The sequence below is a fragment of the Chlorocebus sabaeus genome, chromosome 10 (assembly GCF_047675955.1).
Source record: "Chlorocebus sabaeus isolate Y175 chromosome 10, mChlSab1.0.hap1, whole genome shotgun sequence".
Taxonomy (NCBI): domain Eukaryota; kingdom Metazoa; phylum Chordata; class Mammalia; order Primates; family Cercopithecidae; genus Chlorocebus; species Chlorocebus sabaeus.
The window spans coordinates 12,563,662-12,707,840 of record NC_132913.1 but is presented as its reverse complement, the minus strand read 5'-3'; the positions used below and the strand labels follow the sequence as shown (position 1 = coordinate 12,707,840).

At 43.7% G+C, this 144,179-nt stretch overlaps 1 protein-coding gene across 1 annotated transcript; it reads left to right on the top strand.

Moving 5' to 3' along the window:
- The first annotated feature begins 77,060 nt into the window (after nucleotides 1-77,060).
- Nucleotides 77,061-138,107, top strand: MARCO (macrophage receptor with collagenous structure). The gene is made up of 17 exons (XM_007964737.3): nucleotides 77,061-77,298; nucleotides 111,124-111,225; nucleotides 112,074-112,298; nucleotides 113,451-113,486; nucleotides 117,483-117,590; nucleotides 117,671-117,715; nucleotides 120,605-120,649; nucleotides 120,954-121,061; nucleotides 124,585-124,683; nucleotides 124,795-124,830; nucleotides 125,324-125,422; nucleotides 125,516-125,578; nucleotides 133,752-133,796; nucleotides 134,920-135,018; nucleotides 135,571-135,615; nucleotides 136,264-136,440; nucleotides 137,536-138,107. The coding sequence occupies exons 1-17, from the start codon at nucleotides 77,202-77,204 to the stop codon at nucleotides 137,667-137,669; spliced, it is 1,563 nt and encodes a 520-aa protein (XP_007962928.3). The 5' UTR covers nucleotides 77,061-77,201; the 3' UTR covers nucleotides 137,670-138,107.
- The last annotated feature ends 6,072 nt before the right edge of the window (nucleotides 138,108-144,179 follow it).

Sequence of the window (144,179 nt, the reverse complement as noted above, 5' to 3'; positions counted from 1 at the left end):
TGAAACTGACATTGAATCTGAGCGGTGTCTGAAGACACCTGTGCCTTGTCTTCTATTTCTAGCCTTGAATAAATCCTGGACTTTTATGTGCCGTGTATATCCTAATCTCTTATATGTATTTAATGTATAATTGCTGCAATTATTGTTTTCTCAATTGTCTAGGATTTCATTTGGATGTGATTAGGATGGTCCGAATTATCCTGATAAGTGCCCATTAACTTAAATCTTTTTAAAAAATCAAACTAGCAAAACTTCATTCACTTTGTAGTGTGGACACTGCTGGAGAGCACCCATGTCATGGGACCAATGAGGACACAAGGGGAGGCTTAGAGGCATGTGGGAGGCTTAGATGAGAAGACAGGACCCGGGCAGCGGTCAGTGTTAGAGAGAGAACCCATAAGAAGGGCCGAGGCTAGAGGGAGGGAGAAGACTGGGCCAACGACGCACCTGAGCCCTGGGGTAGGAGTGGGGACTTGGCTCCTAACCCAAATCTCCCCGCCAGGCAGTGTCCGACAAGCATCGACGGCAGGCATCGAGACCAGTGCAGGGTGGTTCAGACCTCAAGCCACCCTTGACCTTTCCATGAAATGAATAAAACTCGGGAGCCGGTGAAAGGGGACACTATTTTGATCCGGAGATCGCTTATAACCTCTGCTTGGAGTTCCGAGTTTGCGCGGTTCAGGGGAGGCTACAGTCCAACAAGGTCTGGGCCCCAAGCGTGGGGCGGCAGGACGCAAGCTGGGCGCGCCCTTCGGGGAGCCCCGGAACGGTCCGCGCCAGACATAGCCAACTGTCCTGGTCCTCAGCTTCAGGTTGGCGGCGCAAGGCCAGAGCGGCTACCTCCTAGGCACCTGGGTGGAGGTCTCACATAGCATTCCCTGAGAAGCAAAACTGCCCTTGGGGCCTGCAGCGGGCCTGTCACATCGAACCGGAGACCCTCTGCTTTCGGGATAGATGAGAAGTTTCCGCTCTGTCCTTCTTGGAGTCCCGGAGTCGTTCTGGGGCCGCGTGCTGCCTGGAGGAGGTGAATTTCAGGGTCTTGAGAAGCCGCGCACACACTGAATTCTGGGCGGGGGTGTCGTTCCTGTTAAGAGACGGGAAAATCGAGGGACTAGAGGTCCGGTTATTGTCGCATGATCTGCCTCCTGAACGCCAAGCGAGACCTGAGCGTTCCGCTGGGGCCTCACCCTGACACCCAGGTCCTCCGTGTGGTCGGGAGTTTGCGCCCGCTCCCGCTAGGGCAGCGAGGTCCCACTTGCGGCCGGCTGGGGTTTGGTAGCACCGGTTGTCTACGCCCCACTGGTGACACCGACACCTCCCAACTCCTCAGACCCACCCTGTGGAATTCTGGACTTTGTGAGGGCCACCGAGGTCCTGGTCCTGGGGTCAGCTGCCATCTGACTAAGCCAGGATGGCGGAGCTCCAGGCCTTGCTCTAGCACTGCGGGTGTGTCGGGGCCAGCGGAGAGCCCAGGGCGGGAGCTGTGAGATGAGCCTGGTGGCCGCGTGGTCACAGATGCCCGGCAGGACTGAGCGGCAGCCGAGACTCTCCGTCCATCCAGCCGCTGGATTCGACTCTCCCAGACCCGCCACGGAACCCAAATTTGAGCAAGCCAGATAAAGACGCCAGAGGCGAGTGCGCGGCAGAGAACTGGCCGCGACGCCGGAAGCTTCTGGGACGCAGAACGCTGGCTCCGACTCGCGCGGCGCAGACCGGCTTCCATGGTTGGACTCAATTGAACAACGGGCGGATTTATGTTAAATGTTGTTTTCACCCTTCACGCAGATGTTTCTGGTTTGCCGAGGGGGATAGAATGAGAGACAGAGATGAAAGAGATACAGAGAGAGAGATAGAGAGTGCGGGGTCGGGGGAGGAGGAAGAGAGGGCGGAAGCATTTCTGTTTAGGGGTCTCCACCTTCAAAAGACGATGGAACAATGGTAGCCAGCTCAGGATCTATCAGGTGCTAGCTCTGGGCTGCCTGGCTCTGAAGGCTTCACCTGGTGGGCTGGCTTAGGTATTCCTAATGGGCATGCCGGAAGCCTGTTAAGGATAAACCAGCATGCTGTCCCTTTTACAAAGGAGGAAACTGAGGTCGGAGAGGCTTAACCCGCCCCAAGTGCATGCCCATAACAAGCGCGAAACGAAGCACCGAATATTTCCCCAGCTCATAGGGAGCCAGATGGGGACCACCAGTTCTCTCAGGGGACACCCCATGTCGCCCTGCGGGCTCCAAGTGGGGACGGGAGTTATAACCTTCCCTGCCTTTTCCCCTGCAACACACGCGAGGTCTCAGCGCTCCCAGGCAGTCCAGTGGGGCCTCGTTCCCCGCCGGGGTGGATCAGGGGAATCCTCTGCCTGCGCCCTCTCCGAGGGTCCGCACAGAGCGAGTGCCTCATTAGGTGAGGTCTCTGGCTCCGACCGCCACTCCCGACAGGGCTCTTCCGTTTGCATCACCCAGTGGAGCTGGTCAGAGAGCCGCGCCGGAGGCCGCATCTCCCCTTGTTGATATTGTTGTCGGCTTGCTTTCTTCTGGCTTCCAAGCTCAGTGACCCCGGAAGCGGCCGAGCATCCGACTTCGGCATGGTGGTTGGCTGCCCCTGGAGGCAGGGGTAGGGGGCCAGAAATGCTGGCCTAGGTAGTCCCCCAGCCCCGAGCTCCTGGGGTGGACATCTCAGGGTCCCTGGCCTCTAAGCTTATGGCTGGTCTCCGCGGCGGCGGGGGTGACCCACCAAGGGCAAGAATTTTTCAGACTTGCTTCTGGTCATCAGGCAATGACTCCGACTGAGAGGTGAGGCAGCTTGGGTCCCACCGTGAGGGCAAGGCCCAGCCTTCACCAGAGCCGCGCCTCAACTGTCAGGGTGCAAGTGGCGTGATCCGGGAGCAGTCGAGGCCGGTGACAAAACCAGGATGACCCAGCGTTTTCTAACCGCGCTGAGGCAATCACCTCTCCCGGTCGCTCCACTCCCGGACTCCGGCAGCCTGTTGGACTCCGGCAGCCTATTGGCCTTCCTGTCACCACCTCGAATGGAGTTCCCTGCCCTATGCCCTGGAATTGGGCCCCTGGCTCGCAGGGAAGAGGGTGGGGATGGGGTAGGGAGGAAAGGCCAGGAAGCCTGCTGGAGAGACGGAGGTGACTGAGGGCCAGCATCGCCAGGAGGCATAGTTCCACCAGTCCCCAGTCCCATGGTTCCACCTTGACCCCAGTTCACCTGCAGGGCGGCAGGAGCTCCTCTGATTCCCGAACCTGTAGCTGGTGCTGCACTGGAGGGGTTTCCGTTGGTCCAGCGCACCCCGGTGAGGGGAATTCCCTGGAAGAGAGAGAGGAGGTGCCAGACTGGCTGTAAGGGAGTGTTGGTGTGCAGAGAGAAGCGGGGCGTCCCGGCCTGGTGGGTCCTGCAGCGAAGCACCTGAGATTTCAGTCTCCTTCCTTTTCCTTACTCCCGTAGTTTTCTGGGACCCTAGCTGCCTCGCATCCCCTCCCCTTCTTCTTCCCTGCGGTTTCTCCTTTAACCTAAAGAGCAGAATAACTAGGCCTTGCAGCGAGAACATCTTAGGTAGGACTGGCAGCTTCTCATGCTCTGCCAGGGCTCTCAGGATATGGAGTAAACCACCCCTTCACAGCCCCTGCTGCCAACAAGGGGCAGTGCCTGCTGACCTGCCCCTCTCCTCCATTTTATTGTATTTTGTTTCCCTTCTCTACTCTGAAGGGATACTCCTTTATTTTAACAGACCCAATTAGGATTTGCCAAATGCTAGATAAAACCTTCCTATCAGAAAATGCCTTAGGTTTGGGAATTACAGTCCTGAGATTTTATAGGTAGCTTTAATGGAAAAGTTTGGAAAGAGACTGAGGGTGCCCTTTGTTCTAAATACGTGTGAACTGGAACATGATATTTGTTGCTGTTGTTGCTGCTGTTGTTTTTTGCAGGGGAGGAAGGTGTTTGGATCTTGAGCCGAAATACATCAAAGAAGAGATCCCTGCACCTCAACTCCTAGAAGTCACAGTCACCTTGATGGTGGAGAACTGGGAATTGGAGGTGCAGGATTTGCAGGAGTAGAGGAGATAATTAATATTAGCTGGGTCACCAGAAAGAATGGAAGCTAAGAGATTGTGCTGCCATGCCCTCTTCCACATCAACCTTTAGCATTTATCTCTTCCCCCCTCAGTCTGCCCAGCTATCAAGTGTGGACTCGACAGGAATGTTGCAAGGAAAAACTAATTAAATGGTGGTACAATGCTTTGAAAATATTAAGTGTCATGTAAATGCCTAATGCTAATAATAATCTTGATGGTGGTAATTATGTCCCAGGAAGCACATTCCAAGACAGCCCAGCACTGAGTCCATATGAGCTGCCTGTCTAGGAGGAGCCCGGAAACACCCGCCCGTTGTGCCGCTGAGCCCCGGCTATGCCTGGCCATGTGGAAGGTGGGAGCTGGGTCGTGTCCCCATCACCCAGCAGGCAGAGCAGGTTTAATCCTGGCTGGAAGTCCTTAAGCAAGTTACTGCAGCCCTTCACCTATAAAGTGGGAGTCATAATACCTGCAGCATAGGATGGTGGTGAGAATTAAATGACATCATGTGTGTAAAGCACTGAGGGAAAGTGGCAAATAGCTAAGTAGAAAGATTTGGGTAGGTGGTAGCAGCTCCTCCAGTTAAGTTTACCTAGCCCTAGCTGCATGACCAAGACAAGGGTTTCAAAGCCCATCCCACTCTCACGTTGTTCAGCTCTGATCTGTCATGTGGAATCCCAGACCCCTTTCTTATGCACACTTGGCTGGGGTCAGGGTGGAGATACTTCCAATCCATTATTATCTGCACTCTCAGAAGGTCACTGTCACGTTGCTGGTCAGCCAAAGGACTGAAGACCCAGTGCCACTGAGTTCAGGATTTGTTTAGGCCCTGAGCCTGTGACCCACCCAGGGTTTCTGCCCCTTCTCCCCTACTGCTTACCCACTCCATTGAGAGGCAGTGTTAGATTGGGGAACCCAAAAGAGGCTTGGGGACTCTTTTGTCACCCTGACTGTGAACTATCTGGAGCATCCGTCCTCAGTGCAGTGAAGAAAGACTGTAAAGAGTAAGCTCCCTGTCACCAGAGGCTGGAGGGGGAGCGGAGAGGATTGATGGCAAAGCGGGCAGTCAAGCTCTGGAAGAAGGCTTGGACCGGTTTGTCTGTGCCTCCCTGCCCCCGGGGCTTCCAGGGTGTGGTTGCTCCTCACATTGGGTCCAGCTGCCTCAGAGGCTCTGGCAGGCTCTGTGGTGTGTCCAGTGGCTTCAGCCGTGTACCTTCATTGTCTGGCCTCTGTGAGTTCAGTGTCTTCTATGCTCTGTAGCTTGGCTAGGAAATTGCTATGTTGCCCTTAAGTGGGTTACCCCTTCACATTTAAACAGAGGGATATAGTACAAGTCTGTGTTGGGGAATAACATATCCCTCACTCTCCTCTTTCTCTGAATTCTTGATGGGAGGAGTAAGGGGTTCAAGGATCTTCCCTTAACAATTTTTCAGTTTGGTGAAAACCAGGCCTTCCCCAGGACTTAAGAGTTTCCTTATAAGGCAATTTCTCCCCACCACCCATCCCTTCCCACCATCCTCTCCCCATAAAAAGTTTGCCTACTGTTGCTGGACTCCAGATTTGGGGCCCTGAGTTCTGCCAAAACTAGTGGAGGCTCTGAGGGCAACAAATTGCAGTGACTCATGATTGAGGCTTTTGGGAATTTCCACCCCAGAAACCTCTGGGTCTTTTAGGGGTTTTAAAGAATCACCTAGATATTTTAATGACTCTCCTTATCCTTGAACGTGTCCTAATTTTGTGTTTTAATGACTTAGAGAATAATGACAAACTCGAGCTCCTTCAGCCACCTTTTATTGTCTTTCCCAATTTGGTTCAAAGTTCAGCTTTTCCTTCTACTTGATGACATAGCCCTCCTCATTTGAGAAGAGCACAGCTTTAGAAAAACAAAAAAAAACTTTAAAAACAAAATACTTTGTTTTGTTTGTCTTAGGCAACAATAACTCAAATACACCTTAACTTTGAAAGTAAAATATTTTTAATATTGTACAGAAACAGGTGGTTTCCCAGGTAATTCTTTTTTAAAAAGGCACTCAAATAAGAATGCTATCAACAGTGGCAGTGTTGGGTTTTTGGGTTTAGGCCACGTGAGACTTCATGGTTGCACTCTGATCAGAGGTTTGTAGGGTCAGACACTGACAATTCACCCACCTCCCCGCCACACACACACATACAAAATAGGCAGGCACAGTTGAAAGGAATTTTGGAGTTTGCCATTTCACTCTCTCCTGTCCAAATATAGGCTTTGCTTTTCCTTTCTTCTTTACAGTGAGATGCCTGATTGTCACCGTGCCCAGCCTCTCATCTGCTTTCTGGTTGGGAAAGTCCTAGCACAGGGAGATAGGTGGCATATGCAAGCTCACAGTGTCAGTCAGTGGCAGGCAGGGACTGGCTTCTGGGTCAGTGGCCTTTCTGCCTGGTCCTCTGCCTGCTGCTTCTTTGGATAAAAAGGAAAATCTACATGCAAATCCTGCAATTCAAAAATATGGTTCTTTTCCCTCGGAAACCTCCTCAATTTCACAGGCAACCTTGCCAGTGTGCGGGCAGTTTCCATGCCAGATTATACAGTTACACATCCAGGACAATGGGCCAGTCAACAACCATGTCCCCTCCACACACATGAATAGGAGCTGAGGTCTGAGAACTTTTAGGAAAAAGTGGGGAATTCATATGCACACATCACTTTGGTAACTTTCTAACAAGTTTGTTTTGCTGTTGTTGTTGCTTTAGTCAGCTCCAGCCAAGATTCTTGCTTCATCATGAAAGATTTGCTTCCAAATTGGATAAGCCACCCAGTGAGACACACTTGATAGTGAAGATAAGATTTTAGCAACAGCTGCTGACTCAGCCTTTTCGCTTTCATGAAGATGTGTTTCACTAGAAAGCATTTCCTTTCCTAGGAATTTTATAAATAATTGAAAATTTTTAAAAAAACATTTTGGTCCCATTGGTTGGTGGGAAGGAGAGTGCAGCTGGGGACATGGAGAGGGACCAGGCAGAGAAGCAAGGAGAGGCTGGAGCAGGATGAGAGGAGCCTTCTTCTTCTTCTTCCTCTTCTTCTTCTTCTTCTTTTTGAGACGGAGTCTCTCTCTGTCAGCCAGGCTGGAGTGCAGTGGTGCAATCCCAGCTCACGGCAACTTGCCTCCACCTTCCGGGTTCAAGCGATTCTCCTGCCTCTGCCTCCAGAGTAGCTGGGATTACAGGCAGGCACCAACATGCCCAGCTGATTTTTGTATTTTTAGTAGAGACAGGGTTTCACCATGTTGGTTGGGCTGGTCTTGAACTCCTGACCTCAGGTGATCCGCCCACCTCGGCCTCCCAAAGTGTTGGCATTACAAGCGTGAGCCACTGTGCTCATCTGAGAGGAGCCTTCTAATGGGGAGAATGGGCAGGTTCAAGCTGCCCTGCGCAGCCCTGAACTGCATCAAATAAATCCGTTTTATTTGACGATTTTCAACATCGGGGACTCAGATGACTCCCAATCCTTATTAGATATCTGTAGTTTCACACTGGCTGCTGTGTTTGCCATGGACTGTGGGAACCCAAGAATTTGTGTAATAATTTTGGTTAGTTTTCTTAAGAACACACTCTTACTTCCACAGGATGTTTAGGAAGAGAAGCTTCTATTCTGATGTAGAGAGCCTTTCTCTCCCTCCAAGGGCTGCCAAAATTACCCCCTCAATGGGCTGCCAAACTCTCTCTCCCCCTACATTCAGCCTCTTCCACACTGCAGGCTCTTTGGCACAGGTGTGGGATCTGGGAGCTGAAATGTTCATCATTTCCCCCAGATATTCGCATGTCATCAGGTCCCACAATAGCACAAGGGGCCGAGTTTATCTCAGAAGTCCATAGAGTAAAATGGGTCCAAGGCCTGTAGAAATCACCAAACTGAAATCCTTCCTAAGCCTGCAGGGGCAAAGTGGAGACAATCCCAATTTCTGTACAGCAGAAACCCCTCAAGCTTGTGTAGATGAGAGGCACCCTCCCAGTGTGGGCAGGCTAAACTGGGTCCAGAGTGGTGGAAGGAATCAGAGCTCCAGGGCTCCGAGAGTCAAACAGCTTTTCCCAAGAAGGACAGACCTCACAGCCCACATCCTTCCATAAATTCAGATCTGGGTCTCTACCCCGTGAGTGAAAAAGAGAGAGAAGGGTATGTCCCATTTAGAGTTTAAAGGATATGGGACCTAAAAGAAGCAGATCGTGGAATTTCAGGCATTATCTAGCAGGTGGCACAGAATTTGGGCGACTCCAGGCTGTGTCAGTGCTGCCTGACAAATCATCCTTCCACTCAGAATAGATACTCCTGGACCCTCATATCCTTGTACTATATGGAGACTGCTTCTCAGACCTGACTCCATGTGATGTGACTTTGTGTCTGCTCCCCCGAGGATGGTGGCTTCTCACTCCCTGGGGCTGTGGAGTACTTGAGATGTGGCTGGTCTGCATTGAGGTGTGTTGTCAGCATAAAATGCACACCAGATTTCAAAGGCTTAACAAGAAGAAAAAAATATTACAAAGTACCTCATTCGCTTTTGGAAAGGAGCCCTTTGATCTAGAGAGGTCCTGTAGCCTTCCTTCATTTCTGGGAAGGAAAATTTTGCGGTGAGTGTCCTCTGAGCAGGTTGCCTGAAACTACTTTGAGAACTTGATCATTACTTTCCTTCTCTTGTTAGTCACATGCTCGGAAGCACCTCAGAATTTCAGTAAAATTTCATTTCTGCTGGACAGGAGCCAAAAGGCTGAGTGTAGGCTGGGCAAGTAAGCCTGGAGGGCCTGCTAATTTCTAAATACTGGCTTCTGGTGACATCGTGTGGCCACTTCTTGGTACTACACAGGTCACAGGCTGTGTGCCGGTCCTGAGTTCCCCATTTCTGATGTCACCCACCTCTTGCTGAGTGGGCCAGTATGTCAGAAATCCTAAACTTGTAGAAGGCTGTGTTTCCAACCTCTATTTCTCCTCTCACTCCTGTCCACCTCATTTCAGTTCTTCCACATCTATAATATTGGGCCTGTCACACTAAAAACGGGAAATGGCTGTGGACTCAGGGTTGGAAGAACTCTGAGTAGAATAGAGTAGTTTTAGGAAAACCATTCAACATCTCTGGGCTCCTCCTCTTCAAGATTATAGCGGATGACCTCTAAAGTCACTTCTGGCTCCCCAAGTTCATAAATCTAACAGTAGAATTTGAGACACTAATGAAGAAGACTCAAATACTGCCTCATTGGTAGTGACTACAAGAAATGCCCAGTCTCGAGTCTAACTCACAGTTCAGGAGGTGATCCAAACATGGAGCTGAAGTGGCCAAATGTGATTTCCTTCCTTTAAAAAAAATATTGGATCTCTGTCTCTGGAGACCAACCATGATTTCTTAGGAGATGATAATTCTCATAAATGCAATTGTTGTCAATTGTTGCCTATATTATGTCATTTAATTCTCGCAAAAATCCCATAAATTAGGCATTATCACAATGAAAAATACCTAATATATTTAACACATACAAGAGATATCCATGTATGTGGATGTATATGCATACCTACAAATGAATGTGTTTAAAATCATATCATAAATACTCAGGAACTAATTTCAAGAACTAGAACAACAGTGATTCTATGTTTATGAAACTCCAATACAAGTAAAACTAAACGACATGTAATAAAGGCAGTTTTTAAAGGCAATGAAGGCCAGGTATGGTGATTCACACCTGTAATCCAAGCACTTTGGGAGGCCAAGCTGGGTAAATCATCTATGTATACGTGTCTTCCCTGTCCCATTCCCTTGCCTCTGCCCAAATTAATCACTATCCTAAATTTTATATATTTGCCTGTTTTTTTCAGACAGGGTCTCACTGTCACTCAGGCTGGAGTGTAGTGGCAAGATCATGGCCCACCACAACCTTGACCTCCTGGGCTCAGGCGATCCTCCTGCCTCAGTCTCTGGATTAGCTGGGACTACAGCCACACACCAACGTGTCCAGTTAATTTTTGATTTTTTTGTAGAGATGGGGTTTCACCATGTTGCCCAGGCTGGTCTTGAACTCCTGGGTTCAAGCGATCTACTCACCTTGGCCTCCAAAAGTGCTGAGATTACAGGTGTGAGTCACCATGCCTGGCCTTCTTTGCCTTTTAAAAACTGGTTTTATTACGTTTTGTTTAGTTTTACTTGTATCTGAGTTTCATAAAAAAATGATATTCTATGGTCTATGGGACTAGATTTTTCACTAAGAATTACTTTTCTCAGATTCATCACTGTTGCATGCATGTAATGGGGCTTGAGTCAGGTTCCCAGCTATATAAGAGTTCATTGTTGGAAAAAAATCTCATTTTATTTATCTATCCCCTTGTCAGTGGACATTTGGGTTGTTCCTAGCTCTTTGCTTCTGTGAACATTCTTGTTTTTGTCTCTTGGTATACATGCACAAAAATGTCTCTAGAAGACAGTAAAAAGATTGGTGGTTGCCAGGGGCTTGGAGAGTGGTGGTGAATAGGTGAAGCCCGGGGAATTTTTAGGGCAGTAAACCTATTCTGATATATATGTATATTTCAGCCTCAAGGAAGAGCATACATCCCTACCTGCTAAGTGTGGGCTGGGCTGTGCATAATGTGTTCATTTCCTCCAAGGAGTATAGGGGAAAGAGTCACTTTACAGTGTCACAGTCTGACACATACTACCTCAGCCGGCTGACCAAGGTCAGTAGCAACAGTGATAAATCATGTTAGTACATATCCTTCATACAATGATAAAAATGGCACTTTACCTCAGTGATCTTCCTCCCCAAAGCCCATAACCCCAGTCTAATCATGAGAAATACATCAAATAAATTCCATAGAGAGACATTCTACAAAATACCTGAACAGTACTCCTCAGAACTGTCAGGGTCATCAGAAACAAGGAAAGTTTGAGAAACTCTCACAGGCAAGAGAAGCCTAAGGAAATATGTCAAGTAAATGGGTGGGATCTTGGAGCAGAAGACATTAGATAAAAAGCTAAGAAAACGTGAATGAACTATGGACTTTAGTTAATCATGTAGCAGTATGCAACAAGGGTACCATGCTAAGGTCAATGACAGAGAAAACTGGGTGAGGGAGTTTATGGGAATTCTCTACTGTCTTCTCAATTTCCCTATGAGTTTAAAACCGTTCTAAAAATAAAGTCTGTTAAAATGGTATGGGTTCTAGAAAGTTATAGGCAAAAAGAAAACGATACCTTAAAACTGTCTCTAGATCAGGGTTGCAAACTTTGTCTGCAAAATATCAGCTAGTAAATATTGTAGGCTTTGGGGCCTTAAGGTCTCTGTTGCGACTACTCAGCTCTGCTGTTGTGTGTTACAAGAGCAGCTATCAGCAATATATTAACAAGTAAGTGTGGCTGACTTCCAATAAAACTTTATTTACCAAAAACAAAGTCCACTGGCCTCAGTTTGCAAACCCCTGCTCTCATGTATATAAGTGACGTCAAAGTGCTAGGTCACACATTTCCGTCACGTTGTGGTGGAAAACATCAAGTTGTACTGCATCAAAAACACATTCATCAGAAATAGCAGAAATGGATTAACATTGAAGTCCATGTCTTGCCCAGAACTTAGCATTTTTACTACAACCGTATTTTACTGGGTTATTTTTTTACTTCCCTCTTCTGATAAATGCCTATTTGCCGCTTTTGCTCATTTTCTGCTGGGCTGTCCTTTTTTCTAATGCGTGGGCAGGAGTTCTTTATATATTCTGGATACTAATCTACCAGCTACAGATGTTGCATATATTTTCTCCTGGTTTATGGCCTGCCGTTTCACTGTTCTTTTGGTGTCTTTTGACGAACAGAGTTAATTTTAATGTATTCCGGTTTATTAATTTTTCCTTATTGCAGTTAGTGCTTTTTCTCTCTTGTGTTTAAGAAATCATCTTGAACTGAAAGTCAGAAAGATACTCTTCCATACTTTCTTTGAAAAGTTTTGAAGTCTTACCTTTCACCTGTCAGTCCTCCGTGTACCTGGGATTTACTGCAAAGTACAGAGTACGTGGAGGAGGAAAGGATTCGATGCTATGTTTTTCTACTTGGATGCCCAGTAGTCCCATCCCTATTGCCTCCTCCCATGTTGGTCTGGAGTGCCATCTGCCATGTCACCAAGAGGAGAACATTAGATAATGCAGGAAATATGCTTGGCCTAACCCCCAGCATCAATTTACTGAGACTGTGACTCTGAATCCCCCTTCCTTTCCAGGCTCTAGGGGAGCTGGAGCTCACAATCTTCTGCTTTCAGTAACACTTTTCCTAAACATAAAGACCATAATGTAATGAAGGCTTCTGGCTACAGCGAGCTTGCACATCCACCAGTGAACCCAGGGTAACAGGACAGCAGCAGAAGGGGCCCTCACCCTCTAAGCACTGCAAAATGGACAGCTCAGCACTCCTCCTGCAGCTCAAGCATTTGCTAAAGCACTTTTAAACAGGTCTTCAGTCAAGGACACTGGGAGATGGCAATTAAGTCTTCTCAAGACTCCAGGGACCCTGGTGGCAGTGGCTGGGAAATCTGATCTGGTGAATAGATAAGAAATGGTTATAATTAGCACATTCAATGTGAAATACACATGATTGCACAGATCGTAATTTTCCAAACTGTCAAGACAATTCTCAAACAACTTTTCACTCATAAGGAGACTCAGCATGGCCATTGTATATGCTACTAATTTCCTTGTTTTCACAGAGAGCAGATAAAAGCCCCAACTCATCTTGTCTATATGTCTGCCAAATCTAAATTCAAGGAATTGAAATGAATAGGAACTTAATCTTACAGATATGTCTTAGATTATTTTCTTATTGAGGTATAACTTCCATTCAATAAAATTTTACAGATCTGAAGTGTCCAGCTTATGAAACTTTTCCATATATGTACACCTGTATTATTGCCACCTAAACCTGCATATTTAACATTTCCAGGCCCCAGAAGGCTCTCTCATGCCCTTCCTGGTCATGTCTCCCTGCAGAGGTAGCCATTAGTCTGATTTCAATCATGTAGATTAGTTTTGCTTGTTTCTGAAGTTCCCATAAATGGAATGCTTTATCACGTGTACTCTTTTGCATGTGGCTTCTTTAGCTCAACATTCTGCCTGTGATTCATCTGGGATCTTGTATTTAGCCAGAGTTTGTTTTTTCAATAGTAAAACGATGAATGTGTGATGACACATCGTATGATCCGCCACATTCATCATTTTACTATTGATGGACATTTTGATTGTTTCCAGGTTGGGGCTATTACAAATAAGGCTGCTACGAACTTCAGTGAATATGTGTTTTGGTGCACTTGTGTGCACCTGTATGTTGGGTATAAACCTAGGAGTTGTATCTCTGGATTATGATAGGCATTGGATTTTCTTTCTTCTTTGTTTTGAAAAAAAAAAAAAAAAGCAGCTTAATTAAGGTATAATTTATGCACAAAAAATCAACCAATTTTAACTTTATAATTTTTGACAAATGTATTCAGTGTCTAAGCATGATGATTATCAAGATAGAGAACTGTGCCATCCCATCCCAATATTCCTTTGTGCTTCTTTGTAATCACTTTCCCCTACCCTCAGCCCCTCACAACTTCTGATTTTATTTCTTTCAGTCCAGTTTTGCCTTTTCTTGTGCCCAGTTGATGATGAGTCACTCTTGAATCTCTACTTCCAGTTTTGATCTCTCTCCTGAGTTACAAACTTTCATCTCCACCTGCCTGCTAAGTGTCCCCAATGGAGAACTCTAAATGAACGAACCCTAGTGGAACCCAACACCTCTTCCTCCTCCTCCAACAAAGTTTCCCTCCCTGTGTTCTCTGTCACCTGAGAGAATCACTCTTAATCCAGGTGACTAAACCAGAAAGCTGGTTAGCACTTAATATCGACCTCCTTCCTCCCCTACCACCCATATCCAATCAATGAGCCCTAGTCAACATTCTCTAAATATCTCCTGGATCAACCTACTTATTTCCAGCTCCTCTGCATTAGTCCACCATCATCTCTGAATTTCCTCTATGTGTCAGACTTTTTGCTTTTTAGCATGAACCCCCACAGTCCATTCTCCACCCTAGAGAGGAGCCCTTCTAAAGTGTGAACCTGACCAGGTCACTCTTTAGCATCAAACTTTTCAAGAGCCCCCTGGGACTTGTGGTCACACAGCTGCCTTCACCTGAGGCCTCTTCCCTCCCTTCATCCCAGTCCCACACCTACCTCTGCTGAGCTCCTGAACGTCCTCATGTCCCAGTTAAGAAGTCACTGCTGTGCAAGCTCTGACTCAACCTGAATAGCAAGTGCAGGTCAAATGTGACCTGGGCCCCCCCTTTCATTTTTCCCCTAGCACTTCCTTCTTCACCTCTTCCAGCACCGAATGCAATCACTCTGTCTGTAATTCCATTTATTTTCTGTGTCCTCTTCAACTGAAAGCCATGTGAAGACAGAGTCCATGCCTGTCTAGTTCACTGTCATACCTGGAAACAAATATTTGCTGAAAAATAAAGAATACTGGTACATAATGTCTTCTATTCATTCAGTATATCTATCATGAAATATTTTTCTAGTACATAATCTTAAGGGAAATCTATTAGATTACTGCATAAATGTACATCATTTAAGTAACTGTCAGGCATTAAGATAGCTATTTTTTTCTGATTATATCTGTTATTATAGTGGGTATCTTCGCACACAGTTCTCAATACACAATCATTATTTAGGGGACTAAAATTTCTAAAAATGAAAATGGTAGGTCAAAATGTATGCATATACATTGGGAACTCCTAGGCCAGTATTTTTCAAACAGATCTTAATTCATTGGTAGGTTATAAAATGCACCCTGTCCCTAGCTGAGGCTTGCCTCCATTTGGCGAGTAAGAACATGCACAGAAGCTATTCCTTTCCGTGTATTTAAGTCAATACGTGTGCCCCTTAATAGTTTGCAGTAGGGAGGTTCAATTGAAGTGGAAAAGCTAATAAATAAGTCTGTAAATGAATCCGTCAACTGGTAAACAGATATAAACATATGGGAAAGCGCCTGAATTCTGGACTTCACATGAGCTATTTTTTTCCCCCATTAAGATTAAAAAAAAAAAAAAAAAAAGATTGGAATTGAAGTTTGTTTGATGAAGGCACAATCACCCAGTGGGTGTTTCCTTGTCCCTTGGAGTCAGGAAATATCACTCATCTCAGGTGGGTCCTTTGATGTCAATTTCCTGAAATTAATTCTCAGAGCTATTTATGACAATATAAACCAACTATGGCAATATAAATCTTTAGGTTCCTGGAACCCAAAAGGGTAAACCTTCCCTGCATTGGATAGAGGCAGACCATGTCAGAAAACCTTGGAAGAAAGTTTGAAGTAGAATGGGGGGACTGTTGGAGCACCACACATATCATAAAGGAATCTGGCACTGGGTCCTTGCTGTCTGCCTGCTAGCTGTGGGAGGCGTGTTTCTCAGTGAGCCTCTGTTCCAAAATTCATAAAATAGAGCTATAAAGGCCTCCTTACAGATCTTGCCTTTTCATTCAGAGTATCAAAATGAGGCACAGTATGGAGAAGGGCTTTGTAAACCATGAAGTTATGTACAAAGGCTTGGTGATGTTACTTGGATTAACCAGACCTTGGGTCGACTTTTCAAAACAGGAGGGAAGGCTAAGGGAGGATCAGGTTCCTAGATGTTTTTGGTTGTATCCTAAAATCCCTTGTTCTCTTGGATACAGTAAAAGCACTGTTAACGTTGCTCCTGTGGTTACTATGTTACAAACAGCAACAGGAGGTAGCAAGTCCAGCAGCCAAGTCCTCCAGCACAGAGAGAGAGTATGAACTTCAGACTCAGCAGACCCAGGTTTGAATCTCAGCTTCATCACCGGTTAACTGCTCTCTGAGTGCATCTATGAAATGGGGATAATGACACCTTATCGGGAGGGCCACATGAATGATACAATGCAATAGTTGTGTGAACATAGTGTCTGCTCATGAAGTCATAATCCTTGCTAAGGCAGTGCTGATCTTCCAAGGTTGGCGATGCCCGAGAAAATCCGTGCAGAGCTGCGGAGGCTGAGCCTGCCATTTTCCACTCCCTGTATCTCTGAGATGCTCTTCTCTTTGATCGCATGTTCCTGGACTTTAGTGTGCAAATGCGCTTTGGTCACTCAGTTAAAAAGTCAGTCCCTGGACTGCATCCCCAGTGATTGAAATGCACCTGTGACACCGACTGTCTCCCCCTGACCTATGGTCAGTATTGATGCCTCCAGGACACTGGCTGTCCTTTGAGGTTCTGGCCACAGCGTGAACTCTGCCTTCCCCTCGTAGTTCCCATATCCATGGCTCAAGGATAAAGGAAAGGACTTACGTACAGGAATGTGGAGTTTACCCATCCAGCCAGAGGCAAGAGGCCCCCTTCAGGCCCCTTCCACCTAACTCTGTGTCTGTGTAGCCCATCCCCCACACCCCAAGCTGAAAGCCAGGAAGGAGCAACCCTCAGCCATGCAGGAAGAAGGGAGAGCGCCTTCTTTCCCAGTCTCAGATCCCGGCTTTTCGCTCCAGAAGGGCTGCACCAAGGCTGCAGATCGCCCTTGCCTGCCTCGGGGGCAGCTTCTCTGAGAAGCAGGACTCTGGACTCTGACATCCTTCCAGGCATCTCCTCACTCAGGCCTTCCGTGGGCGACCATTTCCGCAGGGACGGCTCCAGAATTCTCACACTGGGGAAACTGGGGTGGCGATAGGGGCTGAGGTCTAACAAAATGCTGTTTTTTACTTAAACTGCATGTTATGTGTAGATATCTAAAAATGCAGTTTCCTAGAGGTCTTTTATTCCCATTTGAATAAGATTGAGAAAATATTGTAGAGCTGAAACAGTATTATTAGTGCTATAACTGTTTACTGGACTTCTTTCCTATAATCCCTTATTTGTGATCATGGATGCAAAAGGTTCAGAAAATCATGTTTTTGCACAACCTGTTTGGTGGCAAAACCCTTCCTAAGTGGATATGAAACCATTTGTCATCTTTATCTCTCTGGCTTGGTTTGAACACTCATCCATCCTGTGTGCTTGGTTACGGGGGTGCTGCTCCAGACCCCTTGGGGATGTCAGGAACCATTCAGTTTTTATACTGTCTTACTTTCTTTAAAACCCTAACATTCTGAATTTTCAAATGCTTCTGGCTCGCAGAGTTTTGGCTACGGGGTAATGCGCTTTATTATGTTAACGCTGACTGTTGTTGCTGCTGTTTAAGAGTGGCAAGGGTGAGCTGGGACTAAAGGCTCCCCCAGACCCCCCCACCCCAGCCCTCAAACTGCTCCTCTGGGAACTGCTTCTCCTCAGGCATCACTGCTGTCCACTTCTGGTTGGACTTCATCAGCTCCATCTCAGGCCGGATCATCGCCATGGCTCAAAGCTGTGACCAGGAAAAATTCCCCACACAGAAGCCCCTAAAACTATGCTTGCTTTCCTGGCCCAAAGGCAGGTGGTGGCTTTTCCCATTGGGCTTCAGGGTGTACTGTGGCTCTGAGCCCCAGGCAGGACCAAGGAGGATGCCAAGGTAGCTGTCAACGCCAGCAGTAATGAATCACTGGGAATCAGATAACAAGGCTCTTACCTCTGGCACCTTCATCAAAGGCACTCTCAGCCAGGACTCATGAACCTGCCATGCTTGTCAGCCCTCCCCACACCCCAGCCCTGTCCCACCCCTTCCCGGTCCCCAAATGTCAATCAATCTGAAAAGGGAAGGGGAGGGCCAGAGTCTCTGCCTGAGGAGTCCTTGGCACAGAAGCAGGGGCTGCTGTTACCCAGCAGACACCAGTGGCTCAGAGAAGGCTGGACCCCAGAAGGACGTGACTGTGTATCCACCTTATTCTCTGCTGTGGCCCAGGGCCCTAGCACAGCACTAGCGCTTAATAGCAGCTCAAAGATTATTTGCTGAATGAATTCATAAACCCAAGTAACATTCACTTAACTGGCCAGACAACAGTAGGTAAAATGATCAGAATCACCAGTGGGTCCATAGTAGCTGTGGGAGATTTACTGTAGTGCCCACTGTATGCAGAGCCCTACTAAGTGCTATGCGCCAACCCCCATATAGTTTAGACCTTAACACACTATGTGAAGGTGGGATTTTTACCCTCATTTCATAGGCAACAAGTTGAGGCACACTGAAGGAAAAACCCTTTCTCGAGGTCCCCTGGACCACCCACACAGTGGAGCCAGACTTTAAATCTGACTTCCATCCTGCTCTGCTGCCCATGAACAATCCATTTGTCAACTTTACCCACCACGGGGCTAGGCCAGGCTCCACCATCATTCTTCATGTTCTGAGTAGAAACAACTGCTAGGGCCTCAAAAAGAGACACCAAGAACTTTCTCCTGGTGCAAGAAGCCAAGAAGTGAGGACGGAGGAGATGATAGAGAAGGGGAAATGGTGGTGGGGGGGTGGGGTGGGGAGCTCCCACTCCATAGTTTGTCCTGCTTCCCAAGTCCCTTTCCTCCCTCCCCAAACATCTGAAGCACAGCTTGTCTGCAAGCTCAGGGATTTCTCTTACCTCCATCTCCCCTGACCCAGCCCTGCCACCTGCCCGCTATGTCTGTGGTCCAGTAGTCCACAGAGATGGGCATCGTTCCCTTACAAAGCTATGAAAGCTCAATCCTCACCCTTGTTTTTTGTTAAATCACAAGAAACCCACGTTTGTGACTTACTCATCCCCTCCTGTGAGAGCAGTCCCTGAGGTGGCTCCTGGGATTCCCACCTCCTGGGACCCATGCACTGTGTAATTCCCTCCCCTGTGGGTGAGCTGGTGTTAGGAACTCACTTATAGGGAAAAGAAAAACAGGACCCTTGGGGTTTAACTTTGATGTTAATTTGTATTAATCATCTCATTCTGGAGTCCTAGAGCTATCATCTTAGAGTCTGATTGAAAGCTATACACCATCTCCCAACACGAACATACATTATGCACTTTGAATTTTCAACTACTTTCAAGAGGTTTATGAGCCCTTTCCTAAAGCCCCATCTTGGAGACCCTCAATTTATGATCTCCAAGTAAAGGCCCCATTTCCTGAATGGTTAATAATTCCTTTTAAACAGAATTTGCCATCCACTAGGTGTGACTATGGGCACTGGTAAGAGCTGGTAAGAGCTGTAACGGGGTAAGAGCTGGAATGGGGTTTGTAAACCATGAAGTTATCTCCAAAGACTTGGTAATGTTACTTGGATTAACCAGCCCTTGGATCAACTTTTTGGTCGACCTGTAAGAGCTGGAATGGGGTTCGAATCCAGCCCATCTGGCTCTAGACTGCCTCCCTGTTTTATAAGAAAATCACAGAGGTTTTTGCTGTTGTTTCTACTTGTTCCGCTTTGCTTTATGTATATTCTCCAGAGACTGAAATGCACAGATTTTAAGTGCACATTTTGATGAGTTTTGACAAATGCATACTTCTGTGTGATTCCCACCCAAATCAAGATATTGAACATCTCCATCTTCCCAGAAAGTCCCACAGCCTCCTCTCACTCACTCCCTTCTTGCTCCCCATCATGCCAAGGTGGCTACCATTTTAAATGCTGTTTCCATCTATTCCTTTTGCTGCTTCTTGAGCATCATGTAAGTGGACTCATAAATACAATCGACCCTCCCTGTCCATGGGTTCCACATCCATGGATTCAACCAACCATGCGTCAAAAATATTTGAAAAAGAAAACAATAAAAAATAACAGTACAACAATAAAAACTATAGAAATAAAAAATACAGAATAATAATAATTTGCATAGCCTTTATATTGTTTTAGGTATTATACCTAATCTAGAGATGATTTAAAGCACACGGTAGGATGTGCGTAGGTTATGTGCAAATGCTGCGCCATTTTATATAAGGGACTTGAGCATTTATGGAGTTTGGTGTCCTCTGGGATCCTGGAACAAATTCCTCCAGGATGCCAAGGGATGACTCAACGTACACGTTTGCATCTGGTTTCTTTCACTCAGTATAATTTCTGCAAGATTCATCCATGTTGTACATATTTGGAAATTTGTCCCGTTTAATTACTGAATAGCAAGTTATCGTATGAATGTACTATGGTCTGTGTATTCGTTCTCCTTTGATTGACACAAGTATATCTCTAATTTGGGGGTATGATGAATAAAGCTGCTACAAATTTTCTGAAGTCTTCTGTGGGAACATATAGATTCATTTCTCTTGGGTAAAGACCTAGGAATGTAATTGCTCAGAAAACCTCTGAGCCAAAGGGTAGGTGTGTGTTTACATTTGTTACAAACTTTCGGACAGTTTTCTAAAGTGGTTGCATTATGTTATCTTTCATTTAACCTTCAATATTAGATGTATTTTAAGCTACCGTAAATATCTTTTGGAAATAGGTGAGTTTTAAGTGAAGGAATGAATGAATGATGGATGGATGACCCAACAATTCAGCTATCCCGTAACCCAGCATGTGAGCCACCCCTCATGCTCCACCCCTCCCTGATAGCTCAGCTGCACCCGAAGCTTTCTGAAATGTCAGACCATGGTTCTCTATATTGGAGGAAGCAATGATCTCAACAACAAACTCTTCCTGTCCTCATTCTGGGACCTTGATTCCTTGAGAGTTTCTTATTACACAATCTGTTCGTCTGTAGAGAAGTGGCATCCAGAAGGTGGTAGGGGAGAAATAAATGAAGTAATGGAACAGAGCAGATATAGGTAAAAAGGGTCTTAGGTCCTCAGGAAAAGGGAAAGGGAGGGATATGGCCCTTCCCTCCAGGTCCTCATATTTATTGCCCCTTCTTCTGGAACCAACTCAGAGGCTTGCCTTCAGAGGGTTCTAATTTACTCTGTATTCTGTGTGGTAAGAGCAAGAGACAGTATGTCCAGTGGACTGTGAGCCTGAGCATTCTAAAGACAGTAGGGTCAAGTCACTGGTAGCCCACTGGAACCTTTGAAAAGTAGAAGAGGGGCCAGGCACGGTGGCTCATGCCTTTAATCCCAGCACTTTGGGAGGCCAAGGTAGGTGGATCACCTGAGGTCAGGAGGTTGAGACCAGCCTGGCCAACATGGTGAAATGCTGTCTCTACTAAAAATACAAAAATTAACTGGGCGCGGTGGTGGGTCCCTGTAATCCCAGCTATTTGGGAGGATGAGGCAGGAGAATCGCTTGAGCCTGGGAGGTGGAGGTTGCAGTGAGTCAAGATAACACTATGGCACTCCAGCCTGGGCAACAAGAGTGAGACTCCGTCTCAAGGAAAAAAAGAAAGAAAAGAGGAGTAGAAGAGTTGCCATTTATTTGTCTGGGGTGCAGTGCAAACTGACACTCAGGTACACTCACCCCTTGGTAGGTGCCCCTGAGAAGGATACAACTTGCCAACTGCACGTGATGGCCCCAGGTAAGATGCCTCACTCATTGGCAGGCACTCTTGGTGGATCTCCTGAGAAGGAGCCATGCGGATTGTCTGCTGGTGTGGGTGATCTGTGCAGGCAGCCCCACTAAAGTTGTGGACTGGGCCTGGAATGTGTTTCTCTGGCAGTGGTGCATTGACTGGAGCCACGCAAAGCCTTCTAGCTCATCAGCCTTCTTGCCAACACAAAGTGTGCAAGAAGAATTCAGGATCCCCTGTATTTGATATGTGTGTGTTGGGTTTACAGCCAAAACCAGACAGAAGAAGTCTCTCTCTGATGTCAAATATCAGATCTTTGGAAAACTTTTTCAAAACACCAATATAACACAATGTGTAAGAGTGCAGACTCTAGTAGCAGACTTGTCCATTTAAATCCTGGCACCACCACTTTCCACTGGTGCCAATGGAAGATTCTTTAACTTCTTTAAGACTTTATTCCTTTATCTTTACATAAGAATGATGCCTACTTCCTATGGTTAATGTAAAGATCAAATAAGACACTGTGTGTGAAGCACCCATCCCATCATAAGTACCTGGTGAACTATGATTAGACAAGATATCTGAATGGTTGTTTCGTCTTTTGACCTGGAAGCTTGACTAGAACAGTTTTAAACAGTTAAAAATGAAGAGAAATCAATTAAACAAATGGTGCTTTTAGAAGATGCTGAAAGACAGAGGATGATCCGGATGACCCCTTTACTCACAAAGGCTTCAGGATGATGTCTGCATGAGCAGCACTGAGCTGTTTGTCTCTTCAATAGGGTGACACTCGAATAATGATGCTGGCCAGTGCTGCCCCTAATTGAGTTTTAATTACAGTACTTCCAGGAAGAATGAAGTGAAACCTCTGTTCTCCTTGCATAATTAAATTTAGGTTAGCATATCTGGAGAATTCGTAGCCCACACATGCACCACTTCTCCTTGTCTGAAGAGGGATTTCAAAATTGGACATTGTTGTTTAATGGATAGAGTTAAAGAATGACACATGGGCTTTGCTCCTCTTTAATTACGAATAGTTAATTGTAGAAAGAACCTAATTAGATTGCCCACCAGCGGGAGATGTAGGTGGAGATGAGATGGATCTCTTCATTAGCTATGGTTCCACGGAAAAGAGGCCAAGGAGGTTTCCAGACAGGGCAGTCATAAGTCATAATTTTGAGAGACACTGCTCTCCGTGGAAGGGGACTGACTTTGTGAACCTGCAGGCGCTTTGGAGCACCTGTGTGTTGAGCACCTACGTTCCAAGCACCATACTTGTCTCTGAAAGCAGCCTAAGGAAAGCAAAAGACATGGTCCCTTTCCTTGAGATGCCATTAGCTTGTTCAAAAAAATAAAAAAAAAATAGCATGCTGGAAGCAGAGAAAAAGGAGACCTTCCTCAAAGCCTAAACCATGAGCTACTGATGACAGGTTCTAAATGACATCCAAGAAAGCAGCTCACTGGAAACTGCAATGGCTTGCAGAAGGCTGTGTGGAATCCAAGTCCAAAATTAGTCTCTATCATTATAAGCACTGAAGCCTTGGGTAAGTTAATAAATCTTGAGTCCAATTTTCTCATTTGTAAAAGGGCACCACCTCTCAGAGTTGTAGTGAGGACTGAAGTTGGAGAAGCACTGAACACAGGACTGGACATGTATTTTAGGCTGAAAACAATAATAGCTGTTCTTATGATTACTCAAGGGATCTTCCGAGTCTGAGATGGAGACCACATGCACTTACCTGAACCTCATGTGAATGGGTTTTGCTTTCCAGAGGTCAGTTCCTGGGCTAAGACCTACAAGAGGTCAGCCTCAAAATATGTGTGCCTGTGCTTGTGCATAGGGGATGGGGGAGCTTGTGGCCAAAACTTTATCAGGGATGGTTCTAGAGGACTGAGACTAGGGACTGATTCATCACTGCTTCCTAGAACCTTGCACATTGTGGGTGCCCAGGGACTGCTGTTGGTCTGACTTAGACAGAGTCACCACTGCTCGCCTTGCCATTTTGCTAAGAACTGAGATGTTTGTTAAATGAACAGCTGACTGGTTAAGTAGCCTAGTTATTCTCAACTGGGGGTGATTTGGTGTCTTATCTCTCCTGCATAGGACTTTGGCAACATCTGGAGACATTTTCGGTTGTCCTAACTGAGCAGGTTGCTAGTGGCACCTCGTAAGTAGAGGCCAGGGATGCTGCTAAGCTTCATGCAATGCACAGAATGGCCTCACCCCCACCCCCAACAAAGAAATATCCAGCCCCAAATGTTCAGAGTACTGAGGCTGAGAAACCCTGGAGTAACCTGTTCTGGATCCAGGTCAGCAAGTGTGCAGAGAAGTCTCTCATGCCATGTCAAAGTGTGGCCTGAGAAAGACACATGCTTCCAATCAGCCTCCAGGAGCAGCCACCATCAGGTCACCTGTAGAGAAGGTCCCAGCCTGGGTTTCTTTTGTAAATGGCCACAGGGTAGATGCTCAACAGGTTGATCAACAGTTGGCCAGGGAGTGTGTTCTATAGCTTGACCACCAGGTGGAGATCGTGGGATGCTCTTTCCCATGGAATAGGCGCACCTGAGCTGGACCTGCCAACCCAGAGAGTGGCGTTTGCTTCTGGTTGCTTGCTTAAGCCTCTGGTAGCCACCAGGAAGAGGGACTTTAAGGAGAGAGAGGCATGAACTGGAGAGAGTGCTCAATATCCTCTTCTTGCCTAGTAATCCCTGGGCGTTTACAGCCCTGATCCTCCTTTCCAAACAAATTGAGATTTGCACCCTGGAACCTTTCTGTTAGCAGTGTCTATTCTGAAGGGGTGTAGTGCTCCACTGTTATAAATGTGCCCTGTTGTTTCTGTCTGAAAGACAGACTGGAGAATGTGAGACAGGGACTGGGGAGGTGGGCAGATGGAAGAGGTACATGGCAGAGGTTGGCGCATCCCATCCCTCAGGTCACAATGTATGCCTGATGCTCTGGACACATGACATCATTTTACCTCTTGGTGGACCATTTTAGATAGAGGCTTAGCAACAAGCCAACGTTGCACAGTAAAGCCAAGTCCAGTCCTCCCCCACTTCCCCACAGAGCCACTTCTTCGACATCAGCGTAGGAGGTTCCTTATCTGTAAAGTCAGGTGACTGGACTCGATGCTGGTTGCCTTTAGGGAACCATGTAATTTATCACCTGAGCAGGACACTTAGAGGAATGAGAGGGAGCACTAACAGGACAGTGGCTGGGATAGCAGGTGCAAACCTGGACATGAGGTCAGCCTGGCTAAGTGACCCTTCCTGTCTAATACCCTAAGCTTCTGAGACTCAAGCGGGACTGTTTTCAGCTTCCATGGCATTCATGAACATCATCCAGTGTAGCCATAAGGGAAGACCTGGGGGAAGAAAGAGAGTGAGAAAACTTGAAAGACTGATTCCTTGGGGGCAATGCCTAGGACCAAAGGGGCACACTACCTCAATAATTATGTTTCAGGGTATGACTGTGTCACTTATCACTTTATTGCCTCACTTCTCCCAACCCATCCTTCATTGCACTGCTTGTGATACTGGGGCTGAATCTTGCAAACATCTCTTTTGCAACTGGCACGATGCTGAGCTTTGCCAGTAGAGGGTGCTAGAAGCCACTGCAGGGGGAAGTGCTTCTCGGCTGGTTTCCCTGTGCTCTGCTTCCTTCTTTCTCCCACGGGGTTCCAGACACTCAGTTGCAGCCTTCCTCAAGGATTTTCAGTGGCACCCCCGTGTGCAGCTTTCTAGTGAGTTCTGCTGGCACCTCGCCCAGCTTCCAGTGAGTTCAAAAGCACCCCTTGAGGGCTTCCCAGTCCTACCAGTCCCCCAGCCGGTTTTTCAGAAAGTTCAGCAGCTTTTCCCAGAAAGGGTTGCTGTCACCCCAGGGGGTAGTTTCCTGTTGAACAGTCTCCACCTGTCACGTGGGCAAACTTCATCCTCCAGTGGGGACAGCCCCATACTCTCCTACAAAGTCTGATTCTCATCCTTGGTAGTGATGCGGGGAGCGGGTGGAGTGTCCCAGATTTGTTTTCTCCTGGGGCACTTCGCTTAGCCTTAAGTTAGTGCTTGCCCTGCATATCTGCTACTTCTGTAAAGTGCTCCCTTTACCATCAGTAGCCAATACCCTGATATTACACTCCCCTGTTACTAGTTAATAATTCTTAACTTTCCCACTTAAAATCCTGTGTGGTTTTGGTCTCTTGTCTGTCTGATAAAGTTTTCTTTCATCTTTCAACATCTATCTACTTTTGACTTTCTTTTTGTATTTGTCCTGCTTTTCGAGGGCCTTGTTTGTGGAAATGCATCAAGAAATAAATTCTTTCATTCCACCAAATTCAGGAGACATGAGTGAGTATGCCAAGTGGTTTCAGATAGCTGACCCTGAAAGTGTGCAGAACTGAGCAATGTGTATGGTTCCCCCAAAGCAATTGTCCCTGTGTCTTCAAGTTCCCAGGGTTTAAAACACCATGTTGATTATGCCACTGGGCAGCAAGAAGTGGGCAAGTCACCTCCCTGCTCTAGGCCTCAGGATCTTATTTTGTGTCCGGAGTTGGTTCCTTCCGGTGGGTTCTTGGTCTCGCTGACTTCAAGAATGAAGCTGTGGGACTTGGTAGCGAGTATTATAGCTCTTAAAGATGGTGCAGACCCAAAGAGGGAGCAGCAGCAAGATTTATTGTGAAGAGCGAAACCACAAAGCTTCCACAGCATGGAAGGGGACCCAAGGGGATTGCTGTTGCTGGCTGGGGTGGCCAGCTTTTATTCCCTTATTTGTCCTTGCCCAAGTTCTGCTGAGTGGTCCATTTTACAGAGTGCTGATTGGTCCATTTTACAATCCTTTAGATAGATGCAGAGCGCTGATTGGTGCATTTTTACAGAGTGCTGATTGGTGCATTTACAATCCTTTAGCTAGACACAAAAGTTCTCCAAGTCCCCACTTGATCCAGGAAGTCCAGCTGGCTTCACCTGTCAATCCCCCCTCTAAACAGGACACCCCAACTGCTGTTGGGAATTCTGAGATGACCTCTCCAGCTACTTCCTGCTGGATAGGGGTCAAGAAGGGGCCCTGCAGTTGTAGTGTTCTCCAGAGGGGGACTCTTTAGGCCAGTGAAAGGGCCAGCAGGTCGGTCCAGAGGTCCTCGATAGAAGTTATTTGTTGAGCTCATTTGGAGCTCCTTTTGTAAGATCATTTGTAGCCTGATGGCCTTGATCCTAGAGGCAACAAATTTGACAAGGAGGTTAAAAATACAGGGCCCAAAAGTGAGTAATAGTAAGATGGCTGTCATGGGATGTAAAAAGGAGAAAAGCCATATCACTCTACTCCATAAGAGTTTGAAAGACGTTGTCTGATTTCAGAAGCCTTTTCCTGTAAATGCTGGCTGGCATCTCTTACTATCCCTGACTGGTTAGGGTAAAAACAACACTCTTCCCCTAAGAAGGTGCAGAATCTTCCCTTCTCAGCAGTGAGGAGGTCTAGGCCTCGGCAGTTTTGGAGAGCCACTGCTGCCAAAGAGTCTGTTTGGGATTGTAGAGTAAGGATACATTTTGTTATTTATTGCAAACTGTCTGAGAGGCAGATAGAGGCTGAAGTTCCACATAAGAAGAATATCCCTTGGCTGGGTAAACAGAAATTTACCCTGGCTTTTAAAGGAATAGGGTACACTGTTTTTTTCTTTACTACTTCTATTTCTCTCTTTCTCTGTCTTTGACTCCTTCTTTGTCTATCTCTCTTTTGTAAAATGAGAGGGTAGGACAAGGTCATCACTAACATACCGTCCAGCTGTAAGAGTCCGAAATTCTATAGCTGGATGTATGTTCCAGAAATATCTGTACTTTCTAATTATCCATACATGTATAATCATCAGTCTGGCATTCAAGCTGAGTTGTTTCTTAGCCTAGTGAAAGCATCATTTCCAATAAATATGCAACCACCTCTTGGAAGGCCAACACAGCTTACCATGTTAGTCATTTACCCTTTAGTGAGAATGAGTGCAGAAAGATCACCTGATCCAATATCCCACCTTTGTAGGGGAGAAAATGGAGGCCCAGAATGATTAGCCAAATTTCCCAAGGCTGTAAAGTTGATTATGACAAAAGCAGGACTAGAACCCAGGATGCTTGGGTCCCCGTTCAGTTTCTCACACCATATTGCTTTTGCACCAGTGTTTAAGTTCTCTGTCAGTTCTTTTCTTTATATTATATTTGAATGGCAGTAGGAAGAGAAGCTACTGTACTCCTTGGATGGGATGGGGGTATGTTCATTGTTCATACAAGAAAAATACAAGGAGATTTTGAAGGAAGGACTAGGGATTCTGAAGACAAGTTATTCTTCTGGCTGATGGTGAATGCAGATTAACTCCATGCATTTCCTTAAACCAAAGCACTTTAAGGAGATTTCTGTTAAGGCCAAATTTCTCACACGTCTGGTAAGGTAAGCAAGCTCTTTACTTGTCTTTTGTTTGATCTAATCCAACGGCTCTCAACTAGGGCCAACTTGGTCCCTCAAAGGACATTTGACAATGTCTGAAGCATTTTTGATTGGGAGGGAACCTGTTGGCATTTAGTAAGTAGATGCCAAAGACGCTGCTAAACATCCTAAAATGCACAGGACATCGCCCTACCACAAAGAGTTATGTGATCCAAAATGTCCATAGTGCCAAAGTTGAGAAACCATGATTTTTCTGAAACCACAATCTGTTTTTTATTTGACATTTTATCATAAGCAGTTTTAAGGTTGTAACAACTGCTCATTATTGATGGCTATCAAAATGAGAAATGACCCTTGGTGTAATGATGCCTTCCCCAATTGTTTGACACTTAGGTTGTTGGTTTCTCTGTTGTTTAGGGAATACCACTCCAACAATCAGCATGCGTCAGACTTGTCCCATGTTTCCAATGCTTTTTTTTTTTTTTTTCCTCCCTCAGTATTAGCCTCCCAAGTAGGGTTATCAATTCAAAGGATAACTTTCCTCTCTTGTCAGAAGAGGCCATTGCAAAAACCTCTGTGGCTGAAGCAGGTAGACACCATTGCACCATTGGAGTCAGTCCCTTAAGCATTCTAGGTACCACTAGGAAGTTGGCAGACGGTTTTCTGGTAAAATCTCTGAAGCATTTCTGGTGCCTTTACTTCTGAAACCAGCACCTTCACTAACATCCATAAAGTGTGTCTTTCATATTTATGACCAATTGAAGACAAGAATGTTATCATTTCATCAAAGGGCACTCTGGCCTTGCACTAGGCCCATGGGTGCACCTCACCTCTCAAGCAACTGTCTCAGCAGCCGACCCTGGAGATAGAAAGATGCAGTCTCCTTCATCAGTGATGCACAGAACTTCATGAACATCTGGCTCACCTGGGAGGCTTTTTAAAAACACAGTTGCCCAGGTCCAACCCAGACCTACTGAGTCCGCATCTCTAGGACTGGGACACAGGCACCAATATTTTTTTAGCAAGCTGACTTCAATCCATGGTCCTGAGACCCACCAAGTGTTGAGAACCACTGTTCTAAATAATCCCTGTTCAGTGAGGAATATCTGGAATACCCCTCACTTAGAATTTCTGTTTCCTTTGGGGTTTCAGAAGCAAGTCCCTTAGTCTAGACATCTGAGTTAAGTGGCAGGGCACAGATTGGCTGCAGAGTTAGATGTCACTCTCTGTCTTTACCATGAGGAGATCAAAGTACCTCCCCAAAAGAATAATAAGTTGATACTTACGATGTCATGTCATACTGGGGATTCAGGGCAACAAAGCAAACTGGGGACTTAGTGAAGCTTGGGGGGTAGCCAGGGGCTTCTGACAGCTGACAAGGCTCTGTCTCTTGACTTGGGTGTTGGTTAATGGGTGTTTATGCTATAGTAATTTCTTAAGTTGCAGATTTATATTGGATGCTTTTCTGCACATGTGTTATATTTCACAGTAAAAAAAAGTTTTAAAACTTTGACTTGCTATTTTCAAATCATGGATATAAAGATTGTCAATAGATCAGCAGCCTGAGTATAGTTAACCTTAATCGATCATACATCTCAAAAGAGCTAGAACAATTTGAATATTCTAGCATAATAATAAATATTTAAGGCGATAGATATCCCAGTTACCCTAATTTGAATATATGAATGTACCAAATTATCACATGTATCGCCAAAGTATGTACATCTAATAGGTATTAATAAAAATTTTCCTTTATTAAAGAAGTTTGTAAAGAATCATAGCTACACATATATGTGCTAGAATTATAATTAATTACTAAGAAATGTCAGCCATACCAAACAATACATATATGTTATATATACACATCTGTGTATGTGTATATGCATGTGAGTGTAGAATGTGTGTATAGTTTGTTATCCATCACTGTACTTGCATCACTTGCAGACCCTACAAATCCTTAGGGATCCTTGTTCCCCATCATGTAGCACTGCCTCCTCTGAGTAATAACTGTTTGAAAAAAGATGAGCCTCTGGATGCTATGATGAGGTAAGGTGGGACAATCAGATGCCCTATCTGGGGAATCTGGACTAAGAAATGTCCAGAAAACGAGTTCATGACTAGTAGGAGCTAAGCCTGGAAGACTATAGTGTAGAGAGAGGCCAAGATGCACCACAGAATTATTATGAAATTATAATGGAATAGACATAAGAGAAATAGAGAAGCTAGAGAGAAGAGTACGTGACCCAGGAGAGAAACCGTGGGAATCTCTGGTCCCTAAAGCAGCCACTGTTGCTGGTAACATTCTATTAAATTTCTTTACAATAATCTCCTTTTCCCCAGAGTAAACTGAGTGAGTCTCTGGTTGTTGCACTATGACCTCAATTAAATATATATATACACACACACACACGTATATATGTATATATATGTATATGTATGTACACACACACATCTCTCTATATACACATGTATGCATATATATAAAAACATATATTTTTAAAATTTCTTTGGGTAAAAGACTTGAAGGGAAAACACCAGACTGTTAGCAGGGGTTATCACTATTTCAGGTAGTAGTATACTCGGTGATGTTAATTTTCTTCCTATACGCTATTCTGTATTTTCTAAATTAGGAGGAATAATAATGTATTACTTTTATGATCGGTTAACAAAATTTTAAACCTATCCTTATATAGTGCTCCTGGACACAGAAGATCAGTCTCCCTGTCTTCAAGGAGTTTAGAATTGGAACCAGCAGCCTAGCCATGTTCACATGCCTTGGGAGGGATTCTGGGAAGACAGCTGTAGCAGCAGGGTTTGAAAACTTTTCTAAGCCTCCCATATGAAAGCACATATGACAATCAGGATAGCAAAATTAAAAACTTATGGACTCTAACAACAACAAAACTGAGTGAAAAGATATGTTCACAAGCTCCAAAATATAAATAGGTAAGGACAAACCACTGTCAGCTACAAGCCCTGCTTGCTGTGAGCATTTGTGCAGAAAGAAGACAAGGGGCGCCTCTGATGGCCCTGGCAACAGGAGAACTCCAAAGTCCCCACAGGTACTCACTAAATGCACAGCTCGCCCATCTGACCACAGTGGTTGAAACTAGAAGTGGGGATCTGCAGAATCCAATTAATGGGTGAGTACCCAAGGCCCTCGGTACGGTTTAAGAGCATTGGTATAGAGTGAGTCCTGGGAACTCATAAAAACCAAATGAAATATGCCCCAAGAAGAAGCTGCTGTGGGTAGAATTCAAATTAAGCAAGACAAGGACAACAGAGGCAAAGGAAGGAAAATATCCAAGGAAAATAATTAGAGGAGGCAGGTACTACAAAGTAGAAGACTATGTTTTTTATTTCTTCACAAAGACAACAGAACAAGGAGACCAGAGCGGTAAAAAGCTGGCCCATGCACCCTCCTAAAAAGTACAAGGAGAGGCGTTTCCCTTAAAACTGAGCAACAGAAAAGGATTGCCAAAGAATACAATCAAAGTCATTATAAGAAAACACACACCAGGAACAGAATCATGTCCCTACACAAATGATGAAGGCAGACTAAAAAGATAGGCCCACAAACCATGTGAAACGACACCCTAATATTCCAAATGTGCTAAAAATATTTTAAAGGATAGAGAAGACCACATTAAAATAAATTAGAAAGGCTTGGAAATGAGGTCATTGGAGAAAAGGAAGATTTGAAAAGTGGGGGAGTTAGCATTCAGAAAATAATTAGAAGTAAAAGAAAAAACAGGAAATAAAAACTAAACTAGAATGAACACAAGGCTGACAAATGACAGTGGATAATGCCTTAAGATAAACAGAAGGTGAAAAATAGAACATTTTAAATATCAAGAAGAAACAGAAAGAAGTTTTTAGAGTGTTCAAGAAAATGTAACAGATATAGAAAATACGAAAATAATGATCCAACCTACATATAAGAGGAGTTCATAAAGAAGACAGCCAAAGCAATGGAACAGAGCTAATGCCAAAATCCATAAATAAATAAATAAATAATCATAAAATTAAAAAACAGAAGACTTGAAGCACATATTGAAAGAACATACCTAGAAAAATTGACCCAAAATGGCAACACTGAGACAGGGTATGATAAAACTATTGAACTTTAAAAGAAAAATAAAATACATTCAGTGGGAATTCAGACAAAAAGATAATCTCATCTCTAAGAGAAGGAAAATCAGATTGTCTTCAGAGTTCAACAGCAGCACTCTATGGACTTCTATATTCAGCAAACTAACTTTTAAGTATAAGAAATACCACAACAATTATTATTATGAAGGAAGAACAGAGGAAATTTTGTTCTTATGGTTCTTTTCTCAGGAATTTGTCATCAAACAATTTCAAACAACCAAACGGGTTGGTTGACTAAACAGTCATCAAAGTGAGGACTGGTAGTAAATATTAAATATATGTTTACGGGATAAACATATATCCCGTAAACATATATCCCGTATATATATTTTAGATCCTGTGGATCTAAAATAATGCTTTTAAGGGAGACAGTATTGTATGTAATGGCTATGTACCCTGCCAATGTAGATACAATACAATCATTAAAAGGGGGCAATAGGTGAAAAATAAAATAAATGTGCTAATTTTCTTGGAGTTATTAACTGAAAGGAGAAGGATATTACTTCAGATCAATGCTGAAGTATAGACAAAAAGAAGAGATAAAAAACGTAACTAGCTAGTTTCAATATTGTTTATAAAAGGGAACCAATAGATAAGAAGAGATCTCAAAGGGGGGCAGCTAATATAAAGTATGATATGAGGATGTTAGTCATAGTAACCTTCAGAACAAAAATGCTAACTTTCCTAAAAAAAAAAAAAAAAAAAAAAATTAACAAAAGAGAGCAAACAAAATAGACCACGTAGTGAAAGACACTTAAAACACACAAACATGCATGCAGTGGGACAGAGTTGACACATGGCTCATGAGATTTCAGACTGGCTAATAAAGCAAAACCCAATGCAGTGAAATCATAAGAGAGATTCACTTAAAAGAAAGAGATTCAGAAAAGTTCAAATGAAAGGTTAGACAAAGACATAACAGGCAACTACAAATAAAAAAATTAAGAATTGTACTTTTAATACCTAACAAAGTAGAATTCACATCAAAAAGCATTAAAAGAAACATAGATGAACACTTTATTTTGCTGAAGTCTACAATGCTGGTGAGGTTCTTAACCTCCACACACCGAAACAGCAGGTTTGTTTGTTTGTTTGTTTTACAAAGAAGAAGTTATCAGAGATGAAAGAAGTAAACAAACACACCATACTAGGAGAATTTTCATATAACACTCTCAGTATAAGAAAATCAAATGGTTTTTAAAAATTGGTGATGATATAGAAGACCTATACAGCAGAATCAATAAGATAAATCTAAAGATCTGTATCAAATTCTGAATCCTGATAACAGGGAATGTACATGTAACTTTCACAGTAATTGACCATGTTTCAGGACTCAAAAAGAAACCTCAATTTATTCTAAGAAACTGAACTTATATAAAAACAACATTCTTTGGTCACAATGCAATAAAACTAGAAATATATAACAAAGCAAAGGCTCTTATACTCAGAAATTTAGAAGGAAAAAATCTTACTGTTAAATAATTTTTGAATCAAAGGAGAAATATAAAATGAAATTACAGAATTTCTTAAAAATAATAATGAAAATGTATTGGATGCTATAGAATCAGAAAGAAATTGAGCGCATTACATGTCTCTATCAATGAAAATAAAAACACATAAATAAATGAATTAAACACCAACTCAAAAATCTAGAAAAAGGAAAAAAGGTAAACCAAAAAAAAAACAGGAGAAAGGATTCTCATATTTATCTTTTAAAAAGCAAATTAATATTAGAAAACAAGACAATACTAACAACAGTAGCATTTTTTTTTTTTTTTTTTCAGAGTCTCACTCTGTCACCCAGGCTGGAGTGTAGTGGCATGATCTGGGCTCACTGCAAGCTCCACCTCCCAGGTTCAAGCGATTCTCATGCCCCAGTCTCCCAAGTAACTGGGATTTCAGGCATGCTCCAGCACACCTGCCTAATTTTTATATTTTTAGAAGAGACGGGGTTTTGCCATGTTGGCCAGGCTGGTCTCAAACTCCTGACCTCAAGGGATTGCCTGCGTTGGCCTCCCAAAGTGCTGGGATAATAGGCATGAGCCACAATATCCAGCCAACAGTAGCATTATTTATTTATTTATTTATTTATTTAGAGACAGAGTTTTGCTCTGTCACCCAGGCTAGGGTACAGTGGCACAATTTCAGCCCACTGCAACCTCCACCTCCCAAGTTCAAGTGATTCTCATGCCTCAGCCTCCCAAGTAGCTGAGACTACAGGTGTACACGACCACACTCAGCTAATTTTTATATTTTTAGTAGAAACCGGGTTTCACCATGTTGGCCAGGCTGGTCTCGAACTCCTGACCCCAGGTGATCCACCTGCCTCGGCCTCCCAAAGTGCTGGGATTACGAGCGTGAGCCACCATGCCTGGCCAATGGTAGCATTTTAGAGATGCATACTGAAACATTTGAAACAGTTTTAGATGAAGTGACACAATCTCTGGGCTGGGCTGGGAAGCAGGTGGGGAGACAAAAGAGAGGATTGGCTATGAGTGGGTGATTCCTGAACCTGGACAAAGGCACTTGAAGGTTCATTACCCCATTCTTTCATGTTTGCATACGCTTAAAAATATGTCTTTGAAAAGCTAAAAAAATTTAAAAATGAACTTGAATGAAAGGACTATGTGAATAATAAATACATAAAACATTGGTGAATAATCATAAGAGTGAGTGTGTGGAGGGGACCTGGGGATGAGGAAATGTATTTAGACAAGAGAACGAGGAAGAATGTCATTATCTTCCAGTAAGAGTGATCATCTGGTTAAGGTCATATGGTGCTGTCTCTTTTCTCCCTCCCCAGGTGATGATCCACTTCCTTGTGGCTGCAGAGAACCGGATGGGTATTGAGACTGTGCCTGGTGGAAGCTACCTGTGTGGTGAGCCACCTGCTCCAGACCAGGAAAAGCACAGGCTCTGGATCAGGGCTGGCTCCATGCCCACCTCTGCCACAACTCCATTGTGATCTTGACCAAACACCTCCTTGTCTTTCTAGTCTGTGAAATTATGGCACTGGACTTGATGACGGTTGAGGTTCTCTCACATTCTACAGCAGGGTGAAGAGTGAATGCAGTGACCCACTCTCTTCCCACTCCTCCAGACTTTTCTGGAAGTCCAATTTGAGGCACCTGAACTTTCCAGAGCAGGACTGTAACCCAGCAAATCCCTCTACCAAACCTCAGCTGCTCATTCATCATGAAGCTGGGTCCAAAGCACCAAGAGAGTATTGACCTAGGCTTCAGACCCTCTGTTTAAGAAGAGAATGCATTTTAGGAAACTGTCATTTTGAACTGGTTCAAACAAAAGAAGTCTTGTGTCGAGAAGGAGAGCTCTCAGTCATCTGAAAAGATCCCCAGTATGCCTCCCCACTCCCCAGGCCCCCATCTCTGATGGTGCTGGATAAATAGCTAATCCTTTCTCAGGATCAGGTAGGTTCCGCTCATGTACTTTTTGCTTGTTTCATTTTGATATCTTCAATGCCATTGCCCTTATACCTTTGCAAAATGTGAGAAAGGGGTAATTTCATATCTGAATATCAACTAACAGCAAAAAGGCTCAGAACAAGGGTGTCTGTATTCAAAAAATAATACTGTGCTAATGAACAACACCACAGAGAGTGCAGCAGCTCTGATTTCTAATGGAATTTGGAAGAGGGCCTCATTAGAGATTCAAGGCTTGTGACTCAATTTAATTAAAATTTGAGCTGGTAGAGCTTGGAGGAACCAGCCCAACGAATGAGATTTAAAAGAGAGGAAGGGGAGAAAAAGGCAGGATATTGACACGAAGAAAGGAGACCTTAATTAAAGGATTAATGATGACAATAACAATAAAAATCGTTTCATCCTCACTTTCTGTCTGCAGTTGGACAAAGTCCTTTGTGAGGCAGCATCAGGCTGAGGCTGGATTTTGTGACCAAAAGGCAGGGAAATACCGGGACTGTACAGGAATTACCTCTACATCCATCATCTAGATGTTCTACATATTCAATGTTTGGGGCCTCATTTAACAGAATCATCTCCTCCAAGTCTCTACTTCATGGGACAGGTACAGACTCACCTGCCTCATTTAAGAGCAGATTCTTCTAAAGTCCTGAATGATGATTTAGATGTCCCTGGCCCAACAGTAATTTGTAAAATAACAGCAAGAAGGTCCAATAAAATTCTCTTTTCTCCCTGCTGGTTACTTGAATGACATTTGGGGGAAAGATTAAAAAGTCAAATATTTTTAAAATTGCTTTTTTCTTCTCTCTGTTTTTCCCCAAGCTCGTGCTGCTTCTGCACAGTGGGTCACCCAGCTCTGCATGGGGGGAGCTCAGATAATGGACACAACCACTGCATCATTCTGAATTTATTTCTTTGGCTGTGCACCATCCTCTCTTTTAGGTCTTGGAATCTCAGGGACCGTATTAGTCTGCTCACATTGCCATAACAAACTACCATGGCCTGGGTGGCTTAACCAACAGAAATCTATGTTCTTACAGTTCTGGAGGCTAGAAGTCTGAGAACACATTGTCAACAGGATTGTTTCTCCTGATGCCTTTCTCCTTAGCTTGCAGCCAGCCCTCTTCACCATGCGGTCGTCCCTCTGTGTTTGTCTGTGTCCTTATCTCTTCTTACGGGGACCCCAGTTATATTGAATTAGAGAGTACCCTAATCACCTTGTGTGAACTTAATTTCCTCTTTAAATACCTTATCTCCAAATACACCAAATACAGTCATGTTCTGAGGTAGTGGGGGTTAGGATTTCAAAATATAAATTTTGAGAGGTCACCATTGAGCCCATAACAGGGTCTAAAAAGCCAATGTGCCAATGTTAGCACCACATTCACTCTTCACCTGGAACAAATCATCATCACAATGTTTATATATATATAAATATATATATATATATATATATATATATTTGTTGTTGTTTTGTTGTTGTTGTTGTTGTTTTTGAGATGGAGTCTCACTCTGTCGCCAGGCTGGAGTGCAGTGGCGCGATCTCGGCTCACTGCAACCTCTGCCTCCCAGGTTCAAGGAATTCTCCTGCCTCAGCCTCCTGAGTAGCTGGGACTACAGGTGCCCACCACCACACCCAGCTAATTTTTGTATTTTTAGTAGAGATGGAGTTTCACTGTGTTGGCCAGGATGGTCTTGATCTCTTGATCTTGTGATCTGCCCACCTTGGGTAGAGGCTGTAAGAGCCCAGAGGAAAAGCAGAGCTCACCCAGACTGAAACAGACCAGCTGATGCATATCTTCCTGAGTTCCCAAATTAGGATTCTGTTTAAGATAAACTTAATGCAGGGACTACAGTTAAGATTATAAATAAACTTTCACAAGCACTTAAACCTACACAATTAATTATGAATATCTTCTACAACTATAGCTGTAAGTAAACTTCTCGGCACTGGCTTTCATTACCACCAATCCCTCTGCACACAGCAAGCTGGCACCATCCCCTGGCCTGAAGTGGCTTCAGTGAACTCTTTGCTTCTGTGTCTGTCGTTGTCTGCAGATTTAGCCCTGATGTCTGGGTGGGTGGACCCTCAAAGCTGAGTGATGCCCACACCCACTGAAGCCCTCTTCAGACAGCTGAGTGCCTCATCCCTGCCCCTCCCAGGGCTCTTTCCTCTTTCCTTCTTCTCTTCCTTCCCTTCTCCCTGATCGGCTCCTTCTCTCTCACTTACAGTGGAAGTTAGCATGTGTTTTCCTGCGGACATCTCACTGAGAGGAAAAGAACAGCCTGTGTTACGGGATGAGTTGTGTCTCCCAACCCCAAATCTCAGATGTCGGAGTCCTAACCCCAAGACCTCAGAATGGAACTGTATTTGGAGAGAGGGTCTTTAAAGGGGTGATTAAGTTAAATGAGAAAGTTAAGGTCGCCCCTAGTGCAGTCTAACTGGTGTCCTCATAAGAAAAGGAAATTGGGACACAAAAAGAGACCCTACCATGTGAGTGCACAGAAGGCTGGCTCAGTGAGGGCAGTCAGAAGGCAGCCGCTTGCAAGCCAAGGAGAGAGGCCTCAGAAGAAAGCCACCTGCCAACACTTTCATTTTGGAACTTCCAGCCTCTAGAACTGAGAAGAAGTGAATTCTTGATGTCTCAGCCAACTCATCTGTGGTCTTTTGTTATGGCAGCCTGAGCTGACTGTTTCAGCCTCTCAGAAGTGCCATAGGGAAAATAATTCCTACCCCATTTCCTTTCTCCCACCATCTCTCACCTCTACCTCCACCTCCAGAATAAACATCTTTCTCTGTTTTATCCTGGAAATAGAACACATCCAGTGTCTCCAAAGTGGCCTGGCTGGACGTGTGGCAGAGACTGAGAAAGTTGCATATCTGATCGAAGCATTGATGGAGATATCCGGTGATCTGTGCTGAGATGGCACAAACACCCCCTCAGCCACCCGCTCCCATAAGCTTTATTCTGTTTTTAAAAACACGTTCATATGTATTACTCATTGTAACCTCACCACAGTGGAAAAACAGGAAGCATTCAAAGAAATTAAATTTTATAGATGAGGAAACCAAAGCTCAAGGAAGTTAAATTGTTGGTCTGGCACCATATGACTTGCTGTTATTACAGTTTATGTCAGTTACTGTGGTAGAATTAGTATCTTCCCCCACATCATTCCAGCTTTCACTCTCTGGGCAGATGGCACACTTCTGAAATACAGCAATCTGTTTGACTTGCTTTAACCAGTGAAATGTGGGGAGTGACACATGTCACTCAGGGAGAAAGCTTCTAGGGCCAGTGTGCCATTCCTAAGACTCTCTTCCTAGCCTCCCATAACCAGATCCCCAAGCAGCTGAGATGGGCAGAGCTCCCCTGCCAACCCCCAAGGGGCATGGCACCTGAGTGAGAAATTAACTTGTATAAAACTCCTGGGGTGCAAGCATGGTTGTTGTCATCATGCATAACCTAACTTAACCTAACTGATACAGTTGAGATGCTTTTGGCTGTGGGGAAAAGAAAATCCATCAGAAAGTGGCTCAACAATAAGGACATGCATTATCTCCTGTAGAAAAAAGTCTGAAAACAGAGTAACTGCAAGTTTGGACAATTCTGAAGCTCAGTGATGTCCTTGAGGACTCAGATGTTTTTCCACCTACCAGGGTTAGCACATTTCCTCCACTCGGAGGTGCAAAATAGCGTCAGCAGCTCCAGCCATCATATCCTCACACAGAGATATCCAAGGGTCAGAGAGAGAGAGAGAGAGAGAGAGAGAGCACTTCCCTTTCACATGTCCCGTGCTCATTCTTAGTCTCCTTCCCCCAGTGGAGTTTCCTTCAAGCCTTCTTGACCAGATCTGTGTTACACGCCCACTCAAGTATCCAAGGGAACAAAATCAACATTGATTTGCAGGACGGATTGAGCTCCTTTCCCTGGGGCAGATGAGGGACCCATCCTCCCTGAAGCACAAGGTCACCTAATTCTGTTGGCAAGAAAGGGGAGGGGCACAGTTGTGAAGTCCCTAGTAGTGTTTGCTGTAAGTTTGATACAAGAACCTGAGTCCCTTACACCAAAAACTCCCCTCAAGAGTTAGAAGAGGATGGTCCATGCTCACCCCTGACACTTTATGAATAAGCACAGAAAGATTCAGAGCTTCAAGGGGAGGAGCTGAGACTCACGAGTTCCTCAGCACTGAACACAATGCTAGGTAGATGGTTCAGCCTCAGGGACAACCTTCAAGCCCATCTTCAGGCAGGGAGGTATTAATATTTTTCACATGTGCAGATGCGGACACCGAGACCTCCAGAGGTCGTGACTCCTGGGTTCTCAGCCAGTTAGTGGTGCAAGAGACCCGGGAACCAGGACTGCTGCTTCCCAGTACAATATCTATTCCTTACCCAGCACCTGTTTGCACAACAGCACTTGCTGATTGATTCATTAAAGTCCTGTTTGCTACTCTCACTTTGGGAAATAAACTGACAGCTGAAATTATAACTAGATTTAAGACAAGGATGACAGACCCAGATTGGAACGCGTTAAGGGAAACTTAATACATTCACATCGGGAACACTCAGAATTTGATATCAGGAAAAACATCCCCATCTTTCCACTAAACATTTCTCTGGGACCTTCAGCAGAGAGAGAAATTTGGCCTGGGTAAAGTCAAGAAGCTGACCCAGTGTGGCAATTCTGTCCCCCTTAATGGTGAGGATACAGGCCAGGGAATTTCTGATTTCAGAATAACTTTCCCCAAAACATTAAATTGTTTTGAAGGAAGGGAGATGTGCCTTTTTTGTGGGAGTAACTGTGTGATTGTACGTGTGTATATTGTGTATATGTGAGTTTATATGCATGCATTTGTGAGTACATGCATGGGGTATATGCATGCATGTGTATGTTTGTCTGTATATTTGTGTGTGTGTGTGTGCTTGTGCTTCCATTCTCTTGAGTAAGGAGGAGTGGTACATGTGACCTTTCTGGTTATCTTTCTAATACTGCAAACTCCACCTTTATATAAGGTGAAGGTTTCCATTTCCCTTGTCATCAGAAATCCCCAAGCACACTTGATTTGTGGGACACTTTTCTGCCTAAGTTTCCATGAATCAGACCAGCGCAGGAAAGACCAAGGTGGCTCCTGGGAGGACAGTTGCTCAGTGCTGCCCAACATCCCATTGGCTCCGCCTCAGTTACTGCTCGACTGCCCAGGTTAGGCATGACTTCCCCCCAAATAGTGGTGAACAAACCTCGGGAGACAGAACTCCTTTGTGGTCATAAGGTTCAGGACTGCCCAGGGCAGGACCTGGGGTTTTGGCTTGATGTGGCTCCACACCCTGGAGGGCAGACTGGTTTGTTGGGTTGGATCTGTTTTGGTCCAACTGAAACTTTCTGCTTTCTCCCTGGGTGACATGTGTTACTCCCCCTACATTTCATTGGTTAAAGCAACATACAAACTTTGTCTGTTGGACCCATTTTCTTTTGGGGTGAGCTGAAGCATTGCTATATTGTGGTGGCTGTAGCATATCTGGTTTGTCCAGGGCCATCACAGGGTCTTTAGGCCAGTGTTGTGCTGGGGCCTGGCCACCTGGCACTGTGGCTGAGGTGAACACAAGCATCCATTCCTTCTTCCATTTATTCACCCCACACAATTATTGAGTACCTATCACCTGCTGGGTGTTGAGTGAGGCACTATAGATGTAGCTAGGAGCAGAGGACCGTCCCTGCCCTCCCAGACAGTCTAATTGGAGAGACAGTCAATAAATAAGTAAACAGGTAACTGAGATCATTACAGACTGTGATAAGTGCTGTGAGTAAAATAAACAGGGTATGATATTGAGGAACTGGGACACTGCCACTTTGAGTAGGGAGATTGGAGACCATTTCTCCAAAGAGAAAGATACATGAGTGGAGACGTCAAGACTGAGAATCAGTCAGTCATGCAAAGGGCTGGGGAGAGCACCCCAGGGAGAGAGAAAAATGGTTATAAAGGTTCAGGGAGGAGGTTTGTGCCTGGAGTTGGTGAGATGAAGAAGGGGGGATGGTGTGAGTCTGAGAGAAAGCAGGGCCAGACCAGTGAGGATTTGGAGGTCTTGTGAAGGAGTTTGGGTTTTATTTTTAGAGCAATTAAAATCAATGGAAGATTCTCGAGCCAGGGATCCATGGTTAGCTCGTAAAAGGACCCTCTGGTTACTGTGTGGCAACCAGATTGAGTCCCGTCTTCTCAGCCTTGTTCGTACTGGGCACGAGTCTCAGTCAGTGACTTGCTTTACTCGTCTAGGCAGATTGAGATGACCGGGTGATTGTCAACTCCTCACTTCCCCTGTGTGAGACGGGGGTGCTCTGAGAACCCCCAGCCCTCCCAGGAATGACTGCAGCTTCAGGAGCTAGTGGGAGAAAGAAGACTAATGTAGAAGGCACGAGTCCTGGGCATGTGTCCTAGTCTTGATACCAGGCTGTGTAGCTAAAGGGGACTCACTGCAATGCCACTTAGCCTCTGCCACTTCCTTTACAAAACGGACATGCTGGCAGGCAGGTCACTCCTTCAGCACCAAGGCGATTTCTACTGAAAGTATTATAATGTCCATTGTATTGATGGAAACACCGAGACCCTGAGTACACCAAGGAGTAGTTTGGGGCCAGACTGCCCACCTCCTCGGCTGATGACATTCCAGACATGCCAGACTCTGGGCTCCCTGTCTCTCTCTTGGAGCCCTCGGCCTAAGTCCTCCTGGGATAGAATGACAAAGGCTCCTTTGGCCGTTAGCCCAACAACTTTGAAAGGCGTATCATTTATGATAATTTCAACCAAAAGTAAAACATTACCCAACTAACAGTGGCTTAAACTATTAGGACATTATTTCTTCAATAAGAGTAACTCAGCAAACAGGGTTGTTAATACAGCAGCTCAGTGACAGCTGTGGGTCTGTTTCTCTGTGATTCTCTTCAATTCCTCCTCATGGTCACAAAATGGCTGCTGAAGCTCCAACCATAGCAAACTTTCATTAATTCATTCAACGAATATTTAATAAGTGCTACTGTGTGTCAAACACTTTTCTAGGTCCTGGGGACACGTTTGTGAATAAAACTGACAAAAATCCCTGCCCTCAGGAGTTTCTATTCTGGAGATGGGGTGAGACAATGAACAAAATAAATACGAAAACTGCATAGTATGTGATATAGTTTGAATATTTGTCTCCACCCAAATCTCATGTTGAATTGTAATCTCCAGTATGCGAGGTGGGGTTTGGCGGGAGGTGTTTAGATCGTGGAAGCAGATCCCTCATGAATGGCTTGGGCCACCCCCTTGGTGATGAATGAGCTCTCACTCTGAGTTTACACAAGAGCTGGTTGTTGAAAAGTGTGTGGCACCTCCCTGCTCTCTGTCTTGCTCCCACTCCAGTCATGGGATACGCCTGCTCCCCATTTGCCTTCCGCCATGATTGGAAGTCTTCTGAGGCCACTATACTTCCTGTACAGCCTGCAGAACCATTAGCCAATTAAGCCTCTTCTCCTATGAACTACCTAGCCTCAGGTATTTCTTGATAGCAGTGCCAGAAGGACCTAACACAGTACACTAGTGGTGTATGCTATGAAGAGTAATAAAAAAGGGAAAAGGAGGAGAAGAAGGGTAAGGATGTATTTTAATTTGGCAAGGAAAGGTCTCACTGCAAAGCTGATGTCTGGGCAAAGACCTGGAATATGTGGAAGAGGAGCCAGTGAAGACCTGGAGGGAAAGCCTAGGAGACAGCAAGTGCAAAGGCCCTGAGGCAAGAGTGTTTGGCGTGTTCTAGAAAAGCAAAGGGGCCAGGGCGGCTGGGGGGTGTGATGGAGGAGGAATGTTGTAGAAAGTGGAACGAAGGGGGCCACAGGTCCTTGAAAGGAATGACAGCTTGCCAAAGCACCAGGGGAAGGAAGGCCTCTCCTAAAGCCACCCTTTTGTTTAACAGAAAGGATTTCCCAGCAGTCTCGCCCACCCCAAAGCTTTTCCTTGCATTTCACTGGGTCACATGGCCACCCCTAACCATTCACTGACATGATGCATTTCCAGGGTCTGGGCGCACCTCCCCCAAGCACGTGCTCAACTCAGCGGTGCTCTCTCAGCAAGAACAAAGGCAGAGTGACTGCAGGATACATGCGCAAGAGTGTCAGCCACTCAGAAAGTTCTCTTTCAAGCCGTTTACCCCTTGACATCAGTGGCAGAGCTTGGCTTCAGACCCCTGGCTCTTCTGACAGGTTATTAATCACAATCAGGGCATGGGGAAGAAGTAGGGTCTGCCTGGGCCATGGGGGCTTCTCTGAAGCTGCTTCGATCTCAGGTCTCTGGTACATAAAAAGGTGTTTCCGATTAAAGAAAGAAGGTTTCTCCAATCAAGAAAGAAAAAACTACACAACTTTTGACAATGGAAATGTTCACTCATATTCAAAGTGGGGAGAATGGTGCGATAACCCTTATGTATCTGTCTCCCACAATATCTTCAACCTTATCAATACATGGACCCAAATAGGCCAATCCTGTTTCATCTATACCACCATCCACTCCCCCACCGAGGGTCCATTTTGTTGAAAAGCGCTAATAGAGACCCCAATTCCTTTTAAGGCCTCCGTGTTCTGAAGACCCAGGTGGGGAAAGGGGCATGGAGAGTTGCAAAAGTCACCGAGCCCTGCCCAAAGCCATTCTAAGCCCGGAGCAGCCGTGCTTCAGCGGTGTCACTAGCCCACAGCCGGCTGAAGGACACCAAAGCTTCTCCTGAATCATCCTTGCGTCAGCTCAGAAGCTACGGATGTTCGCAAAATCATCTATAATTGGGGCACTTGGCCCATTAGGAATTTGGATGGACCAGAGCATAAGTCCTCAGCACTGCTCAGAAAAAGTAAACACAAGCAATGCGAGATTTGACTTCTGTGCAGTTAATTTAAACTCCACTCTGAATATAAATCAGCTACTTTAGTTCCAATCCACTCAGTCCCATCCCAAGCCCCGCGCTGAATGATAAACACTGGCTGCTGCTGGAAAGGGAGAAATCATGAAAGGCAGAATGAACTGTTTCCTTCAGCCCAGGTGAAGTTCCTGGACAAGCGAAGGACACTGCTCCTTTTGAAGAAAGCCTACTCAGTGACATTTGTAAGACCCTCCTCTGGATGGAAGGGTCTGCTTATTGGAGATGGAAAGCTAGCTTGCCTTAAGGTTTTGAGGACCTGGTGGAAGGGAAAACCGACCAAGGAGTCCCCATAAAAGTGTCTGGGGAATGACGCCATTATAAGCCTTGTCTTAAAGGACTGAGATCTTTGGGTTTAAAGGCTATAATTAGAACAAGTAGGAGGGTGCAGAGTAAGCTATTATGGCTTCGGGCTCCCTGATGGGGCTCCCCTGAATATCAGAGGTGGTGGCTTAGCTGATGGAGCACAGGGGGAAGGGAGGAGTGAATGGAATGCAGCTCCTCCTCCCTCGTAACTGCTAAAGGAATGTAGAAGTTGCAGTTGGGTCTGTCCAAAAGGGACCGTAGAGGAATACACCCATCCCAACTTCTCCCACTGAGCAAAAGCTGTCTCCAAGGCCATCAGGACAGAAGTGCCACGTTCCTGAGTGAAGATGGAGTTAATGCCTATGAGGAAGATCAGACATGGCTGGTGAGAGCCCAAACCTTTCCCCCAACAGACTCTCCTGGTCCCCAAGACTCCCACATCAGAGCTTCACTTCTGAGTCCAGACTTTAAAGATGCAGATATGCAGATCTATAACCTAGATGAATAGGCCCAGGTTCTGTCGTTCATTCAGTAAATATTATGACCTCCAGTTCTAGGTCACACACTATGCTAGGTGCTGGTGGTACAAAGCTGAAAAACCATGGACGCTTCTCTCAAGTGTCAACATATAATTTTCAAAAAGTTAGAAATCTCAATTTTCTTACCAATATAGGGTGAATGTGGGCCAAAGATTTTACTCAACTTATGAATTAAATAATGAGAGACCAGTAATATGGTAAAATTGGTTCCAAGAGCACTTGATGACTTAGAATGATATAGTCCATCAGGAGAAAGTATGAAAGAGAGAGAGAGGAGGGAGGGAGGGAGAGAGGGAATAAGGAAGGAAGGAAGGAAGGAAGGAAGGAAGGAAGGAAGGAAGGAAGGAAGGAAGGAAGGAAGGAAGGAAGGCAGGCAGATTGATTGTTTAGGCTAGATCAAAACTGGTTAATGTCCTACAGGGCAATAACAGCATGATATTTGAGGTTATCTTTTTTTTTTTTCTGCCAGACAGAAATCTGCAGCTAAACATGTCATTTCCCAGTGTCTAGGCTCTAATCAAATAGTATATAGCATAGCCAAGCACAAGTACATTCTCCCTGAGAATTAAAAATGGTTTGTTAAACAATGCCCTGGTAAAACATTGAAGGACATACCGTACTTCCTCTCTAGTTACAAGATTTCAATACTTTTTTCTTGACACAAGAAATGTAGAATAACATGACAATCAACCCTCCAGATGAGACTAGGATTCAGGTCAATGGATAGAGACAGAGGAGAAAGTTTGGGCCTCAGAGCCAGGAAACCTGGGTATGAGTCCTGTCACCCAGGTGTTGTGTGGCTTTGGGCAACACAAATTACCTCCTAAGCCATAGATTCTTTCTCTACTCATTGAGAATGTTGAACTGGGTAGGCTCTGCACCTCTCCCACCTTTGGCCCTAATATTTTTCTGAATTACAATGGATTATGAAGCAAGGCCATCAGACAAGTCCTTCTGTCTGTAGTGGCAGAGCAGAGGAAAAGTGCCAGTTAGGTCTTTGGATAACTGAAGAAGAGAGGGAATGGGAGGAAGAGGGTGAACAAGAGCATCAAATGAAAAGACAGAGTATTAAAGACAGACAAAAGACTTCCATCCAAGCTCTCCCCTTCTCCCAGCCTCTTCTCCCAGTCAGTACTCTGGGATGTTGCAAAGAGTCAGGACAGGCTATGTCATGCTGCAGTAACAAATTGATACTGAAATCTCAACTGCCTAACACAACCAAAGTTTATGTCTTGCTTGTGGAATTCTAGTGGGCAGCTGTCCTATGTGATGACTAAGAAATTCGTACTTTTTCTATCCTATATTTCTACTGTCTTTACGTGTGACTTCCTGAGTCACTGTGGCAGAGCAACAGAGAGCATGGAGCACCTGCACCTGCTTTTAACTACATGTAACTTGTACTCTTGGGGCATTGGCTAAAACTAGTCACATGGTTCCAACTAAATAAAAGTGACTGAGAAGTAAATCTTCCATGGATCTAGGAAGAAGAGAAGAACAAGATATTTGAGCGCTGGTCTGGAAAGGATCTAGCTCCTGTAAAGGCTGAGGATCTTTTGAGAACTCCAAGACACCTTCATCCAGTCTCTGACTCTGAAACATCTGCTGGAATAAGGAAAAGTTCAGCCAGACACCTGGATACTCTGTGCAGCCAGTTTGCAACCAGAGGCCTCCAAGCCTGGAGCCATGTCTACACAGTTCATGGAGAGGAAGCCTGGTTCATCTGAGTTATTACACCATGTGGACAGCCAGTTTGAGTCCTCAGGAAGCCAAAGAAGGGCTCTTAATTTCCCAGTAATCTGTGGCCTGAGGTTTCTGAATAGATCATTGTCAAAGTCCACTTCCTTGTGTTATAGAAGAAAGAATGTTCTTCTCAAAAGGAAAATGGTTTTTATTTGCTCCTGTGTATCATCCTCTGATTGTCCCTTGTTTATAACTTTGATTGTTTCAGAATCTAGATTCTCGTCTCTCTAGCAAGATTACAAGTTCCTTGAGTAGGTACAATGTTGTTAGTTGTTCTGACAACAGCAAATGCTGAGGATGGTGCTGTTCATTGACTCATGCATGTATGACCAGAGCACCACAGAGCTGATGTCTGGATATGCATTAGTGACCAGGATGATTATGTATCATGGGTGCTAGTCAAGGATGCTGGTCAGAGATGTAAAGAGGGGGCTTTCATAAACAGGCTAGACCCATGAGAGTCTCTGACCCTTCCCTAACCACCAGCCTTCACCATTAACTATTTCTCCTTCTGTCTCTTTCTCTTTCAACTTGTTCCACATAATATTTGAGGTGTCATAAGATATATAAGAAAATTGAACATTAAAAAAATTGACAAAATGAGAATATCCAATTAGTCTAAAAGGAACTCCTGGTCAGCATCACAAAACTTATTAACATTGCACTTGTGGCAGAGCATCTAGGACTGTCCCCAGTTCCTGGTGCCTCTGGTGGCCTAGCTTTGCTCAGGGCACCAGACAGAACATGTGGGAGGTGGAACCCAGTGGAAGTGGCACAGGATGCCCATGTGTACAGGGCACATGATGAAGGTGCCACTACAATGTTCCTGGGCATGGAAACTAAAGCCACTTTCAGGGAATAGAAGAATATGTGCCCTTCTGAATGGAAGTAGATTTAAAAGCCACCGTCCTTCTTCTAAGCTCTGCCACCATATTCCGTGGTGCATCACATCATAGTGGGATTTGTAGCTTGAAGCCAGCGATGCCACCAAATTGCTGTGTGACCTTAAGAAGTTATATCACCTTGCTGAATTCCAGCTTTTTCATCTGTAAAATGGGCATGAGACCAGTTGTCTTGCAGGGTTTTGTGAAGAATTCCTGTCACTCTCTGAGTGACATTCCTGATTTTCCTCCTTAGTCTGGGAACTGCAAAGTGTTACTGAACTGAACCTGGGTCTGCTCACCCAACACAGCAAAGCCAAACATTGACACTGAGATTTGCAGGGAGAGAAAGAAAGCATTTATTGCAGGACATCAAGCAAGGGAAATCAGCAGCTAATGCTTAAGACCTGAGCTTCTCGATGGCTTACAAAAAAGGGCTTTCAAGGGCAGAGATACATTTCAGAAAGCAGAAGTTACAGGCAAAATCATAAATCAATACATGGAAGTTATTGGTTAGGCCCAAAATGGTGGGATATCTTTCTTTTTTTCTTTCTTTCTTTTCTGAGACAGAGTCTCTCTCTGTCACCCAGGTTTGAGAGCAGTGGCGCGATCTTGGCTCACAGCAACCTCTGCCTCCAGGTTCCAGTGGTTCTCCCACCTCAGCCTCCTGAGTAGCTGGGACTACAGGCCCTTGCCACCATGCCTTTTGTATTTTTAATAGAGATGGAGTTTCACCCTATTGGCCAGGCTGGTCTCGAACTCCTGACCTCAGGTGATCCGCCCACCTTGGCCTCCCAAAGTGCTGGGATTACAGGCATAAGCCAGCACACCTGGCCCGGAATATCTTCAAGTAGGGCTTATGAGTCACAGGTAAATTCAGAGATTCACTGAACTGCAGTTGGTTAAGTGAGCAACACTATCTAAAAGCTTGGGGTCAGTAGAAAGGAATGTTAAGGGTTGGCCTTAACATAGGTTACTTAGGATAAAGAAACCCATAAACTATCATGTGCTATGCCAGAGTCAGGTCATGCAAGCAAGCTGCGATACACTGGGCCAGAGTGACCAGCTTAGCAAGACTGATGGCCTGTAGGCTTGACTCTCTCTGTGACTCTCAGGAAGAAATTTAGAACAAAAAACAGTGGTCAGAGTTCAGTCCTCAGCTCCCCCTTATCTGATATCTGCAAGACAGCAGTTGGCAATTTTCATCTAGTAGGAGTTGTGTTTTCTGAAAGAAAACTCAAGAACATATGCTAAGGTGTTGTCTTTTAGTTTCTACGGGGAAGTAAACATCTCATGACTCTGGCTTACTTGGGTGGCTGTCGTTTAAGCTATTTCTACTCTCTTCTTGCTTACTGGGCTATTCATTTACTTCTCAAGGCTAGCTAGATGCCTGGAATTCCCTCGAAGGGACTCAAAATGTTTTCTTTATTTCCATGCATGAGGGGTGGGGTGGGGAACATGGTAGGCCCCTAAGAGGGGTCCCTGTTTCCTCTTAAAAGGATTGTAGCTATGCGTTGCCCACAGGACTGGGCTGTCCCATGAGCAGAGTCAAACTCATTTCCCCATACTGGTCAGGGAGCTTTCTAAAGGAAGCACTGACATTTTGAGAGTTCCAAACAATAAGTAGCTACTGTTATTTTTATCATTGTTGCAATCATCTTGTTTCCATCTGAGGGAAAAGCCAGGAGGAAGCTGAATAGGGGAAGTTCTGGGGCTCTTGGAACATTTGTTGTGCATGCAACAATTCCCAACTGGTGGTGTTTGTCCCTGCCTCCCTAAGTCCCAGGACATGTCTGATGCATTCCCATGAGACTCACAGGAGATGATGAATCCATGATTGCTGATGGAGAGCTGAGGAATTTGGGTCTTGACTCTCCCTTCTGGGAGCTGAGGGAAACACTGTTTTCAGGGATCTAGAAATAGTCACCACATGATTTATCATCAAAACAGGGTCACTCTTAAGAGTAAAAGAGGACACTACTAATAATCACACGGGAATAACAGGCACAATGACAGGCATAAACTGGGACTGTCCTTTCTACAAAGCATGTGAAGTCTACTTGGGGGCCACCTCTTCAGTCATCTGTCAGCTCCCATTCAGCTCATCTCCCGTTTTCTTCAACACAAGTTTGCTGAAGTCTGGGGAGGAGCAGAGCAGTGGTCGGAGGGGCAGGACTCAATAAGGCCATTCCTAAGGCCCTTATGGGCATAATCAGGAAGCCCTCAGATCCTGCACCTGCTGAGGAAAGCATATTCCCAGCCTTTGCAGAACCCCTAGTCTGATAGGGGAGTCACTGGCCTTAACCTTGGTGAGTGCCTAGTCTGACGGGGACAATGTGGACCATTCTCTTGGGGAGCTCACAGAGTACTCTGAGTGTGCCTGGACATTCTCACATCTTCTATTCCTTAAGCCTTTTCTCTGGGGAACAACCACTGCCATCAGTTTCCTGTGTCTCTTGTGTGAGCAGGTAATGCAAATTAGACACTTTTTTTTTTTTGGTATCGTCTGCTGCAGTGTGATAAGCTGCTGGTCCCGGGCACCTGCACTGGTATCCACTGAGATGTGACTGGTCTCATAAAGTGCTGGCACTCCCTGTTGTTGACCTCAGAGATTGCAAAGGCTCTCAGCATCAAGATTTTGCCTTCGGTGGCCTTTTATTCTAAGTCCAAGCCTCTCCTAGTGCCTGGGTCTAGTCCTCTGGTGCATTTACAGCTCCTTGGTGCCCCAGAAGCCCAAGTGCCTTCACCACATCATGTCGAGATCTGCCCTCAGGTCAACCTGCCTCTCCCATGTGGTTCCCTTTCGCTGCTTAACCAGGTGAGCCATGACATTAAGCTGAAGGCTTATCTCTCTCTAGGTGTTTCCTGGAAAAGTACCACAAGAGCCCCTGGCTGGTCCGATTTCCCACATTCCTGTCTTGGTGCACTGCAAGGGGAGTGCACCTCTAAACACTCACTCTGCTCAAACACTCCCTCCTTCCAGCACCTCCTGGCTGGCTGCTCCTTTAGCACTAGGAAGGGCCACCCCTTAGTTGATCACTTCAATCATTTTATTGTCAATAACTCTGAGGCCTGCTCTCCAAACTTTGGTTCTTGAAATATGAAAATCCAGCTTTGGGAGTTGTGAGATGCACGCCTTTTCTATTTCTGGAAGTGTTGGACTTTCAAGAGTTTGTGCTCATTCTGAACCTTATAAGGTCCAGAAATCAAAACTGAAAAAGACTTCCCTGTTTTAAGCTGATTCAACTGTCCCCCACCCTGATGGGACAGCAAGCACTCCGCACAAGCCCCGGGTTTCCAGACTAGACTTGATGGCCCAGGGTCAGGGAAAGAAAATGGAAAAAAAAAAAAAAAAAAAAGAGAGAGAGAGAATTAGAAAGATGGAAATTACATGGGGTGATACTTCAGAAACATTACTGGATTATAATAAGGCTCCGTTGTATGAATGGATTATAATTTATTTAACTGGCTTCCTATTAAGAAACATTCAAGGTTTTTCTAGTCTTTTCCTTACAGACTCTGCCTCCATGAACATCTTTCACCACATATATAAGAATACCTGTAAAATAAATGTTTAGAAGAGGAATCACTGAACCAAAAGACAGCTATATTCACAGATATGACCAAATTGTTCTTCAAAGGAGGAGGCGATTTACATTCCCATCAATTTTGCGTAAGAATGCTTATTCTCCTGATACTTTTGCCAGTAATGTTTTGTCATGCTTTTAAAATTCTTTCCAATTTCACAGATTTAAAAAAAGAAACTCTAACTTGCATTATCATTTGTTTATAACCCACTTCCCATGCTTTAAACTCCCTGTTTATGTGCTTTGTCCACTCTCCTAGTAGTATTTTCATTTGTTTGTGAACTCTTAACATATTAAGAACATCAGCCCTTTGCGAAATGTGTTTTAACCATTTTTTGTCTTACCCTCTTTTTTTTTTTTTTTTTTTTTTTGAGACGGAGTCTTGCTCTGTCACCCAGACTGGAGTGCAGTGGTGTGATCTCGGCTCACTGCAACCTCCACCTCCTGGGCTCAAGCAATTCACTGTCTCAGCCTCCCGAGTAGCTAGGATGACAGGCGCCTGCCACCACACCTGGCTAATCTTTGTATTTGTTTTTTTTTTTTTTTTTTTTTTTTGAGACGGAGTCTCGCTCTGTCGCCCAGGCTGGAGTGCAGTGGCCGGATCTCAGCTCACTGCAAGCTCCACCTCCCGGGTTCACGCCATTCTCCTGCCTCAGCCTCCCAAGTAGCTTGTGTTTTTAGTAGAGACGGGATTTCACCATCTTGGCCAGGCTGGTCTTGAACTACTGACCTCATGATCCACCTGCTTCAGCCTCCCAAAGTGCTGGGATTACAGGTGTGAGCCACCACACCTGGTGTCTTATCCTCTTAAAGTAAAACTTTTTTTACAGGATGTTTTTCCCATACAGCTATCTCTTATGTAGTCAAACTGATAGCTTCTATGTTTTGGTGTTGCTTGGAAAATTCTTCCCCACTCCAGAATGCAAAAAAATAAACTAAAACAGACCACCTTTCCTTCCGTTATTTCCCACTTTTTATTTTAATGCTATATAGCTGATTCACCAGCATTTAATTTTTGGTAAGGAGTTCCTAACCATTTGTCCCAACATAATTTATTAAATAATCTATCTTTTCTGGTATAAAGCCTACCTTATTCCACACCTTGAATTTTAATGTTTATTTTCGTATTTGTGGACTCTTTCTTCTCTTCCATTGTTGTTACTTAGTCATAGGCAGATAAGAGAAAACTCAGTTGCAGTACCTTTATAGTACTTTATAATATCTGGTAAGATAGTTCCCCCTCCATAACTCTTCATTTTCATTTTTTTCATTCTTACCTTTTTTTGTGTGTGCATAAGTTTTAGAAAAAAGTTGTATCTAATTTTCTCCTCTCAAAAAAATTCTGTTAGTGTTTTTATTGAACTTGCATTCAATTTATAGATTCATTTAGGGACAATCGGTGTTGTTATAACATTGAATATCATTATCGAAGACATTTATTCATGTCTCTTGAAAATATACTTCAGTAGAATTTACAAGTTTTTTTTTCACATGGAGTCTTAAGATTTTGTTCGTTTGTTTTTAGAGACAGGGTCTCACTCTGTCACCTAGGCTGGAGGGCAGTGGTGCAATCACAGCTCACTGTAGACTCAAACTCCTAGACTCAAGCGATGACCCTACCTCAGTCTCCAAAGTAGCTGGGATTACTGGGGCAAGCCATCATGCCCAGCTAATTTTAAAAAATTATTTGGTAGAAATAGGATCTCACTATGTTGCTCAAGCTGGCCTTAAGCTACTGACCTCAAACGATCCTCCCACCTTGGCTGCCCAAAGTACTGAGATTACAGGTATGCACCACCATGTTGGGCTGAGTCTTAACATTTTTTGGTTACATTTATTTCCAGGTATTTCATCTCTTTGTAGTCTTAATGAGATATTTTCTTATGTTTATTATATATTCTAATTGATAGTTGTTTCTATAAAGAAAGCTACAGTTGTATATTAATTTTGCTACCAGCCACCTTATGGGATTTTCTTTATGTTTTTGTTATTACTTCAGTTGATTCTTTTGAGCTTCCAGGTAAGTAATCACAAATCTGCAAATAATGGTAATTTCTATAAAATAGTTAATTATTTTACATATATCACTAAACTCATCCCCTTCTCTGCCCTTAAATCCACCTGTAATAGCCACTGAGATGGCTTCCTCAACATCCCTTCACTCTTCCTACAATTGACCCTTCAGCGTACCCACCTTGCCTGCATTGTCCGTGTGCTTTGGGAAAAGCTGCTTTCCCTTGCTTCTGGCAGTGAGGCATGTGGCTCACACCTACAGTAACCATGACAATCCCTCTACCACCCCTGGCCACAGATAAACACTCAGAGTGGGACACGTGGTCCAAGTTGGAGTATGATGGGGCCTTCTGGGTATGAGTCCATCACTTTTTCTAGGCAGTGAGGAAGCTTTAGCAACCTTCAACCCCCAAAAGAACCTAAATCAGGATACAGCTGGCAGCAGAAAGACTGCACATTGGTGGCATCATTGAGCCACTGAACTAAACCAACCCCACAGGCCACCCTCACTTTGAACTTGCAATTGATGCACCAATGGCTCCCCTATTGTGTAAGCCAATTTAAGATGGGTGTTCTGATACTTGCAACTGAACACACTGTGGTCTACACACCACTATCAAAAGTTAGTCAAGCTCAGTGACCCTAAAGATTGCCTGGGTCTTAGGTCAGAATCCCTAGAAAGGGCCCCAGACTTCTCAATTTCTCCAAATGGATCATAGACCTTAATTGGAAATCTAAAGCTATAAAACTTCTAGAAGAAACCATAGGAGAAAATCTTTGTGACCTTGGGTTAGTCAAATAATTTAAAAATAGAACACCAAAAGCATGACACGTTAAAGAAAAATAAATAAGTAAAATTGAATTTCAAAATTAAGAACATGTGTTCATCAAAAGCCACTCTTAAGAGAGTGAAAATACACATCATAAACTGAAGGAAAATATTTGGACATCACATAGCTGATAAAGGACTTCTGTCTATGGTATGTAAACAACTCTCAAAACTAAATAATAAAAAAGTAAAAACTCAATGTAGAATGAGGAAAACGTGAACACTTTGCCAAATTGCAAATACTGCAATGTTTTAATTAGCTTGATTAGCTTTAAAATCAGTCTTAAAGTCAGTAAGTGTAAGTCCTCCAACTTGATTCTTCATTTCAAGTTCATTTTGGCTACTCTAGGCCCTTGACTTTTCCGTATAAATTTAAAAATTTGCTTATCAATTTTGTTTGAGATTGCAATGAATCTACAAATCAGTTTGAGAAGAAATAACAACTATGTTGAGTTTTTGTGATCCTTGATGATGGTATACCTTTCTGCTTACCTAGGTCTTATTTTATTTCTTTCAAAAATATTTTATTAATTTTTGTCTATAGGCTTTATACATCTCTTCTCAGACTTATCCCTAAGTATTTCATACTTTTGGTACTGCTGTGCATTGTATAATTTTAAACAATTTTAGTGATTGCTTATTACTAGCATATAGAAAATTGAGTTTTCTGTATTCTCTTGTATTCTGTGCCCTTGCTAAACTTACTCTTTAGTTCTAGAAGCATTTGTGTAGATTCCACAGAACTTTCTATGTAGATGATTATGTTGCTTGTGAATAAAGACAGAATTAGTTTTTTCTTTCCAACTGAGATTATTTTATTTATTTATTTATTTTGCCTTAGGAGGAAATCTTTCAGTCTTTCATCATTAAATATAATATTTAATTTAAGGACTTTTATAATACCTTTTATCAGGTTAAAAAATTCCTTTCTGTTACAGGTTTGTTGAGAGCCTTTATCAGTAATTGATGTTGGATTATGTTGCATGTTTTTTGTGAGACAACCACATAGTTTTTTCTTTAAACTTTTTTCTCTTTTAACAATCTCGAGAGAATGAAAAAACAAATCAAGGGCCGGACATGGTGGTGCATGGCTGTAATACCAGTACTTTGGGATGCTAAGGCTGATGGATTACTTGAGACCAAGAGTTCAAGACCAGCCTGGGCAACATGGTAAAACCCCATCTCTACTAAAAATTAGCTGGATGTGGTGATGTGCCTCTATAATGCCATCTACTCAGGAGGCTGATGTGGGAGAATCACAAGACTCCATCTCACAAAAAACAAAGAAACAAACAAAAGCAAGCCAAGTTTGAGAGAAAAGTCTTTGCAAACTGTATACCTGATAAGGGACTTGTGGTAATAAAATATAAGTAACTATACATAAATAAATAAATAAATAAATACTATTAGTCATTAAGAAAATGCTAACTAAAACTATAAAGAAATACCATTGTAGACCTAACAGAATGGCTCAGATTTTTAAAAGTCACCATAAGACATGTGTTGGCAAAAATGTGTAGGAACTGGAACTTTCATATGCTGCCAATTGGAATGTAAAATGGTACAATTATTTGGAAAAACAGTTTGGCAATTTTTTGAAAAGCTGAGCGTAAACCTACCATATGATACAGCCATTTCACTCCTAGGTATTTACCCAAGAGAAAAGCAAATAAATGTTCATACGAAGGCTTGTATATATGTTTTTTCAAAACAGCTTTATTTGTAATAGCCAAAAACTGAAAACAACACAAATTCCATTAACAGGTGAACAGATAAACAAATTGTGGTATATCCATTCAATGAAATACTCTAAGTAATAAAAAGAATGGACTATTAATACAAACGACGAGATGGATATGTCTCAACATAATTATGCTGAGTGAAAGAAGCCTGACAAACTGACTACATACGTATAATTACATTTATAGAAACCCTAGAAAATACCAACTAATCTGCAATAATAATAGAAAGCAGATGAGTGGTTACTTGTGGATGGGGTCAGGATGGAGACATTACAAAGGCGCCTAAGGAAACATTTTGGAGTAATGGATATCTTGATTGTGGTGATTGTATCACAGGGGTATACATATGTCAAAACATCTCAAATTGCACACTTTAAATATGTGCAGTCTATTGCATATCAATCATATCTCAATGAAGTTGCTTTAAACCTTTATTTAGTATTTTTAAGGCAATATAAGCACATGATACAAAACTTCAAGCAGTATAGAAAATTATTTGATTGAAAACTTCAGGAGGGAGTTCTCTAAGAAAAATGGAATTATGAGAGTACCGAGTATGTCTGATTATTTGAAAATGAATATTTGTTAATTAAACATTTTATGGGACATTTGGAAAAACTTAAGGATGAATTCATAGAAAATGAAAACAATGTGGAAAAAAGCCAAGTATTAATTTAAAAAAAAATCATACCAGAAAGGGAAGACAATTATGGTAGATGACTGGGCTCAGCTGTGTGTATGTGTGTGTGTGTGTGTGTGTGTGTGTGTGTATATATAGTCATGAAGATTTAAGCACTACCTATAAATTTACAAATCATTCACTAAGTGTTGGGAGAGCAGGAGTGGGAGAAATAAGAGGTGGCAGTAGAAGAGAGCTATGCCTCATCTTCCATAACAAGAAGTCATGCTTGTAATGGAAGATTCTGCTCTAAAATAGGTAAATCAAAAATAGCAGCATAAACCTACATAAGAGAAAGAGGTAATGAACCAAAATAAACAGGAGAGTTTGGAAATGATTGCCTCTGGGGAGGGAGAGTAAGGCAGCACACTCCTCCTTTTTAGATATCAGTATCTTATCAATTTTTCTGTTGTAATCTACATGCATGTACAGGCTAAAAATCCCTAATCCCCAAACTCCAAATCCAAAATGCTCCAAAATCCAAAACTTTTGAGCACTGACATAACACAAGTGGAAAATTCCATACCTGACCTCGTGTGTCAGGTCACAGTGAAAATCCAGGCACACAACACACAGTTTAAGTGGCATTCCCAAGGGAAGAAAGACCTTTCAGCCCCCTTCAGTTGCGATGTATCTTTTCCATGCTTGCCTAAATTCCCTGACAGAAGGACATCCACAAAGGAAAATAAAATGGCACTGGAGGCTGGACACAGCAACAGCAGGTTCCCATAAATCCCCATGCGGGGCCAAGACCTATGTGCATTGCTCTGTTTTTTTCATTCATCTCTGCTCTGTGGTGTAAAGATAATTGCAGTATTGAAAACCACACAGATACCCCTATGGGTAACCCAGTGATAAGAATAAGAGGAAGCATTTATATTTATCTATAACACAGAAAATCAAGCTGTTGGAGAACCTGGACAGCAGTGTAAGTGTGAAACGTCTTACAAAAGAGTATGGTGTTGGAATGACCACCATATATGACCCGAAGACACAGAAGGATAAACTGTTGAAGCTCTATGGTGATCAACAGAAGTTAATGAAACATTGAAAAACACTGCATAAAGCTAAAAATGAAGATCTTGATCATGTATTGAAAGATTGGATTCATCAGCATCACAGTGAACACGTGCCTCTAAAAGGTATGCTGATCATAAACAGCAAAGATCTATCACAATGAACTGCAAATTGAAGGGAACTGTGAATATTCAACAGGCTGGTTTCAGAAATCTATGAAAAGACATGGCATTAATTTTTAAACTTTGTGGTGACAAAGCATCTGCTGATCACAAAGCAGGAGAGAAATTCATTGATGAGTTTGCTAAGGTCAAGGTCACGCCTGATGAAACTCTGATGTCAGAACATATCTACTATATAATGCTGATAAAACATCAATGTGTTGGCATTACTGCCCCAGAAAGACTGACTACAGCTGATGAGACAATTCTTGCAGGAATTAAGGATGCCAAGGGCAGAACCGTGCTGGAATGTGTAAATGCAGCAGGGTTGCGTAAGTGTAAAGTTGCTGTGATAGAAAAATCCTGTGTACTCACTGTTTTCAAGGGGTGAATTTCTTACCACTTCATTACTATGTTAACAAAAAGGCATGGATCACTAGGGACATCTTTTCCAATTGTTTTCACAACATTTTGTACCAGTGGCTTGTGTTCACTGCAGGAAAACTGGATTGGATGATGACTGCAAGATTTTGTTGTATCTTGACAACTGTTCTGCTTGTCCACTAGTTGAAATTCTCATCTAAAATAATGTTCATGTAAAATACTTTCCCCCAAAGGTGACCTCATTAATTCAGCTATGTGACCAGGATATTCTTGGGAAAATAAAGAGTAAATATAAAAACACGTTCTTGAATAGCATCCTAGCAGCAGCGAACAGAAGTGTGGGTGTGGACGGTTTTCAAAAGAAGTTTAGCATGAAAGACACCATATATGCTGTTGCCAATGCTTGGAACACAGTGACTAAAAACACAGTTGTGCCTGCCTGGCATAACCTCTGGCCTGTGACTGTGTTCAGGGATGACAATGAACAAGGCAGTGACTTTGAAGGAGTCTGCAAGTCAAGTGAGAATAAAATGATGTTTGATCCCGTATATGCAGATAAATACATTCAGAGTCTGTCAGTAAGCTGGAAGAAGTGGATATCAAAGAAGTGTTTGACATCAACGAGGAGACTCCAGTTGTTCATTCACTGACCAATGGTGAAGTAGCAAAAATGGTTCTGAAACAAGGGGATCGTGATAATATTGATGATGAAGATGATGTTAATACTGCAGAGAAAGTGCTTATAGATGATGTGGTCAAAATATGTCATGGGCTTATTGAAAGACTAGAGCAGTAAAACAGAACAAAAATCATGTCTGTGGCAGAGCAGGAACATCACCATCTTGGACAAGCACTGCCATTTTAAAGTTCACCTTGATCAAAAACTGCCTAAATCCAAAAGGCATCAGCCTGATGGCTAAGGTCAGCATGACCATAAACCACAAACGACATCGCCAACCAGAAACATTCAAAAACCATAAAGTAAACCCTTTCCCAACCAGAGGCATGCCAGCCCCAAGATCACCTCACCTCTGGCCAGAGATATGTCAGCCCCAAGATAACCTCCCCTCTGACCAGAGACATTCCAACCCTGCCATAAACTTCTCCCCAACACGGAAACATTCCAAACCTGTAATAAACTCTCTCACCCTAAAACCAATAAATACTATTAGTCTGTAAGAGAGAGTACTCCTGACCAAAATCAGCCAGAAGCCCCTCACAGGCTTATTCTCCAAAATAAGCCTATCTTTGACTGTTGAGCCACTTTTCGTGTTTCTTTCCTCTTCAACTCATACAGTCTGTTTATAAAATCAAAGACAGACTTCTAAGACAAAAACCATTGCTAATGAGGCAGATGACTCTGGAGGAAACATTTTAAAAAGCCATCTAGCAGAATGCCTCTTCATCCCTCAAGGACCCACTGCCTGGTGCCTCAACTGTTTCTGATGTTTCCGTCACCTAAAGAGTAAAATACACCATACAGTAATCCTTCAACTGAAGCACAGCATTGTAAATGGAGACTGAAAACCTGCCATTGTTTGTTGTGGCTGTTCTTTAGCAGCAGATCCAGGTATCTGATGATGCCATTGTGCTGCCTCATTACCATGAACACATTATTTTTTTCACTCTATTAATGATGTAATATTTTTTACTCTCAAGTACTTATGTGTGAGTAGTATTGGAAAAGGACTGCTTATCCATAGCATATAAATTCAGTCAGGATGATGGTGATGCCAGACAACCACAGGTTGTCCACATGGGTGGCTGAGATAGTGGCAGCTGTGCTTTCTGATGTGCACAAACTTCGTTTCATGAACAAAATTATTAAAACGATTGTGTACAATTATCTTAACACTATGTGTATAAAGAGTATACAAAATATAAATGAATTTCGTGTTTAGACTTGGGTCCCCTCCCCATGATATCTTGTTACGTATATGCAAATATTCCAAAATCCAAAACTATCTGAAACTATCTGAAATATGAGACACTTTTGGTCTCAACCATTTCAGGCACGGGATACCCAACTGTATTATGCTATTCTAGGAAGCAGTATTGTGTAGTGGTTATGGGCCTGAATGCCTGAGTTCAAATCCCTACCCTGTTCCTTAAAGCTGTAAGACCTTGGGCAAGTTACTTAACTTCCCTGTTACTTAATTTCCTCATCTGCAAAATGGAGATAACAATGGTACCAATTTTGTAGTGTTGTCATGAAGATCAAATACATTTTTTAAAATTTATTTTTTTAGAGACAGGGTCTCACTCTGTTGCCTAGACTGGTGTGCAGTGACATGATAATAGCTCACTGTAGTCTCGAGACTCCTGGGCTTAAGAAATCCTCCTGCCTCAGCCTCCTGAGTAGCTGGGATTACAGATGGGCACTATTGCACCCAGATAATTTTTTAAAAAGAGTTTTGTAGAGACAGCATCTCACTTTGTTGCCCAGGTTGGTCTCAAACTCCTGCCTTCAAGCGATACTCCTGCTTTGACTTCCCAAAATGCTGGCATAACAGGCATGAGGCACCATACCCGACCTAAATACATTAAAATTCATAAAAACTCAGGACAGGGCAGGGGTGATGTAAATATGATGTAAGAATTACAGCTCTTATAATAAAGTGATAACAAAATTATTTTTTAAAAAACATTCTTCCCACCTTAACTCAAAGGCAGCTACTGCTGAAATTCTGGTGTACTATTCTATTTTTTTAAAAAATATAAATAACCCATCATATAGGTGTACATACATATATACTTTTTAACTTGCATCACCAGAATCATATTATCCATTTGTTCCACTCCTCTGTTTTCTCCATAATAATAACTCTTGCAATTCTTTCCAAATTTACTTAATCAGATCTAACATATTCCTATTAATGTCTTCATAATATTCCAGAATGTACTGATTGTGTTCCCCACTGAAGATCATTTAAGTTAATTCCAGGTTTTTGCTATGGCAAATAATACGGCAATGTATTCTGATCACAGTGAATTCTATCAGTATCTCTTTAGGGCAATTCAGGCTGGGGAAGTGCTGAGTGCACAGCTTCTTGCGGAGGAAGAACAAGAACCTCAAGCCAGGGAAACAACCTATAAATTTTTAAAAAGTACACGTCAAAGATATGTGTTGCGTAATTCACAAGTTTCCTGTGGGCTCACCAGCTCCTTAACACTCTGTGTTTGTTTTTAAAGTTTGGTTAAAGTTGTTAAACAGTTGGTGGCATCAGTTATATTGCTTCAGACAAAACTCCTCCCGTAAACACACCACTTGAAAACGTTTGACGCCTCTTCAGTTCCCCAGTAACTCCAGCATTCAGTATGATGCAGTGAACACATTGGACTCTGCAGCCCGTTGGGGCTGGTTGTGTGACCTTGGACAGGAGGCTTTTAATGGCTCCTGTGTCTTAGTTTCTGCATTCGTAGAAAGGAAAAAAATGGTATTTACATTAAAGAGGATTGTTGTAGAGAAAGAACTTGTTTAAAAGGCTAACTAAGCCTGGCCTGGAGTAAGCACTAAAATGTTAACTGTTCACCTCTCCTTCCTGGGGAAGTGATTCTATCCCGTACGCCACTTTGGAAATGAGTCTACGGAAATGCAGTCACTTCAGCTCCCTCCACCCAGCTCTTAAAAACTGCATCGGGACTTTGCTTCTCTTCTTATTCGTAACCAGTTTGCACAATCACCATTAGTTAACTTCTTTCTGTGATCAGAAATGACACAGGAAGAGAGATAATAGTAGACTGGGAATTTTGCATCACTCCTTGCATTTATGTTTTAGATCATTTTACTGTAGTCAGCTCTTAGAATTGTGAGCCCCCAGATGTCAGCCTCGTCTAGAAGAAAGGACAAAGAATCAGTCCAAAGGATGGAAAGAATCAAGCTGTGTTACTTATTGCACATCTTTCAATCAAAAATGGTTAAAATGTGGAGAGAGACAGAGTTTACCTTTGAATGGCTAGAAATGTCCTTAGGTATACACAATTTCCCAGCAGGGGCAGGGAAGTGAGGAGGTACAGCCTCCACCAAAGCCCTTAGCCCTCAGCGTCTCTTCTCTACAAAAATTTAACCAATTTATAGTTTAAGTTCCCTATTAAAATGTGTAGTTCTTGGGAATATGAATACCCAGGGTCAGTAGCAGTTGTTGGCAATTAGGGGCTGAGGTTAAGAGCCTTGAAGAATGAATCTCGGGTGCACTTGGCCATAAACTTCCTTAGAGCATTCACAGCATAACTTTTTGTGCTGGACAAAAACAAATCACAGGTTCCACAGAGCCTTTCTGGATCGCTATTCTTTGAGATCTCATCTAACAGAGTCAACAAGAGAATAAAAGGGCCTTTGGCCTGCCCTTTCCTCCTCTTTCCTTCCACTTATTTCTAGGGGACATACACAAACCCTGGTGTAGCTGGAATGCAGCATGGGAGCTGCTCCTTGGCACCTGGCTATTTCCCAGTAATGCCTTGACTTCAGTCTTGGTTGAAATGGAGTTGAGGAGACGGTAATGTGTAGTTCCTGCTCTTGGGGAGCTCACAGTTTAGGAAGGAGACTAATAAACACTAGCACTGCAGAGTTACTGTGCTATGGATGAACCTCCATGCAGAATATACCTGGAAAAGGCAGGTAGGGAGTGTGGGGGTCAGCTCCATTTGGCAGTAGGCTTTATGGAGAAGGATACCTTTAGACTGAGTGACAGGCATTCACCAGATGAGATGTAGAAATGGGAAAGTGTCTCCAAGCTGAAAGAGCAGCCATGGTAACCTGTAGTAATTTCAGGATGACAGGAAAAATATGGGTTGGGTGGAGGAGAGGGTGGTGCTGACAGGCACAAAGGCCCTTATTTGCCAAGCTAAGGAATTTGGACCTTTTTATTCTCCAAAACTCTAATCTCCTGGGCCTCCTGAGGGTCTGAATTGCTGATCACATCTCTTTGTTCTCTGTGTCAGTCTGCAGTGTGCTCTAAGCAACAGAAATAGATAACTGGCTGATTTAAGCTGAGAAGGAAATTCCTGGAAGACTGTTGGGATCTCACAGATTTACTGGTAAGACCACCAAATGAGGGTCTAGACAAGGTCAGGGACGAGGATAACAGGTCACAGCCGAAATCATGCCACAGAACCCATCCAGTGAGGACCCGTCTACTGCTGTGGCTACCTCTGCTGCCTATGCAGGAGGAGTGGGTAGGACCCAAGGCATTGTCTAGCTGCTGCCCCTTCCCTGGTGTGTAGCAATCCCTCTTCTTTAAAGGAATGTGGTGGCATGTCTGGTTGGCCACATGCCCATGCCTGTCTGCAAGTGAGGTTGAGAACTCAAGCAATTCAACCCTTTGGCCTCTTTAGTAGAATAGGGTTTTGCCTCCCATTAACTCTCCAAAGGCAGGGAAGACCCAAAACATTGAAACGGTGCTCAAAAACAGGTTAGTCATAAAAAAACAAGCATAAAACTGCCTTATCCAGGGCCTTTGGCACATTCTTGACTTGACACCAAGTCATGAGCTGCCTCTGAGTCCTTTCTTAAGTGATCTTTGAGAGGCAGACCCTCTACTCATCACCATGAATGGCCCAACCCATTCATGAGGGATCTCCCCCCATGACGCAAAGACCTCCCACCAGACCCCATCTCCAGCACTGGGGACTACAATTCAACATCAGATATCCAAACTGTGTCAGAGACAATGTGACACCAGAAATACATTTGGATCTGCACAGCCAGCTGTCCACCATGATGCAGCAATCATCAATCATCTAGCTACTCATCTGTCAGGTATACCAACCAGCTACTCACCACTCTCCTTCCTCTCAAAGCCCTCTAGGTGCTCTCTGGATCTCCACAAGATTGTAAATGGATCATTCTTCACCCTACATTTCCAATTTACATGACCATTTACCCCTCTCCATTCAGAGCCTCACTGCTAGCAGTGTTCAGAAATGAAAGTCAGAAAGAAAAGAGAAACCTAAGCAATTCTTCCTGACCCAGGTCCTCTTTCACATGCACTTTCTTCCATCTTTTAGGTTCAGATTATGCCATTCATCTTTGGGGTTCCCAAGGAGTCATACGACCCTGAATGGCTAGTGAATGAACACTGATTCTCTCCAAGGCAGTGTCCCTCTGAACCCAGACTTCTTGGAGATAATGGGCAGGAACAGGCTTGAGGATAGAGAAAAGGCAAAATACACACCCATCCTCCAGATTTCCTGGGTGTAAAGTTCTGTTTTTTAGCAAGGCATGGTACTAGGCCATTTTGGCCAATCTGACTTACATTTTGTTTGTGTGTGGTAAAATATACAAAACATAGTATTTATCATTTTAACCATTTATAAATGTACATATGTTTTGGCTCTCTCTTCCTCCTTCTCTGGCCTTGTGATGTGCCTCTTCCCCCTTTGCCTTCTACCATGAGTAAAATCTCCCTGAGGCCTCCTCAGAAACTGAACAGACACTGGCATCATGCTTGCACAGCCTGCTGAAACTGGAAGATATGAAATTAGCCGGGAATGACACATTTGATGGTTTCTGTGCAAAGAATAGGTTCTGGACCTGAAGAGAAGTTAAATCTGCCCCTGATTTAATAATAATTAGGTGGAGATACAAGACTAATGTTGAATACGATAGTGGACAGCAAAGAAAAAGTTTCAGTATGCAGGGATTTTATATTAAGAGGAGAAGAGATATATAAAGACATAGAGCAAATTTGGACACAGAGACAGACATGCATAGAGGGAAAAGAGTGTGAAGACATGCAGGGAGAAGGTGACCATGTGACTGGAATGTGCATCTACAAGCCAAGGACTGCCAATCACCAGAAGCTAGAAGAGTCAAGGAAAGATTCTCTTTTAGAGCCTTCAAAGAGAGCATGACCCTGCCAATACCTTGATTTTTTATTTCTAGTCTCCAGAACTGTGAAAGAATAAATTTGTGTTGTTTTATGCAAACAACAACAACAACAAAAAACAAGTGTAAGTTTTGATATGCTGTGTTTTCATTTTCATTCATCTTTAAATATTTTCTAATTTCCCTTGTGATGTTTTTCTTTGACCCACTGGTTGTTTAAGAGTGTGCTGTTTATTTTCACATGTTAGTGAATTTTCCAGTTTTTCTTCTGTTATTGATTTCTGACTTCATCTTGTTATGGTTGGAGAAGATACTTTGTATGACACCAATCTTTTAAAATCTGTTGAGACATGTTTTGTGGCCTAACGGGGTGTATCCTGGAGAAGGTTACTTGTGCCCTTGAGAAGAATGTGCGTTGTATTGTTGAATGGAGTTTCTGTACATGTCTGTTGGGTCTAGTTGGCTTATTGTGTCTTTCAAGTCCCCTATTTCCTTACTTATCTTCCGTCTGACTAATCTATCCATTATTGAAAATGTGGTATCGAAGTATCCATTTCTCCCTTCAATTCCATCAGTTTTGGCTTCGTATTTTTTGAGAGTCTTTTATTAGGTTGATTTGTGTTGCTATAACAAAATACCTGAGACTGGTGATTTATAAACAAGAGAAATTAATTTTTTCACAGTTCTGGAGCCTGAGAAGCACAAGATCAAGGTGCCAGCAAGTTTGGTTTTGTGGTGAGGGCTGCTCTCTGCTTCCAAGATGGCACCTTGTTGCTGTAACCTCCTGAGGGGAGAAATGCTGTGTTCTCACATGGCAGATGGTGGAAGGGCAAGCAAGTGGAACGTTGCATGAAAATAACACTTTTTTATGTGGACTTTAATCACATTTGCAAAAGGAAGAGCCCTTATGACCTAATCACAGTCATCATTAATTTCAACACCTGAATTTTGGAGGGGAGACATTCAAACCAAAGCAGTCTGTAAATCTTTATAATTGTCGTATCTTCTTTCTTTATTGAGTCTTTTATTAAAATATAATGTTCTTTTCTGTCTCTTGTGACCTTTTAGGATTAAAGTCTGTATTTTTCTAATATTAGTATAGCCACATCACTTCTCTTTTTGATTACTATTTACATGGAATAATTTTTTCCATCCTTTCACTTTCAACCTACTTGTATCTGAATCTGAAGTGAGTCTCATAGTTGGATCATGGTAGGTTTTTTTTTAAATCCATTTTTCTCTCTTTTGATTGGAAGATTTAATTCATTTATATTTAAGGTAATTACTGATAAGAAGGGACTTACTTCTGCCATTTTGCTATTTGTTTTCCATATGCCCTGTAGTATTACTTTCCTCGTTTCCTCCATTACCGCCTTTGTGTTTACTTGCTTTTTTTGTAGTGAAACTTTTTGATTCCTGTGATGATTAGTTTTGAATGTGGACTTGACTGAATTAAGAAATACCTAGAGAGTATTGTGTGTCTATAAAACCATTTCCAGAGGATATTTGGGTGCAAGTTGGTGGAATGAGTGAAAAAGATCCTCCCCAATGTGGGCAGGCACCATTCAAATGGCTCGGGGCCCAGATGAAACAAAAAGGCAGAAGAAGGAGCATTCTCGCTCTCTGTCTTCTGGCTACAACGCTCCTCTTTTCCTGCCTCTGGACATCAGAACTCTAGGCTTTCTTGCCTTAGGACCCCAGACTTACACCAGCAGCCCTTTGAGTTCTCAGGGCTTTGCCCTAAGACCGAGAGTTACATCATCAGCTTTCCTGGTTCTAAAGCTTTCAGGCTTGGACTGGGCTACTCTCTGGAATATCAAGGGAGCATATGGGACTTCCTCAGCCTCCATAATTGTATGAGCCAATTCCCCTAAAAATCTCCTCTCATATATATCTCCTGTTGGTTATGCCTCTCTGGAGAACCCTGATGAATATGATTCTTTTGTCATTTTCTTTGGAAGAGACACATTCAAACCATAGCAGTCTGTAAATCTGTATAATTGTTATATCTTCTTGCTGTATTGAACCTCTTATTAATATACAATGCTGTCTGCCTCTTATAACCTTTTTGGGTTAAAAGTCTATTTTTACTCTAAAATGCATTTTCTTTTTAATGAATTTAACCGACATTTTCTATTGTGTTAATTCAATAGATATTTTCTTTGTCCTCACTTCAGGGATTACATTGAATACGCGAAAGCTGTAACAGTCTAATTTGAATTTTTACCAATTTAAGTTCAGTAACATATAAAAACTTTGCTTTCATAGTGCCCAGTCTTCTTTTTCTGTTATTAGTGTCACAGATTAAGTCTTTACAAATTGTGTGCCCAATAATGCATATTAATAATTCATTTTTACACATTTGTCTTTGAATCACAGAGAAAATTTAAAATGTAGTTATGAACCAAAATTGCAATAATACTAACTTTTATAATAGCCTCTGTATTTGCCATTACTGAAGATCCTTATTTCTTCATGTGGCTTCCAGTTACTGTCTAATTTTCTTTCATTTCATCCTGAAGGGACTCCCTTAAGGATTTCTTGCAGGGAAGGTCTAGTGGTAATAAACTCAGCTTTTGTTTATCTGAGAATATTGTAATTTCACTCTTATTTTTAAGAACAGTTTTGCTGAATATTGAATTCTCAGTTGATAGGTTTCTTTTTCTTTAAGCACTTTGAATATCTCAACCCACTGTCTTCTGGCCTTCTAGATTTCTGATGAGAAATCAGTTGAATTTTTTTTTCAGAGGTGAGTTTTGTTATGTTGCCTAGTTGTACTTGAACCCCTGGGCTCAAGCCGTTTTTCTGCTTCAGCCTCCTGAATAGCTGGGACTATAGGTGCATACCACCATGCCTGGCTTGCTGAAATCTCATTGAGAGCCCTTCTATGTAATTAGTCACTTCTCTCTTGCTGCTTTTAAGATTCTATCTTTGTCTTCTGATTATAATGTGCATCACTGTGGGTCTCTTTGAGTCTATCCCACTTCTTTGTTTATCAAGCTTCTTGAATTTGTAAATTCATGTCTTTCATCAAATTTGGAGCCTTACCAGGCAATAATTCTTCAAATATTATTTCTGCCCTTTCCTCTCTTTTCTCCTGAGATTACCAGAATATGTAAGTTGTTCTGTTTGATGATGCCCCACGCATCCCTTAGGCTCTGTTCACTTTTCCTTATTTTTTTTCTTTCTGTTCCTCACTCAGTAATCTCAATGGTTGTATCTTCAAGTTTGCTGGTTCTTTCTTCAGCTTGATCAAACCTGCTTTTGAACCCCTCTAGTGTATTTTTTTTTCATTTCAGTGATTATATTTTTCAGCTCCAGAATTTCTTTTTGGTCCCTTTATACTTTATACCTCTTCATTTATATTCCCATTTTATCTATGCATGGTTTTCCCATCTTTGTCCATGTCTTCTTTTAGTTTTTTTGAGCATCTTTAAGGCAGTTATTTTAAAGTCTTTAGCTAGTAAGTCCAATATTTGGACTCCTTCAAGTATGTTTTCTGTTTATTTATTTTGTTCCTTTGAATGGGTCATACTTTCTATGTCTTGGGATTTTGCTGTTGTTGAGAGATGGACATTTGAATCTTATAACACGGTAACTCTGGAAATCAGGTCCTCTCCCTTCCTCAAAATTTGTGTTGTTTTTGTTTTTGCATTTTGGTGGGATGTTTCTGTCTTGAGAATCAACTTAAAATAAAAACTTAAGGTCTTTTAGGGTCTTTCTGAACCCTACCTGTTTCCCTGGGAATGCAGAATGGCTTTATAAATTTCTTCACATGCATGTTTTTGGTGTCCAAAACAACAGGTACTGCTCTTTTAATTCTCCTGGAATCTGTTCAGTTTTTGGTGTCCAAAACAACAGGCACTGCTTTTTTAAGTCTCCTGAAAGCTGCTCAGTTGATGGGGTTTAAAACAATGACTAACAGCGTCCATGCCTGCCCCATCAGTGATCAGAAACAACAATCCATAGTCAGAACACAGAACCCTAATATTTGGAGGACAAGGTCCTTATTGAACACTCTAGTTCCAGTGAGCCATACAAGAAACATTGGTTGCTGTCCCTACAGCTGCCTGCTGCCAGCTGGGGATCTGAGATGGGTAGTTGTCACTGTGCTGATGGCTGAAATAAATAAAAAATAGCTAAAATTTTCCAGCCAAACCGTTCACTGGACGATACAAACATTAAAATAAACTCCAGAGTTCCAAACTAGTCACTTCAGACTGTTTCTAACAGTATAATTGTTGTCTAGGTAGAGAGACAAATTATTGCTGCTTCTTACTCCACATTTTCCCTTTCATCACTCCTGACATGTATTAAAAGGACCACTCTGGCTGCTATATTGGATATGGACTGTTTAATAGCAAGGACCGAAGTATGCATACCAATTACAAAGTTATTGAAGTAATACTGGTGAGAGATCACAGTTACTTGTACCAGAGTTGTATCAGGAAGTTGATGAGAAAATTCAAATTGTGAATATATTTGGAAGGTAAAGCCAGTGGATTTCCTAACACATTGAATGTTGGGAGAAAGACAGAGTGAGAGAGATAAAGGAGATCAAGGTTGACATCAAAGTTTCTGACTAAAACAACTGGAGGGATGAAATTCCCATTAAGATGGATGAAAAATCAGGAGTTTTGTTTTGGCATACAGTTTGAAATGCCTATGCAACATATATGTAGAAATGGAAATCTGTAGTTCAAGAGGGAAGTTTGATCAAGAAGTAGAAATTTGAAAATCATGGAATTTAAAACCATGAGACTAGGTAACATCACCAAGAAAGTATGTAAGAATGGAAAAGATGACAAAGGCTAGAACCCTGGGGCACTGCAACATTAAGAGGTGAGGAAAAGAGAAGGGATGAGCAGAGTGAACCAAGAGTGACCAGTAAGATAGGAAGACTATCAAGAAACTGTTATGTCTTTTTTTTTTTTTTTTTTTTTTTTAGACGGAATTTTGCTCTTGTTGCCCTGGCTGCAGTGCAATGGCATGATCTTGACTCACTGCAACCTCTGCCTCTGGTGGTCAAGTGAGTCTTCTGACTCAGCCTCCTGAGTAGCTGGGATTACAGGCATGCATCACCACGTCCGGCTAATTTTGTATTTTTAGTAGAGACAGGGTTTCTCCATGTTGGTCAGGCTGGTCTCAAACTCCCAACCTCAGGTGATCCGCCTGCCTTGGCCTCCCAAAGTGCTGGCATTACAGGCCTGAGACATCATGCCCAGCCAAGAAACTGTTAGGTCTTAAAGGAAAATGTAGAGATTATTTCATGGAGGAGAGAGTGAGCAACCCTAAGAAATGCTTCTGACAAATAAAATGAAAACATGAATTTGACCATAGGATGTCACCGTGCAGAGTTCACTGGTGATATTAACATGAGTGGTTTGGTTGGGTGATGGAAATGAAAACTCCACTGGAGTTGATCTAAAAGAGCATGGGAGGAGAGAAATTGAAGATAGTGGGTATAGACAATTCCTTTGAGAAAATTTACTTGAATAGAGAGCAAGAAATTACGTAGTAAGTTGTAGGACAGTGTGCCAAGAGTAGGTGTTTTAGAATATGAGAAATGGTATGTATGTTCAGCAGCTGGAAATAACTTCAGTAGAGACTGTAGAATCAATGTTGTAGAGGAGATTGAAGGAAGAATTGCTACTGAGAAAATGCCCATGAGTAGGTGAGAGGGGATGGAATTAGTGCACAGGTTGAAGTACTGGCTCTTGATAGGAACTTAAAAAGTTCATCTGCATCAAAGAGAGGCAGGCAGAAGCCTTAGCATAGATACTGGTGATGGTGGAGGTGCAGAGAATGTTCTTTCTGGTGGTTTGGATTTCCTCAGTGAAAGTAAGGTAAGAGCGAAGACAAGATTAAAGAGAAGACAGGTATGAAAGATTTATTTGGAAGAGTGAGTTGAATAAAGACTATTGTACTATTCCCAGACAGGATTAAGGTTTATTTGCAGTTCACGTCACAAAATTAAAGTAAGATCATCAACAGGGCCACATCATTCTCTCCAGTTACATTCAGTTGCACTGTGAGTTGGATCTAACCAGGGTTGTGGGTTTTGTCAAGTGAGGACAATGAAGCAAAAAAGGGATAAAGGAGTTAAGGATGTGTGAAAGGGGGTGAGTAACCATAAATTTAAGCTGATTATGTAGGGAAGAGAGGACATAAAGTAGATGATGGGCAGTGGCAGAGTAGCAGAATAATAGATAAGAGGTCCTAGAGTCAAAAGATTGTTGGAGTTACTGCTAAAGAAATGAGCTGGAAAGATAGGAGGCATGGCCAGAAAGAGGAATAAATGAACAACTAGGAAGGAGTTACAGCTACTAAAAATGATAAGATAGGGCACAACCCCACAATTACATGACTAAGGGAGGGTGAATAGCAAGCTCATTGGGAAGGGTAAGGTTCTGTTTTCTTTTCCTACTAGCACAGAGCTTGGAACGTAGTAGGCACTCATTATAAATCTGTTGAATGAATGAATGAGGAATGACTACCACCTCCCCAGCAGCTCTAATTGAATTCCTGGCTTCTCTATTCTATCCATATGCTCTCAATCCAGGATTGGTCAGGCAAAATGGTTTCAGGTCAATGCAAATTAGCACAGGTGACCCTTGGTAGAACTGTGAAACCTGTAAAGTTTTTATTAGTGGCTCTTGCTTTTCTTTCCATGCATTTATAGCACTCTCTTGTGCAGAGCTTCTAGGGCCTGGGTGCTCCCACTCTCTCTTGTGCTCACATCTCCTTCAGTCCTCCAAACCTGCTCTGAAAAAGAATAATATTGCTCATTTACACTTCAGGGTATGTCTCTGTTTCCTCTCCTAGAGGGGATGTATGTTTACATCTCATTTCTAATTGAGGGAATATAAGGTTTGGTCCCCTGTGAAAATATTGCAGGTGCATGGTGTTTGGGGTCAGGAGAACTTGTGTTCCTGAAATCAGACCAGGAAGGCTGCAGATTTCCCAGCCTCTGCCCTTTATGGTCCCAGAATTGGAAGTGCTGAGTCAGTGGAAGAGTCTCATAAGAGACCAGTTTGCTTCTCTTTTCTTTCCTATGTTCTCACAGCGGAGTTTGCAGTCCGAATTCTGCAATCCCAGTGTTCCCGGAACCAAGCTGGGTCTGGCTGCATTTTCTCAAGGCCCAATAATGAGAAGCAAACAAACTAGGAAAGAAGGGAATTTATTGCTGTAGCTGGATACAGGGAGAACGCCAGAGATAATTCCATCGTACCAACCCAAAGTATTGCCATTTTCTTAGTGCTTATATAGGTTGGGGTTATGTGCCTACATGCAGTATAGCGTTCACTTAAGTCTATTGGTAACTAATTTTGTTTCAGCTAGAAGGTCAGAGGCAAAAAATGCTTGCTAAGTCCAATGAAAAGGTCCCTATTGCTTTCAAGCCCTGTCTACTATGGTACCCGAGTGATTATTTCTATGTTATCTCCTTTACCGCTTGGTCCAGATAGCTGCCTTAGGCTCTCTAATGAATCTATTCAAATAGCTGCCTCGGTTACCTTGAGTGGTCTCAAATTTAATCGACCCGAGATGGGTGCTGGCACTAGGAATGTAAGACTGTCTCTATTATTTTGGCTTGCTTTAGGTTAGGAAGAAGCCCATGCAATGCTCCTACTGACCATGTTTCATTTTTAGCTTTGATGTCTGGGCACTGATTTCCCTAGGTTTAACTATTTGCTCAATGTTAAGGCAGCTCTGTGGAAATTTGTCTGTGTAACTGGGGTGCTGTGCAGGCCTGTCTGTGTGACTGTCATGCCTGCCTGTCTGTGTGATTGTCAGGGAGAACTGACCTGCCACACCAGCGAGTGTAATGATCCTCGTCAAGCAAGAGAGGGTGTGGGTGGCCAGTTCACACCTGTCACTGGGAGGCTGGCACTGTCACCCTCTCATTCCAATGACTCTCAAAAGACAAACCTCTGTGAGTTGAGCCAAGGTCCAACAACAATGATTCTTTTTTGTCCTTTAACTTCTGTTTTAATTAACTTTATTGAAGCATGATTTACATACCATAAAATGCACACACTTCAAGTGTAAAGTTTAGTGACTTTTGTAACTAACACCCCAAACAAGATACAGAATACTTTCCTCTCCCTAGAAGTTGCCTTTGTGCTCCACTGTGGTAGAGTCCCCCTTACTCCCACCCCAGGACCCAGTGGTTCCGTTTGCTGACACTTTGAATGAGTTTTGCTTGTTCTAGAAGCCTGTATAAATGAGATCATACCGTATGTCCTGTTTGAAGTCTAGCTTCTTTTGCTCAGCATAATGAGTTCTGAGACTCATTCACGTGGCGTATTTCATTTTACTGCAGACTAGTATTCCATTGCATAGATAGGACACAATTCATTTGCCTGTTGATGGTCATTTGTGTTGTTGATTTTCTCTAATTTTTAAATGATTAACACTTCTTGAGCTTCATTAAGTACCAGGAGCTTAGGTAAGCCTGGGCACTCACAACTGGCAGGAAAAATGAAGTCAATAGATAGAACTTTTAAAAATGTTTCTCTCTTATACATTCCCTTCAGTCCAGGCTCTCCATCCCTTCTGCTGGTGGACATAGGCAGATGACTGAGCAGATGCGTGGAAGGGACTCCAGAGTGGTCCCCAAGGCTCGGTTCGCCTGTCTGCTGTGAATTGGTTGGTTCGTTTCGGACACATGGGTTTGCGCCGGTAATTTTTATATCATGCGTTAACTTGGTTGCCCCAGTTTTAAGCTGGACTTGGGTTGCTCAAGGATTCTTCTTGATGATCTGCCAGGCAGCTCACTGACTGAACTAATTTGGAACCCACTAGCTGATAGGAAATCAGGCTCCACGGAGACCATCAAGAGTGGCCACACTTGCCTGGGACTGCAGCCCCACCACTCCTGTGTGATTAAGCACTGGGAGCCACTTGACCATCACTTCAGAGAATATCAGAACTTGATGTAACTACACTGGGCATTGAGGCCTCTCCAAACGCACATTTAAATACTCCAGTCCAATTATATGCATGCCATTAGACAAATAAAACTAGACCCTGCATTTATTGGACAACTTGGTCTCCAAATACCACTTCACCTGGGAAGAAACAGCTGGATCTGTGTTCCTGGAGATAAAAGTGTCTGAGTAAGACTTCAGAAGAGACTGTACCATATTTCCTAAATTGTGTGTTTTCTATTTATAGAAGATTTAAAGGATTTGTAAGGGATTCATTGACAATGCAGTTTTGTATTACATGCTCTCTTGATATAAAATGCTATTCTATATATAGCCCTTTTGTTTACATGTACTTGCTCATTTATTATTTTATTTGATCCACACATCCACTCCATGGGCAAACAGGGCAACTCTAGGTATCCCATTTTGTAATGGGGATGCTGAAACACAGAGCTAATGAGAGGGCCAGGACTAGGGTAAGGAAATGAGGAGAGTCATTGTACATGCAAAGTGGGATTCTGTCTTTCTTTAAGATGTTGATATTTTGTTCATCACAGAATTTTTGCATTAACTTTGATTTTTTAAATATATTGCACTAAAATATTATTTATATTGATTATTGAATCTTTTGTACTCAAGGATAGTGAATTACTTGCTTCGTCCTAATCCCTGAGTCTCAGGCCCTGCAAGGTGAATGGATTAGCTTGAATCATATAATGTATCCATTTATTACGTATGAAAAATGGATGATATCAGTCATTTCATATCATTCAAGCTAATGGATCCTCCTAGGATGGAGTCAGGAGGCCACACTGCACGTGAGTGCCTCAATTATACTGCTCAATGGTCCTAAGCCTGGTGCACATTAGAGCTCCTTCTGAAATTTTTATTAAAACCAGAGCCTCAGGCTTGCGATGGGAAACTGGCATGTGTGTTATCAAAAAGTTCCTCTGCTGCAAACCTCTGGATTGGAACCCCTGGATTAAACCAGAATTAAATCTGTCTATAGTCTGAGGCAGAGAGTCTGGATTCAAATTCTGGTGTAGTTCTTTTTAACCACACAATTTGAGGCAAGTTGCAAGTTGTGAGTGTTGAACAATGTACGTAAATTTGTCTAGCACAGTGTCTGGCATAACAGTAAATCCCGGATAAGAATTAATGCTTGTACAAGCCATTACTTTGTGTGGAAGTTCAGAGAAGTAAGTCAATGAAGATCACACAGCAAGTCAATGAAAGAGTTGAGTTTGGGACCCAAGTCTCTCTGGCCCCATAGCCAGAGGTGAAGTGACTACACTTGACATCCACTAAGTGCTTCCTCTAAGAACAGGGATCCTCAATAATTAGCCCATGACATTTTCTAATAAGTCCCCTCCCCACACCCATGAGAATCAAAGCTGAGGCAGAGGCAAAGGCAGAGCAGGGAGCTCTGCCAGGTTAAGTGAGCAGGTTCCTTTGCCTGGGGGATTGCCCTCCAATGAGCAAATCCCCTGTTATCTGGTCCTATCTACCCCTCAGACTCTGGCTGGAGCCATCACTTCCTCATTTCCAATTTTCCTCTTTAAATTTTTCTGTCCAGGCTTCTGCTGCTTGTCCTCAGGCGGAACCAGTGACTTCCTGAATGTTGAAATTGTGGGCGCCATGGGGGACCTCTGCTTTTCAGGGCACTGCTAGGAACTCACTTTCCTGAGTTTCATCCCTTTTCACTTTCTGACATACCACAGGCCAAAGAAAGTGACTTAGCCTGGCTCAGCTTCACCTCCTGCCACCCGTCTTCCTCACCTCTTACATTTCAAATAGGCCAAAAGTCTATGGCTCCCCTGTTCCGGGCCGTCCCACCTCTGAGAGGCTGTGCCTTCCCTCCTTCCTCCTTGGAGGGCCTTTTCCTCATCTTGATCTGGATCAATCCCCCATTACCCCTTTAAGCCCAGCTCTGGTATCCCTTGATTCAGATGATAAAGATTTTTGTCATATTTCTGCCCTGTCTCCCCTGCCTCCAGGCACTTCTGTCTTCTCAGGGACATCAACCTTTGCCGCACTTCTCAGCAGCTTTCTGGAATCTGGTTGTAGCCGCATCTATCTTGCATGCTAGACTGTGAATATCTTTAATGAAAAAAAGGCCATTTCTTCATCTCCTGGGCACCCAGCAGGCTCACAATGTCTCCAGTGATAATAACAACAACATAATCATAGTGTTTATTACCTAATACTTCCATCCTAGCCACCTGACATGATTTAATTCATTTAAGGCTCACAAAATTCATATCTTCCTTACTTTCACAAACAGAATAGCTCAAGTGACTTGCTCACTGCCAGACAGCTCCTATGTGGAAGAGGTGGAATTTGAAGCCAGACTTTCTAGCTCCTAGTGTCTGTGTCTTAACCACCATGCTATACGGCATCCTTGGTAGCGATGCCTGCCAGGAGGGAGAGAGGGAAGAGGTTACTTTCCTTAAGGAGTCCAGATCTCACTGGGGCCTGGACAAGGACACCTGTAATACATGTACACATGTGCACACATGTGTACACACACACACAGAGAACATGGGAAAACTTCAAGAAGAAATACTAAGTGCTAAAATATGTGGTTCAGAGCAGTGCTTCTCAAACGGTAATGTGTATATAAATCACCTGGGGATCTAGTTAAACTGTAGGTTTGGATTTGATCTGATGGGGTGGGACCAGAGACTCATTGTTAGAACAAGCGAATTTGCATTTCTAACAAGTTCTCAGGTGATCCTGATACTGCTGGTCCATGGACCACACTTTGAGCAGCAAGGATGAACTCTACAGGCTGAGGCAGGTCAGAGAAGGGAGATTTCACTGTGGGTTGGGACGGTGAGCTGAGTCTGCGCCCATGGCAGGGCTTGGTTGGCTCTCTCTGGGGCCATCCAGTTTTTGGGTCTCAGGGACCTGGGAGAGAGGGGGAGCTTTCAGAGGCCCCTAACTTGTGCCCCAAAGTCTCCTCCATCCCCCTTAACAAGCAGCAGCACTGTGTAGGAGACCCACATGTGAATACCCCGTGTTTGAGAAATGTCCAATCCTGATCATGCCAGGAAACATTCTGCAAATTCCGAAATCAGAGCCAAAGGGAAGTGCTGCGAGGTTTACAACCAGCTGTAGTGGTTCGATGGGAAGGATCTTTCTCCGAGTGGTTCCTCTTGAGGGGAGCATTTCTGCTGGCTCCAGGACTTTGGCCATCTATAAAGCTTGGCAATGAGAAATAAGAAAATTCTCAAGGAGGACGAGCTCTTGAGTGAGACCCAACAAGCAGTTTTTCACCAAATTGCAATGGAGCCTTTCGAAATCAGTGGTAAAGTACTATTCCTCAATAATGGAATTGATCAGAAATGTAGTCTTTCTGCTAGCGAGATATGAAAATAGACAAGTCAATAGAAAGTCTGGGTTTGGCCTATTGCTGCATTTTGCACGTAACCATCACTAATATGTGTCGGGAGTGCTTCAATTTGGAATTTCTGGAATGCTAATAATAGATGCTGTATCTTTAGCATATAGTCAGGTTTTTCTTAGCTTCACTATTGTTTTAATCATATTTAAATATTTTCCCTTGAAAAAATGCCAATGCTTATTAAATGTTCCCTTTTTTTATGAGTGTCTTATTCTGACACACAGGTTGGGTAATACAATGAAAACGCAAAACAGGGGCACTGAAAGGGGACCACAAAACTGAAGTCAAGCATGACAGTTTTCAAAACACAGCTTCTTTAAAATTGTTTAAGGGGATTTCTGTTATAACTGATATGCTGGTCAGGAAACATTCGGTATTTCATGTTGACTGAAATATGTTCATAGTTTCATAATTAGTCTGTCTTAGGTTAAACTCAGGTCTGTAATATTCAGTCAGCTCTGTTGTGTTTATTTTCTCACTCAGTGTTCAACAGGTGATGCATTTTTAAAATCTTCTAGAATTTGTAGCATTCGAAGTCATGGGTGGGCTTGCATTCCACACATGATCTCTGATTTCCTAGTTCTAGAACATTCTCTTGGGATCATCTTCCAAGTGGATCAGTCATTTCCACTCCCAGGCTTTGCTGGAAGATGTCTATGCAGGAAAATTGGTGGCTCTGTCTCCTGGCCAAAGTATCCTTCTCAACCCACACCTGTCTGTCCAGGTTCCCGCCTGGAATTTTTTTTTTTTTTTTTGAGACGGAGTCTCCCTCTGTCGCCCAGGCTGGAGTGCAGTGGCCACATCTCAGCTCACTGCAAGCTCCGCCTCCCGGGTTTACGCCATTCTCCCGCCTCAGCCTCCCGAGTAGCTGGGACTACAGGCGCCCGGCACCCCGCCCGACTAGTTTTTTTTTTTTTTTTGTATTTTTTAGTAAAGACGGGGTTTCACCGTGTTAGCCAGGGTGGTCTCGGTCTCCTGACCTCGTGATTCGCCCGTCTCGGCCTCCCAAAATGCTGGGATTACAGGCTTGAGCCACTGCGCCCGGCCCCTGCCTGAAATTTTTATGGGTACGAAGATGAAGCGTCTGGGGCTCTGCCTCTAGGAATTTACAGTGTAATAACAGAGAAAGGCATGAGTGCTAATGACTATAATAATCATTGGCTATTTAGAACTTCTCAGAATGTAACATTCTGGATACACGACTGTTGAAGAGACTGAAGATGTTCAAGCATACTCAGCACCTATTTCCAGCAAGGCACTGCGCTCAGTGCCAAGGAAACAGGCTTGAATAAACATAGCCTCAGGCCTCTGGCTTCTGGCAGGAGGGGACAGGGGACAGGGTGAGCTGCCCATGAACTGACAATTTCCATGTTGTGACTGAGACTTCCACAGGACATGATGGATGGATCTAACCGAGTGTAGGGCCCTGGAGGGCAGAGCTGACACCTCTTCCAAAGTTTAAAGGATAACGGGGGTCCGTTAGAGAAAGAAGTGAGTGCCTGGGGCAGGGGTGGGCGCCACATGTTTGTATTGTATTCACAAGAAATATTTGGAGAAATATAAATAATTCCATACTGTTTGGCCATAATTGGGAGGGAAAGATCAGTGGGGACTGAGGCCGGAACCCAAAACACTGACCATCTTGAAGTCAGTGGGGAAGCGGGAAGGGGGCGATGTGGGGCTGAAAGACACCAATGTGTATATGAGGTTGCTCTTTGTCCTACGTGGGAATGGCTGGAGAGAAGCTGAGGACAGAGAGGAACTTGGCAGCAAGAAGTGATGAGGGGCAGTGGATGGAAGGCAGGAAAAGAGAGGAATGCTCTGGAGAAACCCTGGAAATCAGATCAATTGGACAACGGCAGGACAGGGCTGGGGAGGAAGATGCAAGAGTTAAGGGTGAACCCCAGATTTCTGACCCGGGTTGTGTGTGTCACCAACTAAAAATGTAACCAAACTAGTGCAGGAGGATTCCTTGAGCCCAGAAATTTCAGACCAGCCTGGGCAACATAGCGAGACCCTATCTCCACCAATAAATAAATAAAAATTTTAAAAGTGTCTTACCAAAACACCAAAACTACTCCAATTTGGATGAAACATTTTCTTAAATGCATTCACAGCATCCTGCCTTCTAATACAAAGACTGTGGAACATGTGAAACTTCCTAGAAGAGTGCCATTGTGCAGGTAATCACTGTGAGGCTCTGTAACACAGTGACCCCTGAGGACCGGCTCTATGCACCTTGTTTATTTTTTGTTTGCTGAAGATTTATTTATTTAGGTCATATATAGTTTTATTTTCTTTTGAAAATACACTGTCTTAAACTTCCCTCATATGGTTCATGAAAAACAGCTGAAAAACATTTCTAATGTCATTTTCCCCATTTCTTTTTCTCTATTGTTTGTATTGAAATATAAAATGCTGCTTTTCCCTGATGACGAAGTATTAAACTAGTTTATTATTATTATCCAAGGATACCTGACTAGGAAAGTTTTAACCACATGCTGAAGAAAACTTTAGAAGTGAGTTTGGGAAACTTTTGGAATATAACTTTCATTTTTTCTAAAATTAATCTAAAAAAATGATGACGAGTGTAAATTTCACAGTATACCCTCTAGAAGCACAGCGCACCTTGCCTCCCTCTTTCCTGACATCACCTCCAGCCTCCCTCATTAGAACAAGCCTCCTGCATTCCTTTATCTGCACTAGAATTAAGGTACTCTTTCTTTTCTTTCTTTTTTGTTCTAGCTTTTTAGAATTGTGATTAACAATACAAACTGTATATATTTATGATGAACACATGATGATTTGATATATGTATCCACTGACAAATGGCCACCACAAAGATTACTTTAGTTTCCTGAAGGAACTTGACATAGGGTGGGCTTCTGTGGCCCTCAGGGTCCCCCACAATCCCAGGTCTCTCCTCAGAGCCATAGAAACTGCTCTTTTGCCCCATCATCCACCTCAACAATGGAACATTTGGGCTTGAATGAGAGGATTTACCTGTTGACAATATCTTTCTGGGATGTGTCTCCTTCTACTTTTTTGAAAATTAGCAACCTGTGTCTTGCTTTAGGTTTCCTGTCACACTTCTGGTACATCTGGTTTCTCAAAGAAGACTACTGTTACCATACAGACAAGCACTTGTTAGGCTGTGCAATGTGATCTGTCGAGACCTCTTTTTTTTTTTTTTTTCTTTTTTGAGATGGAGTCTCCTCTGTCACCCAGACTGGAGTGCAGTAGAGCAATCTCGGCTCACTGCAACCTCCATCTCCCGGGTTCAAGTGATTCTCATGCCTCAGTCTCCCTAGTAGGTGGGATTACAGGTGCCGGCCACCATGCCCGGCTACCTTTTATATTTTTAGTAGAGATGGGGTTTCACCATGTTGGCCAAGCTGGTGTCCAACTCCTGACCTCAAGTGATCTGCCCCCCTCGGCCTCCCAAAGTGTTGGAATTACAGGCATGAGCCACACACCTGGCCCTGTCAGGACCTCTTACCCCAACTTCTCAACTACTTCAGGCTTCCCACCAACTTCAGTCTGAAGAACATTCTTTCTGAGAAGGAAGATTGAAACAAAATACAAGAAGAAAAGTTAAGGTTTTGATTGTCGTTTTAATTAACACTAACCATTGTCTCTCAGTAGTGAGCCTAACCATCCTTTCTTCCCACCCTTAAGATACTCTAGAGCGACCTTTAACAAACCCAAACCCTCAAGTCCATTCAGGCTCAGTCTTGCTGACACGACTGCTATTATTTCAGGTCGTTGTTCTGACTTTGCTCTTTATCATACCAATATTTCTCAACATCTTTTAAAATCTGGCTCTAATGTAGAGTTCTGTCTTCACTTTCTATTGTGAAATAGGTATAGATTCAGGGAAATTTGCAAAAAAATGTACAGAGAAGAAGCTTTTCTGACACTTGACTCATTCTGCCCCAGTGGTAACATCTTACATTGCATTAATACAAAATTACAACCAGGAAATTGATACTGGTGCAATCCATAGAGCTTATTCATTAATTTTACATGCACTCATCCGTGGGTATGTATATAGTTTTACCAATTCTATGCTAAATAACCCCACATACCCCTCACTCCCCCACCAGCAATCATCAACCCCTGGCACTAATCAGCTTCCCATCTCTATAATTTTGCCATTTTGGGAATGTTACATAAAGAAGTTACACAGTATGTGACTTCTTTAAGATTGATTTTTTTTCATATAGTGAAACCCATCCAAGTTGTATCCATCTGTAGTTGGCTCTTCTTACTGAGTAGCATTCCTTGATATGAATGTATCAGAGACTGTTTAACATTCACCCACTGAAGGACATTTGGGTTGTTTTCAGTTTGGGGGCTATTACAAATAAAGTTGCAATGATCATTTCTGTAAATGCTTTCGTGTGACTTTAAGTTCTCATTTCTCCAAGGTAAGTGTTCAAAAGTGTAATTGCAGGATTCTAAGTGTATGTCCTGTTTTACAAGAAGCAGTCAATATATTTTCCAAAGTGACTATACCATTTTACATTCCAGCAGCATTGTACAACTGATCCTGTTTTCTGCAACCTTTCCGACCTTTGATATTATCACTATTTTTAAATGTAACCATTCTCATAGGTGTATAGTGATATTTCATTGTAGATTTAATTTACATTTTCCTAATGGCTAGTAATGTTGATTATCTTCTCATGTGCTTAATTTCCATGTGTATAACCTCTTCAGTGAAATGTCTCTTTGTGTCTTTTGCCCATGTTTTAATTGGATCTTTTGTTTTTAACTGTTTGGTTTTAAGAGTTCTTTATACATTCTGTATAGAAGTCCTTTGCTAGATATGCGGTTTGCAAATATTTTCTCCCAGTCTGTAACTTGTATTGCTATGTTCATATCAGCATCTTTCACAGAGCAAAAGTTTTTAATTTTGATGAGGTCCAACCTAACAATTTTTCTATCTATGTGTTGTGCTTTCAGTGTCAAGTCTAAGAGCTCTTCAGCCCTTGTTGCTGAAGATTTTCTTCTCTATCTTATCCTAAAATTTTTTTAGTTTTATGTTTTACCGTTAAGTTCATGCTCTATTTTATTTTTATTTTTATATGTTAGAGACAGGCTCTCACTGTGTTGCCCAGGTTGGAGTGTGCAGTGGCTATTCACAGGTGTGGTCACAGTGCATTGCAGCCCCAAACTCATGAGCTCATGTGATCTTCCCACTTCAGCCTCCCAAGTAGCTGGGACTACAGGCTCATACTACCATGCCCAGATCATGCTTATGATCCATTTTGAATTGATTTTTGTATAACGTATAAGGTTTAGGCCAAGGTTTTCATTTGTTTCATTTTGTTGACCATGGATATATCATCATTCCGTGCACCATTTATTGAAAGGCTACCCTTTCCCTGTTGAATTGCTTTTATACCTTTGTCAAAAACAACTTGGGTAAATTTGTGTGCATCTCATTCTGCATTCTTTATTCTGTTCCAGTGGTCTATGTGACTGTCCCTCTGCCAATACCACAGTGCTGTGATTACTATAGTTATATTATAAGCCTTAATATCAGGTAGAGTTATTCCTCAAATTTTAGTCTTCTTTTCAAAACTGCTTTAGCTATTCTAGGGTTTTTGCCTTTCCATATAAATTTAAGTGCCAGCTTGTCTACGGTTACAAAAAGATCTTGCTGAAATTTTGATAGGCATTGTGTTACATCTATAGACAAATGTAGAGAGAACTGATACCTTTATTATATGCAGACTTCCAATCCATGTACTTAGGTCTTTGGTTCTTTTAATTAAATTTAAAAAATTTTCAGCATACAGATCCTGTACATGTTTTGTTAGATTTATATCTAAATATTTCATTTCTTAGAAATACCAAAGTTGTTGGAAATAGATAATTGGTGCCACGAAGAAAAATCAGCACAGAGACAAAAGATCTCTCAGCAAGGCCATCTTTACTTTCTGCAGAAAGGGTGGACAATCACAGATGGAACAATGGCGGGAGCGCACCTGACAAAAGAAAAGCAGATATATTTATTCCTTAGGCATTTGGTACGTCCTTACTGTGTATCCTGCATCCATTGTCTGGAGCAGGACCTCACAATCTTAAACTGATACCCGATTTGCTAATAGCCTAAAACTTTCCTAAATAGGTAAGTACAGGGAAGAACAAAGAAGTTGGTAACAAAAGGTTTAAGGAAGCAATAACATTTCCAAATAAGGAAGGGGCATAGGCTGTGAGCTGGAACGTGCCTGTGAGCATGTTCAACAGTTACATAGGATAGGGCTTCACAAAGAGTTATTAACACAAAGCAAGGAGGCTTGAAGAAAGTTAGTCCTCAAAAGAAACCATCATTTCCAACACTTACAATTTATTCTTCAACAAGAAGGAAAACTTTGAAGAGGAAATTTTTACTTTCTATAATCCCTCCTCTTTTACTTTTTAGTTTTCCTCTTCAAACTTGCTTAACATGTCTTGGCTTAATTGTTATGATTAACTCCTGGATATATGGTACAACATAATACCTAAGAAGAAAGAGTATACTTACTATAGTTGTTAAAGAGGTAAGAATTGAAGCTACTTTGTTGTTGTTGTTGTTTTCCTTTTCTGGTCAACAAAATACCAGAGTAAAAGGGATAGGCAGTTGAACTAGAGGATTAGTGTTGCTCCAATTATTTGGCAGAGTGTCCAGTAATGGTCCTCCACAATCCCACCATGCATCCACTCAGGGCGGATGTATGAATAAGGGCAGACTGATGGGGCAGCTCTTGGAAGTGCCTGACTTCATTGCACCCTGTTATGTCTCCAAGGAATGCCAGATTTTCCCCCTTGTCATTGGAGACATGAGGTAAAATTGGTTTTGGAAGTTGGAGGCTGGATGACCCTCAAGGGCTGACCCCCAGGGTGTTGAACTTCAGGAAATAGCAGAAAAAGGGCTTGGCACCATTCTTTATTCCAGGAGGTGGAATCTTGAAAAAGAGCTACCATGTACTCCATGTCCGCTTGATTTGAGGACCATACTAGTGGAAAGGCAACAACATGGGCCTCTGGCCTACCATGCACACAAGCGTAACAGTCACTTTTGTTTAAAGTGCGAACAGAATATTTAATCTATTTTAACCAGGCATTTACATCTTTATACCCTGTTTCAATGGCTATGGTTTGCCGTAGGTCTCCTATTTGTACTACTGAGAACTTGCTTTTGTCATTTGGCATGAGGCGAGTCATAGTTTGATTTTGTAGGTTTGGAAAAGGGGCAGCTGTAGGAGGTGCCTATAGGATCCTTTCCAGTGACCTCTGTTCCTAAACCACAGAAGCGCCCTACAGTGGGGTTAGAGTTGCTGGTGGTAGGAATAGTAATGGATATAAGCACTGGGTAAGGAAAGGAAAGGAAAAGATAGATAGACTAAGCTTTCCTTAGCTTTAATTTGGTAGAGTTTGATCCAGGAACAATGGCCTATGATTCTGAGGATAATGGCGCTTGCTTGACTCAGGTATGATGTGTCCATCCCTTTCTGCTATATGAACAGCAGTCTCGGTGGTTAGCAGCACAAGGTACGGTCCTTCCCACGCTGGCCCGAGTTTCCCTTCTTTCTACCCTTTGAGGAGAATATGATCCCCAGGCTTGTGCTGGTGTACTGGAAACTCCAAGGGTGGCACCTGTGCTAAAAGACTTTTTGTTTTAAGGGAAGAGAAGGTGGAGGATAAACCAAGTATACAATTTCTAAGAAATTGATCTTTTGTTTAAAATGTGGGGACATCAACAGTGGACTTTATAGTCCTTGGTGCTTTCTTGCTGAGAAATTTTCTTTAGCACCTATTTTTATTAGTTTTTAGACCAAAGAAAGCCAAACACCATTTTATATTTGACAATGCTTCCTGTATGATTTTATATCATATAAGCTAAATTTTACCTTTATATTAGTGTGTTATTAATGTTAAATTTAATTTTAATAAAACTTTGTAGACATATTTATCTAATTTTAATGTCTGACCATAAGGTAAGATTTTTATAGACTGTTTTTAACCTTTTATAATTTTTTGTTAAAGAGCAGGTTAGTGCTTTAAGGAAAACCTGTTGTGCTTTTATTTTAATTTCCAGTTCACAGAAAACTGGATGACACCCCTTTAACTTTAGCCAATACGTTTACACACAGAATTTTCTTTACAATTTAAGTTTCAAAACTTGCTTAAACCTTCAAAACAAAATTTTTTTAACCTTTTAATGTAGGTGAAAATCCACATTCTTATGCCTCTTTATAATCCTTTTACCAAAAGTATATTTTACTTTCCTTACACATCTTGCGTATAAACTGTTTCTTCAATAGTTTCACATTCAGAAGGCCTAATCACTTTTAAATTATGCAACATTTCTTGCATAAATTCCCTTTTACAACTTTTTTTTTTGCGACTTTCACAGACAATTCTTCGATATACTTCAACTTTCTGAGTTGTTGCAAACATCCCTTTCTTTAAACAACCAGTTAATTTATTTTAGGACAAGAATTTACCATATAACATTCCTTTTAACATAAATTCTCCCCCCCCTTTTTTTTTTCCTCAGAGGTGATAACCATTCTTTTCCAAAGTGAAATTACTTCATGTCTGTGGACTAGACTGTTTAAGACCACAAGATTAGAAGTTAGGATAATACGCGTTACACTGTTAACATTTAGCAAACTTTACTTTTGTTGAAAACCTTGTAGGTTTTGGGTTTCAATTATCCTTTGCTATTAATAAAACCTAATTTAGTCCAAATTTAACTGAGAATTGGTATAGATGACTCCTTCCGGAATCTGTAAGTATTTTAAGGCTTGGCTGAGTGCAAACAGCTCACATTTTTGAGCAGACCAATTATTAGGCAATTTTCCTAACTCTGCTTCTACAAGAGTTTCCTTATCACTTACTGAATACCCATTGTGTCTTTTTCCCTCAGTCACCCAGGAGGAACCATCTATCTTCCTGTCACCCAGGAGGAACCATCAGTCATCCTGTCCTGAAGGGAGTTCCTCCTAGGTCTGGTGGCACCTTTGCTTGGTGATTAAGATTTAGATCCCCTGTTAGGAAACCTACTGGGTCAAGGGAATTTTCAGTGGCTAATGTCAAATCATTTTTTCCTAACAGAATAGCCTCATACCTTAAGGTTCTTGAGTCAGTGAGCTACCTTTTAGCTTTTGGGGTTTTTTTGTTTTTTTGTTTGTTTGTTTTGAACTAGGATAGTTCTGACCTGATGACGTGTGCTCACAATGAAGTTTCCTCTGAAAGTTATTTTTCTACTTTGTTCTGGTAGCAAAGCAGTTGCTGCTACAGATTGAATGCATTTGGGCCATCTGTGGGTTACTGGGTTAAGGATTTTTGATTAGAAAAGCTATGGGTTATCAGTGGCCTCAGTGCTTTCGGGCTATGCCCTTGTTCCCACTGACAACAAGGTGATATTGGAGTGTTATAGGGTCATGGAGAAGACCTTCAATTATCAATTATAGGTTTTAAATTTACCCTGGCTTTTAAATGAATAGAGTATACTGTTTTCTCTTTACTGCTTCTATCTCTCTTTCTCTCTCTCTCTTTGACTTTCTCTTCCTCTCTTTTACTCCCTCTTTATCTCTGTCTCTTTCTCTCTTTCTCTCTCTCTCTCTGATTCTCTGTCTCTCTCTTTCTCTCTCTCTCTTTGACTCCCCGTTTGTATCTCTGTCTCTCTCTCTTTCTCTCCTTTACTTCCTCTCCCAGTTTCTCTTTCCTCTCTGCTGGTCTTTCCCTGCCTCTGCCAGCCGCTTATGCTGCTGTTCTCCCTTCTCCTTCCCCTTCCCCTGGGAAGCAACCAGCAGGAGTGGAGCTTAGCCTCTTTCTTACCCCTGAGAAGAAGGAAAAGGAGAGTTCTGAATATTTTTCTTACTACCGGAGGTTTGTTTGAGATTCAACCACCTGAAATTTGAGGCAGGTTCAACCCCTCAAACCAGGGGATGTCTTGCCTTGCCTGCCCTGGGAGGTTGACCTGGTTTCTCCCTTTCCCCCTCTGAAGGTCCCTTGCACACTTGCCACTTGTGCTGTCCTCTCTGGCCGCTCCCCCAAGGGAGAATTAGGCCCCCTCTTAGTGTTGGCATGCCAGTATAAATCCCATGGCAGGATCCGCCCTAAGCCATATGAGGTAGCTACGGAACCGCAGAGAGGACACACTCACTCCATCCAGCAGTAGGACTTGTCACCATCCACACAACCAACACCGCAAGCAGGGGTGTCTGTGATCATTCACGCACATGCACATTTAGCCCTCCAGAATTTCATCACCAAGGAAGTACTTTACCAGCTCCTGAGGCTTTCCTTCCTTTGTCTGTGCACAAAGTCGTCGCCGCAGTATGTGAGGATCCTTTAAGCTAGGTTGCTGGCCAGTTTCTTTCTGCATTGCTGAGAGCTCGGGTTATTCCTCGCACCAGGTAGGTCTTGGTCCCTTACCCCTGAGGCCACGGCAAGAGGTGGTGTGGTGCCTCCTCATGAAAGAGGACTAGAGATGCCCCTGGAGGAGAATGTACCCCCATACGATTGCCACAAAAATTGTTAGAAATATCAAAATTGTTAGACATAGATAATTGGTGCCACAAAGGAAAGTCAGCACAGAGACAAAAGATCTCTCAGAAAGGCCATCTTTACTTTCTGCAGAACGGGTGCTCAACTGCAGATGGAACAACGGCGGGAGCACACTCGAACAAAGGAAAAGCAGACATATTTATCCCTTACACATTTGGGTCCTCCTTACTGTGTGTCCTGCATCCATTGGCTGGAGCAAGACCTCACAATCTTAAACTGATACCCAATTTGCTAATAGCCTAAAACTTTCCTAAATAGGTAAGTACAGGGAAGAACAAAGAAGTTGGTTACAAAAGGTTTAAGGAAGCAGTAACATTCCCAAATAAGGAAGGGGCATAGGCTGTGAGCTGGAATGGGCCTGTGAGCACATTCAGCAGTTACGTAGGCTAGGGCTTAACAAAAAGTTATTAAACACAAAGCAAGGAGGCTTGAAGAAACTTAGTTCTCAAAAGAAACCATCATTTCCAACACTCACAATTTATCCTTCAACAAGAAGGAAAACTTTGAAGAGGAAACTTTTTACTTTCTCCATTTGGTGTGATTGTCAATTCTATTATGCTTTTAATTTGGTTTCCGTTTATTGTTAGTATATAGAAATGGGGTTGATTTTTATGTGTTGATCTTGTATCTTCCAACTTTGTGCATTTATTTATTCATTCTAAAAGTTTTCTGGAGGCAGGGGGGATCATGGTGGATGAGAGGTGGGACTAGATTTCCGCTCCCGACAGAGCAGCATACAGAGGCCTGCTTTGTGAACTTTAGCTCCATATCAACTGCAACAACAAACCAGCAATCCTGAGAGGATCCACAGACGCTCTGAAGGAAGTGGCCTGCTCCTGGAGGACCCAGTAGGCACTCCAAATACTGTGAGTTCCCCAGCCATGTAAGTGGGAAAGGGAGACCCTCGTCTCCTGAACACACATCCCCACTGGAGAAGCTGAAGATCTGTTTGCAGGAGAACTTTCCAACTTTACCTGGAGCTGATCAAGTTAAAGAGCTGAGCCAAGTGAAATATAGGGGTGGGGGAAGCAGGAGAAAGGCCCTGGGAGCTTGCTGGGTCCCCAAGCAGCCCATGCCTGGCTGGCACCACAGGGATCCATCAGGAAAGTGGCCAGAGGAGCAGGGGATAAAACTCCACAGGGAGAAGGGATTCTCTAGCTGAACTTTGTAACAATTTGAACAGGGTGAGAAGCCTCCTGACCAGAACTCGGGGGAGGGCACAAATCCAGCTTTCAGACTTCACAGACCGGGGAAGAGTTAAAGTCCTTTTCTTTGGCAGCTGGGAGGCAGACAAAGCTTCAGGCAAGTTTTCAAGGCTGTCTCACCCTCCCCCTGGAAACACACTTGGGGTTGTTGCTGGGGGCACAGTGGGAGTGAGACTGGCCCTTTGGTTTGTGTGGGAGCTGGGTGAGGCCGGTAACTGCCAGCTTTCCCCCACTTCCCTGACAACCTGCATGACTCAGCAGAGGCAGCCATAATCCTTCTAGGTACACAACTCCAGTGACCTGGGAATCTCACCCTTATACCCCACAGCAGCTGCAGCAAGACCTGCCGAAGGAGACTCTGAGATCATACACACCTAGCCCCACCCCTGGACCTGATGATCTTTCCCTACCTGCTCTGGAAGCAGAAGACAAAGGACAGGTGATACTGGGAGCTCTAGGGCCCCACCCACTGCCAGTCCCCCTCCACACTACTACAGCTGATGCTTTCTGGAAATTGCCACCTCCTGGCAGGAGGCCAACCAGCACAAAAATAGAGTATTAAACCACCAAAGCTAAGGACCTTCACAGAGTCCACTGCACCCTCTGCCGCCTCCACTGGAACAGGTGCTGGTATCCACAGCTAAGAGACCCTTAGGCAGTTCACATCAGAGGACTTTGTGCAGACAACCCCCAGTACCAGTGTGGAGTTGGGTAGAGTCACTGGGTGGCTAGACCCAGAAGAGAGACAAAAATCACTGCAGTTTGACTCACAGGAAGCCACATCCACAGGAAAATGGGGAGAGTTCTATATCAAGGGAACACCCTGTGGAACAAAAAAATTTGAACAGCAATCTTCAGACCTAGGCTTCCCTCTGGCAGAACCTACCCAAATGAGAAGGAACCAGAAAACCAACCCTGGTAATATGACAAAACAAGGCTCATCCAGACCCCCAACCCACAGTCAAAAAAAAAAAAAAAAAAAACACACTAGTTCACCAGCAGTGGATCCAAGCCAAGAAGAAATCCCTGATTTACCTGAAAAAAAAATTCTGGAGGTTAGTTGTTAAGCTAATCAGGGAGGGACCAGAGAAAGATGAAGCCCAATGCAAGGAAATTCAAAAAATTATATGAGAAGCGAAGGGAGAAATATTCAAGAAAATAGATAGCTTAAAGAAAAAAAAGTTAAAAATTCAGGAAACTTTGGACACACTTTTAGAAATATGAAATGCTCTGGAAAGTCTCAGCAATAGAATTGAACAAGTAGAAGAAAGAAATTCAGAGTTCAAAGACAAGGTCTTTGAATTAACCCAATCCAACAAAGACAAAGAAAAAAGAATAAGAAAATATGAACAAAGCCTCCAAGAAGTCCGGGATTATGGTAAACAACCAAACCTAAGAATAATCGATGTTCCTGAGGAAAAAGACAATTCTAAAAGCTTGGAAAACATACTTGGGGGAGTAATCAAAGAACACTTCCCTGTCCTTGCTAGAGACTTAGACATGGAAATACAAGAAGCACAAAGAACACCTGGGAAAATTCGTTGCAAAAAGATCTTCCTCTAGACACATTGTCATCAGGTTATCTAAAGTTAAGATGAAGGAAAGAGTCTTAAGAGCTGTGAGACAGAAGCACCAGTTAACCTATAAAGGAAAACCTATCAGATTAACAGCAGATTTCTCAGCAGAAACCCTACAAGCTAGAAAGGATTGGGGCCCTATCTTCTGCCTTCTCAAACAAAACAATTATCAGCCAAGAATTTTGTATCCAGCAAAACTAAGCATCCTGTATGAAGGAAAGACACGGTTGTTTTCAGGCAAGCAAATGCCGAGGCAATTCGCCATTGCCAAGCCACCACTACAAGAACTGCTAAAAGGAGCCTTAAATCTTGAAACAAATCCCAGAAACACATCAAAACAGAACTTCTTTAAAGCATAAATCACACAGGACCTATAATACAAAAATATAAGTTAAAAAGCAAAAACAAAAAACAAAACAAAGTACAGGCAACAAAGAGCATGATGAATGCAAGGGTACTTCACATTTCAATACTAACATTAAATATAAATGGCCTAAATGCTCCACTTAAAAGATACAGAACTGCAGAATGGATAGGAACTCACCAATCAACTATCTGCTGCCTTCAGGAGACTCACCTAACACATAAGGACTCACATAAACTTAAAATAGAGGGGTATAAAAAGGCATTTCATGCAAATGGATACCAAAAATGAGCAGGGGTAGTTATTCTTATATCAGACAAAACAATCTTTAAAGCAACAGAGGCTAAAAGAGACAAAAAGGGACATACATAATGCTAAAAATCCTTGTCCAACAAGAAGATATCACAATCCCAAACATTTATGCACCTAACGCTGGAGCTCCCAAATTTATAAAACAATTACTAATAGACCTAAGAAATGAGATAGACAGCAACACAATAATAGTTAGTGAGGAAGTTCAATACTCCACTGACAGCACAAGAGAAGTCATCAAGACAGGAAGTCAACAAAGAAACGATGGATTTGAACTATACCTTGGAACAAATGGACTTAGCAGATATATACAGAACATTTCATCCAACAACCAAAGAATACACATTCTATTCAACAGCGCATGGAACTTTCTCCAAGACAGACCATATGATAGGCTATAAAATGAGCCTCAATAAATTTAAGAAAATTAAAATTATATCAAGCATTCTCTCAGACTACAGTGTAATAAAACTGGAAATCAATTCCAAAAGGAACCCTCAAAACCGTGCAAATACATGGAAATTAAATAACCTGCTGCTGAATGAGGATTGGGTCAAAAACGAAATCAAGATGGAAATTTAAAAATTCTTTGAACTGAATGAAAATAATGACATAACCTATCAAAACGTCTGGGATACAGCTAAGGTGTTGCTAAGAGGAAAGTTCATATTGCTAAACACCTACATCAAAAAGTCTGAAAGAGCACAGCCAATCTAAGGTCACACTTCAAGAAACTAGAGAAACAAGAACAAACCAAATGCAAACCCAGCAGAAGAAAGGAAATAACCAAGATCAGAGCAGAACTAAATAAAATTGAAACTAAAAATACAAAAGATAAATGAAACAAAAATCTGGTTCTTTAAAAAGATAAACAAAATTGATAGACCATTAACAAGATAAACCAAGAACAGAAGAGAGAAAAACCAAATAATCTCACTAAGAAACAAAACAGGATATATTACAACTAACACCACTGAAATACAAAAGATCATTCAAAGCTACTAAGAACACCTTTACTCACATAAACCAGAAAACCAAGAAGAGATAGATAAATTCCTGGAAAAATGCAACCTTCCTAGCTTAAAATTACCCCACCTCCCCAAGAAAAACAACAACAACAAAAACAGTCCAGGACCAGACCGATTCACAGCAGAATTCTATCAGACATTAAGAGAAGAACTGGTACCGATCCCATTTGACACTATTCCACAAGATAGAGAAAGAAGGAACCCTCCCTAATTCATTCTATGAAGCCTTCATTACCCTAATACCAAAACCAGGAAAGGACACAACCAAAAAGGAAAACTACAGACCAATATCCTTGGTGAACATAGATGTTAAAATCCTTAACAAAATGCTAGTTATGGTGGATACCAAAAAGATAATCCACCATGAATCAAGTGGGTTTCATACCAGGGATGCAGGGATGGTTTAACATTCCCGGGTCAATAAATGTAATACACTACATAAACAGAATTAAAAACAAAATCACGGCTGGGCGCGGTGGCTCAAGCCTGTAATCCCAGCACTTTGGGAGGCCGAGACGGGCGGATCACGAGGTCAGGAGATCGAGACCATCCTGGCCACAGCACTCCAGCCTGGGAGACAGAGCGAGACTCCGTCTCAAAAAAAAAAAAAAAAAAAAAAAAAAAAATAACATGATCATTTCAATAGATGCAGAAAAAGCATTCAACAAAATCCAGCATCCCTTTATAATTAAAACCCTCAGCAAAATCAGCATACAAGGGGCATACCTTAATGTAATAAAGGCCATCTATGACAAACACACAGACAACATAATACTGAATGGGGAAAAATTGAAAGCATTCCGTCTGAGAATGGGAACAAGACAAGGATGCTCACTCTCACCATTTCCCTTCAACATAGTACTGGAAGTCCTAGACAGAGCAATCAGACAAGAGAAAAAAGATAAAGGGCATCCAAATCAGTTAAGAGGAAATCAAACTGTCCCTTTTTGCTGATGATATGACTGTTTACCTTGAAAACCCTAAGGGCTCCTCCAGAAAGCTCCTAGAACTGATAAAAGAATTCAGCAAAGTTTCTGGATACAAGATTGATGTACACAAATCAATAGCTCTTCCTTACCCCAACAGTGACCAATCAGAGAATCAAATCAAGAACTCAATCACGTTTGCAATAGCTGCAAAAAAAAAAAAAAAAAGAAAGAAAGAAAGAAAAATACAATACTTAGGAATGTACCTAACAAAGGAGTCAAAAGACCTCTTCAAGGAAAATTATAAAACACTGCTGAAAGAAATCATAGATGACTCAAACAAATGGAAACACATCCCATGCTCATGGATGGGTAGAAACAATATTGTGAAAATAACCATACTGCCAAAAGCAATTTACAAATTCAATGCAATCCCCATCAAAATACCACCATCATTTTTCACAGAGTTAGAAAAAAACAAATTCTGAACCAAAAAAGAGCATGCATAGCCAAAATAAGACTAAGCAAAAAGAACAAATCTGGAGGCATCACACTATCTAATTTCAAACTATACTATAAGGCCATAGTCACCAAAACAGCGTGGTACTGGTATAAAAAATAGGCACATAGACCAACGGAACAGAACAGAGAACCCAGAAATAAACCCAAATACTTAAAGCAAACAAAAATATAAAGTGGGGAAAGGACACCTTTTTCAACAAATGGTGCTGGGATAATTGGCTAGCCACATGTAGGAGAATGAAACTTGATCCTCATCTCTCACCTTATGCAAAAATCAACTCAAGATGGATTAAGGACTTAAACCAAAGACCTGAAATTGTAAACATTATAGAAGATAACATTGGGAAAACCCTTCTAGACAGTGGCTTAAGCAAAGATTTCATGACCAAGAACCCAAAAGTAAATGCAATAAAAACAAAGATAAAGCTGGAACCTAATTAAACTAAAGAGCTTTTGCACGACAAAAGGAGCAGTCATCAGAGTAAACAGACAACCCACAGAGTGGGAGCAAATCTTCACAATCTATACATCTGACAAAGAACTAATGTCCAGAATCTACAACAAACTCAAACAAATCAGTAAGAAAAAAAAAAATTCCATCAAAAAGTGGATTAAGGATGTGAAAAAACAATTCTCAAAAGAAGATGTAAAATGGCCAAGTAACATATGAAAAAATGCTCAATATCACTAATGATCAGGGAAATGCAAACCAAAACCACAGTGTGATACTACCTTACTCCTGCAAGAATGGCCACAATCAACAAATCAAAAAACCGTAGATGTTGGCATGGATGTGGTGATCAGGGAACATTTCTACACTGCTAATAGGAATGTAAACTAGGACAGCTGCTATGGAAAACAATGTGGAGATTGCTTAAAGAAGTAAAAGTAGAAATACCATTCGATCCAGCAATCCTACTACTCGATCTCTACCCAGAGGAAAAGAAGTCACTATTTGAAAAAGATACTTGCACTTGCATGTTTATAGCAGCACAATTCACAATTGCAAAATCGTGGAACCCCAACAAGTGGATAAAAAACTGTGGTGTATATATGATGGAATACTACTCAACCATAAAAAGGAATGAATTAGCAGCATTTTCAGTGACCTGGATGATATTGGAGACTATTATTCTAAGTGAAGTAACTCAGGAATGGAAAACCAGACATCATATGTTATCACTGATATGAGGGAGCTAAGCCATGAAGGCATAAGAATGATACAATGGACTTTGGGGACTTGGAGGGAAGAGTGGGAGGGGGTTGAAGGAAATAAGGCTACAAATATAGTGCAATGTATACTGCGGGGGTGATGGGTGCACCAAAATCTCACAAATCACCACTAAAGAACTTCCTCACGTAACCAAATACCACCTATGCCCCAATAACTTACGGAAAAATAAAATAAAATAATAATAATAAATAAATAAAAATAAAAGTTTTTTGTAGATTTTGTGAAGTTTTCTATGTAGATAGTCATGTACTCTACAAATAAGAACATTTTAATTTCTTTCTTTATGATCTGTAGGCCTTTTTATTTCTTTTTCTTGCCTTATTTATTGCACTGGCTAGAACTTTCCAGTACTATGTTGAATAAGAAGGCAAGAACAGATATCCTTGCCTTGTTTCAAATCTTAAGGGAAAAGTGCCCTGTCTTTCACTATTAAGTATGATGTTAGCTTTAGATATTCTGTAGATGCAATTTTTTAAGTTGAGGAAGTTCTCCTCTACTTCTAGTTTGCTGAGAATTTTTATTGTGAGTTTATTATTTGTTATGAGTCATATTTATGAATTATAATGATGATAGTTTTACTATGAATTGGATTTTGGCAAGTGCTTTTTCTGCATCAATTTTATGATTTTTCTTCTTTAGCTTGCTGATCTGGTGGATTATATTGATTAATTTTAAATTATTGAACCATCCTTGCATATCTGGAATAAATCCCGCTTTGTTGTGGCATATAATTTTTAAATATATTGCTTGATATTATTTACTAATTTTTTAATGAAAATTGAAAAAAAATTGTTTCTATTTTAAGTTCCAGGTTACATGTGCAGAATGTGCAGGTTTGTTACATAGGTAAACATATGCCATGGTGGTTTGCTGCACCCATCAACCCATCACCTAGGTATTAAGCTCAGAATGCATGAGCTATTATTCCTAATGCTCTCCCCATACCCCCACTCCCTGACTGGCCCCAGTGTGTGTTGTTCCCCTCCTTGTGTCCATGTGTTCTCATTGTTCAGCTCCTACTTATAAGTGAGAACATGCAGTGTTTGGTTTTCTGTTCCTGCATTAGTTTTCTGAGGATAATGGCTTCCAGCTCCATCCATGTCCCTGCAAAGGACATGATCTCATTCCTTTTTATGGCTGCATAGTATTCCATGGAGTATATGTACCACATTTTGTTTATCCAGATGGATATCACTGATGGATATTTGGGCTGATTCTATGTCTTTGTCATTGTGAAGAGTGTTGCAATGAATATACATGTGCCATATATCTTTATAATAGAATGGCTTGTAATGGGATTGCTGGGTTAAATGGTATTTCTGGTTCTAGATCTTTGAGGAAGCACCACACTGTCTTCCACAATGGTTGAACTAATTTACATTCCCACCAACAGTGTAAAAGTGTTCCTATTTCTCTGGAACCTCACCAGCATCTGTCGTTTCTTGACTTTTTAATAATCCCCATTCTGACTGACATGAGATGGTATCTCATTGTGGTTTTGATTTTCATTTCTCTAATGATCAGTGATGTTGAGCTTTCTTTTCGTATGTATGTTGGCTACATGAATGTCTTCTTTTGACAAGTGTCTGTTCATGTCCCTTATTCACTTTTTTAATGAGGTTTTTTTTTCTTGTAAATTTGTTCAAGATCCTTGTAGATTCTGAATATTAGACCTTTGTCAGATGGATAGATTGCAAAAATTTTCTCCCACTTTGTAGGTTGCCTGTTCACTCTGATGATAGTTTCTTTTGCTGTGCAGAAGCTCTTTAGTTTAATTAGATCCCATTTGTCAATTTTTGCTTTTGTTGCAGTTGCTTTTGGCAAGTTCATCATGAAATCTTTGCCCATGCCTATGTCCTGAGTGATATTGCCTAGGTTTTCTTCTAGAGTTTTTTATAGTTTTGGGTTTTACAGTTAAGTCTTTAATCCATCTTGGGTTAATTTTTGTATAAGGTGTAAGGAAGGGGTCCAGTTTCAGTTTTCTGCATATGGCCAGCAAGTTTTCCCAGAGCCATTTATTGAATAGGAGATCCTTTCCCCATTGCTTGTTTTTGTCAGGTTTGTTGAAGATCAGATGGTTGTAGATGTGCGGACTTATTTCTGAGTTCTCTATTCTGTTCCATTAGTCTATGTGTCTATTTTTGTAACAGTACTATGCTGCTTTGGTTACTATAGATTTGTGGAATAGTTTGAAGTATGATAGTGTGGTGCCTCCAGCTCTGTTCTTTTTGCTTAGGATTTTCTTGGATATGCAAGCTCTTTTTTGTTTCCAGATAATTTTAAGATAGTTTCTTCTAATTCTGTGAAGAATGTCAGTGGTAGTTTAATGGGAAATGCATTGAATCTATAAATTACTTTGGGCAGTATGGTCATTTTCATGATATTGATTCTTCCTATTTATGAGGATGAAATGTTTTTCCACTTGTTCATGTCCTCTCTGATTTCCTTGAGCAGCAGTTTGTAGCTCTCCTTGAAGAGGTCCTTCACTTCCTCTGTTGGCTGTATTCCTAGGTATTTTATTCTCTTTGTAGCAATTGTGAATGGAAGTTCATTCACAATTTTATTCTCTGCTTGCCTTTTACTGAAGATTTTTGTGTCAAAGTTCATGAGAGAGTTTTGTTTATTTCTTTCCTTCTTTTTTTTTTTTTTGGACTGCCTTTGATTTTCGTGTTAGGATCATTCTGACCTCATAAAATGAGTTATAAAGTGTTTCTTCCTTTTCTGTAAGAGGTTGTGCAAAATTGATGCTAATTCTTCTTTAAATGTGTATTAGGATATGCTAGTAAAACTATCTGGGCCTGAATATTTCTTTTCTGGGAGTTTTTAAATTAAAATTTAGATTTATTTAATGATTATAGATATTCAGATTATCTATTTCACCTTGGCTGAGTTTTGGTAGTTTGTGGCTTTTCAGGGACTGGCCCATTTCCTTTAAATTGTGAGCATAAAGTTAGTGATAGTATTTTCTTATTTTCTTTTTAATGGCTGCAGGATCTGTAGTAAAGCACCTGTTTCATTTCTGATATGGGCTATGTGTGTCTTCTTTCATTTTTATTTTTGTCAGTCTTACTAGAGATTTGTCAATTTTATTGATTTTGTTCAAAGAGCTAGTTTTGTTTCATTGATTTTTCTCTACCTTCCTATTTTACATTTTATTTATTTACATTCTTATCTTTATTATTTCCTTTTTCTGGTGATCAGTAATTATTTTGTTCTTTTCTAATTTCTTGAGGAAAAAAATTAGTGTGTTGATTGGAGGCCTTTTTTATTTTTAGTGTAAACAGTTTGTGGTATACATTTTCTTTTCAGAGCTGCTTTTGTTTTATCCCATAAATTTTAATATATTGTACTTTCATTTCCTTTCATTTCTAGTTTTTTAAAATTATTATATGTTAAGTTCTAGGGTACGTGTGCACAACATGCAGGTTTGTTACATATATATACATGTGCCCAGTTGCTGTGCTGCACCCATTAACTCAACATTTACAATAGGTATATCTCCTAATGCTATCCCTTCCCCATCCCCCCACCCCATGACAGACTCCAGTGTGTGATGTTCCCCACCCTGTTTCCAAGTGTTCTCATTGTTCAATTCCCACCTATGAGTGAGAACATGCAGTGTTTGATTTTCTGTCCTTGTGACAGTTTGCTCAGAATGATGGTTTCTAGCTTCATCCATGTCCCTACAAAAGACATGAACTCATCCTTTTTTATGGCTGCATAGTATTCCATGGTGTGTATGTGCCACATTTTCTTAATCCAGTCTATCATTGATGGACATCTGGATTGGTTCCAAGTCTTTGCTATTGTGAATAGTGCCGCAATAAACATACATGCGCATGTGTCTTTATAGCAGCATGATTTATAATCTTTTGGGTATATGCCCAGTAATGGGATGGCTGGGTCAAATGGTATTTCTAGTTCTAGATCCTTGAGGAATAGCCACACTGTTTTCCACAATGGTTGAACTAGTTCAGTCCCACCAACAGTGTAAAAGTGTTCCTATTTCAACACTTTTACACTGTTGGTGGGATTGTAAACTAGTTCAACCATTATGGAAAACAGTATGGCGATTCCTCAAGGATCTAGAACTAGATGTACCATATGACCCAGCCATCCCATTACTGGGTATATACCCAAAGGATTATAAATTATGCTGCTATAAGGACACATGCACACGTATGTTTATTGCAGCACTATTCACAATAGCAAAGACTTGGAATCAACCCAAATGTCCATCAGTGACAGATTGGATTAAGAAAATGTGGCACATATACACCATGGAATACTATGCAGCCATAAAAAAGGATGAGTTTGTGTCCTTTGTAGGGACATGGATGCAGCTGGAAACCATCATTCTTAGTAAACTGTCACAAGAACAGAAAACCAAACACCGCATGTTCTCACTCGTAGGTGGGAACTGAACAATGAGATCACTTGGACTCGGGAAGGGGAACATCACACACCGGGGCCTATCATGGGGAGGGGGGAGGGGGGAGGGATTGCATTGGGAGTTATACCTGATGTAAATGACGAGTTGATGGGTGCAGCACACCAACATGGCACAAGTATACATATGTAGCAAACCTGCACGTTGTGCACATGTACCCTACAACTTGAAGTTTAATAATAATAAATAAATTTAAAAAAAAAAAAAAAAAAAAAAAAAAGTGTTCCTATTTCTCCACATCCTCTCCAGCACCTGTTGTTTCCTGACTTCTAACTGGCGTGAGACAGCATTTCATTGTGATTTTGATTAGCATTTCTCTGATGGCCAGTGATGATGAGCATTTTTTCATGTGTCTGCTGGCTGCATAAATGTCTTCTTTTGAGAAGTGTCTGTTCATATCCTTTGCACATTTTTTTGATGGGGTTGTTTGATTTTTTCTTGTAAATTTGTTTAAGTTCTTTGTAGAATCTGAACATCAGCCTTTTGTCAGATAGGTAGATTGTAAAAATTTTCTCCCATTCTGTAGGTTGCCTGTTCACTCTGATGGTAGTTTCTTTTGCTGTGCAGAAACTGTTGAGTTTAATTAGATCCCATTTGTCAATTTTGGCTTTTGTTGCCATTGCTTTTGGTGTTTTAGTCAAGAAGTCCTTGCCCATGCCTATGGCCTGAATGGTGTTGCCTAGGTTTTCTTCTAGGGTTTTTATGGTTTTAGGTGTAACATTTAAGTCTTCAGTCCATCTGGAATTAATTTTTGTATAAGGTGTAAGGAAGAGATCCAATTTCACCTTTCTATAAATGGCTAGCCAGTTTTCCCAGCACCATTGATTAAATAGGGAATCCTTTCCTGATTTCTTGTTTTTGTCACGTTTGTCAAGGATCAGATGGTTGTACAGGTGTGGTATTATTTCTGAGGGCTCTATTCTGTTCCATTGGTCTATATCTCTGTTTTGGTACCAGTACCATGCTGTTTTGGTTACTGTAGCCATGTAGTATAGTTTGAAGTCAAGTAGCATGATGCCTCCAGCTTTGTTCTTTTGGCTTAGGATTGTGTTGGCAATGTGGGCTCTTTTTTGGTTCCATATGAACTTTAGAGTCATTTCTGTGAAGAAAGTCATTTGTAGCTTGATGGGGATGGCACTGAATCTATAAATTACCTTGGGCAGTATGACCATTTTCACAATATTGATTCTTCCTATCAATGAGCATGAAATGTTCTTCCATTTGTTTGTGTCCTCTTTTATTTCGTTGAGCAGTGGTTTGTAGTTCTCCTTGAAGAGGTCCTTCACATCTCTTGTAAGTTGGATTCCTAGGCATTTTATTCTGTTTGAGCAGTTGTGAAATGGGAGTTCACTCATGATTTGGCTCTCTGTTTGTCTATTTTTGGTGTATAGGAATGCTTGTGATTTTTGCACATTGATTTTGTATCCTGAGACTTTGCTCAAGTTGCTTATCAGCTTCAGGAGATTTTGGGCTGAGACAATGGGGTTTTCTAAATATACAATCATGTCATCTGCAAACAGGGCAACTTGACTTCCTATTTTCCTAATTGAATACCCTTTATATCTTTCTCTTGCCTAATTTCCCTGGCCAGAACTTCCAACACTGTGTTGAAGAGGAGTGGTGAGAGAGGGCATCCCTGTCCTGTGCCAGTTTTCAAAGGGAATTCTTCCAGTTTTTGCCCATTCAGTATGATATTGGTTGTGGGTTTGTCATAAGTAGCTCTTATTATTTTGAGATACGTTCCATCAATATCGAATTATTGAGAGTTTTTAGCATGAAGGACTGTTGAATTTTGTTGAAGGCCTTTTCTGCATCTGTTGAGATAATCATGTGGTTTTTGTCTTTGGTTCTGTTTATATGATGGATTACATTTATTGATTTGCATATATTGAACCAGCCTTGCATCCCAGGGATTAAGTCAACTTGATCGTGGTGGATAAGCTTTTTGATGTGCTGCTGGATTCGGTTTGCCAATATTTTATTGAGGATTTTTGCACTGATGTTCATCAGGCATATTGGTCTAAAATTCTCTTTTTTTGTTGTATCTCTGTCAGGCTTTGGTATCAGGATGATGTTGCCCTCATATAATGATTAGGGAGGATTCCCTCTTTTTCTATTGATTGACATAGTTTCAGAAGGAATGGTACCAGCTCCTCTTTGTACCTCTGGTAGAATTCACCTGTGAATCTGTCTCGTCCTGGACTTTTTTTGGTTGGTAGGCTATTAATTATTGCCTCAATTTCAGAACCTGTTATTGGTCTATTCAGGGATTCAACTTCTTCCTGGTTTAGTTTTGGGAGGGTGTATATGTCCAGGAATTTATCCATTTCTTCTAGATATTCTAATTCATTTGCATAGAGGTGTTTATAGTATTCTTTGATGGTAGTTTGTATTTCTGTGGGATCTGTGGTGATATCCCCTTTATCATTTTTTATTGCATCTATTTGATCCTTCTCTCTTTTCTTTATTAATCTTGCTAGTGGTTTATCAATTTTGTTGATCTTTTCAAAAAACCAGCCCTGGATTCGCTGATTTTTTGAAGGGATTTTGTGTCTCTATCTCCTTCAGTTCTGCTCTGATCTTAGTTATTTTTTGCCTTCTGCTAGCTTTTGAATGTGTTTGCTCTTGCTTCTCTAGTTCTTTTACTTGTGGTATTAGGATGTCAATTTTGATCTTTCCTGCTTTCTCTTGTGGGCATTTAGTGCTATAAATTTCCCTCTACATACTGCTTTAAATGTGTCCAAGAGATTCTGGTATGTTGTGTCTTTGTTCTCATTGGTTTCAAAGAACATCTTTATTTCTGCCTTCATTTCATTATGTACCCAGTAGTCATTCAGGAGCAGGTTGTTCAGTTTCCATGTAGTTGAACTGTTTTGAGTGAGTTTCTTAATCCTGGGTTCTAGTTTGATCGCATTGTTGTCTGAGAGACAGTTTGTTATAATTTCTGTTCTTTTACATTTGCTGAGTAGTGCTTTACTTCCAAGTATGTGGTCAATTTTGGAATAAGTGCAATGGGGTGTTGAGAAGAATGTATATTCTGTTGATTTGGGGTGGAGAGTTCTATAGATGTCTATTAGGTCCATTTGGTGCAGAGCTGAGTTCAATTCCTGGATATCCTTGTTAACTTTCTGTCTCGCTGATCTGTCTAATGTTGACAGTGGGGTGTTAAAGTATCCCATTATTATTGTGCGGGACTCCAAGTCTCTTTGTAGGTCTCTAAGGACTTGCTTTATGAATCTGGGTGCTCCTGTATTGGGTGCATATGTATCTAGGATAGTTACCTCTTCTTATTGAATTGATCCCTTTACCATTATGCAATGGCCTATTTTGTCTCTTTTGATCTTTGTTTGTTTAAAGTCTGTTTTATCAGAGACTAGGATTGCAACCCCTGCTTTTTTTTTTTTTTTTTTTTTTGGTTTTCCATTTGCTTGGTAGGTCTTCCTCCATCCCTTTATTTTGAGTTTATGTGTGTCTCTGCATGTGAGATGGGTCTCCTGAATATAGTACACTGATGGGTCTTGACTCTTTATCAGATTTGCCAGTCTGTGTCTTTTAATTGCAACATTCAGCCCATTTACATTTAAGGTTAATATTGTTATGTGTGAACTTGATCCAGTCATTATGATGTAGCTGGTTATTTTGCTTCTTAGTTGATGCAGTTTCTTCTTAGCATCAATGGTCTTTACAATTTGGTATGTTTTTGCAGTGGCTGGTACCGGTTGTTCCTTTCCATGTTTAGTGCCTCTTTCAGGAGCTCTTGTAAGGCAGGCCTGGTGGTGACAAAATTTCTCTGCATTTGTTTGTCTGTAAAGGATTTCATTTCTCCTTCACTTATGAAGCTTAATTTGGCTAGATATGAAATTCTGGGTTGAAAATTTTTTTCTTTAAGAATGTTCAATATTGGCTCCCACTCTCTTCTGGCTTATAGAGTTTCTGCTGAGAGATCCGCTGTTAGTCTGATGGGCTTCCCTTTGTGGGTAACCCGCCCTTTCTCTCTGACTGTCCTTAACATTTTTTCCTTCATTTCAACATTGGTGAATCTGACAATTACGTGTCTTGGGGTTGCTCTTCTCGAGGAGTATCTTTCTGGCATTCTTTGTATTTCCTGAATTTGAATATTGGCCTGCCTTGTTGGTTGGGGAAGTTCTCCAGGATAATATCCTGAAGAGTGTTTTCCAAGTTGGTTCCATTCTCCCCATCACTTTCAGGTACACCAATCAGATGTATATTTGGTCTTTTCACATAGTCCCATATTTCTTATTCATTTCTTTTTACTCTTTTTTCTCTAAACTTCTCTTCTCACTTCATTTCATTCATTTGATCTTCAATCACTGATACCCTTTCTTCCACTTGATCAGATCGGGTACTGAAGCTTCTGCATGCGTCATGTAGATCTCATGCTATGGTTTTCTGCTCCATCAGGTCATTTAAGGACTTCTGTACACAGTTTCTTCTAGTTAGCCATTTGTTCAATCTTTTATCAAGGTTTTTAGCTTCTTTGCAATGGGTTCAAACATCCTCTTTTAGCTCAGAGAAATTTGTTATTACTGATTATCTGAAGCCTTCTTCTCTCAACTCATCAAAGTCATTCTCTGTCTAGCTTTGTTCCATTGCTGACGAGAAGCTGTGTTCCTTCAGAGTAGAAGAGGTGCTCTGATTTTTAGAATTTTCAGTTTTTCTCCTCTAGTTTCTCCCTATCTTTGTGGTTTTATCTACCTCTGGTCTTTGATGATGGTGATGTACAGATGGGGTTTTGGTGTGAATGTCTTTTCTGTTTGTTAGTTTTCCTTCTAACAGTCAGGACCCTCAGCTGCAGGTCTGTTGGAGTTTGCTGGAGGTCCACTTCAGACCCTGTTTGCCTGGGTATCACCAGCGGAGGCTGCAGAACAGCAAATATTGCAGAACGGCATATGTTGTTGCCTGATCCTTCCTCTGGAAGCTTCGTTTCAGAGGGGCACCCAGCTGTATGAGGTGTCAGTCAGCCCCTGCTGGGGGCTGTTTCCCAGTTAGGCTACTCGGGGGTCAGGGACCCACTTGAGGAGGCAGTATGTCCATTCTCAGATCTCAAACTCAATGCTGGGAGAACCACTAGTCTCTTTAAAGCTGTCAGACTGAGATGTTTAAGTCTGCAGAAGTTTCTGCTGCCTTTTGTTCAGCTATGCCCTGCCCCTAGAGGTGGAGTCTACAGAGGCAGGCAGGCCTCCTTGAGTTGTGGTGGGCTCCACCCAGTTCGAGATTCCCGGCCACTTTGTTTACCTACTCAAGCTTCAGCAATGGCGGACACCCCTCCCCTAGCCTCGCTGCCACCTTGCAGTTCAATCTCAGACTGCTGTGCTAGCAGTGAGTGAGGCTCCGTGGGCATGGGACCCTCCAAGCCAGACATGGGATATAATCTCCTGGCTTGCTGTTTGCTAAGGCCGTTGGAAAAGCACAGTATTAGGGTAGGAGTGTCCCGATTTTGCAGGTACCATCTGTCACAGCTTTCCTTTTCTAGGAAAGGGAATTCCCCGACCCCTTGCCCTTCCTGGGTGAGGTGATGCCCTGCCCTGCTCAGTGGGCTGCACCCACTGTCTGACAAGCCCCAGTGAGATGAACCCAGTACCTCAGTTGGAAATGCAGAAATCACCTGTCATCTGCATTGCTCACGCTGGGAGCTGCAGACTGGAGCTGTTCCTATTCAGCCATCTTGAAACCTCTCCGAAACTTCATTTCTAGCTTAAAAAATTTTTTTGAGACTTTCTTGATGACCCATGCATTTTATAGAAGTCCTTTTTTAAATGTTCCCAATGTTTGGAGATTTTCCTGTTGCCTATCCATTGTTGATTTTTATTTTTATTGCATTATTGCCAAATAACATATTCTGTATGTTTTTTTTTCATTTTGTTGAAATTTGTTTTATGACCTAGGATATGGTCTATTTTGGCGAGTGTTCCATGTATGCTTGAAAAGGATGTACATTCTGCTGTTGCTACCTGGAGTATTCTATGTGTTCATTAGATACTATCAGTTAGTCGTGGTAGTGTTTAGTTCTTCTGTAACTTTGCAGAGTTTCTATCAATTTCTGAAAGTGGGTGTTAAAGTCTCAATTACAATTGTGTATTTTCTATTTCTTTTTTCAGTTAAATCAGTTTTTGCTTTATGTATTTGGAGGTTCTATTGTTTGATTTCTTATTTATAGCACATAGTTGGATCATGTTTTTAAATATAGTTTGGCAAGATCTGTCCTCTGATTTAGACCATTTATACCAAAAGTAATTATTGATATGTCAGGGCTTAAATTGGCCATCTTATTGTGTGTTATTTTTTCTTTGTTTCCCATTCATATATTTCTCTTTTCTTGCCTTCCTGTGGATTATTTGAACAAGTTTTAGAATTCCACTTTGATTTATTTATAGTGTTTTTTATTGAATAGTTTTCTTAATGGTTTCTCTACTTATTGCAATATATATATGTATATGTGGAACTTATCACAGCCTGACTATTGCAATATATGTACAGAACATATCAACATTTGACCATTTTGAGTCAAGTGTAGAAATCTTACTTTCATTTATGTTCTTTAGCCTTCTCCACTTTTTAAATGTAATTGTCATATTTCCATTATATTCACTGAATACCATATCAGGTGATATAATTTTTGTGTTAAAAATCTAATGTGATTGTTAAAACTCATGAGGAGAAGGATGGTGTAGTATATATCCCTATTTTTACTCATTCTATTATTGTCTTTCTTTTTTGAAATTCTAGTCTACTATATCATTTCCTTTCTGTTAGAGGAACTTCCTCTAATCATTCTTTAAAGTTAGTTCTCCCACAAAAGATTCTCTTCATTTCTCTTCCTCTGAGAGTGTCTTTATTTCTTGTCCATTCCTGAAGCATATTTTTATGGGCAATAGAATTCCTGGTTGACAATTCTTTTTTTTTCAGAACACAAAATAAGCAGCACCTCTTACATCTGGTCTCCATAGTTTCTGATGAGAAATTTTCTGTCATTCAAATTGGTATTCCTGGCCAGGCACCACGGCTCATGCCTATAATCCCAGCGTTTTAGGAGGCTGAGGCAGGCAGATCTCTTGAGGTCAGGAATTCGAGACCAGCCTGGACATCATAGTGAAACACCGTCTCTACTAAAAATGTAAAAATTAGCCAGACGTGGTGGTGTGCACCTGTAATCACAACTACTTGGGAGGCTGAGGCACTAGAATCATTTGAACCTGGGAGATGGAAGTTGAAGTGAGCAGACTTCATGCCACTGTACTCCAGCCTGGGTGACAGAGTGAGATATCATCTCAAAAGAAAAAAAAAAAAAAAGGTATTCCTTTATAAGCAATGTACCATTTGTCTCTGGCTGCTTTCTAGATTTTTCTTTTTCTTTAGATGTTTAATTTTCTCTGCCTTTTTATATTTTCAATTTTTTAATTATGATGTGTCTTGATATGGATTTCTTTGAGTTTATCATGTTTGGGATTTTTACAGTTTCTTTAATCTGTAGGTTTAGATCTTCCACAAAATTCAGGAAATTTTTAGCCATTATTTGCTTAAATATTTTTAAAGCCTCACACTTTTTCTAGGAATTGAATGATATGAATTGTAGGTGTTTTGTTACTAGCCCACAGGTCTCTGAAGCTCTGTTCACGTTTTTTTGTTTGTTTGTTTTCCCAGCTGACTTTCTCTGTTTTTCAGATGTGTAATTTCTCTTGTTCTATCATTGAGTTCACTGATTCTTTCCTCTGTCACATCTATTACACTATTCAGCTCATCTACTGAGTCTTTTTTCTTTAATTGGTATTTTTTAGTTCAATCGTTTCCATTCAGTCCTTTTTTTATTGTTATACTTTTTTGGTGAGCTTTTAAAAAATTTGTTTCAAGAATAGTTTTAATTGCTCACTAAGCCATTTTGTTACAGCTGCTTTAAAATTCCTGTGGAATAGTTTTAACATCTGTGTCATCTCAATGCTGGTATCTCTTGATTGTCTCCTCTCATCTGAGTTGTGATTTCCTCTATTCTTGGTATGATGGGTGATTTTCCATTATATAATAGATGTTTTGTATAGTATGTTGGGAGATTCTGGGTCCTATTTAAAACTTCTATTTTAGTAGACAGTCACATAGTCACACAGTTTAGGTTTATTAGGTAGGTTCTGGCTGACTTGTGTGGGCTACGGTACAATGACAATTTAGTTTTCAGAGCCCTGTCAGTGTTATTCTGGTCCACTTTGTTTACCTGGTGCCATTAGTGTTCTTGCTCGTCCCCTGCTGGTCTTTCCTGCAGGGCAGAAGGCACGTTCCAGTACTGCCTGGTGCTGTCAGGTAGGAAGTGAGATACATCAGGCCCAAAGGGAAGACATCACTTCTCTGGGTCTGCTCACCAGGCAGCCCAGTGCTAGCGTAGAGTGGGGACTCTTGCTCAATGTCCACTAGTGTTATAGTATAGGAGGAGGACACCCTACCAGCACTACCTGCTACCCCAGGAGGTGGCGGACCTGGAAAGACTAGAATTTGTGTGCAGCCTTTTTTTCTTCATTGGGATCTTTTGCATACTTGAAACATTATTTTTATTTCCCTTTGGAGCCACGTTTTCATTGTGGGTCAGACAACAGAGCTGTCAAATATCTGAAACCTGCTTGCCTAAAATCCTTTCCCATACTCACCAAGGTTTACTCCAGGGAAGCCCATTCTTATTTACTAGAGGCTGCTTTTATCCTCTCATGTCAAGCAGCTCTTCCTTTTTGGTCAAACCTGATCCAGAATAGATGTTTTCTTTATAGTTTCTTCTACCCTCTAAGAGATGAAATGAACAGTGTAGAGGCTAAAGGCTTCATCAGACTCTCCTTTTGTACAGAGTGAGTTAGACAGGCCTACAGGCTCGACGTTCCCAGTTTCTAAAATACTTTGCCTCTATGCCAGGTGATAGCTCTGAATTTTAAAAGCATTCTGGGCCTGGATAGCTATCCATGAACTACTGTCACAGCATTACCATACCTCATTTTTTCTCATTGTGTCCTTACTCACATGCCTTCCACCATGCTCTGACCATATGGTTTTAAAATATCTGTATTTTTCATGGTTGCTTCAACCTCCGACACCTATATTACCTGCGTCTCTGAAGCACAGTTTACCTTTCCATTCCCATGGTGTTATGTTTCATAAAATTTAGAGCTGTCCAAAAACAATGCTGTCCATGACACTGTATTTGCCGATTTGCCACCCACCACCTTGTGTTAAATGTGAGGCTCCCTTCGTGTGTTACTCATCTTCATCATGATGGTTGCATGAATACTCAAGGCCCTGAGTTGCATTCCTGATGTTCTTTCAACACTTCTAAACTCTGCACATGTTCAGCACCCAAACCTCTGCAGCCACTCATTCATTCATCTATTCAGTCATCGTCTTCCCAGCATATTGTGCGCCAGATACCATATTGGTGCTGGAATACAGCTCAAAGAGCTTCCAGGCCATTTGGAGAGACAGAGATATAAACATGCACAATCCAGGGTGATCAGTGCTACGGAAGAGAGAAACGGAGTGATGTGGGAGAGCCAAGAGGGGTTCCACCCAGCCCAGAGGAACCAGAGAAGGTGTCCTGAAACAGGAAGGGCTCTACTGAACTTCCAAAGGATGAGCAGAAATTAGTCTTGTGAAATAGAAGGAGGAGAGCCAGTATAAAGAGGACATACATTGCCCCAAGTCAGAAAAATGCCACCAATTGTCATCTGGCCTGGCCATTAGTCAGGACCCATGTGGTGGTGTGACATGGAAGTGCAGCCACAGGAGAGCTGGCCAGAGGGGCTTCAGGTGCCAGGTCGGGAGCAGTGAGCCCCCACTGACGGGCTGACAGCAGAGAATGACTTGGCCAGGTTATGTGTTGTGGGGCTTACTCAGGCTGCTGTGTGAGCCTGGATTCTAGGGGGCAGGGTGCAGAGGAGACGGGACACTCCATACTAAACTGAGTATAATCGAGTACCGCTAGCTAAAGAACCAGCCCACCAACAAAACCACTCCTCTCTATGCTGCCAGAGCTACCTCTAGACCATTGTTCATCTGGGCAATTCTCAAGCAGGGCTTCCTGCTGTTCAGGGGTTGGAAGGAATATCAGCAGGGTAAACACAGGAGCTGCAGGTGATAGGAGAAGATCTGGGGTTTAAGTACATCTGTCACAATAGTTAAAACCCACCTGTCCCTATCACAGAAGCAAACATGGTTGGGCACACATCCCCTTGGGCTGCTTAATTATAATCTCTTTCCCTTTCAGATGTGCCCTTGGGGCCCATTTCAACTGGATATAACCCCTTTCCTAGGGGCAGTGGTCTGTGCTGGCTAGTGAGGCAAGCTCAGGCCTTGGAGTGAGACCAACCTGGGGTCACATGCCTGCTGTGTCACCTGCCACCTTAACTTTTTAACCCCAGCTCTCCCCTCTGTAAAGGAGCGTAACCATGCCTACCTTGCAGGGTGCTGCAATGGTTAGAGACGATGTTTTTAAATGCCTGGTGTGGAAGAGGTGCTCATTTAATGTGAGTGGTAGGAGCTGCAGGGCCTTCTGCAGTCTGGGGTCCTCCCTTTAATACGCCTAAACAAGACAGAGTAACAGCTGACAAAAGGCTAGAGTCAGGACTTCCAGGCAAGAATTATTATAGCCTCTTTTGTAATGTCACAAACCACAAACTGGAAACAGCTCATCAGAAGGGAAATATTAGCATGAACTGTGGCTTTTGTCTCTAAGGAATATTAGGCAGCTAATCTCTCTCTACAAAGAAAACTAGGAAAATGTCCATGAAAATCTTTCATTGTGAAAAGCAATGTGTGGTATTTTATGTTCTATGATAGCGTTTGTAAGATTAAAAGAAAAAAAGGCTGTCTCAGACTATATGGGTTTGTAGGATTTCTGAGCAGGAGGGATGGGAGGAAGACCATACCCCAGAGTGCTAATAGAGCTTATCTCATTGGGTTAGGACCTTAGGGGGTTGAGGGATGATTATTAACCCTTGTCATGCCCTGTACATTATTTGATAAAATACATCAAGCATGTTTTGCTTTTATAATTTACAAATCTTAAGAAAAAAAAAAAAGACCTAGACATGAATTCCAGATCTGCTTCTTATATCCTAATAAGTTATTTAATTTCTCCAAGCCTCACTACTTGTTTGCTAAGTGAGAACTACCCTCCTCCTCCCAGAGTTTTGAAATTTAAACACATTAATTCATAATTTATTCCACAAATATAGATTGAGAACCCAGCAGGGCCAGGCACCATGCTGGGGCTTCAGTGGTGAACAAGGTTGATATAACACCTTTTCCAGCAAATGATATATGCCACAGATGTTTGTTTGCCCAGCCACACAGATGAGTGACCAACAGTGGCAATTTTTGCTTTGTGGCGAGAAGGAGGATCGGGGGATGATTTGGGGCTCATGAGCTTTTGGTGTCTTTCCTAGCTGACCTCACAGGGTGCCCCCTGCTCACATGGAGTAGGGCCTAAAGCAGGCAGGGACTCCCTGTGCTGTGCTCCCTGCAGCAGCCACCTTCTGCCTGGCTTGTGTTTCAGATCCAAAGCCCAAGAGGAGAAATGGGGTGAACTTCTCCCTGGCTGTGGTGGTCATCTACCTGATCCTGCTCACCGCTGGTGCTGGGCTGCTAGTGGTCCAAGGTAAAGCAGGCTTGGTCCTGTGTAGTCCCTCCTGGAGGAGAGAGGTGACCCAGCTGGGTCCCTCAGATGAAGGGCTCAGGTTGAGTGGAGAGCCTTGAGCCACTGCTCCCATCCGCTGGGAGAGAGTCTCAGCCCCTGGCAGCCACAGTGATGAGAGAAGCAAAGAAGGTAGTGTATGTCGTGTGTATGTGTGCATAAGAGAGGGAGAGAGAGACATCGAGAATGCACTTGGGAGCCTATGTGTCTAAGCAGTGAAAGACACAATAATTTCACACGGGGTATGCCACACATGTCTGGCATCTAAGACTCCCAGCCTCTGAGTGGGAAGGGCTTTGCTGATCCAAGTGTCCATTTGAACATGATTTTACTTTTGAAGTATTCCCAATCTAAAGGTTAGAATCATGAAGCAATTCCATGAGCAGACACCGAAGTCACTCAAGAATGCTGAATGCAAAGTTGTCATAAACACATCATGTGTATATTAAGATCACACACGAATGCTGCTTGCACTATTTAGGTCAGACCAGCATGTTAGCTGTCATGCGTCCACACCCAGAGCATGCAGGAAGGCCTTAACTGCCTGAAGGTTGGAGATTGATTATGGATGCAGTAGGCACAGCTTTAGGCCATGCAGAAATGTTTTGTGGTTGTGCAATATCATGCCTGCATGTGGAGCGCACGTGGTCAAGATGTAGAAAAGGTTCTGTGCTTACGCTAGGTCTGACAGCACGTGGAATTTGTGTTTACAAATTCAGGGCCCGTAGAAGTTATGCACACATGGCACAAGAATGTCAGGGATATGCTCAAATGCCTCAGTCCCTAAAAGAATGCTGTGGGGTGGGGCCCAGTTCTGAATCTGCAGGAGCGGCTCCGGGTCCTGGAGATGTATCTCCTCAATGACACTCTGTCGGCTGAGGACAGCCTGCCCTTCTCCTTGTTGCGGTCAACACACGCTGGAGAACGCCTGGCTCAGGGTGCATCGAGGCTGCAAGGCCTGCAGTCCCAACTCACCTGGGTCCGTGTCAGCCACGAGCACTTGCTGCAGCGGGTAGACAACTTCACTCAGAACCCAGGTTTGGCCTCCTCCCCTCTGGGTTGGGACTTCTCAACAGAGGTCCGGGAGACAGCCGGATCAGGAACCAGGAAATTAAGGGCCCTATCCAAGCAAAGTGTGACCTCCAAGAGCCAGGGACTTACAGCAACAAGCTCAATGCCAAGTCTGAACCCAGAGTCCCCAGATGGATCCAGAATGTCTAGGAGGGAGGGTAAAACACAGAGCTTGGGGTGGTTCTCTGGACCACTCGTCCACAGCTGACTTACATTGACATGAGTTTGGGGAGAGAGCAACTCAAGCAACCAAACTAGTTCAGACAATATGGGGACTTTGGAGGGAGGAGGACAACCGGACCTGCTGGGGGAAACATGGTGACTTGGGTGGTAGGACTGCAGGCTGGGGAAAACTGAGCCAAGGGTGAAAACCCCAGGGGTGCCCCTTCCCTCGTTGCTTTCAGGGCCTTGCGGCTTCACCCTCTCCTCTCTCAGGCTGCCCCAAAATGGGAAGAGCCTCGCCCTCAGACAGTTTGGGCAAAACCAGCTGATAGGTGTGGCCCAACTGTTGTAGGGTTTACCCTGTGACACAGAGCTCCGGCCCCAGCAGGGTTCCTTGTTCTGGGCCCCATGTGAGCTGAGGCTTAGGAGGGTGATCCCATGGCTGGGTCCTGTGACCAAGGGGTACGCCCAGCACAGACCCAGGAGGCAAATCCCTCCAGAGGAGCCTCCCTGGGAGCAAAGATGAAGGCTGAGTGGGGGTGTGAAGAGGAGTAATAGCTGTGGGCAGATGGATGGAGTCCAGGTTCAGACACTCAGACACCATGGGAGTGTCTCTTCCTTGAAATGTGAAGGAGCTCATTTTGACCAACACGAAGGGGTTCTACCTCCTCAGGCTGGTTTGAAGCAACCTCCTTTCCCCACCTCCAAGGCTCCCAGGGATCTACAGGTCTCAGGGTGCAGTCCACTAGTTACAGCTAAGCATCTGGCTCTTTCCAAGGACTCTTTCCCAAAAAACAGCCAGGTGTTTGGCTCCTGTTGTCCAAACCCCCACAGTCTGTTGGGAGTCTCACATGGGAGGGCTCACCCTCCCTCTGCAGAGCCTGGGCACTCTCAGTTGGGGCTAGGGCTAAGGGTGCCGCACAGCTCAGCCGTAGCTCACTCTCCTTCCCTTGCAGGGATGTTTGGAATCAAAGGTGAACAAGGCCCTCCAGGTAGGTTCATTTCCACTGACACCCACCCTGCTCTTTCCACAAAACCTCCCCAGAAGGTCCCCTTGGCCTCTGCCATTCTGGGTCGGGACATCTGACCCCAGCTTACCTTCCCCTGTCCCCACAGCCTCCTTTGTCTTCAGTTGAGTCTCCTCTCTGTTCCCGGACCTTAATTGAACTCCCAGCCCCTGGGCTATCATCCCCCTCCTTACTTAAAGTGGCTTCCTCTCTCCACCCCACCCTTCCAAATCTAGCTACCTTCCCAGGCCAGGCCAGGCAGCATTCCAGCTGCCAGGGCAGCCTCTCTCCTGGTCTCCCATAAGCACTCCTTCCAGGTGACTCTTACCTACCACATACATAGCACTTCCCACCAGAGGTGCTGTGCTCATTTCCATGGTGTCTGACTCCTCTCTCCTACAGGGCAGTAATGATGGGAGGCAGGTGTCATGGAGGCACAGGCTGTGCAGTTAGGCCGACTTGAGTTCTAATCCTGGGTCTGGGGCTTACTGGCTGTATGACACTGGGTCAGTTGCTTAAGTTTTCTGGAGCCTCAGCCACTCACCTGTGTAGGAAGTAGTGGAGGTAATCTGACTTGCCTCACGGAGTTGCTATAGGACTCAAGCGAGATGCTGTGCAAAAGCTGTCTGACAATGGCATGTGCTCTCTGAGGACAAGGCTATGGCTTGTTTGCCTTTTCTTCCCTCCTCAACCCACATGTGTTGTGTTGCACACACGCTTCACTCACAGCCCTGTTCCATTTCATCAGCTGAGTGGTTGAAATTTCCCCCTGAGGATAAATATACATGCCATTTTCGGAACAGAATCCTTTGGTCCCATAATATTTCAAGGATGGCCCAGATCACACTATTGACCAGGGAGGGTTTTGAGGTAGCCTTGCAAAATGATGGAAGCAGGGACTTGGGAGACTGGTGGACCTACAGAAAATCCTGGATCTGTCCCTGTAAACTGGGTGGCCTTGAGCAAATCACCTAACGTTTCTGAGCTCTATGTCCTCCCCTATAAGATGGAGATAATGGTAGGACCTCCTAGGATTAGTGTCAGGATAAAACAATAAATGTAAACCTCTTAGTCGAGTGTCCAGCAGAGAGCAAGTACTCAATGATGTTCTTGTCTTCGTCATTATTATGACTATTATTTGCTATTGTTATTATGGTTGTTATTCTGTTATTCTTGAGAAGACTAAATGCTAACGCTAGGAGAGCCTCCAGCCTGATGAATGCTGGCTCCTCTCCTTCAAGGAGGGGCAGTTTCAACAATTTCAATTGCTTTTGTTGACAGAATCAATGCTTAAACTTCTTCTCAACCCAATGGGTTCAGTATAACCTTCAAAATCTGCCTGTCACCCACCCTAGGCACAGTGCTGCCCACCTCATCCCAGAGCACAGAACATGGGCTCCCTCTGGCTCTCTCTTTCTCTGTGTGAATATAGATGTGCGTACATAGAGAAAAACTCCAACTCTCTCTCTTTTCATGTCTCCCTCTCTCTCTCTCTGAATATAGATGTGTATGTACACAGAGAAAAATCTCCAACTCTGTCTGTCTCTCTGAATATACATGTATGCACATACAGAAAATCTCCAACTGTCTCTCTCTCCATGTCTCCCTCTCTCTCTCTCTCTCTCTCTGAATATAGATGTATGTACATAGAGAAAATCTCCAACTCTCACTCTCCATGTCTTTCTCAGTCTCTCTCTGTCTCTGACTTCTATCTGTAGCTCTCTTCCCACTCTTTCTTTTTGTGCCCAGAAACCAGAGACAGGAAACTTCTTCCAGCAGCTGGGGCTATAGAGTTCTCGGCTCCTCCTCAGGCACCACGTGCCTCTCCAGATTCCCCGCCCATCGCCCTTTCCCACCCAGGGAGGCTGTGTTCTCTCCCCTTCCCCATGGCTTGCCTTGCCTGGTCAGGGCTCCCAGGAGGTTCCTTGGCTGAAAAGGTCCCAGTGACAAATAGGTGGGCAGGGGAGGAGGGCTGGGGGTGGAACCCAGAAGTCACGGTCTTGCTGGAGGCAGCTGCCTGTGGAACTGCCTTCCCATGCAGGTTGCCTGGAACACAGTCAGGGGAACTGCTCCTCAGCCAAGCTTCAGGGAAGAGGATTGCAAAACCCACCTGTCTCTCTGTTTCTCTCCCCTATCAATCCTGGACTTCTTTCCTTCCTCCTAACAAATATCTATTGAAAGTTTCATGAGGATGAGAAGTCACCATAGGCATTGGGGATCCAGACAGGAAGAAGACAGACGAGGCCCCGCCCTCGTGAGCCTTCCTGTTTAGGAGGCAACCAATTTGGAGCCTGATGCAGTCACAGCCCTGGCCACTGCTCTGAAAGGATGGGGCAGCTCCCTGGGTAAGAAGGCAGAGAGCTAGACTGAACTGCCTGCAGGCAAGGCAGAGAGAGCCATATGTGCAAGGCCCTTGGGTCAGGACGGAGCTTAGTGAGTCAAAGACCACAGAGAAAGAAGGTTCCTGTGTCTGAAGCACAAGAGCAACAGGATGGTGCAGGGAGATGAGGCTACGGAGGGGCAAGGATGAGGTAGGCCCTGAGGGCGCCCTTAGATAAGCACAAGCACTTTGCTTTAGGGTTTGTTGACTGCTCACACTAACCCCAAGCAACTGTTGGGGTTCAGAGGCACATCGACTCACTCAAGATGATGCAGACAGGTTTGGAGAAGCTGAATTAGAGTCCTGAGCCTGAGCCCTATCCCTATCCCTGCCCCCAGGGGACCAGGCCACCACAGTGGAGCCAGAACAGCTTGCACTGCTCTTCCTGAGAAGGGATGGTAGAGATTCTGACACTAATGGGCACAGGATCCTAGGAGCTTACCCTGAAAATCGCCTTCTAGCCTGGGAGTAGTGGGGCACTTTCCCTCAGAAGTGCCAGAGGCAGAAACCTCTAGCTTTGATCACCCAGGAGGAGGGACAGCTCTGCAGGGGAGGGGTCTTATCTCTGGCATCGTGGGGTCTCTGAGGTTCTTGTCCCTTCCCTTTGGCCAACAGTAAGAGCCCCTTTCACTGGGTTTCTTCCATGTGTCATGGCCTCTGTTGTCCTCCCGAAGACCCTGTAGGGTGGATGTGCTATTCTCATGTACAGAGCAAGAAACCAGGGCTAGGCCAAGTGAAGACCCCTATCCAGGTCATGCCACCATCAGTGGAAGCAGATGTCAAACCCTGAAATGATTCTCTCTCTAGAGACACATCCAAAAGGGATCCCTTGCTGAAGTGAGAGGTTCTAGTCACCAGTTGGAACTCCATCCTTCCAGCCTTGTATATATAAAATGATAGGACATATGGATCCCACACATTGGATGGGATTCTACTTTGAAATAGAAAGCACATCACATGCTTCACCGCCACAGTGGCTTGGCAATTGTGCAGGCTTTGCCCTGGGGAGACCTGGAATCTGTGGTCACACTCTAGAGGTGAGATCTCAGGCAAGACCTGGGCATCTCAGAACATCACTGCCCACCTTGGCGATGGGGATGAGGAGCCCTGTATGCCCCCTCTGGTTGTTGTGAGATTCTAGTGAAACTCCATCTGCAAGGTGGTCCTTGGAAATGGTAGAGAATCATGTGAGTTCTAGAAATTATAGGTTCCACTTATCCAGAGCTTGCCTTGTATGTTTTCCATGATTGTCCCCATATGGTAACCTCAGGACATCCATGTGTAACTAGTACACTAATTCCGTCTCACTGATGAGGGAGCTGAGACTCAAAACGATAATGTAACTTGCAGAAGGTCACCCAGCTAAAGGGGCAGTGCTAATACCTGCCCCCAGGACAGTTTGACTCAGTGTCTCTCTTTTGCTTTCTAGGCCATGGGTTTCTTGCAGGAGGAACTCTGTCTTCTTTCCTTCTTTCCACACAGTTGGCTCATCTCCATGCTCAGTGAACATTTGTTGAATGAATCACCATGTGAGTGATTGCATGGCATTGTTGCCCCATCCTGTTGGCTGACTCATTAGTGTCTCTGCTCCTCTTCCTCAGGTCTTCAAGGTCATAAGGGGGCCATGGGCATGCCTGGTGCCCCTGGCCCACCAGGGCCACCTGCTGAGAAGGGAGCCAAGGGGGCTGCGGGACAAGATGGAGCAACAGGTACAGGTCTTTTTCTGTTGACCGTTAATCAATTTCCTCCTCCTTCTTTGGCTTCACTCTGAATTCCCTTTCCCTTCCAGGCCCACCAGGACCCCAAGGCCCACCGGGAGTCAAGGGAGAGGCAGGTGAGTAGGTGCCAGTTGTGTGCCCAGAAATACACAGCAAGCTTCTCAGAGTGACTGCCGCAGGTTGCAGACTCAGCCCTCCTCCAGTGTCTGGACCTCTGAGGGGTCTGTAGGTGAACGGAGGTCAGGTGGGAGACCCCAGAGGGGCTGAGAGGCTGGGAAGCACCCTTTCTGGTGGCCAGAGTAGGGCCCTCAGGGGCGGGTATGGCTAGATGGCCTTCATCCTGGGTGGGGCTGGTGGGTGTGACTCCTACCCGCTCCTCTGTGTGAGAATGTAAGTCTGCCAGTGCCATTTCGGAAAGTTGGCCTCCTTGGTCCAACAGGAACTCTGTTGTCAGGCGCATGCACCTCCACCTTGGACTAGCTTTGTGCCCTTGGGAATGTTTCCTGATGTTCCCAAAGAAACTGAGCCTCAGTTTCTTTTTCTGTGATTGAGGATGAGAGGGCTGCAGAGGGCTGCCGGGGGCGGGGGGGATTAGAGACAATGACCCAAAGCTCGTGATTGTTCCTGGGAAAGTATTCGTTTCCATTTTTTTAGACTGTTGCCTAATTCTGCCCAGCCATCTTATTAATATAAATGGGTTCACAGGGCCCAGTCAGAGAATGGGGGACCCAGAGCTGTCCCTCCCCGGGGACAAACCCAAACATCGGTTTTCCATTCCACTGTGCTCCCATCCACCCTTCATTTAGAACCTCCATCTTGCAAATTCCCCAAGGGGTCGAGGCTGCTGGGATGTGAAGATGCAAAGACATTAAGACCTTTACTAGACAAAGGGCAGATGAGAGGATTTACAAGGGAGTTGGGAGTAAACAAAGCAGGGCTCTAAGCTGCCAGGCTGCTGAGGCAGAAAGAAAACACCACCAGTTACAAGAAAGGAAACTTTTTAGAAGGGAGAATCCTCCAGAAATTGATTTTGGGAAGGAATTTAATAGAAGGGTCCCCAAAGAGCCTATTGATCTGTGTCCAGCAGGCGGTTTTCTGAGGAGGGTTTAAGGGGGGAGGATAGGCAGCCCATAAGAAGGAAGTTTATGGTGCAGTCAGAGGTGTGCACATACATTCACACCACACACACTCACACTCATGTCTGAGGGCACATCTGTGCACATACTCGCATTCTCACACTCACGCACAAACATAATCACACTCATGCACACACATGCACTCACATACACCCATATACTCATGCACATATATGCACTCACATACACGCATATACTCATGCACATATATGCACTCATACACACGCATATACTCATGCACACCCGTGTCTGAGCACACATCTATGTGCATATTTGCATTCTTACACTTGCACAAGTACAATCACACTTGGGCACATATGCATATGCTCACACACATTCGCAGACATTCACACCCCCCATGCATACACACTCACACTCAGCCTGTGGGGGCTTGAGCAGAGCAAGCTCACTGAGAGGGGAGTGGGTCTCCCTCCATCCTCTTTCCTCTGAGAGAGAGGGATTCAGGCTAGGTGCCTGAAACTCACCAGAGTGGAACCACTGAGGCTGGCTTGAAGGAAAAGCCAGAAGCCTGAGGAGCTCAGTCATTTTCTTCAAGAAGGAATAGAGCTGGAGCCTCCCCTTGTCTTTAGGACTCTGACAGGCAGGCACATCACACAGCCCTGACAGAGGGATCAGAGCAGGACTGTGCAATCACTAGCACTAAAACCAGGCAACCCCTTCTTCAGCCCAAATCCTCTGGAACCCACATACTGAAACAGATCCACAAAGCAGGCTGTTGTGCTTCCATAGAGAGTGTGGAGTCCAGAGCCCATCTACACCTTCTGCTTGGGCCCCACTGGTGTCCTCAGGAAAACTTTTGTAATTCAGCAACTCACTTAGAGCCTCTCTATATACACCCGCCTCCTCTCACTCCTCTCATTCCCATCCTTTTCCACTTTGCCTCCTGAATCCCTCAATTTCCCCTCATACTCTTACCGTTTCTCTCCCCAACAGCACCCAGCAACCCAGGAACACCCAGCACCTCCAGTCTGTACTCCACATGCTAGCCTTGGATACCTGGGCCACATGGGCGGGAATCACCATTCTCAATTTCATTTTTGTCTTAGAGCACTAATTATGCATCTGCTGAGGACCAGGTAGTCATTACCAGCCCCACTTTACAGATGAGAAAATTGAGGTGCAGAATACATAAGTGACTTTTCCAGGGTCATCCAGTTTGGGGAGTGACAGAGCTACCATTCAAACACACTTGCCTGACTCTAAAGTCTTTCCTGCACTGCCATGCAGGACATATTCCTAGGTGCTGTTCAGGACCTTTGGGAAGAGAGCTGTCTTAGCCTGTTTTGTGTCACTATTACAGAATGCCTGAGACTGGGTAATTCACACAGAATAGAAGCTCATGATTCTGCAGGCTGGGAAGTTCAAGATTGGGCAGCTCCCTCTGGCAGCTTCTGGTGGGGGCCTTGTGTCGAGTCAAAACGTGGTGGAGAAATGGAACTAGCTCTCTTGGTAACTAATCTAGTCCCACAAGAGCAAGAACTCACTCCATCTTGCCAGATGGGATTAATCTCTTCATAAGGGATCTGCCTCTATGACCCAAACACCTTCCCACTAGGACCTGTTGCATTGAGGACCAGGCTTCCAATACACGAACTTTTGAGGGACACTTTCAAACCGTAGCAAGAGCAAACACTGCCTGGAACTGCCAGGGACTCTGCTGTTTGTGTTTGTACAATCGTGTGTGTGAGTGTGTGTGTGTGAGAGAGAGAGAGAGCGAGAGAGAGAGAGAGAGAGAGATCTCCTTTTGGGCACCTTGCCCAGCTAAGCGGATCTAGAATGTCAGCTGATTAAAGACATTTTAGACATTCTCAGACCACAGCAACTGAGCTCTTTTTCCCTTCCTCACAGGCCTCCAAGGACCCCAGGGTGCTCCAGGGAAGCAAGGAGCCACTGGTAACTTGTGCTTGCTCTGCTAGGGACAAATGATGCATTGCCTGAGGCACTGAGGCAGTTCCCCTCGACCTCTCTCCACAGCCCCACCCCAACCCCAGAAGGTTACTGCCTGCCCTACAGTCCTCTTCTCTTGAGTCCTGCCACACCTCTTCAAGACCACCCAAGAAATGAGCTAGCACATCCCCCAGAAGAAATCTAGGGGTCCCATTCCCTTCTCTCCCAAACGCTTCCTGCCCCTTTGCTTCTAGTAGCCTGTCCCCAAAAGGATAATAGGAGACCACCTCACCAGCCGTTCTCTTTGCAGGCACCCCAGGACCCCAAGGAGAGAAGGGCAGCAAAGGCGATGGGGGTCTCATTGGCCCAAAAGGGGAAACTGGAACTAAGGGAGATAAAGGAGACCTGGGCCTCCCAGGTGAGGGCTGTATTGGGGGTGTCGGTGCTTGCCAGGAAGCCTGAGGGAACTGGGGCCTGACTTCTGTCCCATTGGGTCTATTCAGTGCTGAGGGCAGGGCAGTGCTCTGTCTATGGGAACCTCTGGAGCACCACACATGGTGTCTTCTTCCCAGGTGAGCAAAGAGATGCAATGTGAGAGGGAGAACAATGTCATTCCAGGCATGACTATGGCAAGTCGGGGCACAGGCAGTACTACGCGCTCAGAGAGGAAGCCGAGGGGATGACGAGGGTGGGCCTGCACTGGGCCTTGGGAAGCAGGGCAGACTGACTGGCGGCAAGGGCAAGAGGGTTGATTCCAGGAGGGAGACCCCAGGCAGCCGGAATCCCCCATTGACTGAGGGTGCTATCTCTAGAACAGTGTTCCTCAAGCCACGGGCCAATATGATAAGAGCTGTTTGGGTGCTTGCTTAAAATGCAGGAGGGGCTTGAGGGTCTGTTTCAAACGCTCTGGACAGTTCTGACCTTGAAGGTCTGGGCACCAAACTCGGAGGAACACTGGCTTAGGGGCTCTGGACTTGACTGAGCATGCCACGCTCTCCACCTCTCAGCCTCCTGCAGCCATTGGGGAGGCTCTGCAGTGAATGGCAGAGAGTGAAGATTGTGCGGCCGGGTGGGCTTGGTTCCCATCCCTCCTCCCACCTGGTCACCTGTGTGACTAAGGTAATACTTCACCCTTCTGAGCTTTAATGTTCTCATTTTAGAAAAGAATGGTAATTAAATTAAAATAATAATTAAATTAGACGTATTTTACAAGACAGTAATAAGGGTTAGAGACCATGCTTTCAAACTGTCTGCCACATGATAGGCATTAAATATGTGATAACTAGTAATAGGCATCAAATACGTGACAGCTAGTAATAGTAATAGTAATAGTAATAGTAGTAGTAGTAGCGGTAGTAGTAGTAGCAGCAGTGGTAGTATTAGTAGCAGTAGTAGTAGTTATCCCATAAGGGAGAAAGGGAAGGACTTCAGTTTCAAGATCAGACAGACCTGGGTTCCGACACGGCTCACTAACTGTGTGACCTTGGGCAAATGACTTAACCTCTCTTAGCTTCAATTTACTCACCTAGAAAAGGGGACTAATAAAAATACAAACCTTTAATGAGGATGAATTACTGCAGGAATATAAGACATATGAGATGTGTACCACTGTACCTGGCACATGGGAATTCCTTACAAAGAACTGGGAAGGCTGGCCCTCAAGATGACAGCCCTTAGCAGGGATGTGTCAGCCACCCTCAAATATTCAAAGGGCATTTGTGGGAAAGAAAATGGTCTTGCCCAGGGTGGTGCCCAGCAGAAGAATAAGGACCAAGGGACCAATGGACTAAGGTTTCAGGAGGACTAACTGTGCTAAGGCAAGGGAGGAAGAATGATTCAGAACCTGGGGTTGACCCCTGATGAACTGGGTGGGCACTGGTCTTAGCGGGAAGCTGACTGCTGGGACGGGAGGAGGGGCTGCAGAATTCTCCTAGGCTGGGCTGATGGAGGATACTGGCACAGGAAGATGGTTGGGCAGTTGACCTCTGAGGATCCTTCCAAAGCTGGAACAACATAGTTCTCTCTATAGATGGGAAAGGGAAACCCAGACTTTCTCACAGTGGTCCCGCCAGCCCCAGAGAAGGGGCCACAGCTAGGTCTTTGCCCACTGAGTCTGAGTTATGCTGCTTCCCAACCACACTGTCACAAAGGCAAGCATAGAATCCACACCAAGACTCAGGCCTGGAAACGCTGTGGTTGGTGAAGAGAAAGGCAGCAGTTTGAGTTCTTCAAAAATCAGGACTCCGGCCCACTCCTCCTCTTGCCAAATTTCATTTCCCAAGATCATGAGATCTCTCTTACCCATGGCTTGCTCAATCCACTGCCAGTAGCTGACCTGTGCAAACTAAGGGAGACCTGACCCCAATAGTGCTGAGATTTTACCTATTCTCTTCCTGCTAGTAGACAGATAAGCCACCAATTTGAAGTCCCAGGGGACAAGCCTATTTTCCTCACCATACTACTTAGCTACAGTTGGAAAGGTCTGAAGTCAGAGGCAGCTGTGCTTCCTTGGCTAGAGCCAGAGTGTAGTCCTCTGACTGATGTGATACTGCCCTCTTCCCAAAGCCATCCCCTTTGCTGGGGAGTGGAAGTTATAGCAATGCAGATGCAGGCCCAGACCATTCTGAAGACACCTCATGTGGCTCAGCGATGCTGTAACTTGATGGTCCTGGCCCACAGCAAAAAAGGCACCAACAGATTCCTCCAGGGAAACAGTTCTCAGTGCTTTCTAACAGGTGCCGTTGGCCCCTTCTCCAAAGTGGACACTCTGAATGGCCAAGAACAGCCTTCTCTGCTTTTTGCCCCTCCAGCTGTTATAGGACGTCTCAGCCACAACCAAGTTCCTTAGGATTGCTTTGTCTTCCTCAAGGAGCAGCCACCCTTCAAGTATTCAGCCATCTCAAGGAGTCTGATTCATGAGCCTCACAACTCATGAATTCACAGCACTCAATGCCAAGACCCAGGGCTCTCCCTTCTTCCTCACCTCTTCAGAGCTCTCTGCCCCCTTTTCTAAGTCACTGGAGAGAAGGCTGGTGTCATGCCTGAGTCCTCCCCAGCTTCAGAATTATCAAAATCATAGAATGGAGCAATAAATGCCTTTTAACAAAATTGCCTCCCAATAAGCCTTTTTGAAAGCCTAAAAGGTTGTGTTGAAGTGAGATGTTCCTCTTTAGACCTTTGCCCCACTCTCCCCAACCCCAGGGGAGTGGAGTTGAGCATGGACACCCAGCTGATGGTGGGACTTTGGCAGCCTACCAGTAGTATCCTGCATTGAGTGGCTGGCAAGGTCCAGGCAGTCCACCCCTAAACCAAAGAAGTCGCAGAGCCCTACCCCAGTGAGAAGCCTCCGTCAATTGATATGCACCAGGCACCAGCAAGAGAGGAGGGAGCGACAGAGGACTCAGAAGGGGACAGGCTAGGATGAGTTCTGAATTCTGATGATAAGTGGAAAATTTGAAATCTTAGGTACCAGGAAAGCCCATGTCTGAAATGCTGGCAGGAATATGAGCTGTTGCAATGGTTTTTCTGTCTATTGATGCCTCAAAGTTGCTATTCTCAGCATTTGGGATCTGCTTTTTGGAATACTCAGGTTTCAATTTTTGAAGTGAATTCAAATAATTACCAAAATGCAGACACTAAAATGAACCAGACAGTGCTGGTTGAGCCTGGGCTATTGTCCCTCCCAAGGGAACCAGGGTTTTCTGTTGACTGTCAACCGTACCAGGTCACCTCACCAAATTTTCATGAGTTTCTTTCTTGTCTCTGGGGCAAAGCAGTGCACTCCTTGAGGGCAGCGGTCATGTCTTCCACTCGAGGGCACCAAGTAGGAGCCCAAGGAGTTTAGGATTTGGGATTTCAGTAGAATGGGAAGTGTCAGAGGAGGATGTGGTGGCCTGATTGGCGTTCCTCCCATACCTGACTGAGACTTTTTGGTTTTTCAGGAAGCAAAGGGGACAAGGGCATGAAAGGAGATACAGGGGTCATGGGGCCTCCTGGAGCCCAGGGAAGTAAAGGTGACTCAGGGAGGCCAGGCTCACCAGGTAAGAGAGCGCGTGGTCACATCCTTTGACCTCTAGGTATTTCCTTTTTTTTTTCTGGTTGGCTGAGCCAAAGGCAAAAAAAAAATTCCTAAAAGTTCTTTTTCATCTTAGGTTTGGCTGGTTTTCCTGGAACTAAAGGAGATCCAGGTAAGAACTACAGGAATCTTGGCATCATCCCAGCCACCACTGTCCCTGGCAGAGTGAAGTTGGGGACCTGACTCCACCATCTTTTGCTTCATTGTAGTGTTCACCCAGAGCACCTGGGGTTTCTTTAAAACCTGGCCCTGACTAATAGGAACAGAGTAGCCAGTGGGAGGCAGGCCTCACTGATGTTTCTTTCTAGACTTCACCCCATTTTGCCACCCATGGCATGAAGTTAGACAGTCACACCCAGAGCTCCTAGTAAGTCCGTAAGTCCCAAACCCTGCAGATGGAAAAGATTAGTAAGTTGCTGAGAATAATTTTCCTACTACTAAGAGGGCTAGCTCATGGCTTCTAAAGAGAGGTGTTCAATCTGCCAAGAGGACTTTAAGGTGTTAAGAGGTACATGTCTCACTGCTGAGAACAGAAGCACTGGGGGTTGGGGCAGCCGGGCCCTCTGCCAACCACCACAGCCTGGCAGTCACTACTTTCCTTTCAGGACAACCTGGACTGCAGGGTGCTCCAGGCCCTCCTGGTGCAGTGGGACAGCCAGGTGCCAAGGGCGAGCCTGGCAGTGCTGGCTCCCGTGGGCTAACAGGTGAGATCCTGGGTTCCGTGGCGAGCACAGAGAGTGATGTGTGAAAACCTGCCTAGTCCAGCCCTTATGCCCTCTGTGGTGTCTGTTGTCCAGGACTTCCAGGGAGCCCCGGGAGTCCAGGAGCAGCGGGCCTGAAAGGAAGCAAAGGGGACACAGGTAACAGAGGGTGCGGTGGGTGAGTAGGTGGGCTTGCTGGGTGGCAGGATGGATAGGGAGAAAAACTGCCTCCTGTTAGGCCCACGGAGGAGGTAGAGGGTCTTCTGAACCTTGGCCTCTGAGGTTCCTGGTTATGGACGGCAGGTGCCCCTGCCAGGACCACTTAAGCCCAAGGGCCTAGGGCTGTTCTTTCTCTTCTCATGGCTCATGAAAGGCCTTGAATGCCACGACCAAACCTCCTGCATCAGGGAGGAGAGCAAAGCACCTTGCCCATACATCTCCCTGGTCTGCCTCCCAGCTGTATGTTTCTGCTCTCTCCTGCTGACCCTTCATTGGGACCCCCAGGAGGGGGTCCAGGAGTCTGGATTCAGGCTGGAGGATCCAGGAAACTCTTCTTCCACATTTTCCTAAGGGAGCAGCCTGGGAGCACTGACCCACACTAGCCAAACTCACAAAGACGAGTTTATACCATAATGCCAACCCAATCTAGGTTATATACCATCATATCTATTTAGTCTAGGTCATAAACCATTGTACCAATATAGTCTACTTTATAAGCCAGTTTGGTCCAGTCGCAGTGTGCTCACTTGGTCTAGAAAGTCCAGACTACTATCACAATGCATAAGACCAATTCCTGCCTTTCTTCCCTCAGACAAGCAGGGTATTGCAGTGAACAGAGAGACTGTTGCCTGATGGTGTGGGCACACTCTGATTGGGTATTTTTATGGAGAACTGTTGCACACATTGGAAAGCCAGGAGCAGGCGGGAGGGGCTATGCGGAAGGCAGGGTTATGATGTAAAGCTGCATGTCTGCCAAGGACATCTGTAGACAGTCTGCCTCCACTCCTGTCCTCTGCCCGAGAAGAAGGTCATGCTTGTGTCGGACAACCTGGTTGCCCTCACCCCCGACACTGTGCTAGAGACCCACACTGGGACCTGGTCCTCCACGGTTCTAATCGATTGATTGATTCATTTATCACCACCTCCTGGCAAACCTTGGACCCTGGGCCTGAACTTTTGGGTTTTTTTGAAAGCTGTCGGGAGCCATGGCAAGGGCAGCTTTTACACCCTTTCTGTCCTTGTAATCTGTCCAGCCCCACAGCAGTTGTGTTTTTTATGGATGATGTGTCGGTATGGGAGGATCCCTGCTACCTGATCCCATGTGAATGCCACCTGAAGGCCACCAGCAAGGTCTCACCATGGGAAAGGTTCCATCTGGGTATGGTCGTCAGACGTTCCTGGCGTGTTCACTGTCCATTCTGATCTTATAATTCCATCTTCACTGGTCCCCAGTCTCAGAGTCCGTCTGACTATAGACCTGATGCTCTCTTGCCCCTGAACCTTCTGTGTGGTTTCATGGAGATGATTGCTTTAATCTCTCGGTTGTAAATGGTAGCCACCCTCTGTCCCCGCCCCGACTGCCAGACTAGTGTTTCTTGACCAACCAAGAGTATTGGAGGTAAAACATGATTTTGCCCACAGGAGCACGGTGCTCACTCTTCGAGCCCCAAGCCTGGGTCTCCCACAGTCTGAGGGTAGGGAATCCTGCCCCGCCCTTTGCATCTTGGGAGGATTTGCAGAACAAAAGCAGTCCTGCTAATGAGCATCTTCTTGACACCAGTGGGACAAGCACTCTCCGTAGCGCAACTTTACAGTCAAACAGCCATTAAGAGATACAGCCAGGTTCAAATCTAGGCCCATGCAAGACAAAGCTTGGGGTCTTATTAGTACAATCTATCATGAGGTCTTCCTCCCCAGCCCCACCATCAGGGCGTGCTGATGAGTGACACCTCCTCCCTTCATCCCAGTTCAGAAAGGATCGGAGCAAAAGGTAGCAGCTTGTTCCATTCCTGGGAGGAAACATGAAGCTCTCAGGCTCTACCACAGTTCTTAGTTATGTACCCAGGACCCCACACCCATTTTAGCAAAAGACTTTTGGCCCATAGCTTGGGGATCGTTTTAATTTCATCATCATTGAGACCTTGTATATCTGTTGAGCACTCTTACGGAGTTCTCCAATAATTAGGCCTAGTAGTGAGTACCAGCCAGCAAATTCTAGGGGTTACCCCTGGCTGACCAAGTAAACATGAGGAATTGCATTTCAAGTTGGGGCTTGTGATAATTACTGTTTATCTAAAACAGTGCAGGTTGCCCACCCAAGTCCAAATGTTTGCCTTGATTAAGTAGCTGACAGTCCACATGCACATCTCAGAGGGGAATTCCAATAGGACCATAATCTGACTAATCTAGCTGGGTCTGTAGATCATCCTGGAGTCATAGGCTAATAAACTTCTGGAAAGATTACATTTGACAACTTCTGAAGTGGGAGAAGGAGGGGCAGGCGGAGAGTGGGAGCCCGATCTCCCCATCATGGAGGACAGTGTATACTTGTCAATGTCAGGATGTCGGTATTCCCCAAACTAAAGCCACTGCAGTGCTTGGCCAGTTTTGATATATCAAGCCAGGTTTCCAAACTGACGCATTTCCCATTTTGTAAATAAAATCATTAATCTCTCAAGAGAATATCTAGCCACTTTAAATGAAAACAGAAAAATTACTGTGTGTTGACTTGACCTAGGTGACAGCTAGGTTTCATTACTGCGCATTAATTATTTTAAAAAGATAAGTGTTCTGTTCATTATTATCAGTGCCTCTAGGCCAGGCACTGTGTCTAGGTCTTGACCCCCATGATCACACTGAACTTACCATTCTCCTTTACAACCAAGGAAGCAAAGACTCAGAGAGAGTAAACCCTTTGCTCACAGTATCACAGGGAGCATGAACTGAATTCAGAAGTGAATCCCAAAGTCTGATTCCAGAGTTGTGCTTTTCCAGATTTGGTTTTATGGAAGAATGTAGAGTGTATGATTTGAGAGAAATCAGTTACCTTCACCCTGTCCCCACCCCAGCCACACCATCCACTCCTCCATAAATGGGTAAATCCTGGCTTGGTCACCAAGCCTTTCTACCTCCCCCACAGCCACTGACCACACTCTACCCTATTCAGGTGAAATGCTTCCTCTTGTTTGCACCTCTTGAGAGAGAGGAGCCAGCTCATATTAAATAAGACAAAGAGGAAATTCCTTCCATTCTGGTGGGAAGATAACCTCCACATTTTATCAAGCAAGGCATGCAGAACCTTCTCTCAGGGTCACTTTTTTTACCTGCTAGAAACAGACCCTGTCCAGTCTCCATCACTTAGTATTTCTAACATTTTCACTTTCAAAGATTGCAGAAGAATAATCCAATTTTAGCTCTACATGTCTTAGCTATTTTGAAATAATATTTGTTTAGAAATAAGGAAGGACTCCGTTTCAGCTTGTAATCATGACCTTTCTCTTTTTACTGTTTCTACCTCATGAAATAACATTAGAAGCAGCCAAAACATTTAAACTCCAAAACATCAATCTGATTGGAAATTCTTTATCTCAATGGCCTTTATGTCTAAACTATAACAGTGTGAATTTTCCATGCCCTTTTATTTTCCTCTTCGGGCAAAACCGAAGTGCAAATAACACAAAATCCATTTTCTCATCTGTATTTGAAGATATTTCTCATCTGCATTTGAAGGTATAATTTCTCAGTTAATTCCATTCCTCATATCTAAGTACTGAGATAGTCCAATAATTTATTAAATTCTACTAAGTCAAATCACTAAATTGTCATTTATAAAACTCTTCCTCATTTTTCTCTAAGTTTCTTAGAGAACTCTGCAGAAGTCTACACATACCCCAATTTTGAGTCCCTTATCCTTCATCTCACTTCTTACCACAAGGCCAATTTGTCAGTTATTCACTCAATCCTAAATTTGCCAGGTAGCACCTAGCCTCCAAGTTGGCATGGTATTTAGGAAGGTTTCCCCAGCCTGGGCAAGACAGCAATGGCCCACTCTCTACAAAATACAAAAAAAATTAGCTGGGCATGGTGACATGTACCTGTAGTCTCAGTTACTCAGGAGGCTGAAGGAGGAGGAGGAGGATCACTTGAGCCAAAGAATTTGAGACTGCAATGAGCTATAATTGCACCACTGCACTCCAGCCTGAGCAACAGAGTGAGACCCTGTCAGAAAAAGAAAGGAGAGGAAAGAAAAGAAAGAAAGAAAAGAAAGAAAGAAAGAAAGAAAGAAAGAAAGAAAGAAAGAAAGAAAGAAAGAAAGAAAGAAAGAAAGAAAGAAAGAAAGAAAGAAAGAGAGAGAGAGAGAGAGAGAGAGAAAGAAAGAAAGAAAGAAAGAAAGAAAGAAAGAAAGAAAGAAAGAAAGAAAGAAAGAAAGAAAAGAAAGAGAAGAAAGAAAGAAAGAAAGGAAGGAAGGAAGGAAGGAAGGAAGGAAGGAAGGAAGGAAGGAAGGAAGGAAGGAAGGAAGGAAGGAGGGAGGGAGGGAGGGAGGGAGGGAGGGACGGAGGAAGTTATTTTAATGTATTGGAAATTTCTCCATTTCACTCAGAATCAGGAGACCTGAGCCTCAACTTGAACTTACCCCTGACAGCTGGGTGACCACAGGCTCAGCTACTTGACTTTGCTGATCCTGTTTCCTTTTCTGTGGCGTGCAAGCAGTGTAGAAAAACACCAGGTCCCTGACAGTTTCACAGCACTCTAGGTTTGAAATAGGCAGCTTCCCTGGGAGCAGGAACAGTTGAAGACTTTAGTCAGAACACCAGCTCAACACTAAACAACTGGAAGGCATGCGTTTTCCAACTTAACACACGTTTCTTGGGGGAAAATTTTTTCTGTAAAAATACTTTGCAAGTAAATATTTGGAGCCCTCTCAGCTTGATAAGCTTGTGATACTCAGGGAAAGCCAGCTTACTTATGGTTAAGAAGAAAAATCCAGCATTTATTTGCTCTCCAGTGTAGTTTTACAACAAGCAGCTCTGGAACCTATTTTTTGGCCATTTCTCCCTCTACCCTGCAGGAGCTGATCCTAACAGGATGCTGCCTTGATTTATAGTGAAGTAATTACTAGTTCCTCCATCGATTAGTCCATGAACAACCACTCAGCCAGTGTTCTCTTAGAGTCCAGTGAGGCTTGGAGAGAAATCACACAAACCTCAATGCTAATTTCCAATACCCATTAAACACATATCAGAAGACATTTCATCAAGGTCCAACCTCTGCCATATGAACTGTGGGTCTGGGAGGGTTCAGATGCCAGAGAGGCTGTGAGTTCCTGTAGAGACAAGGAAGGTTGCTCGTAGGAGGTGGGCTGTGAGCTGATCCCTCAAGAATGAGTGAGAGTTGTTTAGGGCAGTGCTACTCAAAATGTGGTCCTGAGACTTGCAGCATTAGCATCACCTGGGAACCTGTTAGTAATGTGGATTCTTGGATTCCCACTCCAGCCCCACTGAATCAGTGACTCTGGGTGGGCCCTAGCAAGTTGTTTACTAACAAGATGCACCCAGATGATTCTGATGTATAGTCTAGTTTGACTACTCATCTTTTAGGGGGAAAAATGGCCGCAGGAAGGCTGGAGGTGTCTTGGGAACCAAGTGCAGAGACCAAGTGAAACTCCAGAGAGGAGTGAACCTAGTACTAGTGGAACAAAGGGGCCTTCAGGGAACAGTGGGAGGCTGGGCCTGGGTGACAACCCCAACTTCCCCATTCATTTCTATGTGACCTTGGATAACTCACCTAGCATCTCTGAGGGTGTACTTTCTCCTCTGTAAAGGAGGGAAATCACACTGCTTTGGAGGGTGGCAGAAAGATCAAACAAGGCAATGTACGTAAAGCCCCTGGCACAGTGCCTGGCACAATGCAGGCAGCAGAAAATGCTGAGTCCCCTGGAGGTGAGGAGCTAGGAAGGGAGAGTATGGGAAACGAAGAGGGAGGGTCAGGTTTGGGGCCATGAACCTGGTGAACAGGGGCTTTCCTATGATTCCTGTCTTTAGAGGGTGTTTACTGTTCAGTGCTTTAGAGGACCGTTGGAGGGGTGCATCTCTTTGGGTGGTCACAATAAAGGGAAGTCACAGTGTTTTGAGGCCACTTCTGCTTACCTGCATGTGAACAGCGTACGTCAAGACTGGTGGGGGGAAAGATCACATTCTACATGTCTATGATGGTGATGAAGTAGGAAACAGTCCACGTCCAGACTCTCGGCCCCTTCTATCTGCATCCCAGAGGGTGCCATGTTGCAGAAATCTCTACCTTAAGAGCATGTCTCTAGAGACAGGGTTCAGGGACCCCAAGACACTGTGATGTAGACTGTTTCCTACTTCATCACCATCATAGACATATAGAATGTGATCTTTCTCCTAACCCATCTAGACATATGCTGTTCAGATGCAGGTAAGCAGAAGGGAAACATCTGTCTCTTCTCCTGGGCAATCTCAGCTCAGCCCTTCAGGTCAATAGCAGACATTTGCTGGGTGCTAGCTGTGCAGCAATTCTGGTGCTCATATGTGAACTCAACCTCAGTACCTGAGGTGCTCCCCCACCTGGAGGGGGCACAGGGTCCTGTGACATCATTTATTTAGCACTGGCCAGGCACCAGGCTCAGCACTTGACACACACAATTTCATTTCAGCCTCACAACTGCCTCAGCAACAAGGAGACTCAGAGAAGGAGACTGAGGCTCAGAGCAGGGACACCTGGTTCAAGGTCACAAAGTCAGTATAAGACAGAAGTGGACTCAAGCCCAGGCTGTCAGACTGTGGAACCACTTCGCTTTAATACCTTGGGAGAAAGGATATCATGTCTTGGGCGAGAGAGGGAAGGCTTCACAGGTGGTGACATCTGATATCATCTTTGCAGAGTTTACAAGCTAAATGTGAGTTCTCCAGGTGAACCAAAGGGGTGAGGCATTCTATTCAGAGGGACAGGTGTGTACACAAATGGCCCGGTGTAAGCTAGGGCCTGTCTGCCAGGGGCTGACCTCTAAGCACCTCTAACTCTTACAAAAACCTATCACAGCCTCAGTTCTGTCCCTTTCCCTAACATGAGGAACAGAAGTACATGCCCTCTCAGAATCTTCTGGTGCTTCCTGCTTCTCTTGTTGCCTGGATCTGCAGCGGCAGCTGCCAGCCCCTTGGCTCTCCCGCCCTCCTCCCCAGGCAGCGCCAAGCCTGGGGATGGGATCTGAAATGCCCCTGGATTTCAGGGGCATTCACAACTGCTCTTGCTCATTATTCCAAGAAGGGGCCCTGAAGAGTCCTGCCAGCCCCTTGCCTCTCCCTCCACTAACCAGCACACTGCAGGTGCTTGGAAAATCCAGGGACTGAAATGAGAGGTGGGGCAGGGCAGGCAGAAACTTCCCCAAGGCAACTGCAAGGAGGTTGACTGAGCTCCATGCTTGGCCGGGGGCACAGATACTTAGGACTCACTGTTGGTGTTCCCCTTGTTACCCTCTAGTGATTGTTATTGATAGCCAATGAGCTTGCATTTTCCCAAGTTTGTGTAACTGCTTTGAGGAGTCCTATTTCTCTGAAATAAAATAAATATTGGCACTTAGAATCAAGAGGACATGATCTTGCTAAATGAACAAATTATTATCTCACAGTGACCCAGCAGGGTGCTGGGGACAGTGGGTCTTCCATAAAACTTTGCTGAAAAAAAAGGATGAATGGACAGAAAGAAGGAAGAATGGGGCAACTTTAACATTAACTACAATAGGATAATCACCAATTATTGTGGTTATTATTTTTCCATTTTCTGGACTTTAGACCCTTTAGCCACGTGAATCTTTAGCCACTGGGGGCCACAATGAAATAAACCAACAAATACTTGTAGAGCATCTATTAGGGGTGAGGACCCCCAAAGCTCCTGGTGGCCACTGAGCCCCCTCCACAGTCTTTTGGCAATAACTTTATTTTGGCAATTACTTTATTTACCAGATATCTCCCAATTCTCTTCCAATATAAATGCAACAGCAGGGAATGGGATTGGATTTAGACGCCAGGTCAGGTTACTGGTGGGCAGGGAAGGCCAGCGGTGCACCTGAGGTCTGTCTAATCCAGGCTTTCATCCAGTACCTCTGCTGTTTCACCCCCAATATGCCTGTTCTCATTCATCTGCAGACTGTCTCTTTTTATGATCTGCTGAAGAGGCTTTAAACAATCGTGGAGAACCAATGTATCTTTCCATCTGCATTAATCAGACAAAAGGTAGAGGTTGTCTAAGATTAAAAATGTCTAATATCTAAGTTTTATTATCTCCTCCCCCCCTTTTTTTGTTTTGATCTTAGGACTTCAAGGACAGCAAGGAAGAAAAGGAGAACCAGGAGTTCCAGGTAAAGGGCTGACTGCATTTTCATCCCTCCGAGTGATGACGGGGAAGGCCTGTCCGCTCAGAGGGCAGGTCTTGTTGACTTTGAACGCACAGCTGTGACCTTCTTCCAAAGTGGAGGTTAAGACTCCAGGGCTCTGTCACTCAAGTCTCAGATTTCTCCACTGCAAAACCTGGGCATAACAGGAACTCAGCATCCCGAGGGGTGTAGCATGTGGGGCAGGGGCTGAGGATGGCAAAGGGGGAAAATGTCAGGAGAGCTAGGGGTGCAGGCGGAGGCTCCGGGCTGTACAGCCGCCATGGAGCTGTGCCCCTTCTGCTCCATCCACGGCTGCTGCTTCCCCGCCTCAGCAGTGGCCCACTTGTCTCTTCGTCTTGGCCCCCAAACCTCTCCTGTCTGCCTCCAGCTGCCTGTCGCTGGGCTTTCTTATTCTTTTCCTCACCTCCAGAGCCTGTGCTTCAGTTGGGTCCTGAGCCGGCACCAGCTGCAGGGTGTTTCTAGGCCTCTCGACAGCCCTGCCCCTGTGAGTGCAAAAGTGAAATTTTTCAGACACATTTCTTGAGCAACTTTTCTTCCTCCTAAGCTAGATATTCTATTACCATTTTGTGTTGTGTTTTGTTTTGTTTTTTCAGTTTTTTTAGAGACAAAGTCTCTGTGTCACCCAGGCCCGAGTGCCAGGAGAGCTCACTGCAGCCTTGGCCTCCCCACCTCAAGTCATCCTCCCACCTTGGCCTCCCAAAGCATGGGGTTACAGGAGTAAGCCACTGTACCCGGCCTCTGTTACTATTTTAATTCACTAAAGGAGACATCGAGGCTTAGAAACATTCTAGCAAATTCTCCCAGCATGGCTAGAACTTCCACGTAACTATGTAATTCCAGAAGGACCAACAATCTGTGGAATACCACCAGCTATTTTAGCCTGCCTGTTCTCGACAGCATTTACCTAAGAGTTGAGAGACCAGTGCAGCCCCCATATGGACCAAAGACAGGCTGAACGTTCAGATAGCCCAGCCATGGGGACGGCCTGGCAGTTAAGAATAACTCTTTTGTTAAACAGCAAGGCCCTTGGGTCTCTCTTGGGAAGGCAAAGCAGGGTACCTGACCAGGGCACTGTCTCTCCTTTCAGGCCCTGCAGGTGTGAAGGGAGAGCAGGGGAGCCCGGGGCTGGCAGGCTCCAAGGGAGCCCCTGGACGAGTTGGCCAGAAGGGAGACCAGGGAGTGAAAGGTAAGGCCTCTGCATCTGATTCCTTGGTTCTTAGGACTATGCTTTACAGCCAGTTCTGTACCTGAAAACAGGAAACGCCCTATTTTAAGAGTTTGGGGGGTTTTCAGAACCCAGGAGGGTAGAGGTTTATTTCCTTAATTGGCAAGTCTTGCCTGGGGGTTGTCCTAGGCGTGGAGCACACAGCAGTGGATTAGGCACAGCTCTAGAATCCGAGGCAGGGATATGAATGTGCACTTGAGCCACGCCCCATGACCCAACACCCCTAGACGGTTTGCCTGAAGATGAGCCCATCCCACTCCATGTCCCTGACCAGACCAAGCGTCCCTCACCCATCTAACTTCAACCCCTCTTGCTATAGCTCAGGCCCGTTTCTTCCTGCTTAATCATTGACACCCACAGGACGTCCCATACCAACAATGCCAGGCCACAGGCGAGACCCAGGGAGAGTCTGACCACCCCCACCCCTCCACCCGCTCCCCACTCCTGCAAATGCAGGCAAAGGCATCCTGCCTGGATTTCTTTCAAACCGTGTGGGTTTTCTCCTCATGACAGGATCTTCTGGGGAGAGAGGAGTAAAGGGAGAAAAAGGTGAAACAGGTAATCACTATTTATATTCTCTTTAATGTGTGCTTTAAAGTCAATTCTGTACCTGAAAATTGTGTGTGTTGGGGGAAAAGACGGTTCTCAAATAAATTTCTCATTTTGGGGAAGAGTTGAGGGTCTAGTCCCGTGAATGAGCCTGCCCACGGCACACAGCAGCAGTTAGCAGTTTCCCTCCCCAGCCACTCTCTCACTTCCTTCCTTCTCTCCCTTCCTTCCCCCTTTCGCCTTCTTCCTTTCCTTTTCTCTCTCCCTCCCCTCTTCCTTCTTTCTTTCCTCTCCCTCCTTCCTTCCTTTCCCTCTCTCCCTCCTTCTCTCCCTCCATTCTTTCGTTCCTTCTCGTTTCTCAACTTTTCTTTTTTTTCTCTCCACAACACGTGACAAGACCTGGTGTATGCGATTTGCAAACCAGCCACAGGGGCACCTGCCCCCCTGGCCTTGTGCCCGCAGGCCCCAGGTGCACGGAGGCTGCACGCCAGGTTGGGTTGGTGCCGTAAAGTGGGATCTTCCAGGCTCTGGTGACAGTCAAGCAGGGGCATTTCTTTTCCTTAACTGTAGAACTTCAAAATGAAAAGAAAGAGCCCACACTTACCCAAAGCCCCAAGGGGCCTTCCTCGCCTCTCCCACGTGTGTTTCTTCACCCAGGTGGAAACGCAGTGTCTGTCAGGATTGTTGGCAGTAGTAACCGAGGCCGGGCTGAAGTTTACTACGGTGGTACCTGGGGGACCATTTGCGATGATGAATGGCACAATTCTGATGCCACCGTCTTCTGCCGCATGCTGGGTTACTCCAGAGGAAGGGCCCTGTACAAAATGGGAGCTGGTAAGTGAGGCACCAGCCAAGGGCCTCTTCCCCAGAGGTGTGGATGTGGCTTTCTCTCGCTGGTGGGGTGTTGGCAAGTGACTCGGTGTGGTTTGCCTTAAAAAAAAAGTATTGGTCCAAGCAACCAGAAAGTTCTGCAGCACAGGGCTCCAGGTGTGCGTCCTTCCAGCTTGGCAACCCCAGCAGAAAGATGACCTGTCTTCTCCAGCGCTGACAGTGAAGGCTGGCCTTGCTTCAGTCAATGTCCATCCAGCCCTGCAGTCAGAATGCCACGTGGCTGAGGGTGTTTGCCGGAGACGGCTCTCCAAAGGACAGATGAGTTGCTGGAACTAGAAGAACAGAGAGAAGATTCAGGGCAGGCAAACACAGACGTTCACTCCAGCTGTCTGCAAACTAGCATCCTGGATTGACCAGCAGTATTGGCTGTGATCATGTTTAAAGAGAAGATGGGAAGGGAAGAGGAAACAAATCAGAGCAGGGGCTTAGTAAAATTTGGGGAAAATGTCTTCAGATGCTGGAGACTCAGCCTATGTCTTTCAGCCAAAAGTTCAAACCTTGAGCAAAGGAGTTAAGTCCCCAGGCAGAGCCCTTTTCTCTGGTCATAGAAGCTGCCCCAGCAGGACATGAGGCCGGTTTCCCCACTTTCTCCCAACCCCAAGTGCTCCCTGTCCTTACTCCAACCCAAAGCAAATGCTAGCTTTAGAGCAGGGCGATGGCATGATTACAGAGGCATATGAGAAAGGTGGACACAGTAGGAGTGAATTAGCAGGGAGGAGACTAAACACTAGGACACCCCCAACCCCCCAGGAAGATATTTCAAATAGTGTGGGGTTTAAGTATTAAATATTTGCATGAGACTTTGGTCAAAGGGTAGAGAATAGAATGGAGGCAGAGTCATTGTCAAAAAAGAAAAAAAAAAAAAAGTAAGCTAAGCCAGCCATCAGCACATTGGGCCAGAATGGGCCAGAATGACTGTGAGAAAATCCGGCAGTCTACCCCGGATGGAATCTCCCAGGCACACACGTGGCTGCTTTGCTTTGACTCTAATCCTACCCTTCTTGCTCTCTCTCTCTCTCTTGCTTTCTCTCTATCAAGGCACTGGGCAGATCTGGCTGGATAATGTTCAGTGTCGGGGCACGGAGAGTACGCTGTGGAGCTGCAGCAAGAATAACTGGGGCTCTCACGACTGCAGCCACGAGGAGGACGCAGGTGTGGAGTGCAGCATCTGACCGGGAAACCCTTTCACCGCTGTGCTCCCGAGTGTCCTCGGGCTCACACTGGGAAGGCAGAGGATCTCTGAGGAGTCCCCTAGGGACAACTGAGCAGCCTCCGGAGAGGGGCCATTAATAAAGCTTAACATCATTGACTGTGGCTGAGTGTCAGTGTGTTCGTACCTCCCATCCCCATTGATGTGCCCACTCCATGTACCACAACATTTCATTGAATTCTGTCATGTCCATAGCCAGGGGAAGGAGAGGGTGGAAGTGACACAGAAGGTGAAGGTCACTTATGGTCAACCTTAGTCTTGACCATCTCTTCAGTCATTCAGACATAACATCTCTCATGGTGAGCTCTCTCTCCCCTTTTTTGTCCTCCCTTGATCATGACCTGGTAACATTCCAGCACACACATGAACTCTCTTCATGCCCTGTGCTGTGCTCCACCCTGACTCCACCTGCCCCTGGGTCCTTGCTTTCTCTCAGCTCCCTGCCTGCTGGGCTAAGCCCACTCTCCATGTTGTAAACCACATAGTAAGCTTGAAATCAGTCTTAGAGTCTCACTGATCTTTCCTTCCATACACGGGTGGGATTTACAGAATGGAAATATTTATCTGGAGTGAGAGTAATCAAAAAGGTTTTCTGAAAAAGCACAATCTGAACTGGACCTTAAAGGGTGGGGAGGATGTGATCCCTCCTTGGCATGCAGTGACTCTGTCATTCTAGGACCTGTAGGTATAAAAGACTTTGTTTTCCTGATCCTCTCCTGTGTCCCTTCTTGTGGCAACAACTGACTAACCATCTACTGAAAGAACACAGAACACTAGGTGTCAGGTTTTGACTGAGGTCCGAGGGGAGTCAGTGGGCAAGTGGCAGGTAGCTGGAAGAACACTCGAGGAATCGTAAGGAGTTTTGATACGGTTTTATTCTCTCTCTCTCTGGACACAAGCCAGCTGTGGGCATGAGTGAGCCATGGGCACAAGAAAGCCATGAGTGCAAGCCATATGTACAGCGTCAGCAAGGTAGTTATACCTTTTACAGACAACAGTGGCTCTGAGCCTCACATGAGCATGTGTGAGTGGTTACATAATGTGCCTCACGTGGCGTGGTTACATAATGTTTGGAGTTGTGCGCCTGCACTCCAAACCCACTGAGTCACGCTGCGCCGGCTGGCTGCCTTGGCCTATTCCTGACTAAAGTGCAGCCATTTCCCTTACACTAGGGCATCGCATAATATAAATAATATTATTCCCATTTTATAAATGAGCAAACTCAACCTCAGAGTGGGGAAGCAATGTGGTATGCTGGTTGCGCTTTGCCCAGCTTGTATTCATGGCACTAACAATGTGACTGCAGCTCCTTTCCCAAGAAGCAAGGTCTGCTTCCCACACCTTGACTCTGGGCTGGTCTCAAAGACTTGCTTTGGCTAACAGAAAGTGGCAGAAGTGTTGGGAAGCAGTTCCAAGCCTGGGCCTCAAGGGACCTTGCACTCGCTTGCTCTCTCTTGGAATCCAAGCTGTGTTATGAAAACAAGACTGGCTAGCCCATTAGCAGGGGAGTGAGCAGGTGGAGGGGGCCCAGTTGCCCCAGCTGAGACCATTGTTCATCAGCTGGCTCACAGCTAACCACGACTGCATTAGTAAGCCCAGCTGAGTTGGTCAAGTTCAGTCCACAGTGGAAGAACTACCTGCCCAACCAACCCACAAACTCTTGAGAAATCACAAATGGCTGTGGCTTACCACCACTAGGGTTGGGGGTGGCTTGTTATGCAGCAACTGATAAAAATTAGTTTACAAAGGACACACAGCTAGGAAGGGCAAGGCTGGGATTCAAACTCAGGTCTGTCTGACACCAATAAGATTGAGAGAAAGGAGGGTTGCTGCTGCTGGCATCTCTGCCAGGTGACTCCACCCATAAGCTCTCAGGCTGTGCTAAGCTGAAGAGATTTCTCTTTCAGATCCACAGGGGCTGCCGCATGCACATGACTGCCGTGTGTCAGGACACTGGTTTTGTAGCTGGGGAACAACTGGGTAAAATCAGCACTACGACGTCATCTGGGGCCGCTGAATGTGAAGCATGGTCTCCACATGACTCTGGCGGGAGACTTGGCTGCACTGTCCACTCGACATGTGTCTTCCCTCCTATGCTCCTTTCCTGGCTGAGGCCTGCAGCTCTCGGCAGACTGGCTGGGCAGGACAGAGATGGTGGGCCTCTCAAAAAGAAACCCAGTGCACAAGCTGTCCTGCCACTCCCCCGCCTAGCAGGGCACCCCACAGGGCAGATCATAGTGGTGTGGCTGAGAACAAAAGTTCTGGACTCCGATGGCCCAGATTAGGGTCCTGGTGCTGCTGTGCAACAGCTCTGTCATCTGCACAAGAAAGGCATCAAGCCTCTCCAGGCCCGGTTTCCTTCCCTGTAAAATAAATAGTAACAGTTTCTTCCTCGTAGAGTTCTTGTGAGGATTCATTGAAATCATAAACAAAAAGACAGCACACAGTAGGCACTCAGCCTTTGTTGTAGTCATCCTTTAAGACCCTTCGCAGCTCACCCCACCCCAACATTGGCCCCACTGAGCCCTCTGCACATGGTGGATAGGTCTTCTCAGGCCCTCCCATCAGCACCAGGCTTGGGAGGTCTAGGATGGTGAGTCTGTGGCTCCTCCAGAAGCCGACAGAGATGGAGGGAGGAGTGCAAGAGACGTATTGGGGGTAGCGTCTGTGAAAGGGAAAAAGTGGAGGGAGCGGGATGAACAGGAGAGCCTCAGACTGTGATGCAGACATGCCCTGACTTGGCTACGCTGACAAGGAGATGCAGAGCAAGGATGGCCTCTCAGAGGGGTCCTGGGTGGGCAGGAGTAACAGACCCTAGTGCCCTGCCCTGCTCTGCTCGGTCCCTGGCCTGGGGCTGCCCCAAATGCACAGCCTTGACTGGGGAGTGGAAGGGAGTCCTGAAGGTGCCGCCGCGGGGCTGGAGGCTCCCATGCTCTCTGCGGCCCGAAGGCATATACTGTCCAGAGGCCAGAGATTCTGAAGCACTGGAGAGATTCAGAGAATCCCTGGCTGCTAGATGGTTTGCTGAAAAGAGAATAGGATTTGAGATCAGATTCAGATCCCAGCACTAGTGACCAGTTGTGTGGCTTTGGGGATGCCACAAAGCCTCTCTGAGTTTCTGTTTCTCATCTGTAAGGTGGGAATAATGATAAAGAAAATACTGCCATCTGGAGTGACTGCTGTACTCTTGGCACATACTGGGGACTGAATAACCATAGCTTGATTAGAATCGCTTCTGATACCAAGCCTCATTCTTACCACGTCTCCACCCAGCATACCTTCCCTTCTTCCTTCCATCACTCCAGAATTCTCCCCACCCTTTAAGGCCCAGTTCAAATTGTGCCTCCTTTAGAAAACCTTTTTGATTGCTCTCACTTCAGAGAAATATTTCCTTTCTCTTTATCCATATAGCCCACCCACGTAAAGAAGGAAAGTTCAGTGAGAATCTAAGACTTACTTACCGTGTGGTTTGTAACATGCTAGATGCTAGATGCGTTATATCTTTGCGCTAAATACCCATGATTGTTTTTATTCCTCTCAGCAACATTGAGTGAAAAATTCCATTATTATCTCCATTTCAAAAATGTAAAAACTGAGGCTGAGAGAAATAAAATGATTTTCCTTTGGTCTTTAGTCTTTAAAACTCATCTTCTGGTCTTTCAGTTTTAAATACATTTTTGCTTGCACCATGCTAGATTGAAGAGGTATTCAGAAAACATGCATTGTTGCAAACTGAATCAGAGAGTGTATAGTAATCTTTATTATTAAAATTGTACACAAATAGCACTCACCTGATGGTGTTGTTCTAAGTCTGTGGGATTAGCCAGGTGATTAAGCCAACTTCAAGGAATTTGTTGAAACACTCTTCAGTTCCCCTTTGTGGCAGGGTAATCAGAAGTGAATAAGGCCAAGTCCTAGGAATATAAACCAAAAACTCACAAAAAGAGAGACGATAGGCTAGTAAACATATTTTTTAAATGTTTATCCTCACTTATAATAAAACAAAGGCAAAAAAGAGAGAACATTTATTTGCATGTTAAATTGGCAATTAAAAAAAATCCTTAATGTTGACGAGACAGGGAGAAAACAGGCCCCAGTACCCACTGTGAATAGAAATAGAGATGTATTTTCAGTACAGAAAGGGGCAAAATGGCAAGATGTAACCCAAGCAGTTTTTTTTTTTTTTTTAATTGTACTTTAAGTTTTTCACAGCGTGCAGGTTTGTTACATATGTATGCAACCATGTTGGTGTGCTGCACCCATTAACTTGACATTTACATTAGGTATATCTCCTAATGCTATTTCTCCCCACTCCCCTTACCCCACAACAGGCCCTGGTGTGTGATGTTCCCCTTCCTGTGTCCAAGTGTTCTCATTGTTCAATTCCCACCTATGAGTGAGAACATGCAGTGTTTGGTTTTTTGTCCTTGCGATAGTTTGCTGAGAATGATGGTTTCCAGCTTCATCCATGTCCCTACAAAGGACATGAATCCATCCTTTCTTTTTTTTTTTTTTTTTTTTTTTTGAGACAGAGTGTCGCTCAGTCGCTCAGGCTGGAGTGCAGTGGCTCGATCTCTGCTCACTGCAAGCTCCACCTCCCGGGTTCATGCCATTCTCCTGCCTCAGCCTCCAGAGTAGCTGGGACTACAGGCACCCGCCACCACGCCCGGTTAATTTTTTTTGTATTTTTTTAGTAGAGTCGGGGTTTCACCATGTTAGCCAAGATGGTTGCAATCTCCTGACCTCGTGATCCACCCACCTCGGCCTCCCAAAGTGCTGGGATTACAGGCATGAGCCACCGTGCCTGGCCGAACCCATCCTTTTTTTATGGCTGCATGGTATTCCATGGTGTATATGTGCACATTTTCTTAATCCAGTCTATCATTGATGGACATTTGGGTTGGTTCCAAGTCTTTGCTATTGTGAATAGTGCCGCAATAAACATACGTGTGCATGTGTCTTTATAGCAGCACGATTTGTAATCCTTTGGGTATATACCCAATAATGGGATGGCCGGGTCAAATGGTATTTCTAGTTCTAGATCCTTGAGGAATCGCCACACTGTTTTCCACAATGATTCAACTAGTTTACAGTCCCACCAACAGTGTAAAATTGTTCCTATTTCTCCACATCCTCTCCAGCACCTGTTGTTTCCTGACTTTTTAATGATTACCATGCTAACTGGTGTGAGATGGTATCTCATTTTGGTTTTGATTTGCATTTCTCTGATGACCAGTGATGATGATCATTTTTTCATGTGTCTGTTGGCTGCATAAATGTCTTCGTTTGAGAAGTGTCTCTTCACATCCTTTGCCCACTTTTTGGTGGGGTTGTTTTTTCCTTGTAAATTTGTTTGAGTTCTTTGTAGAGTCCGGATATTAGCCCTTTGTCAGATGAGTAGATTGCAAAAATTTTCTCCCATTCTGTAGGTTGCCTGTTCACTCTGATGGTAGTTTCTTTTGCTGTGCAGAAGCTCTTTAGTTTAACTAGATCCCATTTGTCAATTTTGGCTTTTGCTGTCATTGCTTTTGGTGTTTTAGACATGAAGTCCCTACCCATGCCTATGTCCTGAATGGTATTGCCTAGGTTTTCTTCCAGGGTTTTCATGGTTTTAGGTCTAACATTTAAGTCTTTAATCCACCTCGAATGAATTTTTATATAAGGTGTAAGGAAGGGATCCAGTTTCAGCTTTCTACGTATGGCTAGCCAGTTTTCCCAGCACCATTTATTAAATAGGGAATCCTTTCCCCAACCCAAAATTTTTTGAAACAAACAAAAAAACTAATCAAAATGCCCACTGTATTAGTCAGCTATTGCTGTGTAATAAATCACACTTAGATGGTAGGTTACAACAATTATTCATGCTGACCCACACATCTTTGGGTCAGCTGGAGATTGGCTATCTAAGCTGGACTCGACTAAGCAGCTCTGCCTCAGGCCACAGGACTAGCTGAACTTGGCTCCTTGCTGTGGCTCAGGCTCAGGTCTGCTCCATCTGTCTTCTCTCTGGAGCTCTTCTGGTGAAAGTAGTGGATACAAAGGCAAGCAGGAAGACATTGATTTCTCCTAAGGCCTGGGCTCAGAAATGGCACATTTCACTGGTCAAAGCAAGTCACATGGTCAAGCCCAAAGTCAGAGCAAGGAAGTTCACTCTACCTAGAGTGAAAGGATGGTAAAGCCACATAGAAAAGGGCATGGACAGGAGGGGTGCAGAACTAGGCTAATGAGACAATCTGCCAACCCACAGAAGTACATGTGAGCTCTTTGGAGTATTGTGAAGAGCACTGCGGAGTCACACAAATGTGTCTTTAACTTATGTAAATTCTACCACCTATGTTCAGAAACATGTAAAGAAAGCGGCCATTTAAACAGTAGTCTAAAGTGCTATTTCATATGTATCTTCTTTATTATAGGCTACACATTATGTCTTGACACATATACATTAGTATATGTGGTGTGTATATGAAATGAT

What these genes read in the sequence shown, in the direction of transcription:
- MARCO (XM_007964737.3), top strand. Translation starts at nt 77,202, where the DNA reads ATGAGAAATAAGAAAATTCTCAAGGAGGACGAGCTCTTGAGTGAGACC. An exon ending in TGGCTCCCGTGGGCTAACAG is followed by an intron (nt 125,423 to 125,515) that starts GTGAGATCCTGG and finishes TCTGTTGTCCAG; the next exon opens with GACTTCCAGGGAGCCCCGGG. An exon ending in AGGAAGCAAAGGGGACACAG is followed by an intron (nt 125,579 to 133,751) that starts GTAACAGAGGGT and finishes TTTTGATCTTAG; the next exon opens with GACTTCAAGGACAGCAAGGA.